This window comes from Arvicola amphibius, chromosome 12 (assembly GCF_903992535.2).
Source record: "Arvicola amphibius chromosome 12, mArvAmp1.2, whole genome shotgun sequence".
Lineage (NCBI taxonomy): Eukaryota > Metazoa > Chordata > Mammalia > Rodentia > Cricetidae > Arvicola > Arvicola amphibius.
Window position 1 is genome coordinate 152,959,746 of NC_052058.2, and position 128,678 is coordinate 153,088,423.

The 128,678-nt window shown below is 43.8% G+C and overlaps 2 protein-coding genes and 1 non-coding gene across 4 annotated transcripts; 1 reads left to right on the forward strand and 2 right to left on the reverse strand.

Moving 5' to 3' along the window:
• The first annotated feature begins 17,183 nt into the window (after positions 1–17,183).
• Tm6sf1 (transmembrane 6 superfamily member 1) lies at positions 17,184–41,081 on the forward strand. The gene is made up of 10 exons (XM_038314081.1): positions 17,184–17,275; positions 20,890–20,993; positions 23,684–23,781; positions 26,398–26,501; positions 29,141–29,223; positions 29,850–29,971; positions 32,385–32,489; positions 34,130–34,222; positions 34,396–34,515; positions 39,792–41,081. Exons 1-10 carry the CDS (start codon positions 17,184–17,186, stop codon positions 39,981–39,983), a joined length of 1,113 nt encoding a protein of 370 aa, XP_038170009.1. The 3' UTR covers positions 39,984–41,081.
• Hdgfl3 (HDGF like 3) lies at positions 38,286–91,305 on the reverse strand. 2 transcript variants are annotated; one of them, XM_038314083.1, is made up of 6 exons: positions 91,216–91,305; positions 59,726–59,802; positions 54,276–54,414; positions 53,655–53,810; positions 49,065–49,211; positions 38,286–42,441 (listed from the first exon to the last, which is right to left on the reverse strand). In XM_038314083.1, exons 1-6 carry the CDS (start codon positions 91,297–91,299, stop codon positions 42,436–42,438), a joined length of 609 nt encoding a protein of 202 aa, XP_038170011.1. In that variant the 5' UTR covers positions 91,300–91,305; the 3' UTR covers positions 38,286–42,435. The 2 variants fall into 2 exon arrangements, with proteins under 2 accessions (XP_038170011.1, XP_038170010.1); XM_038314082.1 differs by having other exon boundaries at positions 53,584–53,810.
• On the reverse strand, positions 87,636–87,779 carry LOC119803134. Its single transcript, XR_005283549.1, has one exon. It is a non-coding gene; the product is annotated as a small nucleolar RNA SNORA7 (small nucleolar RNA).
• Positions 91,306–128,678: the final 37,373 nt, after the last annotated feature.

Here is a 128,678-nt window from a genome sequence, read left to right on the forward strand (position 1 = left end):
TACACGCGTACACACACACACACACACACGAAAATGTGTACTTCCTTCACCAATCTTATTCCCAAGTATTCTTTTTGTTGCTGTTACAAGTGAAATTTTTTAAAAGTTTATTTGAATAGTCCATTGCTCATATACAAATACAACATATTTCTGGGCATTGATCTTACATCTGCCACACTGCCAAACTCAGCAATGGCTTTTGTGCAAGTATTCTTTGATAGTTTCTTTCTATACATAGGACCAGATAATCTGTGAATAAGAACTGTTTTATTTCCTCCTTTCCATTTTAGATGCTTTTTCATTTGTTTTCTTTTTCCTTTGCCCCAGTTGCTGGGATTTCTAGAGCAGCATCCCCTAGGGGAGATGAGAATCAGCAGATCGTGTCCCTGATCCTGAGAGCTGCTTTGGAGGTTCTGGAAGGAGAGTGCATGCAGTACTGCACATCCTTGCCCACAGCAAAGCTCTTCCCTTTAGGGAAGGCCATGCTTCAGGAGGAACAGGCATGGGATAGTGAGGGAGAAAGAACACTGCCCATCCAGCCAGATCAGCAGAATCATGACTGGTGATCAATGAATGGTACTACAGATGTCGTAGGCACACCACCCTCCCATCTCCATCTAATGCTTGCACCTTCAGGGCAGCATCTTAAGTATTTTCACATCGAGTACCATGCTAACTATGGTGTTGGGGATACTATTTTAAGGTGTGTTGCTTTTGTTTACACTGCATTTGTTTAACTCTGTGAAGCTGTGTTCCTGTTCCTGTCCAAAACACCTAATGGTCTAGCGAGGCAGGAGAGAGAAATAGGTGGGGTTGGCAGGCAGAGAGGATAAATATGAAGAGAAATCTGGTAGGAAAGATCTGGGAACAGGAAGGAGGAGAACTTCAGGGGCCAGTCACCCAGCCACCCAGCTACACAGCCAGACATGGAGTAAGAGGGGAAGAAAAGGTATGCAGGAATAGAGAAAGATAAAAGTCCCGAGGCCAAAGATAGACAGGATAATTTAAGAAAAGCTGGCAAGAAACAAGCCCAGCTAAGGCCGGACATTTAACTAAGAATACGCCTCCATGTGTGATTATTTGGGAGCTGGATGGTGGGTCCCTCAAAAAGCCAGAAGCCAAAAAAGCCCAAAGAGTAAAACATCACACAACACTGCAGGTTGTTCACAACTGCTCTTTACCATGTTGAGGGGTCACCTTTTTATTTCTACTTTGTTGAGGATTTTTCATCATGAAAACCGTTATATTTTCTAAAATCTCGAGACCAAATTTCAGAGCTGCTGGTGTAGAGTAGGGACTAATAGGAAGCAGGTTTGGAAATGAATCACCTGGGTTTGAGTTGCAGCTGGGCCACAGTTTGCTGTGTGGTACACGACCAACTTCATCTTTCCATTCCCCATTTTCCTTATCACAAAACGCTAGCAATTGCTCAAAAGGGAGTCAGTTTAAATACTAATTGCTGATTTCTTTTCCTTTTAGCTTTGTTTGTTTGTTTGTTTTAAACATTCTTGCTATGTATCCTAGGATAGTTTTGAACCCTTGACCCTTCTGCGGCAACTTCCTTAGCATCACAGGCTTAGGTTCTCACCGGTAATGTCTGTGCTACAATTTTCCCACGGTCTATTCTGCATGGACTTAATAATTTGACTTTACCTTTGTTTAATTCACGGTGCCTCATTTTTCTCCCCCAAATTCCCATTTCTGCATTTGCTGCTGTTCAAAATCTTTCGTTGTCTTTGCTCCCTTTCTGCCTTTAATCTACTTTTATTGTTCGGTTGCACGATTCTTGTTAGATGTACCGGACTATTTTTGATGGGATCAAACATAAGGCAGATAGCTAAACATTAGTCCAGCTTTCATCATGTCAAGATATTAATGATAATAAAAATAACCTGAGGGCTGCAGGGCGTTGGACACTTCTCTGGCCCACGTGTTCTGAGCACAGTTGCTGTGATCGTGCTATGGGTATTTAAATATGACCTTCCACGAAAAACATGTCCTGGCCAGAAACGAAATACAAAGCAGCAGGCTGGGTTTCAGAGTCCGCTTCTCGAGCATCTGCTGCCTCTTGGGTTACAGGGAAGTAAATATAGACGCTGATTTATGTGAACACAGTTCATTTAGCTCTGCCCGTCTCTACTTATTCCCCAGCCCTCGGAAAGCAGATAATCCCAGTGTCAGCAGTGGCTTGACTCTTTCTGCCAGCTGCAGAAATCCCCCTTCTTTTCAAGACGAGTTTTCCTATCTTTGCACTTGGATTCATCCTGTTCTCCCCAACTACTGTGTGTTCTCCCTTTGGCGACGTTACTGTTCCCATGCCGTGGCTCCTTCTCCAGACATTTGTAAATGTACGGCTAGTCCCCATTGTGGAGTTTCTTCCACCCCGCCTCAGACTCTGTTGCCTCTTCTTGCCAAAGCGCCCTCTTCTCCTCACGCCCCACAAGCAGTGTTGTCTGGTTCTGTCCCCACTTCCACAAGTCGCTCTAATGCTGCTGGCTGGTGATTAACTGTCAGGCCCACTGGGTCTTCATCTTCTGTGGGACTTGAACTTCTGGGGCACGATGTTGACACGCACGCTTCGGAACCTCCTTTGCCTGGGTTTTGTAGCCCAAGTCCCATCATTTTTCACAGCATCTTTTTTTTTAAATTGATATTTATTGAGCTCTACATTTTTCTCTGCTCCCCTCCCTGACTCTCCTCTCCTCCTTCTTGCACAGCATCTTTAAGCTTTGGACCATCTCACTTCCCAACCAGTTTCTTCATATCTCATTCATACCTACAGTTCAGCTAATGCAGGTGACTTCACAGCTCTCTTTCCAGCCCCGGCCGTTCTTTGCATAGGTCTTGTTTTGGATGTCCACACTTCTACTAGAAATGTCCTATCGATGTCCCACACATCAAACCAAGCTTACCACATCTCTTTGCCTCAAACTTTCTTATAAAGTTTGCTGCTACCTTAAAAAAAAAAAACAAAAAACTTCAGAGCCTAGGTCCTTGTTTTCCTTGGGGTTTCTATTGCTGTGATAAACCCCATGACCAAACTAACTTGGGAGAGGAAAGAGTTTATTTCATCTTACAACTCTCAGGTCACACTCGGTCACTGCAGCAAGCCAGGGCAGGAACCTGGAGGTAGGAACTGAAGCAGAAGCCATGCAGGCTTTGGTTGCATGCTTTTATTGCATGCTGTTTTATTGGTGTGCTCACTCATGGCTTTCCCTGCCTACTTTCTTATACCACCCAGGACCAACTAACCAGGAGTGACATCATCCACAGTGTCCTCCCACACTAATTCTTTTTTTTTATATATATATATATATATATTTTTTAATTTATTATGTATAGAGTATTCTATCTGTGTGTATGTCTGCAGGCCATAAGAGGGCACCAGACCCCATTACAGATGGTTGTGAGCCACCATGTGGTTGCTGGGAATTGAACTCAGGACCTTTGGAAGAGCAGGCAGTGCTCTTAACCACTGAGCCATCTCTCCAGCCCCACACTAATTCTTAACAAGCAAAAAAATGCCATAGACTTGCCTCCAGGCATCTGATGGAGGCAGTTTCTCAACTGAGACGCCTCCTCCCAGATATGTCTAAGGTTTGTGTCGGGTTAACAAAACCCAGCTGGCACAAACCATCAAGATGACTCAGTAGGTAAAGGTAATTTGTCCCCAAGCCTGATGACCTGAATTTGATCCCCAGAACCCATATATTGGAAAGAGAGAGCACAAACTCTGAAGGTGTCCTCTGACCTTTGCCTCCATGCTGGAGCCCAGGTACCTGCAGAGACCCACCAGACAGTAAATAAATGTCAACAAATGTAGGAAGTTCTGCCCCGATTCTAGTTGGGAAGCGGAGACAAAGTCACACCATCTGGCTTTTGCCCGTGTCTCAACAGTTACTTACACAGCAGAATACAACAAACCTCTATAATGTGTGTCAGCCATGGTGTTTACCGACGTGGTCACTTGACTCCATTCCTGGCTCAGGAAATGGCACCACAGTGGAGTCAGCCACCGCCAGAGCAGAAAGCCTCCAAGCCCTGGTGCCATGTTGCTCTGCTCCGTCTAGATGACCCCGGGGAAGGGGTTCAATCTTCCAGGCTTCGACTTCTTCACCTGTCTAATGGACATGATAACATTGTTGTTTACATGGGATAACAAAGGGATCAATTGTTCAGACTCACAAGTCCCAGAGATCTTGCCCAACACTGGCCTTTACTGCTAATTAAAAAGATACAGATGACATTGAGTCTTGCGCAGGCGTAGTGCCATCTGGACCCAGCAGCAGAGGCTGGCCTCTCCTACGGTAGGATATACAGTGGCCCATAAGGAACATACCAGATTATCAAGAGGTGCATGCAGGACACAGCTTACACCAGGCTGAGTTAAGAAACACCCTTATTTAATAGTTGAGTAATAAAGGAACTGTCTCTAACGCTTTCTACTATGCTAGGTCCCCAGGAGCCATAAGACATGTAAACCAGACATAGCCTGCTAAGTGTGTTGCATGGAAAAGGCTTTAAAAAAAATCTTTCTGATTGTTAAATGCCACCAAGAATTATTTAAGAGACCACTTTGGCTTTCTCTTTTTCTCTTTTCCTTCCTTCCTTCCTTCCTTCCTTCCTTCCTTCCTTCCTTCCTTCCTTCCTCCCTCCCTCCCTTCTTCCTTTCCTTCCTTCCTTCCTTTCTTTTTTGTTATTTGTTGGGCTGATTTTGTTTGTTTGTTTGTTTGTTTCTCTGTATAGCCCTGGCTGTTCTGGAACACACTCTGTAGACCAGGCTGGCCTTGCTGGCCTCAAACTTAAGAGATCCGCCTGCCTCTGCCTCCCAAGTGCCGAGATTAAAGGTGTGTGCCATCACTGCCTGATGGCTTTCTCTTTTTCTAGTTTTTTCTTTGTTTCTTTCAACACGTCCCCATCTCCTGTGATGTTCCATAGCACAGACAACTGCTAAATGTCAAATTATTTCTTCTTTTCTAGATTCTGGAACCTGGTTTCATTCAGTGGCGACACAGGCCTGAGAGCACCTGACTCTGGCCTCAGGGAGTAACCAAGACTGACCCTGTCTTCCCACGGGTGACTCCTTCTGAACTGATCAAAGCATGAGTTCCAGCCAATGAGAAGGTTTTTGTGGTCTAGTTAACATTAAAAATCCCCAGAGGAAACGGGCTTGTATTAACAAGCTTAAAGGTGAAAATCCAGCAGGCCGAAGATGGGCTTAAGAAGGACTAAAGAGGCCGAGTCCTAAATGGCACCCTTGATCTACTCGCATTGTAAAAGGAGTCTTATTTCTCAGGGACTTTCATATGGGATTTTCAAGGATCATCTTCCTTAAGCTAGGTGAGGTGTGCCTGCTGATCTTAGAACCCCCTGTGTTCCCAAGGGCAGCAGAGCCTCGGGGAGCTGTTTGAGGATGGGGCGCTGGGTCTAGCATGACGGCAAATTCACAGACTCCTGTGGTACGGATACTGAGGCAGGAGAATAATGACTTCTAGGTTAGCCTGGGCTACAGAGTGAGAACCTTGGTGGAGAGCGTTAGCATTAAGGCATACCTGGGTCTGCCCCCTGGGGACCTAGCAGAGTGCATCACCCTGTGTCCCTCCTGTGGGAGTGGCAGTCAGTAAGTACCCTGGCTCTGTACATAAGCAGGGGCAAAAGGTCTAAGAGACAAGCTCTGCCCACTCCCTCCCTGTCTTTCCATTGTTCCTTTGTTCCCCTCCCACTCCCCCCTCCCTCTATCTCTCTCTCTTCTTCCGCTCCTGTCCCCCAGAGGCCGGTCTCCCCTTCCCGCTCCCCGCTTTCCCGTTTCTCTTCTCTCAATAAAACTTCTCACTTAAGCTCCTGTGTGTCTGTCTTGCACCTGCCAAGCTCTGGTGCGTCTGTCTCGCACCTGCCTGGGGACTCACTGGACCCACTAAGGTCCAATCTCGTGCTGTATCTTAACAGACAGGGTGAGCAGATAAAGCATTCAGTAGCTCTTTATCCTACAACTACTTCCTGATTGATTTTCCTTTCTTTTCCGGTTTATAAAACTGGGGTAAAGAAGGAGGCTTTAGAGAAAAAAACAAAACATAGAAGGACTCGGTACGTTTCAGAGAATCTTGGTTTCCTTGGCTTCCTTCCTCCTTCCCTCTCCTAACCACCTGCCGCCCCTAAATCCTTCCATTACTCTCAGGCAATTAATCGCCAGACTCCAGTTCCTAATTAACTCATCCTTTCCGCTCTTGCTCTAACTGCCCAGAACAGGGCCTGTGTTTCCTGCTGAGATGAATCTCCTGTTCCTCTTTGCTGCCCACCTGTTCTCTGCACACCTACCAGCCCCAGCTACTGAATTAGCCCAGCAAAGGTGTCTCTCTCATAAACCTTCTGCTAGTCCCCTTACCCTGATTTTCTCCACTAGGCCAGTCCACGTGCTTTGTGAAAGGCCTCCTCCACTCTGCTCCTCCTGGGGTCACATTTGCTGACTTGCCCGCACCCTGAGGTTCAGGATGTGTTATTTCTCCTAGTGGTTTCAAGAATGGTCCCCATAGGCTCCTATGTTCTAAAGCTTAGTCACCAGGGAGTGGCACTACTGGAGAGGGATTAGGAGGTGTGGCCTTGTTGGAGAAAGTGTTGCTGGGGATGGGCTTTGAGGTTTTCAAAAACCCAAGTCAGGCCCAGTGCCTCTTTCTCTTCCTGTTGCCTGTGGATCCAGATGTAGAAGTCTCAGCTATTTCTCCAGCACCGTGTCTGCCTGTGTGCTGCCATGTTTTCTGCCATGAGGACAATGGACTAAATCTCTGAAACTGTAAACAAGCCCCAATTAAATGCCACCTTTTTGTTTGTTTGTTTTGTTTTGTTTTATTCGAGGCAGGGTTTTCTGTGTAGCCCTGACTGTCCTGGAACTTGCTCTGTAGACCTGGCTAGCCTCCAGCTAGGTGATCCTCTGTCTCCCAAGTGCTGGGATTAAAGGCTAAAGGCTGTCTTTTAATGAGTTGCCTTGGTAATGGTGTCTCCTCACTGACTATGACACCTCTGCATCTTGACATCTGAAAATAACAGAAGCAGGAAAAAAAATTATCATTTCCCCCCTCATTCTGTTCCCCTGAAGCAGGTCTGAAAAGTTTCATTCTAGGGGTGCCTTTTCTAGACCGTGAAGAAAGGGGTCTTCTCATCCCTGAAGACACAGAGATGCCAAGAATAACCTGAGCAGACAGGTCTGGTGATGTGATCACTGCCTTTGTTGAATTTTATCTTCCCACGACCATACACTTTTCGTCAAACAGCATAAAACCGCCCAGGTGTCTGTGTTTCTTCATGCCTTCATTTATTTCTAAGTCTCTGCTGTCGCAGAGAAGTTATACATCCACTTAGATGACTTCCTCTCGATTATTTATCTTCTGTTTTAGGTGCCTCAGCCATGAACCTAGCAATGGGTAAGGAAAGTATGGTCCCTCACAATCCCACGTGCTGTGGGCTTACTCTCCTCGTGTTTTCCCAACACAACTGTGATCGTGATGAGTGACACGCCTAACTCCCTTGCACACTGTGAATGAGTTGGTAACTTACCCACAATGCCTAGTACAGGAAGTATCCGGTCAATGCTGCAATGTCCTTTGGATGCACTGTATTAAGCCTGGTAGCCAAGGTAGAGGTTCGCTTTGTTCTCTACCGCCAAGGGGTGTAATTAGTTAATCTCTGTGCTGTGCTTTCTTTGCCACTTCTCTTTCTACTTCCTTGCCGAAATCTCAGTGGAGAGCTCCAATTGCCGATATCTTGGTGGGAACCTCCAATTGCCGCGCACCGTGCCCCCCCATGTCTGCGTTCGGTGCGCTGGCACCCAGTTCGCAAGATTCGGGCACGGGACAGGAGGTTAAAATACACAAACACAGACAGACAGAAAGACAGCAACACGGGTCATCCTTGAATTCCCCAAGAATTCCCCCTTTATTGTGTTCAGGGGCAGATTGTATAGAGATAGCCACACCCCAGCCAAACCCACCAGAAACCACTCTCCTGCCATCAGGAACTCCTGAAGGTCTCGTGCTTAGAGCAGCTGTAGGCACTCAGATCAGGGGAAAACAAGAAATTCAGGATCTGGGGTCTCACTGCTCCCAACACTTCCTGACTGTGGGACAGCCTTGCCAATGGGACAGCTAATAAATATCACTACACCCAGCATTCACACGGCCTGGTTATCTGTTATTCAGGATCCCAGAGGGGAGGGTGTGAAGTAGCCTTCACCGCTGATGCCCAAGAAGGTAATGGACTTAAGGGAGGGAAGGTTTACTTCGTCAGAAAGGTTCATGGATTTCTGTCCTTGAGGCCGAATGCCAGGAGCCTGTGGAGGAAAATCATTCACCCTGAGGCAACCGGGGGGGGGGGGGCACTGGAAGAGGCCAGACAAAACATACCTTTAAGATGCACTTTGGTGACTACTTTCTCCAGCCAGGCCCCACCCTCAACTGCCCATTCAGTAAGAACTCCTCAGTGGATTGACTCACTGGTTAAGTCACCTCCCAACAGCGCCTCCAGATAGGGACAGGGCTTTGAACACGTGAGCCTCCGGAGTGAGGTAGGCTGTGACAGGACTCACAGTCAAACCATTGCATAAAGCTGGTGAAGAGAAGCAAAAGTCATTAGCTCTCCAGGATATTAGCTAACGGGCTGGTCAGTGATAGTGCCCGCTGGGTTAGTCCACAGCCCACCTCTGTCATTGATCATTTAGGATCATTAGGGGTCATTGATCATTTAGGCCATCTGTTTGGAAGCATTTACCACATCTATGTCTTTCTTTGCTCTTTGTTAATTAATTTTAAATTGTTATACGCCATTCTCCACCATCACTTTGATGAACTTTTTTTTTTTTTGAGACAGAGTTTCTCTGTGGCTTCAGAGCCTGTAGCTCTTGTAGACCAGGCTGGCCTTGAACTCACAGAGACCCCCTGCCTCTGCCTCCCGAGTGCTGGGATTAAAGGCATGCCCCTCCACTGCCTGGCTCCACTTTGATGAAGTTTATGAAATTCTACAGGTCAGCAATCCAGGAGAGGCTGAGTGTGAGGGGAAAGGCCACTGATGCCTTGGGGAGGAGGAACGGGTTCTGGCGTTAGCAGAAGCAGAGCCAGAGGAGCCAGAGGTTTTATAAACGTGAAGGGTTGCATTGCTTACATTGTGTTTGTCTGAGAAGATTCTTGAGGGTCCTCTCAATTCCTGGCTACCTTCCTCAATCCTTTGAGTTTTCAGTTTCTTGTTTCCTATGTTATCTTCTCCCTTGGAAGTCATTTTTGGTTTTACTGAACAGTATTTTTGATTAATTTTCTCATCTAGGGAGTACAGGTACTAAATATTCTGAGTTATAGCATGTCTGGACATTTATCTGCTCTTTCGTATTCTACTAGTAATTGGAGTTTTGGCAGAATTTATTATTCTAGCTCCAATATCTTCCTTGCTAACTGTGTGTTTTCTAGGACCTAAGGCTGTTCGTGTTGGGAGACAGTTCTGCTTTTTGTTCCCTTGAAGGAAATACCAACGATTTTGTGCTTTCCTTCTTGTAAGGAGTTGTAAGATATTGCTCCAGATTTTAATTTAATTCACTAAAGCTTTATGGGTGCCTTTTGGGTGCCAGGTACTGCTCAGTTCCAGACGCTGTTCCTTAGTGACCGAATCAGACAGCAGTTCCCAGTTTCCTGGAGCTGGCAGGATAGGAGGGGAGACAGATCCTAGCTAACATGTATAGCGCATAAGGAAAATAGACAGCCTGCTAGTGATGGGCAGCGTTGTGGGGGAACGAAGCATGCAGACCAGCAGAGGGGCATGCTGGGACGGGAGTTTTCTGTTGTGGTCCTAATTCTGTTCAGTGGAATTTTTAAAGACCCATGAATTTAAGTAAATATTTAGTTGGGCATGGTGGTGCGCATCTACAATCTCAGACTGGGAAGAGGATGCAGGAGGGTCTCTGAGAGTTCAAGGACAGTTTAGGCTACAAAGTGAGATCCTATCTCAAAGCACCAACTGACCAACCCCCAAGCCAACCACCAGGCAAAAAGCAGAAACAAACATGGTGTTCCATTACTTGAGGCGTTTTTCTCCGTCTTTCCTGATGGCGCAGTTTCTGGATCTCTCATTCCCTCTCCCGATACTTCCAGTCCTTCGTTTCTCTCACTTTACCACGGCAGTTCTCAACTTGTGGGTGGTGATTTCTTAGAGGGTCAAAGGACCCTTTTCCAGGGGTCACCCATCAGATATCCTGCAGAGAAGATGTTTACATTACGATCTATAACAGTAGCAAAGTTACAGTCATGAAGTAGCAATGGAGATAATTTTATAGTTGGGGTCAGCACAGCATGAGGAAACAACCGTGTTGAAGGGTCGCAGCATTAGGAAGGTTGAGAGCCTCTGCTCTACATTCTGAGTTCTTGGAGCAACTACTTAGTCTGTGTGCTTGGCTCCTTTTACACACCTCTCTGCAGCAGGCTTTCACTTGGACCACCAACCAGCTCCCGAATCATGACAGGAGACTCATTAGTTTGAATGCTCGGCCTTATCTTAGCACATATCTGGCTAGGTCTTTTGACTTAAATTAACCTGTTTCACTTTATCTACCTTTTTCCTTGGGTCTTTTACTTTTTTTTCCTTCTGTGCGTGCGCGCGCGCGCGCGCGCACACGCGTATAATTTGTTTTTGTTTTATTTTTGCTTTTAAAAATTTTTTTTAATGATTTATTTAACTTTATTTTATATGCATTGGTGTGAAGGTGTCAGATCTCGTGGAACTGCATTTTCAGACAGTTGTGAGCTGCCATGTGGGTGCTGGAAATTGAACCTGGGTCCTCTGGAAGAGCAGTTAGTGCTCTTACTGCTGAGTCATCTCTGTAGCCCTCCTTCTGTATATATTACTTTCACTGCTTCTCCTGTGTTTCTGTCTGGTGGCTGCCTGGCTTCTTGCCCCAGGTGTGACCCCCTCTCTCTCTTCTCTTTTCTCCTTCTCTTGTATTTCTTCTATTTGTTTCTTCTGCTCTGCAGCCCTGCCTAGCACTCTCCTGCCTAACTATCGGCTGGCCAGCTCTTTATTAGACCAATCAGGTGCCTTGGGCAGGCAAGGTGAAACAAATGCAACACATCTTTACATAATCAAACACACATCTTTACATTGTTAAACAAATGCGGCATAAACAAGAGTCACACAGCATCACACAGTTAAAGTAATACCCTGCAGCACAAACAAATGTAACACATCTTTGCCCAGTTAAACTAGCCTGCAACACCTCTCCTTCCTCCTAGGTTGACACCCCAGACTCTTCCAGACAGTAACTAGTTGTTACTAGTGCACAAGTCTTCCCTAAGCAGCCGGTCTCCTCCAAGACTAGCTTTCCTTTTGGACTGTCTTTCTTCTGTGCTGCTGATTTTCCTGATTCAGCTAGAAATCTCTGGGTTTTGCTTATATTTATGAATAAAGGACTACATGGTGGCCACTATTTACGTTTGTGTCTTTGCAGATTTGTAGCTGCTCATCAGGCTTTCCTTAGCGGACAGGTTGTCGGAGGGTTCTGTGTAAGCGGCAGGATCTAAGGAAACATAGAAACTGCTTACAAGGGTTTGCCTGAGAAGGAAGCAGCCGGCTTAGGGATGCCCACAGAATATCAAATGGACTTTGTTCTAGGGGTAGGACACTTTAGCACTTCAAGCTGAGGTCTGCTTCATTTAGGGGCTCTACACCCTCCAAAAGTCCCTTGGCAGATCACCTATTCCCTTCAGGGAGCACAGATCGTGGTGAGCAAACAGAAAAGTCATTACTTCAGCCATCACTTGGTCTTGCAGGGAAAGGGACAGGTATGCCCAGCTCCCGAAGGGCCATCCAGAGCCACCTCGCACTCTGCCTTTGTTGACTCTGACCTCGGACTTATCTCCCAGGGGAAGCATTTGGTTTCTCAGGCTTAGGTGCCTCCTGATCTCTCATGATTGCTTCCTGAGTCACTTATCCATGGTGGCACAACAAATCACTCCAAAACTCAATGGCTTAGGACACCAAAACTTGGCAATTTTTAATGATTCTCATGACTAAGAAATTTTGCTTCAGGTGGTGTGAGCATTGTGCTGGCTGGGAGGTTTGAAAGTGTTGCCTCCTTGCTGGGACTGTCTATGGCTGTCATCCATGGGCCTGGTCCTCTGTAGTGACTTCTTCACGTGGCTGCTAGAATTTTTCCTCACCATGTGGTAGCTGCGCTTCAAGAGAGTGAACCCCAGAGGCAAACCACTACTAATGTCCCTTAGCTTACCTGTGCTCGGGTGCCATTGAGAGACCAGCTTACGCTGCCAAGCCTGATGTCATGTGGCTGGGGTGACAGGGTGTCACGTGGCAGGTGGCTCGCTGCTCCCTGCCCCCACCAACAGTTGCCATAACTGTCTGCGTAGCCTTCAGACTCTGTGACCTATCAATCTTATCTCTTTTCTTTTTAGGTAGAATAATGTTTCTTTTTAAAATTTATTTATTTATTTATTTATTTATTTATTTATTTATTTATTTATTTATACCAATCCCAGCTCCTCCCCATCCCACCCCTCAACCACTCCTCAGAGAAGCATGTTGTTTCTAAGTCCTGCCCCACTCAGTTCTAACCCTAAACTTATCTGAGTCTTTCTGTCATGCCTTGGGAGCAGTCTAAAGATGACAGACACGTAGGGTTCTGATAAAGGACTCTATCCCAACTCACCCTTTTCATCCAGAATGTCAAACGATCTATTTTCCATACTCACTGAAAAAGTATACGACATTTTTTCCTTGTGTGCCGGCTGCTATAACCTCAATCTCCCTGTCACCTCGTCTGTATTAAAATTTCCTCCTTTCGGGGCTGGAGAGATGGCTCAGAGGTTAAGAGCACTGGCTGCTCCTCCAGAGGTCCTGAGTTCAATTCCCAGCAACCACATGGGGGCTCACAACCATTTGTAATGAGATCTGGCGCCCTCCTCTGGCATGTGGGCATACACAGAGGCAGAATGTTGTATACATAATAAATAAATAAACCTTAAAAAAAAATCCTCCCTTCCTCTCTTCCCCCTCCTTCTCCCCACCCCTTTCAGTTTTTGGAGACAGGGTCTCATATCCTGGGTTGGTCTCTAATTCAGTACCTAACTGGGACTGACTATGAGTTCTGATCCTCCTCTCTTTATTTTCTAAATCCTGGGATTACAGGGATAGGTCACTGAGCTTGGCTTTAAAATTTTGAAGTGGGTGGTGGTGGCGCACGCCTTTAATCCCAGCACTCAGGAATCAGAGGCAGGCGGATCTCTATGAGTTCGAGGCCAGCCTGGTCTACAAGAGCTAGTTCCGGGACAGGCACCAAAGCTACAGAGAAACCCTGTCTCGAAAAAACAAAACAAAACAAAACAAAACAAAACAAAACAAAACCCAACGATTGAAGGACGAGTTTTTCTGAGCAACTGCTCTGTTTTTTATCTTCTGGACACGGTGAATGTTATAACTGAATATGCTTCACTTCTTTCTGCTCAGGTTGCTAGGAAACCCCAGGCAAAACTGCAGACCTCCACTGGCAACTGCGCAGAACCTTTGCAAACCTTTACACTCCCTCGTCTCATTTTATTTGCCCACTGCTCCTCTCTGCATCACTTCTATTTCTGGCATCCCCACTTCCTTTCTCTGCTGCAGCAGTATTGAGCACGTTCTATGTTTGGCACCGTTGCGGGCTGGACACACAGCAACTTCATCCCCCCCTTCAAGATCCTTATCAATAATTTCATCCCACTTCCAGCAACTATAGGGTTAAGTAGTCATCTGCACTGAGAGCTTCTTCCAGTCCTGAGGTTTAGGGAGGGAAGTGGTGGGTTATTCTCTCCTGGCTTCTGTCGTCAGGCGGTGCCCTCCTTTTCTGCCCCATGAGTCATACAGTCCTTGCTTTGATCACTTTCGTGCCATTTGCTTACCACAGTGTGTCCCACAGCGCATTCTGAATGCTGTACCACTCTCGTCTAGAGCATGTAAGCTTTTGTAAGAACACATACTCAGTTTTTTTTTTCCTTTTGCAATACTGGAACTCAGACCCAAGGCCTGGTATACACTAGACACACGCTCTATCATTGAGCTACAAACCCGGTCATATAAACTTCATGTATGATTGTGCAACGTGTGTGTACCTGGTGCCTATGGAGGCCAGAAGAGGGTGTTAGGTTCCCCGGAACTGGAGTTACGGACGGTTTGTGAGCTGTAGCATGGGTGCTTGATATTGAACTGGGTCCTCTGGAAGAGCAGCCAGTTTTCCTAACTCCTGAGCCATCTCTCCAGGCCCTCCGAAAGCCTTTTCTAAAATCTGGATGTGCCCCTCCCTCAAACTTCAATTACTAAGATGAGCTGAGCGAAGCTCTGACTTCCAGAGCTATGAGCCACCTAGGCAAACCTGGGGTTCATGCACCCACATTTTCCCAAGGCACCATTCCCAGTGCTCTGCTGCTGGGTGGCAGCATCCTGAGAAACAGCAACTGAAAGTCTCCATCCTCAAATAGCTTTGCACTCTTTAGAGACCTGCTGGGAAGATAACAAGGGACGATGGTGGGGTCTGCTTTTTAATTCATGGGTGTACCAGTTGCAGATGGGATTATATCTCCCAAGCCCAGGGGGTGCTCCCGTGAAACCTTCCCACTTACTATTTTTGCTTTCAGCTTCAAGATTTTTTTTTTTTTAAAAAAAATCTCCACTGGAAACACAAGTCCAATATGCCTGTCATCTTTGCCAGCTCTCTGCCCAGGGATGTTGGTTGATCATGCTGTCAGGGTGGATGCCAATAAACTGCTCTGCTGGAGGCCATGCCCACTGACCCCTCTCAGGGAGCTCCTGTTTGCTGTCTGACTCTTACGTTGAACACACGGGTTTGGTTTTAAAGTCTGCTCCTGTACGGATGGGACCCAAACTTTCATCTGCAGCCTTTGCCCTTTTTTTTTTTTTTTTGCTGGCAGACTGTACCTCCCAATTGTCCCTGTTCATACTGAAAACCCAGAACAAGCTCTTACATGGTCTCCTCCCACTTTGTCCAATTCTTTCTGGTATCTTCCTTCCACATTTGTTTCCTCTTCCCTCTCCTTGCCATTGGTTTGGTTCTGGTCCTATCATCTCTTGCCAGGGTAAACGGTAGGAGCTTCCTGATTGGTCCTTTTCCTCTGGTAAGCTGCTGTGTGCACCATAGGCTTTTAAGATGCTCACCTCATCAGGGCAGCCCTTCCTCACCCTTTCGCTTGGCTTCCTGCACACGAGGTTCTCCGAGCGGAGCCCTCATCACCCCCCATCTTCAGCCTCTCCTCTCTGTCCCACAGTGTTTCACCATTTCCACCCAGAGCAACTGATGGGGAGTCCATGCACGGCAAGCTCTGTGGTATGTTCCTAAACCGTTTCTGTTGCCGTTGAGACAGGCTCTCAGGGCCCCAGGCTGGCCTTGAACTTGTTAGGCAGCTGAGGATGACCTTGAGCTCCCGAACACCCCTGCCTCCATCTCCTAGTGCTGGGATTTGAGGTGTGTCCCATAAAACCCCATTTATGAAGCACTGGAGAATAGATAGAGGCATGGAGTTTCTGAACGTCAGGTAAGCACTCCACCAATTACATTCCTGGCCTCGACTGAACAATTTTCATAAATATAACTTTGAATTTAAAGCAAACCAAATACGGATGAGAAAGAAGAGTAAGTAATAACTGAGGTTCAACAAGTGTCCAGGTAGACAGGAAGGGCAGGGCAGCCAGAGGCACTCAGAGCAAGCATATAGAGATGCTAACATATCCAGGTACCAGAGGGGGAGGTGATGGCAGATTGGGCAGGCTTGGGGAGCTGGCCTAGGGGACTGGCCAAGGGAGAGAAAGTTCTTTGGGGTAAAGATAAGGAGCAATCATGGAAGAGGGTGCTGTTCAGCCTTCCCCTCAGACTTCTGAGAGAAACCTCAAAGACACCACAGTTTGGGTAGAGGCTTTACTTTACCCCTATGTGCCCACTGTTGACTGAGTTTTCAAGAAAAGCTAGGACAGGGATTAGGAGAGCTAGCTTTGAAACAACTGAGTGGCCTGGAGCAGGTTATTGTGGATCAGTGGCTCATTTTCCTCACTTTTAAAATGAACCAAATGAGACTCGGTTGTGGAGACATACACTCTGCTGCTCCTGTCGTTGCTCAGGAGCCCACTTTTCTTCGCTTCCCCAAGGCCATAGCAACCAGGTTCTGCCCCAGGGGCCTTCTGGAGCTCCCCCACCAGTAAGGCTGCTCCAGGAGAACAGCGGTCACCACCCTGCTCTAATGTTCTACAACCAGCCATCTGTCTGGCGATATTCAGAAGAGACCTCTTGTCTTCTAGTCTTTGTACCCTGCAGACCTGCCAGGCTAGTGGGTGCTAACCTGGCCTCCAAGAACACTTCCAGGCAAGGAATGAATACTGTCTCAGCGTCCTACACCAAGGCGTTCCTCTGAGGGGTCCGTTCTGCTACAAAAAAGAAAGGGAGCGGGAAACAGACCCCCGTGCGCTGAGCGGTGCAGGGCAAGCCCTTCAAACTTGTTAACTCCATTATTTCCACAATCAGACGATGCAGCAGGCTATCTCCATTTCACACACACAGAGAAAAGATACAGAACGCTTAGTAACTTGATCAAGGTCAAGGGCTGGTGAGCGAGTAGCCAGGGTGGAAACCGAGTATTTCCACTTGGCCCAAGAACCTTGGTTGCGGCCCTTGATGACTGCCTGGGGGGCGGGGAGGTTCCAAGGTTCCTGGAGCATCTGTCCCTGTGGGTCTCTGAGCCGATCTCGCGGGCCTGCACGCGCTGAAACCCTCGGGTCTGGCTCCACCCTCCCCTGGCCCTTGGCTCAGCCCAGCGCCGCTCCAGCTCGAGGATGCCCAGCTCCCGACTGTGACCCGCGTGCTTCGCCCGGCCACTCCTTTTCCCTGAGAGCAAGCGTCCTGGGGCGCTCGTCTCGTCGCGGTGGCCTCTGAACCACGGCGTTCGTTAGAAGGAGCCGGGCGGGGACGCCTCTCGGGATCGTACCGCGGCTCTAGCGCACCCGGGTGGCGGCACTGCGCTCGCGGGGCAGCTGCGGGGACGCGCGGAGCGGACGCCGCAGAGGGGCGCCTGGAAGGGTAGCGGCGAGGGGCGCGGCGTTGCCGGAAGCTGGGGTGGGGGCACCCGGGCGCGATGCAGTGAAGGGCGAGCGACGCAGCGGCGGCGATGAGTGCCTCTGCGGCCACCGGGGTGTTCGTGCTGTCCCTCTCAGCCATCCCGGTCACCTACATCTTCAACCACCTGGCGGCCCAGCACGAGTGAGTGAGCGCACAGGGGGTCGGCAAGCGCCTGCAACTTTTCCGCGGAACTGGGGTCGCGTCCAGGAACTCCAAGCCCGCCGCACGAGGGAGACAGCCAGGTCACCAGGACCTAGGTCCTCCTTTGGGCTAGGGCAGTTCAAGGTCTGAGGGCTGGACGCCTGCTCTTTGCTGGTGCTGAGTGGGTAACTGGGATTACTCAGGTCAATAGAGCAATGCTCCTGCCTCCGAGGCTCTCAGACACCAAAGGGTTCAGAGCAACACGGAAAGGCACAAGCCTGCCCTATTTGATAGGATCGTTTTCCATGTATGGACTTTCACTTACTTAACCATTTTTTAATTTTAGAAATTGTTGTGAGAGACTAGCAGAAATAGCCCTGCTTCTCTGGGCCTGGCTTGGCTACTAACGGGATGGCCTGGCTTTAGTGTTCTGGTCTGTCAAATGGGTAGTATTTGCACCCTAAGGTTCTTGTGAGAACTTTGTGGAGGGGCGCTGTGACAGGAATGCCGGCCTGGAGCAAAGGCACGGTAGTTCAGTGCTAAGGCTGGGTGGAGCCAAAGGAGTCTATACGGACTCTGGCTCCCAGTCTGGCCTCCCACTTCTCTAAAGGGATCACTGACTGACCAGCCCTTGGGTGGTCACTGGAGAGGTGCCAACTGCGGCCCTGCTGAAGCTGGTTGCTGCCTGCTGGAGGAGGAAGTAACCTACTATGTTTTCCACAGCGGTTGGTGCTAAGGAAATTGCATCAGTTTTTACTCTGTAACGCCCCCACCCCCCAGTTCTCCAGACTGCTAGCAGGGTGTGCACACATTGTCTTGCCCTGCTATGGTCACCTCATGCAGACAACCCGAGCACCAAGAAGCTCTGTTAGCTTAGGCACAGGCTGCATCTGCCCTTGGACCGACCCCGCCTTTGGAGCATCTCCTGAAGCAGTGGCTCTGGGCAGTCAGATGTTTTGTGCCTGTCGCTAGAGTGCACAGGGACCTTGGCTCCTAAAGTACCACCATGAGCAGCTCAGCAGACATTTATTGAACACCTCTGTGCTCCGATCCCTCGCAGAAGTTGGGGACTAGCTGAGAACAGGCCAGGAATGACTGAGGAGCCATGAATTAAAATAGAGACCAATAGATACATATGCTACGAAGACAACAAAACGGGGTGACTAGGAGGGGGCTAGTGGCCTGGGAAGGTTTTTTTGGAGATAGGGACGCTTAGGCTAGCGGGGTGAACACAGGAGGGGAAGGAAGTGATTATGATAGGCAGGTGTTTGCTGGCTGAGCTATCTAGGAAGGGCTGGACTGAATTAGTTCCAGCCCTTCACCCCATCCTCCTATACATAAGATAAACCCGCATTCCAGGACAGCTCTCTCATTGTTGTTCTCTAAATTCTTCCTCCTGTCCCCCTTTCTGGTAAATCACAGGGTTACTCTGGAGTCTGCACCCTCCTCTAAGTTCTCTGGCACAGACCGTGGCAAAGGCTCCCTCCTGTCTGAGTCCCCTGCACAATATCTGAGTCTCAGCTCCCATCCTCCCACCCCCAGAGCGTCAACTCTCTCTGTCCCTCTTTTTTTTTTTTTTTTTTTTAAACACCTGGTCCACCTTGTCTCTGTGGCTGTTCCTTCTTCCTTTCTCCCCACCGCCGGTTGCTGAAGATACACTTAACTTGATGGCCCTGCGGAAATGAAACTGCTGCTTCTCCATTTGTGGGTCCTCCCTCCAAAGCAGGGATTCCTGCCTTGAATCCCCTCAGGCTCACGTCTCACTTTCCCCCACAGAGTTCCGTCCTGTGGCCAGAGCCCACCTTGCGTGGCCACTCCTCTGGCTGCTGCTCTGCCCAGCCCCGTGTGCAGCCGGGTTTCAGTTACCCTTCCATTCCTAACTGGAACTTCTGCTAGCTCAGGTCTTTTATGAAACTTTGAGAAACAGGGTGGTCAGAGAGGTCGAAGGGTCAGAAAGAAGTTGGGGGAGGGGAGCTCTTGCATGAGCCCGCATATGTTCAGTTATGGGAGATCTGGGGACAGAGCCTTGCAGGTGTTCTGGGGTATGTGAGAGCTAGGCAAGGTAGGGGGAGGGCTAGCCTGGTGTTTGTCGGGAGAGCAGCCTAGAGGGGGCTGTATGGCAGCCCAGAGGATTCATCAAAGAGCACCAGGAACTCCTGACCACTCCAGGCTAACAACCCCTGGCTTATCCAAATCGCCCTTTGCGTGCCCTTTGCGCGGTTAGGCCTGTTTCTGCTTGCCCCGGGCATGGATTGTTTTCCCCAGAGGGTCTCCAGGAGCAGAGCTGGGGGGGGGGGGGGGAGGGCAGACGTGACCTACTGCCCCAGTTTCCCTTCACGTGTCCTCCTACCTAGAGGTGGAGAGCATGAGAGGGCGCTCTGAACTAATTCATGCTGCCTGTCGTACTGTCAAAGAGCCTAGCCCTTTGAGCGCACAGGCTGTGAACTCAGCCGTGAGAGTCCAGGGATAGCCTTGTCTGCTGACCGACACCAGCCTCTAGGCTCATTGTTTGCACCCTGCCACATGGCTCACCGAGCTGCCCCTCTCCTCCCTGGGTATCTTAGATAGAGAAGCACCATACTTGTGAGCCATAGCAGCTCCCCGAGGAGCCTGGAGAACCCACCGATAATGAGGGAGGCTTCAGAAACCTCCCATTATTTCCCAGCACACAGAGCCGGTCTCCTCCTCATCATACAGTAGAATCCATCCATGCACCTCCCGGTCCTTCATCCACCGTCCCCATCCATCATCCATCCCTTACCCAGTCATCATCCATCCCTTACCCAGTCACCGTTCATCTGTCCATCATCTATTCTTCCATCCATTCGCCCCCTCCCCTCCCCCCACCGTCTTCCTCTTTCCCCAAGGGTATGTGGTGGAGATTATCTGAAGATCCCAGTGTTTGGGTCATGGTGTGGAGGTGTTCCAGCTGGGGATCCGTGCTTGTAGCATCTCAGAGTGGCAGTGGGGAGCTGATTGTATAGAGCTGGCACAGAGGGCCACGGAGGTATTTGTCCAGAATAGGAAGCCCCAACAGTGTTGGCCATCTGGGTATCTCTGTAGGGCTGGGGTGACCTTCCGGCCAGCAGAGCTCAGAACTCCTGGAGATAAGTACCTCCATGTAGACAGTGGCCTCTCTTGTTCATCCAGAGTCTCGTAGGCCAGCAACAGTGCCTACCACATGGGGAAGTACACTACGAATTTCAAGTTTCTCCCTGGAGGGCCTGTCAGTCATAATGAAGCTCAGTCAGAGGGTTAATGACTGGTCCAGGGGAGGTGTCAGACTTAGTGGTTAGACCCATTAGCTTCCAGGGTAAAGGGTTGGAGAAAAAGGAGGGCAGGAGCAGCTGAGCTGCAGCCATATTAGGGACACCGGTGGGAAGGAGAAAGAAAGGGGGACCTGGGTTTCTGGTCCGTGAGTGTTGTGGGGTTGTGACCCCTGAGAGGCCAGCATGCTAGAGACAAACTGCAGCAACTTTTCCATGCCCAAGTTGAGGCTGGCTTCCAGGAGCCTTGTGCAGCACGGGGAGCCAGTGCCTTCAATAGCCAGGAAATTCCAGGCACTGTTGTGTTTATTGTGATTAGTGACCACCTCCCTGCTTTGCTCCTGACAGTTCCTGGACCATTGTTGGGGTTGCTGCCCTCATCCTGCTCCTGGTGGCCCTTTTGGCTCGGGTCCTCGTCAAAAGAAAACCACCACGGGACCCTCTGTTTTACGGTAGGTGGGCTGGTAGGTAGATTCCTCAGAGGGAAAGGGTTTGTATCCACGCTGGCAGGGAGCCGGGCATTGGGTACACATTCCTTCTGGGCTGTGGCTGCTCTGAGCTCACTGCTGACAGGAACTGGAACTGCAGGGCTGTTCAGGGCAAGGCCCTTGCCACTCAGTTCCCCTGAGGCTGTGGTGCCCACTTTCTAAATGGAGTTCTTCTAGAGAGTGACTGGCAGGGCCAGGCGGGCCTCCTCTAGGCACCCTGTTGAGCCCCTGGCATGCTCTTACCTCAGCCTCCAGGCTGGGCTTTTTGCCTTCAGCTGGCTGCTGGTATGTGAGATTGAATGTGCCGTGTGTCCGTCTACACCAGTGGTTCTCAGCCCTCCTAATGCTGCCACCCTTTAGCGCAGTTCCTCCTGCTGTGGTGACCTCCCCAACCATATAAAATCATTTTTGTTGCTACTTCATAACTGTAATTTTGTTACTTATGAATCATAATGTAATTAGCTGATATGCAATGGGGACTGTGACCCGCAGGTTGGGGACGCAGGTCTACACATTTGTCTAAAGGGGAAGATAACACCACGGGGAGCTGGTCAGACATTAGTATTTGCTAGGGACTTCTCTCAGCACCTGACAAATAAGTATGTATATTAAATAAACAAACAAAAATGTCATTGGTTGGGTACATCATGTGCCTGAGAAGGCCCCGAGCCCTTCAGAAGTATTATTTTAATACTCATAACTAATATCCCTTCACTCGGCTAGCTGGAGACGCCAGAAATGCAGACAGGATCATGAGGGACACCCCCAGACCCTTTTCACACACACGCTGCCTCAGGCAAAGCTGTGACTGGTCTCACAACACTTCCTGTGGCCAGGAATTCTGTTGGGCATTTTATTCATTATGTTTCTGCTGATGTCAAACACTCCTCACGTGTGTCTCTAGCAACGGGCATCCATTTTTGTTGCTCACTGGCCTGTGGGTTGGCTGAGACGCTCTGCTCCAGGCTGTGGGTAGATTTAGGGCTGTACTCTTGTTTCCTCTTTGTTCCCCAAAGCCTACACAGAGGGCTCAAGGAAGGAAAGGAATGTCCCCAGTGCCTCGGTCACTTCCAGCTCCATCCTAAGGTCAGAGCAAGTGATGTGCGCTCATCAAAGGCTTGGGAAGCAGTCCCTGCCCTCTGTGAGCCTTGGCAAAGATGGAGAGGGAATTGTAAGTGACTAGTCTCCCTGTTGATACAAGCACTGAAGCTTGGGGAAGTCGTGAGTCTCTGTGTCTGGCTGGCCTCTCTGACTTCAGAGCTGATCTGGTCCCAGAGAGTCTCACACCGCTGTCTATCCTTCCACTTCCTCCCCACCCGGGGAGCCCACACTTAGCCTACTGATTGATACATTTTCCCATCCTTGAGGCAAGGCAACCACTCTTGTATCCTTGGTTCTGTTCCAGCTCTGAGGACTCTTCAGCCTTGTGGTCGAGCCCTGGGCCAGGTTCCTTACCTACCAGGAGGCAGAGACTATGTCTTTGTCACCTCTAAGACAGCATCTGTCACCTCCATGGGTGTCACCAGCTGCTAGTGGATTACACGTCCAGTGCCTCATTTTCTAGGAGCCATGATGGCTGCTTACCTGGGAGTCAAAGTGGTCGCACCAGCAGGAAGCAGCCATGGGGCCTCAGTGACGCCTGGTGACGCCCGCTCAGGGACCCCTCACTCCTACTGGCTTCCCCTAAGGCAGCTTCCACTCTCTCCTTTTGCTTTCTTCACAACTTTTGTATTCACAAGCAGGGTTTTCTACCACCCCTTCCCGTTCTACAGTCTCAGATGCCAATATATTATAACTTTAAAAAATGCACTTTTCTTGGTAGACTCACAGGCCCTGGGTGGGATTGGCAGCTGTTATAAAGCTCTGGTCCTTAACTGTTGGCCACACGTAGTATTTGAAGCCTAGCTGGGGGTTTTGAACAACTGGCCAGATTCCATAGATGTGGCAGCTTTCCTCTCTGCATCTTCAGCTGTCCCATCTCACGTGCATTTTATTTATTTTTTTTTTTTTTGGTTTTTTTTTGAGACAGGGTTTCTCTGTCACGTGCATTTTAAAAGTCACAGCCTTTTGCTGGGCAGTGGTGGCGTACACCTTTAATCCCGGTACTCGGGAGGCGAGGCCAGCCTGGTCTACAGAGCAAGTTCCAGGCCAGGCTCCAAAGCAGAAAGTTTCTGCCTTTTCCCTTAATGCTATTGATTGTCAGTTGCACATCAGCCACCTGCCTACCCTCAGGACCTCCAGGGAGGACGAGGTTAGCATGCTGGACACGTGGACACACTCTGAGTTGGCTTGCATGCCACACTAAGAGGACTCACCTTTTTTAGACTGCCTGATGACCATTTGGTTACAGTAGCGTAGCTCCTGCTGCTCAGGGGGTGGGGGTTTCAGTTGAAGGGAGTGAGGATGGTGGAGGTGGCCTGGAAGAATCTTCTGGCACACTGTGATTCTCTGTTTCTGTGACGAGTTCCCCGAGTAAGAGCCTTGGTCCAGGAAGACCAGCCGGCGTGTGGCAGATGCAGCCTGCTTGTCTGTGCAGATAACGCCTGCAGCATTTCCTGGAAGAACATGAGCAACACTCCACGATAACTGGTGGATGCCCCGTCCTTGTTGTCTCCCACGGCATGCGTTTTCAGCTGCTGTCTCCTCTGTTCTAGTGTATGCGGTGTTCGGATTTACCAGCGTGGTGAACCTCATCATAGGCTTGGAGCAAGATGGCATCATTGATGGGTTTATGACTCACTACCTGAGAGAGGTACGGGGCTGCTCGAGGGTTGCACTGTGACCAGGTGGCTCACAAGCAGGCTGCTGGTGGAGCACTGTCCCAGCCTGAGCAGGCACGACAGGCCAGCGATGGAACGCAGAAGGCCGGGAGACCTTCTTCTCCACGCCTCCTTCGCTCCAGAACTGTTTTCCCTGCGAGCGAAGAACTTCAAATGATTTTAGTATTTGGGTTTCTGTTAGTGGATTATAATCGCAGAGATCCCAAACCCGTCTTTAACATCTCTGGTACTAAAAGTCTAGTATACCTGAAATTTTACTCAGTATAGTTGGGAGGCTAAGGCAGAAGACCTGCTGAAAGTTTGAAGGCAGTCTGACAATATGGTGAGCTCCAGGCTAGCCTGGGCTACAGTATGGGACCCTGTATATACACACACACACACACACACACACAGACAGGGTCCCATATATATATGTAGTGGGATTTCGGGTCCAGTTGGGGGTGTTAGAGAGGAAGGCCCGAGGTGATATTCTGGTTCCTGTTTTGGGATTTTGTTAGAATACTGCTGTTAGGTCAGAGCTTGAGGAGTGACGTTCTAGAGTCCTGAATCTAATTCCACTTCTTGCCCTCAGGAGTTCACTGTCTAGTGTGAAGGGAGAATGGCACTGGCCTGGGTATAATGACAGAGGCACACTCTCAGTACAGATGAATGGGCTCTGGAAATGACCAGGAAGGCCTCTTTGAGTTGCTGGCATTTCCATAGCGTTTCAGAGTGGCCATGGGAAAGGGCCACACACACTTCTGTATGGCACAAGGAGGGGAAAGGGCTTCCAGGGCAAGGGGGCAGCTTGGGCAGAGGTCTGGAAAGAGGCCTAGTAGTGTTTAGCTCTCCAGGAGATTTTGTGGGGGAATGCTGAGTTCATCTGTGGACATGTGGTGTTTTGGGTGCTTGAGAGACATCTACTAATGCCCCAACTGGCAGGGCTAAGCAGGACTTCTGAGGAACGATTTTGTCAGAGAGAGTCAGGAGCCACCCAAATACAGTTGCTTCCGTGGGGAATGAAAGATCATGGTGGGCAGAGAGGGGCAGAGGGCCAATGAACTCAGAGGAGGGGCTTTCAGGAGGGAGGATGCTGCTCAAAGGGCAGGATATCTACCGGGTGAGGTTGGCAAGGATTTGGGTAGTAGACACAAGAAAGGAAGCTGAGGTGTGTAACAGCGGTAAGGTCTGGGGACCTAGTGGAAGAAACAGGGCTTTGGCCTACAGGCTTTCAGGAGGACAGCTGCTGCATGCATCTCGCATTTGCGGCTGGAGTGTGGTAGATGGGAAGCAGGGAGAGATGGGGTGCCCATTTGGGAATGCTGCCGTGGTTCTATGTGGGACTCCGAAGGCCTGAGCCTACGCAGTGATGAAATGGGAAGGTCACCTAAAGTGACAGCGTAGATATAACATCAGTGATATTTGTCCAAAGACTGCATAGACGAGCTTGGAGCTGGCTGAGCTGGCTGAGCAGGAAGGGAGAAAACAGGTGAGTTGAAAGAGTTCAGATGGGTTTGAAGAGCCCGCGGGTGTCTGTCAACCTCCACCAAAGAGACCAGTACTGGCTTTCAGAACTGACTGTGTAGGCAGCAATGACTGGAGCCATGAAGTCAGCTGGAATTATGCAGACAGAGCACCGTGGGTGGGAGAAAAAGGCAGTAACCAGGCATAGGGCTAAAGTTTGGATGTGACTTTTTTTTGGGGGGTGCTGATGTTCTTGCCTGAGGGGAGCCAAAAAGTTTCAGGGAATGCCTCCTCGGCTGGTTGATACCGTTCAGCTGCTCAGACCTCTCCCAGTTAGGGAAAGGACAGCAAGCATATTAGGGAGACATGGGAAGCAATCTGGGAGGGCATGGTCCCAGGACAAGGAAGAAAGGAAGAGAACACCATTGAAGCATTCACGGCTGAAGGGAACCTGAAACATGACTACCTGGAAAAGGGGAACATGCATCATTCATCATACGATCAAGGGTTCATGAAACCAAAAATATCCCGCAAGTGTGGCTTTGGTTGGTGATACCTGTCCTGCTCCTTAGTAGCTACGTGACCTCAGGCAAGTCTTAAAGCCTTGAAACATGTTCTTTCCTCTGCAGGCAGACTGTCCTGACCAGCCCACAAGCCTGTTGGGAAGGTCGAATAAGGGGCAGGGAGAAGCTGGGTGTGAAATTGGACGTGGGCCCCTGCCCAGCCCACCACAAGATCAGCATGTCTGGTTAAGGTCAGCTGGGGGCACCAGCGAACAGGGTCTTCCTGGACCACCCTTCTAGCCAGGACCAAGCTCTTGCAGACACAAGTTTGGCCTTGCTCCAGTAACTGGGATTGCTCACACAGTCACCTGATGCCTTTGTGTTATTATACAAACCTTTGTTGAGTAATCAAACGCCATTTTGTTAGGAGTTCTCCTATTTGATGTTGTGGCAAACCTTGGTTCTGGCTGCCCTGGGGTGAAGTCACATCTTTGCAGTCCTACCAACTGTTTGGGAGCGATTTCAGCTCAAATGAACAAACAGCACTTAGTTCTGTTGTTTTACTTGTAACACGTCTGTTGTCCTGCGTTTAAAGATTCGAGTCTTCCTTAAACTGAACGATCTTTTTAATGCTTTCCTTAGGGTGAACCGTATCTGAACACGGCCTATGGGCACATGATCTGCTATTGGGATGGCTCTGTTCATTACCTGATGTACCTGGTGATGGTGGCCGCCATCGCATGGGAGTAAGTTAGCTTTCCTGGTGTGTGTGCTATCTTTGCAACTGATAAGGGGTATGTAAGGAAAGCATACGTAGAGAGGCGAATACGCACACGTATGCCAGGGCAGGAAAGTTCTATGAGTTGGACAGAGGTCTGTTTTGTCTCACTGTCATCCCTTGAGTTGTCCCTCTACCTTGGTGGCAGCTCAGGCAGAGTGATCCCTTAGGTTTCTGCTTATGTTTTCAAAACAGAACAACTCTCTTGGCGTGTTGGTGTACACCTTTAGTTCCAGCACTCAGGAGGCGGGGAATGAGGAGCTCTGAGTTGTAGGTCACACAGGATGGTCTACAGAGTGAGTTGCAGCTAGGGCTACACAGTGAGAACCTGTCTCAACTAATAAACAAACATGTGGTATCAACAATAAACTGTGTGTGTGTGTGTGTGTGTGTGTGTGTGTGCATCTTACCTGTGTGGGAATGTGTGCTCATTCATGCAGGCTAGTATGGAGGTCAGAGGGTGATGTTGGGAGTATTCCTCAATTTCTTCTCTACCTTATTTTTTTTAATTACATTTTGTTTTGTGGGCATGTGTGTGTGTTCATGTGCACATGTATCTATGTCTGCTCTGTGGAGGTATGTGGAGGTCAAAGGACAATTTCTGGGATGGCGGGTGTCTCTTCTTCTACCATGTGGGACCTGGAGCCCTAACTTGGGTTGGCAGGCTTGGCAGCTCATGCCTTTACCCACTGAGCCATCTCACTGGTTCGCCCCCTTATTTTCTGAGATAAGGACTCTCTCTCACTGAACCCAGAGCTCACTATTTGGCCAGACTAGCTGGCCAGCAAGCGCCTGGGTCACCTTTGTCTCTGTCCTAACCGATGCCGAAGTTACGACCGCCACACTCGGCTTTCCACTCAGGTGCTGGAGATCTGAACCCGGCTCTCACACTTGTGCAGGAAGCTCTCTCCCAACGCCTCGGTGCCTCGATTTTAGGACTCAAAGCCCAGCATGTTGTAACTCAAAGCTTCCACCCCATTTTGGTTGTTTCTCCTCGAGTTCAGGTGTGGCTCTAGGGTTGGGATATTGCACAGATTTGGGGTTTAAACATATCCCTAAATTCTCTGTGGCCGGATCCTCTGGGAGCGCATCTCTGCTACTAAAGAAAAGGGAAGATTCCGTGACGGTTGCTGTGTTTGGTACCAGTACTCTCTGCTATGACAGGCTAGCTCTCTCTCGCAGCACATATGGGCGCTGTGGGGACTCCTGTGGTAGAAACCTGTATGCCACGCCACCTGCAGAAGTAACCAGCAACTCTGAATTCTCACTGCCTGAGCACTGTGGCTTCCCACGGGTCTAAAGACAATCTTGGTTATGGACTCTTTCTGGACAGCTCCAGCTTCCCCAGCCTCTCCGTGGCCCTAAGGGAGAAATGGTCTTTCAGGTCTGCTCCCTGGGAGGCTACGATGCAGCCCCCTGAGCTGTCCCCGCCCCATCATGCTCTTTGGGACACTTCAACTTATGATCTGTCTTCCAGTGGCATTCTGAGACTTAAGCATTGCCCTGGTGGGGTTGCTCCGATTGGGCTGGGGCCCACAGCAGAACAGAAAACATACAGTGCTGTGCACACTGGCCCCTCCTTCTGGATTCCTCTCAGCCGCTAGTGTGGAGCTGTTTCCTGGGTTATCAGTTGAAGGTCATTGGCCACCATTGAGACTAGAGCAGCCCCTTGAGAACAGGGACGTGTCACCTCTAGGGCTTTAGCCCTAACTCCATGTTGCAACAGAAAGTCCATTTTACATCCTAAACTTCCATCTTTGGACCTTTTCTTCTTTTTTTTGTTGTTGTTTGTTTTTGTTTTGTTTTTCGATACAGGGTTTCACTGTAGTTTTTCTAGAGCCTGTCCTGGAACTAGCTCTTGTAGACCAGGCTGGCCTCGAACTCACAGAGATCCACCTGTCTCTGCCTCCCAAGTGCTGGGATTAAAGGCATGCGCCACCACTGCCCGGCCTGTGCTGTGAGTTTTACACACAATATGGAAACACAGTCCTAATCAGTAAAGACGATGTCACAGGCCACATGCGTGTTGTGTGCGGAGCATAATTTCCTACTTAAAAGGACACCAAGGGGCTAGGGGGATAGCTCAGTCAGTAAAGTGCCTGCTGCATTAGCACGAGGACCCGAGTTCAATCCCATAATAAGATGGGGTAAGGGCTTGCGCCTGGAACCCCAGAAGTGGGAGTGCAGTGAGGAGAAAAGAGGACCCTTGGGAGTTGCCGTCCAGCTTGGGTAGCTGAGTTAGCCAGAGCTTTAGGCTCTGTGAGGAAGCCCTGTCTCAAAAAAAATAAGGTGGAGGGTGCTTGAGAAAGGGACCTGACACAGCCTCCTGGTCTCTCCAAGCATGCACATAGACAGGCCTACACATATATGTGCGTAGACACATGCCACACATTTGCACGTATGAGCGCACAAGCCCACAAAGGCCACAAAGGGTTCTGTGCTGTGTCACATATGGAAGTGATCCTTGATTGTCGGGGTACCCTGTGCTGATCACTTGGTTCAGTGAGTTTCTATTTCTGTACGTCGGTAATAGGAATGAAAGATCATTCTGGGGATCGCCTTTTGTATCCCAAGATGAGCACACCGAATCACAATGCTTTGTTGCAGGGAGAGCTACAGAACCATCGGCCTGTATTGGGTCGGATCCATCATCATGAGCATCGTGGTCTTTGTGCCCGGAAACATTGTAGGTAAGAAGCCCTATCTTAACAGCCGTGCTTTCCTTGTTGTTTATCTTTTGCAATGATGGGGTTTTTAGATAAAGAAGTTGTTTTCAGTTTTATAATATTTGCAAAATAAGAGCTATTTTGCAAAGTTTTTTCCAACCCCTCGGTGCTCCCATCCTTTAAGAAGTGCTTTGGAGCCATGCTGAGAAGCATGCACTGAAGTTAGCTAAGCAATCGGCATTTGCGGCATGGCTGCTGCTCGTAGCTCTTTGTATTTCACGTCGCTTTTCATGCGCCATGAGAACCCATGGTCAATGCACCGGAAATAAAGATTCTTCCAGGCTGAAGTAAAAGAAGTCATTTAGACAGGCAGAAAATTAGGATACATGTGTTAATATGGTTTTTCATATTGTAAACAGGACATCACTGTTAAGAAACATCTAATGGTTTTGACTTTTTTTTTTGCCTTATCTGATAAAAATAGTACCTGGTTCATAGCAAAATTTTACGTGTTTTGAGGCAGGAAATAGCTTACAGATCATTGTGTGTATATACACACCAGCAGACTTCTATTTTTCCTCTCTCTTTTAGACTTTTTAAAAATTTTATCTTATTGAGCTATACATTTTTTCCCTCTCTCTTTTAAATAGGAAAATATGGAACACGGATTTGCCCTGCATTTTTCTTAAGCATACCATATACGTGTCTTCCAGTCTGGGCTGGCTTCAGGATCTACAGTCAGCCATCAGAAAACTATAATTATCCCTCAAAGGTAATTTTATCACACTGAAGTGTAACCAGTTGGCTACTGGTGTGTAAACTTGGGCTAGCTCTCTGGCAGCTGGTAACTCTTCCATGTCCTCGGGGTCACAGGGCTCACACCTCCTGCGAGGAGAGAGCCTTTGGGGCGTTCAATCCCCAGGGCTGTGTGGCTAGCTTGGCATTTGCTGGCATCTTCATCAGTGAGGCAGATGGTCGCTTCTGTCCGAATCCACCTGCCTCTTTCCATTGTCCCCTAATCCACTGTCCAGGCTACACTTTGGGGGATGTCCCTCGCAGGGATCACCTTGGCTCCCGTCACCCTCCTGTGTTAGTGTGACAGGTGAAGTCCAGGCATGTGGTTTGCCTGGCTTGTCAGTGGCCTGTGTGTGAGCACCTGACACTTCCTTTGGTAATCCCACTTACTTACTGCTGAGCTGGTCAAGGCAGTGCATGAGGGCCTTGGGGTCTGACCTCTGGGGATGCAGGACCAGGACTCTGGCTGCAGGAGCACTCAAGACTCCTCCCCTTCCAGTCATGGCCAAGGTGGTCTGTATGAAGCAAGGCTAGCCCCGCAGGTCTGCTTAAGTCTTCCTTTCTGAGAGAGCAATTTCTTTCTCTTCGGTTTATATACGAGATCCTTGGGTAGGGTCCTTTAACTCTATCTGATGTGTGAGAACAAAATACTAGTTAGAACATGGTTACTCACCTGACAGAACTATTTTTACTTTAAAATAATTATTTTTTAAAATTATTTTTGAGGCAGGGTCTTACTATGTAGCCCTCCCTATCTGGCCTCGAACTCTCCATGTGGTTCGGGTTGATCTCAAAATCACAGGGATCCACCTCTCTCTGTCTCTTGAGTGCTGGAATTAAAAGCATGTGCCACCATGTCTGGCCCAAATTATTTTTACAACTAGAATTCATTAAAATACCTTTTTAGGGGAGTGTTGGGGTTGAATTCATGGCCACCCATGTTCCAAACAACCACCTCACCACTAAGGTTTACTTCTCGCTCTACGTACAGTACAATTAACACGCAGTTAACTTGTAAATATGTAGATACTGCCATGTAAACTCAGGCCAACAGCAGCCACAAGCGTACATCTCTCTGAGGAGTGAGTGGGTGTTAGAAGAAAGGGTGAACTGTAACCCTAGTCGGCCCTGGCTCCACTGCTTTGAAAGGGCCCCGTGTCAGTGTGTGAGCAGTGTTTGCATAATAAGACACACAGATCCACGTGTTGTCGCTTGAATGGTAAAGCACAACCATGGGCATTATGACATGGTGCTGTTAGGAACCAAACTCGGCCAACAAAACCCAAGAGCGACAGATTCACTCTGCAGGGCAGTTTAGCCATGCATCCAAACCCATTTCCACAAAAGGGCCTGTCCTGAGACCGTCATCTCTGACACCCTGCGGGGATTTCTGTGCAGGGTCACTCTCTTCAATGTTCAGTGTTGGAGTGAAAAAATGCCCCCGTGTCTTGCACTGGGAGGACAGCAAGTACAGTCTCCTTACAGTATTTTCAACTTTAATCACGTGAGCACGTACTCACAGGGAGTTGTTCAGGGAAGAATACAAAACTGTTTATAGTCTAAATTCTATTTTTGCAAACAAGGTTATACATGAGTATGTATGTATTTACACATAAATGTATGTGTGTGTGTATGTGTGCGTGTGTGTGTATATGAATGAGTCAGGCAGGATGGTGGCACACATGAAATCTAATCTTAGCACTTGGGGGGAGGAGGCAGGATAATCATGAATTTGAGGCTAACTTGAGTTACACAGGGAGTTCCAGGTCTGTCTCTGCCACGTAGTTGAGATCCTGTCTCAGAAAGCCAACCAACCAACCAACCAGCTGACCAACCAACCAACCAGCCAACCAACCAACCAACCAACCAACCAACCGACCAACCAACCAACCAGCTGACCAACCAACCAACCAGCTGACCAACCAACCAACCAGCTGACCAACCAACCAACCAACCAGCCAACCAACCAACCAACCTGCTGACCAACCAACCAACCAGCCAACCAACCAACCAACCTGCTGACCAACCAACCTAACCATAAATGACCGGGAGTGTGTGTCAATCACTGACAGCAGTGGGGCAATTTATGGTTACATTCTAAAGTTTCATTTTTCAAATGCATGTAGCTTACTTTTATAACCATAAAAATGTAGTTTCAAGAAAAAATATGGACTAGTGTGGGATGAGCCTCAAATCACCTTAGTGCTTTTGTTTCATGGAAGAGGGAGTGCACGGAGGGGAGGAGGGGAGGTACTCTGGAAGTTCCGTGGCCAGTGGTCCATGATGTGGTCTGAGCATCTCCCAGACTCACTGTTCAACATCTTGGCCCTTAGTGCTGCAGGCTTGGCCCTGGCCTCGGGATTATTCTCCAGCAACAAACTCTCTTTTAGGTTCTTCAAGAAGCCCAAGCGAAGGCCCTCCTGAGAAGACCATTTGACCTCATATTGGTTGTGTGTCTTTTCTTGGCGACTGGATTTTGCCTGTTCAGAGGCCTGGTAAGCATAGTATCAAAATAGCAATATACTATTCCAAATGGGAAAAAAGTCTCTCTCTCTCTCTCTCTCTCTCTCTCTCTCTCTCTCTCTGTGTGTGTGTGTGTGTGTATGTATAGTGTGTGCATGTGTTTAAAACCATACTAACAAACTCCTCTTCCTGCCACAGCCTGGAGCGCTGGACTAGCTTCCTGCAGCTCTCTGCATACAAGAGAAGGCTCGTCCTGGGCTATCTCATACTTCCTCCTTTGGGTCCTCAGATCAAGTTCTATCTAGAAATATCTTATTTTAGGATACCTGAAAAACTGGCGATTAGAATCTCATTCTTTTGTTTTCCTTGATCTCCCCTGCCCCGACTTAAAGGCAACCATCTTTGGTCAGGGTGAAACCCTAAGACCTCAATTCAGCTGTGGCCCAAAGTATCCAGGTGCTCTCAGGAGTAGGAATGGTAGGACCAAGGAAGAGGTCCCCGGGCAACAGTTCTCCCCCATGCAGGGTCATGTGAGCATCTCATTGCTAAGGGTAATGCTGAATTAGGCTCAGGTTTGGAGTTTTTCTCTGCGTATCTGTTTTTGCAGACAGGTTTTCTCTGTGGAGCTGCGGGGAACACTACCTATTTGCTAGCTGTGCCTTAGAAAAATGTCAATCTCTCTGACCTACCATTTTCTTCTCCGTAAACTACGAGTGCCTACCTTACATCGTTTTGAAGATTAGTGACTACCCTCTTGGTACAGGGCCTGGCACAAAGAAAGTGTTCAATAAACAGCTATTGTTACTGTCTTCCTTAATACATCAGTGATTCTTCACAATGGCCCAGCTTTATAATTTATTCTTAGAAGAAATATTTTAATATCTAAGAATTATTTGCTAATCATATTCAGCTGAAACAATCACTAACTATTCTAACCTTGCTGGTATTGCACACGTTGAGAACAAGTCATGGAACCTGTCTAATTCCCAAGCTCAACCACCACCACATACTGAGATCCAACTGTATCCTTCCACGTACTTCTCTCTTGCCCCTGAGAAAGATGTGTGCGTGTGTGCCGGGCGGGACTGTCCCAGATGAGCATTTGGGCAAAGGTCCAGCTCCACTGCTAGCCTGTAATCTACATTGTCATCTAGGAGGAACATTTCATTGGCCGAGGACAATGAGGAACAGTGCCTCAGGGGGAAGTGTCTCAGTGGCGTGCCAAAATCTAGTCTGTGGCCTAGAGTCTACTCTGGGAGGCACAGGAGAGAGGGAGAGGGAGAGGGAGAAGGAAAGGGAGAGAGAGAGAGGCAGATGCTATTTTTGAATCTTGCAAAGTATAGTATGATTAGTTTGGCACCGAAGTGTTATTTTTCTTCTGGTAGAGACTAGTTGGCTAGCTATTCCCAAGTGGAACTCATCATCTATACCAAGAGCTGTGCCTTGGCTCACTAAACCTAGAAGCTGAAGGCCTGACTATCATTGTCCCAAGAACAATGCTCCACGGTTAACCTAGGCTTAGTCCTTTAGAGAAGTCAGAATATTTCTGTTCTTCCTGTTACTGATGAGCCTGGAAAGACACAGTAGCTTATGACTGAAGCAGGCACACAGCCTCATCAGCACACCCCAGAACCAGACAAGACTATTTATAATGAACTCATTTTGTCCTTAGATTGCTTTGGACTGCCCAGCTGAGCTCTGCCGACTCTACGCACAGTTTCAAGAGCCCTACCTAAAGGACCCTGCTGCCTATCCTAAAATTCAGGTCAAGTAGTTACGAAGTCTAAGGTTTTTCTAAAGTTAATTCTCTCTTATTTTAAATGAGAAAATGAGGTGTCTACACAAGAAAAAGAGTTAGCATTTATCTTTGAAAATGTTTCATGTTTTTGCTTTTTGTTAAGGTCAAGCTGTTAACTTGCTCACTTCTTCGTCACACAGATGCTGGCGTACATGTTCTATTCTGTCCCTTACTTTGCGATTGCACTGTATGGCTTGGTGGTCCCCGGATGCTCATGGATGCCCGACATAACACTGGTCCACGCTGGAGGTCTAGCTCAGGTACTCAGATAGAAATATTCCCCTCTCCCACAATTTATTTTTTTTGGTTTTTCAAGACAGTTTCTCTGTGTAACAACCCTAGCTGTCCTGGATCTGCAGATCAGGCTGACCTCGAACTCATAGAGATCCACCTGCCTCTGCTTCCTAAGTGCAGGGATTGATGGAGTGGCCACCACCGCCAGGCTAGAATATTCCCTTTTGAGAAAGTTCTTTAGTGACCAGCTGTCACTGGAATTATGAAACCTGTCTCCACTCAGTGTTTGAATAGGAAATCGTTTTCTAGTTCACTGGAAGACATTCCTGCTACATACACGCACTTTCTCTCACTCTAATGATGCTACCTGGTAGATGTAGTCCTCTAGTAAAACCAGGGTGCCCCGGGGTCACAGAAGTAGCAAGGGGCACTGCTGTTTCAGGATTGTTTCCCGATCTATGAACATGACTACTGATGAGAGCTGAAAGGTGTAACGCTTAGGCTGTCTATTCTGTCTAAACAAAGAGTTCAAAGCTCTGCTACACGATCCTCAACAGAACCAGGGAGGCTGGTTTAGTGTAAGTTCTGTTTCAAGAAAGCTGAGCCTGCCCTTCATCCCTCACTCTGGCACGTCGCCAAGTCCCTGCTGGATGAAAGTAACACTGACCAGGAAATGAGAGTGGGGTCCACCGGGAAGCAAAGCACAGTGATTATACAATCATGGGGACAGTAACCAGGATGGCAGAAAGACCCCAGAATTCATATTGTTGAAAAAATACAGTACTTATAGGGTCACTGGGTTAAATCTTTCCTTGCATACTGAGAATAACCATAGGAAAACAGATAAAACCTGCTGAGGAAATACTCCTGGAGAGATGCTTAGCTGCTCTGCTCTTTGTCCACCTCTGAATCCCGGATTCTCAGTGCCTCAGCGTGGGCTTTTGTTTCTCCATCTTTTGATATCAACTGGAAGCTGGCGACCAGTCTGCTGTGACTGACGGCTGTCTCCTAATTTAATTCCAAACTTATCGCTTCACCTGGATGGCTCACTAGCACATCAGATTTCTGGAGGCATTTTGAGAAACTTCTGAAACGGAAGCAGCACCTTTGTAATGGAAACAAGCACACTTGAGTTTTTAAACACATTTGCAAAGCAAGCATCAGTCTACAAAAGAAAACCTATTTTCCTGTTTGATAGTCTTGCTTTGTAGCCCAGAACAGCCTTAATCTCAAAAATCCTCCTGTTTCAACCTCCTACCATGTCCAGGTAGCATGTCAGACTAAAAACAGGACACTTGGTTCTCCCCATTCCTCCTATTGCCCATTTACTTAGTCAGTGGCAATAGCCTCAGCTTCTATTGGTCAGCTCAAGCCAAAAGACCTAGAATCTTTTTAACTTACTTAATGTATATGGGTGTTTTGCCTGTCTGTGGATCTATACACCATTTGTGTACCTGGTGCCGTGGATTTTCTTAGGTCATTGGAAGACACACTGGGCAATTATTGGCGTCCTTGATTTCAGACTGTTAGGAACCCCCCAAATCTGTTACCTTCAGAAAGTATGAGCTCAGCTAAACATTTAAAAATAAAAACCAGGCTATATTTTAGGTCAATTTCCACCGGGGGACTTAAAGTACAATCTCTCTCCATGTGCAGTGCCTGCTATAGGACGGGAGCTGCAGGATAACTTGGGAAGGATGGCAGACCCTGCCAGTGTTTCCTGTCAGCTGGAGTAGTCAGTTCTTCGATATGTGCAGGTTCAACCAGCTTAGGAGACCCGTGTCGAGGCTACGACGGTTATCAGTACTGAACAAAGAGACACAGCACAATGGCTTACACTGCTTTCACACTGTGTGGTACTGCAAGTCATCTAAAGGAAGACACGCAGAAAGATGTACATAGGATACAAACACATTTTACAAAAGGGACTTGAGGATCCAAGGATTTTTGACATATACGGGATGTCCCAAGGTCCTGGAACCAATCCTCCTTGGATGCCAACAGCTGACTGCACATTGTTAGAATCATTGAAAATGAAAAAAAAAAAAAAAAAAGGAAAAACCCGAGTTAATGCAGTTGATGTGATTAACAGCAAGGGCTGATTCGAGCCCTCGTCACTAGTTAATCCAAGGACCGCCTGTGTTTTACTTCTCTTGATCACTAATTGTCTGTGACGTTGCTGAGGATTAAACAGGTGCTAAAGAGCTAGTCATAGTGCCTGACATGTAAAAGCTACTGACGCCCGTTTATAATTATTATTGGTATAGTCTCAGAAAGGATTTAGAGAAAAATGCCTTCTTACTGTGATTCTTGACAATTTAACCATGGCGTGTCTCACATATAATGACACTCCCAAAATAAAAACAATCTGGGCAAAGGCTTAGGGACAGATACCTAGTAGGCATTACATAACCCCACATCCACTGGAGGGGGGCACCGAGTCAGGTGACATCTCTCCAGCTCACCGCCTCCTCCACTCCTGGCGGGACAGGGACGGGAGGTACATCTGTGGACAGTCTAGTTGAAAAGCACTGGCTTTCCTGGAACCAAGTTTCATGACATTTTTCCTTCAGATACAAACCTTTCTGCCATCCGCATCTGGTACTTTATTCCTAAGCACCTTTGACCTTGGGGTTCACTTTCTTACATGTTTCTGCTTTGATAGAGAAGGAATTAAAAGGTCAATTGTCAACAGTGTGCCAGATCATGAGCAAGTATTTAGTTGAGTTTTGTTTCCACCACACTGCACCTGAGGTGGGCCCTGTAACTTAGCTTGTGTTGAATAAAGAGTCCAATCTGGCCATGTGTTTCTGGAGTATTATCAGCACCTATGTGGTTACTCAGAAAACCCTAAACTTCTGGATCATCTACTTATATTATCGGGTCTGCTGCCTAGAGGCTTTGCCTGCTAATATCCATGTGGACATGGAAGAGTCATGGAGCCAGGGTTGTGATCAGGGAGGAGAGGGATTAGGATAGGGTCACCCTTTCCCAATTTTCTCTATCAGGAATAGGAGATATCACAATGGAGCCTTTGCTGACTTTCATTACCTCATTTTTTTTTTTTTTTTGAGACAGGGTTTCTCTGTAGCTTTGGAGCCTGTCCTGGAACTAGCTCTTGTAGACCAGGCTGGCCTCAAATTCAGAGATCCGCCTGCCTCTGCTTCCCGAGTGCTGGGATTAAAGGTGTGCACTACCACTGCCTGGCTCATTTTACATTCTAAACATTCAATCTGACAAAAACAAACAAAAAACAAAAACCCAGTATCTCTTATTTATGGAAGGTAGAAAACTTGGAATTAAGTCAAAGGGAATTGACTAGGAATGTTGGCCAGATCACTGGATACTGCTGCTATAATCGAGATGCTGAATTTGGCAGCACCGCACTCACTCAGTGGGCTCTGGTGCCATCCCCAGGCTGAGCTCCACAGATCATGTGTGCTGGGCACTCCTTACCAGTATGTCTGGGAAAGGAACCCTCTTCAGTGAAACAGCTTTTCTGGTATCAGAATCCTGAGCACTTAATACTAGAGGAGGCTACTGTTGCGGGCCCACCCAGCTGGCTGCCACAAACACACCCTGTTCAGGACCAGGAGCTGCACACAACTGGCCTTCAGGCTCTTTTCCAACATGTACACACCTTTTGGTAAGGAGTCTTACAGTTTTCACCCTTGGTAATAATGCTGAGAATGCCTGCCACTGTAGGTATAGAGAAATGCTTTCAAGGTTCTTTTTGTAGCTGACAATCACAAGCCATTATTGTTGAACGTTTATTGAACTCTAACAATGTGATAGGTGCCACACAAAACATTAGACACAGTATCTGCCCAATGGGCGTACAATCTAATCTAAGGACAGAAGTCATTTTTCTAATGTTGCCATGAGCTCACTGTTCATGAAAATGAGGTATTATCTGCACTGTGTAGTGCAGGAAGGGCCCACAGACTCACTGACCTTTCGGGCAGGCTTGCCCACACAAGTGCACACAACGCATGTTTCTCATTCTTGGAAACTGTGGGTGCCATCTTTCTGGTCGTTCTATGATGTACACAATAATCTATAGGGATAGAATCACTAAACCCACAAATCTGACAAAACCAGAGTTCAAAACTGGCCTCTAGTCCAGAAGAAAATGGTTATATATTCAGATCAACAGCTATTTAAAGTAGGGCCCAGAGAAAAAAATGTCAGGAGCCAAGGTTTTGTTTAGAATTCCCAGACTGTTCGCAACCGCAGTTCCTCAAGGCAGCCTCCAAAGTGCCCTTTACTCAAGGTCTCTTGTCTGTGTAGCCCTGAGATGCAAACACTTACTGGGCCTTTGGCCATCTGCCCTAGGGAAGTGTGTCTGAGGCAGAGCCCTCAGCGCCTGTGGATCACAGGCAGGCGATGCGCTTGTTGGTCCTTGTCAACACGCCACGGGAATTTCAGCCAAACATAAAAATGCAGACTTGGGTTTGTATTTTATTATAACACAAGTTTTCTGAGAAAATATTTTCTTGATTTTTTAATCCTGCTATGGCCTGTATTACTTTTCTAATAGTTTTTCTCTGTGCTTATGAAAAGTACTAAAAACAAATGAGTCAAGCAAAACTCAGCAGGCACATTCTGGATAGAGTCTGTGTATATAAACAGAGGGAGGTCTTGCCTTTCTGTTCTGAAACTTGGATTATGCTGGCCACTCACAATTCTGAGTAGATTTCTGGCTGGTTTAAAAAGGTTGCCTGTGTATATATTTTGTCATTTTATAATCATACTGCTATCGACAGCCAAGCTATTAACAAGTGTATCTTACAAACAACCACAGTGCTATTAAGTTGTGCAAAACTAAATACATGACTAAACAAAACGACATGTTGACGGGGCTCTGGAACCTGCTTCAGTTGTCAGTCTGATCACTGAAACGGAGATCCTCAGTGCTCCTCTGTACGTACCTTGTTATACTAACTACAGTTTAGCTCTGAAGCTCAACTTCATTTATAATTGGAACCCAATTTATGAGTTAGCTGAGTATCTATGTAGTATTCCTAGAATTCAAATTAGAAATGTTTGGTATTGAGCACTAGATAGGTTAAAAAACAAAGCCCTGGAACGATAAAACCACACTTGAAATAGGAGGCATTATTTAATAGTTATATCAAGAATGAACTTTAAGTAAAAGGCTATGTATTGAGACTGTGGTTATCTACAGGTATTTTGCTTTTAAGGCAGGTTTTGAGGGGACATGGTCTGAGTGAGTCACCTAGAATTCATCATCAATCCAAGAGTCAGTTCTCATGCTAATCTTTTGTTTTGATGCAAACAGGCGCAGTTTTCCCACATTGGTGCTTCTCTCCATGCTAGAACTGCTTATGTCTACAGAGTCCCCGAAGAAGCAAAAGTCCTGTTTTTAGCCTTAAACATAGCATACGGCGTTCTTCCTCAGCTCTTGGCCTACCGCTGCACCTACAGTCCCGAGTTCTTCATGAGAACAAAGGCAGATGAGAAGGTGGAATAACTACACCTCACGTTATCTCTGGTCCTGTTAGATGGAACGGATGCTCTACTCATTCCCATCCATGATAACACGAGAATCAGACTCGTGCTCTGCGGCGTGGGTGTGAGTGGGAATAAGGGCATGTGTATGGTATATTCTCTCTGTTGAAGGGAAACTGAAGGTGAGCAACGGCCTGTTAAAGAAATATGTCAAAATCTGTTTGTGAATGTGACCATGGATCTTAACATTGCACATACTGTGTGAAAATTACAACTCCGGTGCCTACAAATAGCACAGAATCAAACTATTCAGAAGTGACTAACCATATTCACTATGCACACGAAAGAACTCAAAACAGCAAATACAGGTTGGAGAAATAACTTCTTCACATGAAATGTACAACTCATTGACAACCTTATATAAATGCCAGATTAGCATAATATTCTTAAGTTGTCTGAAGTGTCTTCATAAGGAAAGTACATTACTGTTGTTTTAAAAAGTTGCTATCCAAACTTCCATTGTGAATTTAAATAGCTGACACAAATCAACCTTATTAGTATCCTTAATGGATACTTGTTTTACTGGTGGCTGGTAATATTTCTCTTCTGTGTATACTTTCAACAAAATTATTTTTGTTGTTTTATGAAGACAAACTTTATTAAATTTGAAGCATTTGATGTATACATTTCATGACAAATTTTGAACTTTTTATTTAAGAAATCTGTTATATGTTCCAATTTAAAATGTTATCCACATTCTCCATATGTTTTAGTGTGATCAATGAAGAGGTCTTCTGGCGAATTTCACTAATTTTAGAATAAAATATTTAAAATTAAAAAGTACCTTTTAAAGTTAAAACCTGATGTGGCACCCTGTCTCTTAATGAACTTTCGGTATTTGGAACTGTGTGCGAACAACAGAGAAACCACTAATTGCTGAATGACAGAAACAAGCCGAAAGCACAGTAGCCTCCTCGGTATGCCCTGAAGGAGTAACTCCCCCAGCCCAGCATCACCTTCATCATCACGACACTGGGCTTTTAGATCTTCATATATTTTGTCTTCATGTTCATTTGTTCTTCAATAAAATAAGAAACCAAAAGAAAGTGATGCACATAAGGCTGTGGACCCAGGGTCCACGGAGCTGCTGTGCTCTCAGACATGCGGGCAGGTCACACTCATTCCCTCCTGTCCCTCCCAGTGTTTTCAATTAACCTAATAGCCAGAATAGTTAAAAAGAAAAAGATAGAAAAAATAAAATCCTCACCTACACTTAATACTTATGTCAATTTGCTGTCAATCTTTGCTTTAATATAGGAATTACATCAATACTTCACATTACACGTATGAAACCAAATAACACTAACTCAGTTGTTTACAACCTCAAACCTTACTCCCAGTATACATTCCAATAAATTTATTCTGTAAAAACAATACATTTTTTTGTTGTTTTTGATTTTTTTTACAGTAAACTTTTCAGCTACAAACCTCAAACATACACGGAAGATGTTCCAAGGACAAGCATAACAGAGCTGATGAAACCCAAACTGACTAATGTGTTCTCACAGTATAAGCTGGCATAAAAATAAATAAGACTCTATTATCACAATAGCGACAATAATGTACACATAATAATCATCTGTGGATGAAAGTTAACTACTCTAATTCTAGTTCCAAAAAGAAAAGTTTATGTTAAAAGTCTATATCAAGAGTCAATGTTTTGTCTGTTTCCCACAGTGCTTCTGCTGATTTCAGCTGTCAAGTGTAAAGTCACTACCTTGATTGATTAGCTCAAATCATATTGGCATTGGGAAAAAATAAATCCTTGCTTTATTTGGGTATAACACAAAAGACTCACTAGGTTCACATACACACTCAGGTTGTGCACACAGCAACATGAGTTGAGAAGCGTGAGTTTCAACTGTCTACTTCTAATACAGAACAGGAACTGTACAGTATGGTTAAAGTTTACACATGGCCTTCAGACTGAGAGATGACTTTAACTCCACTCCAAATACCAACAGTATGTAGCTAGAAGTTGGCTCTTGGGTTCTGTTAGAAAGAAAATCCCATCCTTAAGTATTATGTTGAGTAGTCATCTAAAAATATGAATTACTATTTAACTGAGTATTTGATGATGGTGGGGTAGAGGCAGGAAGCTGATGACCAAAACTGCCTTGGAAAAGGAGCTTAGACATGGAAAAGTCTGTGCAAAAATCTTGATAATTCTTAGTGGTTAAGGGAAACTTCATGCAACCGAATAACATAAAATTAAGTCAATAACCTTAAAAAAGGTCAAAGTGTCTTTTTTTTTCCTTCAGACCAGAGAGGAATGTGACTATGCACACACACTGGGTGGGTTCTGTCAGTGACAACAAAGACTATGTGTTGGTTCATAGCAAATCCAAGAATTAGACAATCAAACATTTAACCTTCTTGTGGTTTCTCTCAATATGCAGCATTCATTACGGTAGTTAGGTCTGTAAAAAAGCAAATAAGACAAGCCTTAGATGAGCTAGGATACTAATGGGGGGAGCTATCCACACCTCTGGGGCACAGTGTTATTTCTGAGGTTTGAATCAGCATCAGCATTATGGTAGCAGCAATACTTAGCAACACAGCTTCAGAGGCTTTGCTTTTTATCTAGCAAAGAGTTAAAGGCAATTGTTTTGGCATTCTGTTGTAACAAACAGAAACCCTGAAGAGTAAACTTTGTCAGTGGGGCGTGGTGGCGTTGCCTTTGATCCCGGCACTCAGGAGCAGAGACAGGTAGGTGGATCTCTGTGTTTCAGGACAGCCTGGTCTACAAACTGAGTTCCAGGACAGCCAGGGCTACACAGAGAAACAACCCTGTCTCAAAAACAAAAGCGAAACCAAACCAAACCAAAGTAATCTGTCTCCTCTCTGTAGTAGTGTCCATGTTGTGCCCCTCAAGGACATGTCTACTGCTGGTCCACACGGGTGCACACAGGTCACCTAAAATACTTTACTGGGGTACACATGGCATAATAAGTTACAAAAGCTAACAGCATCAGTGCGTCTAGTCTCTGACTTTGTGCTTTTGAAGAAAAGATTAAAAGATGAAACGAAGTCTAGATTTCTTTTAACATTGTATGGCATAAATGTGGCAAAAATAAAATATTCCTGTTTCATAAAAAATTAATTTTTAATTTAGTTTTGTATCTCTCTCTCTCTCTCTCTCTCTGTCTCGCTCTCTCTCTCTCTCTCTTTCTCTCTCACTCTCTCTGTGTGTGTGTGCACACTACAGTGCACACATGAAGGTCAGATGACAACTGACAGGAGTAGGTTCTCTCCTGTCCTGTGGATCTGGGTTCAAAACTCAGGTCTTCAGACCTGGTGGCAAGTAACTTTATCCACTAAGTCGTCTTTTAGACCCAAGAATTGCATTTAAACTGAGATTCTACTTTAAATTGTGTCAGGTTATATTTCCCCAAACGAGATGCTATTTTTGTTTTCCATCCTATTAACCTAAAAATATTAACTTTTAGTTCTCATGGGATGGATAAAAAAGGGAAATCAGACCCCACATATTTCCCCCTAAAACAGCTTGAGTTACTTCATAGATAACTCAAGCAACACACGTGCATGTGGGATGTTCCCGCTTACCCAAAGCCAATCAAGTCAGTACAGGACCTTCACAAGGAGAGAAGGTCATCCGCAGAGGGCAGAGAGAGACTTCTTAACTTTCTCTGTCCCTGCCCCAAACAAGGAAGCTAGTGGATCTTTATTTTTTAAATCATATTTACAACCTGTGAGTCTGAAAAATACAATGCCTGGTAATTGATTTATTAATAAATAAAAATATTAGACATATGATTATACTCACATATACTTTGGAGGACTCTCTCTTCTTTCGGAGGAAGATACCCAAATAATAAAAAATTATTATCCAACCAAAGAAACCTTTAACAGTATATTTTATTAATATAATGTGAAAGGCAGTAATTCTATGCTTATGCGGCAGGAAGTTCGTCTAGCAGGCAGTTCACGTTAGAGACTACTGTGAAGCAGACGCGGCAGTGTCCGTGCACTCGGGAGCACACCTCTGTTTAGATAAGGCACTGTCCAACGGGGCTTGTGGAGCAGCTGCGGAGGCTACAGCTTTAAACACCACGACAGCTACCGTCCTCTTCTAGGCTCCCCAACTCAGCACGGAGTCCATACTGGACACAGCACTCTGGCTATCTGCCAGGCCTGACACTTCCTCTACCCAGAGTCAATGTGGTGCTCATGCTTTGTGATCCCCTTCAGTGCCTTTCATGGCTATGTTGACTGACATCTAGAGGATCCAATCAGATTCCCCCTTGAGGTACTTTAATGGGAGGCGCACTCAAAGGCTTTACAGAGCAGCAAAGCTAATGGATACCCAAAATATGGCAGGCAGAAGCCAAAAAGATTTTCTCATGGAGTACAATTTTTATGTAAAAAAAATTGATGTTAAGATTTGGATATTTGGCAAACTGAGCAGTAAGATGCAAGTCAAAATGCCAGTGAGCTTCCAACTCACCGTAGGAGGGATGGCCATTTATCACCAAGAAAGTAAACAAGAAATGCTGTGAGGACACAATGCCGGGGAGACAGACTGCAGAGCTGCCATGGAGTCTGTATGAGGGTTTTCAGGAGACAAGGGCTGGGGAGGTGGGTCCGCGAGGGAAGTGCCTGCTGCTCAAGCGTGAGGACTGAGCGGATCCCCAGCACTGAGTCAGCTGGGGACAGCAGTGTACGGTGGCAATGCCAGTGCTCGTGGTGGGGGCACTAGCCAGCCAGCCTAGCAAAGTCCGTGAGCTTAAGGCTCAGTGAGAAATTGTCTTTTTTTTTTTCTTTTAAAAGGTTGAGAGTGATGGAGAATTTCAATGCTACCCTCTGGTGTACACATGCGCAGGCATGCATACAAATTAAACAACAGCAACAACAAGACAGAATTACTGCTGATCAAATATACCACTTCTGAATTCACACACAAAGACTCAAAGCATACAGTAGAGGAACTGTACGCATGTTTGCTGTGGAACTTACTCACAATAGCCCAGTCATGGAACCATGCTAGGGTCTATGAAAGGATAAAGAAAACCTGACACACACAGACACGCATACAAGTTTTAGTCAGTCAAAAAAATGAAACTATGCTGTCTGAAGGAAAATGACTAGAACAAAACGAAATAAATAACACTTAGACAAATAGGGCTTTAAAAAAAATCACATGCAGATTCTAGACTTAAAACAGGAAAGGGAGAAAGTGGAGGTGGCAGGGGACCAGGCCTGGATAAACATACTAATAGTGTATATGGATAAAAACTTCCTAATGAATCTGTGTGGTTATTATACACTAATAAAAAGCTTTAGTATTGACCACGTTGTGAAAAATATAGTGACTCTAATTCATAAGAAAAATAATATTTGTTGCCAGTCATAAAAATTGATTATTTAAGTGAAAAGTTAATTTTTAGTCCTCCATTGATAGTTTCTTGACGTTTAAAGACTTCTAAAAGTCAGTATTTGGAGAATAATTGAAACATACCACAAAGGTCAGCATGTGAGGAAGTGGTAGCCAGGATTTCCAAACAAGTAAAAGTTGTGTGAGACCCAAATGGTCTGAGGGGTTGTGCTAAACAAAAACGTGACTGAGAGAGACTACCTGGACCAGACTGTCTGTCTTGACTGATGATTGGTGTGGCAGGGCCCTGCCCACTGTGGCCAAAGCCGTCCCCAGGCAGGTGGACCTGGGCTGTGAAAGGAAGCTAGCTGAGCACACACCAGCGAGAAGGCCAGTGCACAGGACAACAAACAACATTCCTTCACGGTTCCTGCTTCAAGCTCCTGCCTTGCCTGAGTTCCTGCCCTGACCTCTCTCAATGATGGATTATGGCCTGAAATGTAAGCGGAACAAATCCTTTCCTCTTCAAGTTGCTTTTGGTCAGTGTTCTATATCAGCAACAGAAGGAAACTAGACCGATTCCTAATGTGAGCACCTTTTAGGACACTACTATTCATAAGAAAGGAAATAAAAGGGCTAGAAACAGGGAAGAAGAAATTATCCCTATATACAGCTGACCATCCTATACTTAAAAATCTCCAAGAATTCACCAGAAAATTCTTAGACCAGATAAGCATTAAGTAGTGGGATGCAAAAACAACATAGAGAAATCAGAAAACTTGCCACATACTGCCATGAGTTTGCTGAAAATCAGAGAACACCATCTACCATCTGTAAGAGCTCCAAGAAAAGTAAAAAGTCCAGCAATAAATCTAACCAAGGAGGTGGGAGTCCTTCACAAGGAAACTTCACGACACTGAACAAAGAACTGCAAACCAGGAGATGGCAGGGAATCTAAGCTCATGAACGGGCAGAACTGTACTGTGAAAATGGTTACATTACTGAAAGTGATACACATATCTAATTACAATTCCCATCAAAACTCTAAGACATTGTTCAGCGAATTAGAAAAGACAATCCTAAAATACATATGGAAACGTAAAGACCCCAACTAGCCTTAGTGATCTTAAACAGGAAAAGTAACGCTGAAGGTACAAACCCACGATCTCAAACTATACTACAGAGCCACACCCACTGCAGTCTCAGTGCAAACACAGATATGAAGTCCCTCGTGAAGGACACTGCTCCAGCAACTGTTCCTTTGATAATCCATCTACTGAATCATTCTCAACAATCTGAGCATCAAGGTCATTTGACATTCTATACCAGCTCATGGCTATTCCATATTTAAAAGTAAGCTTAACATTAGCTATCAGCTTTATGAAATACCATGACTCGTTAGAAAGCTGCTATAGCGTAGAGTGGGTAACTGACCAAAGGAACATAAGAGAACCTAGTCAGAACCTTACGCTAGGTGGCAGATAATTTCAGTAGATGGTTACGATGGTTATTCTTAAAGACAGACAATTCTAACCACATGAAGAAAAGTGAGAAGCTGATTAAAACTAAGAAAGTAATTTTTTTAAATCAAAAGAAAGTTAATAGATAAGACACAAATATTAAACAGTATTGTACAGCATAAGCAAAGCCCTATAAAAAAGTAAAAAAAAAGTCTAATGGGAAAACAGGCAGAACCCTGGAAATGTGTGTCATGGAGCAGAAACATGGCCAGCTGGTAAGCATAAAAAGACCTATCACCGATCAATCACACTGCATTACACGTTCATACTGTAATGACTATTTTACACCAATATATTGTCAAAAACCAAAATCTGATGACACCAAAATAATATAATGTTGGCACTGTTGGTCTGAGCATAAACTGGCCAATCCTCCAGAAAGGGACTTGGTGAAGCTGAAAGCCATAAACCTGTACTTCAGCACCTCCAGCCCTAGTGCAAACTAGGAGAATAGGAGCACGTGCGCTAGGAGACAGAATGCTCATATATATATATATATATATATATATATATATATATATATATATATATAGTTTTGAACTGCCAAAAGCTGGAAATAGCACAAATACCCATTAACAGTAGACTGAATATATAAATTTGGTATATTCCCAGCGTCATATATGTTATATAAACTGAACATTACACAGCACTGAAAAATGAATAAGGGCTGGCAAGATGGCTTGGTGAGTAAAGGTACTTTTGTTAAGCCCAAGATCTGAGCTTGATCCCAGGATTCATGTGAGAATACGGATCCTTGAAAGCTGTCCTGGGACCTCCATACATGAACTATGTATGGCAAGCTGTAACAGCACCCCCATGAGTAATAACTTTAATTGAAAAAAATCAAACTTGCTGCTACATGTAACCAAATAAATGAACTTAAAAGCACAGCAGTGAGTAAATGCCACTATTAAATGCTTATAAACAAGCCACACGGAACAATGTTAATAAAAATTGATATAGGAACTTTGCTTGTTTTTCGAGACAGGGTTTCTCTGTGTAGCCCTGGCTGTCCTTGAACTGGGAAATCCACCTGCCTCTGGCCCCCAAGCGCTGGAATTAGAGGCATGCCCCCGCCCCCGTGAATGTGTGAACTTTTAAGGAAGCATACCATGGCAGACTGCAGAAGGAGAGCTCTAGGAGAGGGAGGGGAGCAGAAGAGAACAGTGACTGGTGAGAGTTGGGAGGAGAGAAGAGCTGCATGGTACTAAATGCTGCGAGAAGGGGACTTGAAGAAGGCCAAGCTTGGTGACACACCCTGTGGACCCAGCACTCACGAGGTTCAAGCATGAGTACCATGAATTTGAGGCCAGCTTGAGCTGCACAGTGAACACTAGGCCAGACAGGGCATACAGCAAGACCCTGTTTCAAAAGCTGAGAGGAGGGAAAAGAGGTGGAGGTTGCAGAAACCTAACCTGAGTGGCGTGAGTAAAGAGAACCACCAAGTGTACTTGGAGAGTAACGGCAGGTGAGTGGGATGACGAGGGAAAGCTGACTGCCAAGCGGGACCGGTGTGGACAGGTGAGACGGATAGAGAACCAGTTGAACAGAGGAGCAGTGCACTTCCCAGGCGCCACCGCTCACCCACGATTTCATCAAGGGCAGTTGCTGGGAGTCAGACTTGTTGGGCCAGGGCTGTGCACTCAAGTGCTCAGGCTTCCCCAGTTATTCTGTGAAGATAACTGGTCTACAGAGAAAAATGCTATGGGAAAGGCCCGGTGCACAAATTCCCTTGCTACCACTTTCACAAATGTGGACCTGCCTGCAATGCCAAAGTCAACGGAAGTTAACTAGAGTCAAAGTAAGTCCTGTAGGTCTTTCAAATATCAGTACTCAAATCCAGCTCGAATACTTAGATTCTATTTTGGATATGCTACTGGCTTTGTGATTAAAGAAACAGAACTGTTAAATCTCAATTTCAGTAACTTGCAAACTACTTTAAAATACTTATAAATTGCTAAAGTAGTTTGAAAAATAATAAATATTCAGAGCTCCAATTTTCCAGGAAGGTACAGTTTCCACGTGGCTCTCTTTTGTCCTCAGACTCTAAACATCTGACCGCTCATTCAGGTTTGTGAATGGATACAACAAACCGCATGTCTACTAAGGCTAAACCATGGACACTGACTCCACAGGGAAATGTCTTCTAGGTTAGCAGGAGAGAAGGAAATCATCAGCACATCCTCACCCCTTCACCGGCTTTCTGCAAGTCTGAAGTCGTGTTTCTTGTGTCATTGCCGGCATCTCCGCCCTCAGAGCTGCTTTTGTTTTCCTCTTCTTTGCAGTCTTTATCATCTTCATCTCCTGGAGATTTCCGGGACTGTTTAGAAGACTTCTAAAGATTAAAAGTTAAAAATTAGAGTCAAAAGCAGAGCTCCAAATGCACAAACCTAAGGAAAGAGGTGCATCAGGAGCTGGTCTGCACACAGTCTGACTCGATGGAGCACATACAGAACACATTCAGCATGCCAAGCTGGACTAGGTGCTGCTGGACAAGTCATTTTACTTCTCTGGGACTATAGTAACTAGAGTAACTAGCTGGAAAGGAAGCAGATACGGGCTAGACAACCACCTAAGTATTGCAAGAAATGTGATGTTAAAAACTGGACTCTACAGACACCCACAGCATGACTAAACACAACTGGGTAAGGAACTAACACCTTAGTAGACATCAGAACTGGAAGTCACCTTATAGTAACAGAAACCAAGGTCCCGAGAGTCGGGGTGAACTTCCCGAGACAGCACATGGCATTCAAGTGCTGTTTGACTAGGGGCAGACTTAGACTCTGACAAAGACTTCCCACCACAGCACGGCACTGCAATCTAATCTTTAAACTGCGGATAATTACTTAAGAACCAAGGGTACATTGGCCAGCCAGTGTGTTTTCTTTGTCATCTTCCATTTGAAATCAAATTATAGTTTGCAGCAGAAGTCGCCTGGCAGAACAGTACTAAAGTTAGAAAAACATGGCTTCAATTGTATGTCTTATTTATGGTGGTAAGATGTAACATTTTTAACATTTCCCTTTAAAAGACTTTTTTAATTTTTAGAATTGTATGTATTTATTGTGTATGAGTATGCATTTGTTTGGGTGTATGCACCTGCCACGGCATGTGTGGAAGTCAGAGAACATCCTGGGGAACTAGTCCTCCCCTTCCGTCGTGTGGTTCCTGAGCTGGCCATCAGGCTTGGTGGCCACTGCCCTTACCAACTGAGTCACCATGATGACTCCTCTTAAGATTTTTTTTAAAGTAAAAAGCAAGTTTAATTACAAGCATATAAACAATAAACAATGACTAATGGGCTCGTGTGAATGACTACTAGGTAGAAAACACAAAAGATAAGCTGTCTGTCCAAATGCAGTCCCTTTAACATGTTTTGAACTTGACCAGCTTGCCCTTTTATCTATTAAATCTGTATTTCTCTTAAGAAGTTTTAATGGCTGGGCTTGTAGCTCAGTTAGTAGTGCTTGACTAGATGCAGGAAACCCTGGGTTTGATCCCCAGCACTATATATACTGGGCATGAGGATGGATATCTGCCATCCCAGCCCTCAGAAGATAGAGGAAGGAGGCTCAAAAGTTCAACAACATGATTGGGTTACATATGAGTTTGACACCAACCTGGGCTACATGAGGCCATTTCTCTAGAGGAAAAAAGGAAGGTGAGGAGAAATATTTTTAGATCAATCTTCAAATACTTTAAAAACAAATACTAAGGTAAATTGACTAACCCAATCATATTTTGGCTTTCCAGAAATGAATTAGCAAATTGGAACCTTCTCATACAATCAGTTTTTTAAAATTATTTTGTACGTGTGTGTGTGTGTGTGTGTGTGTGTGTGTGTGTGTGGTGCAGGGGCAGTTGTAAGCACTTGTGAGCAACCTGATGTGAGCGATGAGAATTGAACTCTGGTCCTCTACAAGAACAAGCGCTTTCAACTTCTGAGCCATCTCTCCAGTCCCTTACATATATAATGTTTTTTTTTTTTTTTTTTTAATGCAAAGATTAGCTGGAGAGATGGCTCAGTGGTTAAAAGAGCTTACTTGCAGAGGACCTGGGTTCAGTTCCCAGCACTGATATAGGGGCTAACAACCACTCATAATTCCAGTTTCAGGGGATCCAATTTCACATTCTGGTCTGTATGCAATACACACACGTGTTGTACATGCAAACATGCAGGCAACACACACATGAAATAAACCTAATATACAAAGAGAAAGATCATCTAGTTACAGAACACATAAATAGATTGCTACTATTTTACTTGATTAAAACTACCAACCACAGCCAAACTGTTAGTTTAAAATGCTATCGTTTTTACCTTTTTAGATTAAAAACAGGTATCCTCAAGTAACTGTGCTGACCTCCCACTCTTAGCCTAACAAAGAACATCATAATATACATAAACGCCTGTGCAGGTTGTTTGTAAGTAACCCTGAGTTTATGCTTCTCAGCACTTGGCATGATACAAACACCGAGTCTCACGCCGATGAGAACTAGGGCGTTTTTAGACATCTCCTAATGAGTGACAATAGTATCTTGGCAGGAAATCTGGCTGCAAAACTAACTCTGTAAAGCTCTTCAGATCCTAAGTCCTGTAAGTTTCTTTTAAATTGGTGTTTATCATCTGTTTTATCAGTGTGGACTTGAATTGGTTTTATGTTTAACTGTTGTTCTGCTAACTAATTTTTTATAAGGATCTGATAAGCCTTAACCATAAATCATTTGCATAAAAATACTTTTAATTTACAATTTTCTAGTATCTGCTAGTGCTTCTTTAACATGAACCAGCTATAAACTTGTTAAAAGATAATTTTCCTCAGACCTGCTGTACTTTGGTTTTTTATTTTGATTACTGAGCTTTTTCCCCCCTCACAGGTAAATGCAATTCTGTAGATAAAGGAGATATGAGACAATCCTTTTATCTAACTGGATGTTACAGAAGGTTTATAGACTACTAGTTTTCAAGAACAAAAGTAGACTATTCAATTTTAAGAGAAACCATGTATTCAACAAAAAGAAAACACTGGGAATCAGTGAAAAATTAAACATAGTTCTTAAGTGATCATGAAAATTTCAATTAAATAAAATTAGTTAATTCTAGTTAATTAAAATTAAATAATCCTTTAAATGATAAATTTTAGGCTTCACCTTTACTGCTGTAAAGTGCTAACTCTACCCTGTGAGTCTTGGTACTGTTGATCATGGAAACATGCAATGATTTATTGACATTTAAAGGCAACATGTCCATTGTTAAGTCTTTGAAGCCTTATGTAGCTTTTACATAATTTAGGGTTGCAAACACATTCCATACAAAGCTCAGCAGGTAATCAATTAAGTAGAAATTCAAATGGATATTTAAGGAAAACACAAATGCTAAAAGAAATTCAACTTAAAATTAACCAACTTTATCCTCATCAAAAGCAATCATTTGTTTGCTTATATGTGTGTGTGTGCGTACACGTGTCCAACTCCTCCTACCCCCTCCCCACTATTTTCCCCTCCTAACTACATGTGCTTGTGCTTTTTTTTTTTAAATTTAATACCCACTGCATACATTTAGTGCTGCCTATATGTATTTGGAACACGACGGTTTCAAAGGGCCTGAATCTACCTTATATTTTTAGGTAGGGTCTCTTACTGGGGCTCCCTCATTGGGCTAGACTGGGTGACCAGCAAGCCCCTTCCAGGGATCATCCTGTCTCACCTACCCTGCCATCTCAGGGGTTACAGCCACACGGGCCCCAATTTCAGATGGGTGCTAGGTTATCTAGACTTGGTCCTCATGCTTGTGCAGTAAGCACTTTACCTACTGAATCATCTCTCCAGCCCTAGTAGTAATCACTAAGATACATAGTGAATCACACAACTAGACACATGGGAAATAATGAATGGATATAAATTTTAGCTATATGTTAGTAGGTAGATTTTAACAACTGCCAAAGTCAAATCCTAATTGTATGAGAAGTTCTTGGTACTTGTTTTCTCAGGGGTTCCTAATTATATAGAGCCAATAAATACAAGAATCGAAATAGAAATAATTTCAAGAGTTCAATCATGTGACAGACTCTACTGAACCTTGAACCAATCTTATTAGCTCTTCAAGGATCCATTTCTCTTACTTTCAGCTTACTTTCAAAAGTTTTCACAATTCTCAGGGTATTTTTGACTTCATATCTACAGTATCGTATAGCAAACCTACTCTTTCCCTTTGTAAATCCGCCATCACGCCACTGCTGCTGCATTTACAACAGAATCCGGACCCATTCACCGACACAGCTTGCAAATTTGCAGTGTTCAGCATTCACCTGTGTCTCTGTGCTCAAGATCTAAGGGCACCTGTGCTTTCTGTTTTCTTCATCACATTCACTTTCTTCCTCTTTTCATAATTTACATTTGTTATTTACTTGCTCATTGCTCCCCGTCTCCCTTTCAACGGAGTCGGAATCCTCAGTCCTGCATACCCAGTTTAACTCAATGTCTGGTACGGATGCACCCTACAGTATTCTATGTTTAACCTTTCTCCTTCAACTAAGCACACAGTACATTCAGGGCAATCAGCCTCGAAGAGTCAGCTGTGACTCCCTGAATACCTCAGGGCTTCTGCCTTTCTGCCTCTAGAGTTTGTAGTGTATATGTGGGGGTGGGGAGGGGATGTGGCTGAGTCACATGTTCTAGGTTAGCACTTTGCCAAGGAACTATACCTCCTACCCAGATGAAAACCTTTAGTGAACATGCATGAGAAATGAACAGTGGGAGGGAGGTTGTCAGTGACCTTTGAAGTGTAGGACTTTTTCCGTTTTGAGCCTCCTTTCTCATTCTTCCTTTTGCCTTTTCCATCTTCCACTCTATCGCCTTCCTCCTCGCTGCTTGCATCTGCGGTATTTCCACCTTCTCCCTCAGTTTCTGAAGAGCTCTGCTGCTGAATTGTCTAAGGAAAAAAAAGATCAGCCAATTACATTTTGGAAAAAAAAAGCACACAAACTGTGAAAACAATCACTCTGCTTAAATTTCAAAGACTTTGGCCTACTTCTAACATTTTAAAATAAAGAACTATGACAGCCAGGCATAGCGGCACACATCTCTAATTCCAGCTGAGGCTGAGGTAGGAGGGTTGCTTGTAGTCAAGAATTGGAAGCTAATCTCAGTAGCATGGGTAATCCTAATTCAATTAATGACCCAAATGACTGTCAGAATCAATTTTTCAATGGCCACTTAACTCAGACTCTTCTGGGCAAGAGTTGGTACTTAATCAAAAAATGCTGCTATAGCCAAAGAAGAACTCTGACTTCAAACGAATGGAAGGTAAGTACTAACAAGAAGGACATTTTACAAAGATGCATAAGAGTTAAAAGCAAGGAATAAAAGTACAAGAGACTGTGATGCAAACTATTACCTGGTACCCAGTAAATTTCACTCCTGGGTTATTTTCAATTTCCCATAATCCTTCATTAAATCCTTTCCGTTTGTTTGACTTTCCAAACTTGTCTTTGTATTCCTTATATGGGAAAAGGTCTTTAGGACCTAGAAATGCACTGCAGAGATAGATCAGAAATAGAACTGACACGCTGACCTTCAAATACAAGGTACTGTAAATATCAAGATCAAATATGATGTCAGAGCACATTACAATAAAGTTATTTAAAGTATATATAAACCCTCTGGGTTAAACACATATCACAAGATGCTTTAGAAACATATTTCAAGGCAATAAAATGGATATCTGAGTATGTAAAGTCAGCAACTGTGGACTGTCCAATTTTGACTTTATATTAATATTACCAATATACTTTGTTTAACATTGATTTCTAGTTACACAGACAGAATTAGAGCTGTTTACTCTGATCGTGTCAATCATCATTTTAAACTGGTATTTATGTTAATCTTCCTGTAGGTAAGGGTTTGTGAGATTTATATTAGGAATTTAAATACTGGAATAAAAATTATTTAATTCTGTATACTACTTTAGAATAGTTAGCCAATATTATTTCTGTAAATTGGTTGGGGGAGAACACCCAGAAGTAGCAAAGTAAACAAAATTATATCTAATTTAAAGCTTTCCTAACTAAATTAATTATAATCAAGAAAAAATAGTTAAATTCTGTAGCTAACAGACGAGGGCACACTGAAGAGAACCTTTCACACCGTGACTTGTGATCTTTACCTAGTGAGCGAAACTACTAAGGCTCACACTGGACGACATCCCTGAGACACTTCAAATTAAAGTTTGCGTAGCTATTAATATGACAAATACCAGTTAAACTCCTGTAAGTGTCAGGCATTGTTGCAATGGTATGGGAATAAGGCACAGCAATTGCTGCCTTCGGGAAGCACAGGTGCTGATAGTAGACCAATTAAAATGGCAAACTAAACACATTATTTCTTGTATACAAAGAAGGATAGTGTCTTAGTTTATTTTCCTGTTGCTGTGATAAAACACCCTGACAGAGCAACTTAAGGAAGGAAGGGTTGATCTGGCATATAGTTGAGGTTAACATCCACCACTGTCAGGAAGTCAAGGGTTCTGATGCAGCTAGACATATCACATCCACAGTCAAGAGCAGAGAGCAATGAGTTAACGCATGCACGCTGAAGCTCAACTCATTCCACTCATACAGTTAGAACCCATCCTAGGGAATAGCGCTCTCACAGTGGGTGGGTCTTTCTAGTTCAAATAACCAATTAAGAAAACCCCCCCACAGACAAATTATTCGTCTAGCTAATTTCTCACTAAAACTCCCTGGTGAGTCTAGGTTGGGTCGTTGACCATTAAAACTAGCCCATCCCAGATGGATACATTAGGGATGACTTCTACAATTTCAGCTATAAAGATTGGAGAAGGCATGACCAGAAAGGGAACTTCTAAGTAAAGGAGGTGAAGACACCCTCTGTGCTGTTACCTGGGAATAAATTATGTGTCTGAGAAACACAGAAGAGGCCAGGGCAGCTAGAGCGAAATGAGTAACAGTAACCAGTAGGGACATGGTTAGAGCGGTGACAGGCTAGAGACCTGTTTGGGGCCTTGGAGCTCTTTGCAAAGGCATTAAGTAATATGGGAAGCCATGCAAGGTTCTGAGGTGAGTAGCATCACTTGGCTGTCATGTTGGAAGCAAGTGAAGGTCAGGTACTAGGGTGTAAGCAAGAACTATCAGAAGCCCTGAAATAAAAATGACAGCGACTAGGGCCGGGGGTAGTTGGTGAAGAAATGATCAAACTCAGATCTCATTCTCAGGAGGAAACCTTGGTGGAGAAACTGGATTTGAGGTTATCTTTAAGGGCTCAGGATGATAAATAAGAAAGCTAGAGTTGTTAGTTTCTGAAACGTTACGATTTTTCTCTTGCAGAAAAAAAATTGGGATGAAGCATATTGTTAGTTGTAAAACCTGAAGTCCCAGTTAAAACATTCAAAAGAAGATATCAAATAGGGAGCTAGAAAATATTTTCTGGGGATTAAAGAAAACTATGAGCTAGAGATAGGAATTTAGAAATCAGAAAAAGATGATACTGAAACCTTTCAGTCAACATGCTAGCAGTAATTCATAAATTCCATTTTCTGACTGGGTATAGCAATGATCTCTCCAGATGGTTAAAAAATGAACTAACAAATCTATGTATACTAAGTGTGTTGGCACATTCAACAATGCACATGGGAGGTGGAGGCAGGAGTCTGAGCCCATTCTGGGCTCTGTGAGACCCTGTCTATCAGGGAGAAGAGTGTAGACCTGGTAGTTAGCCATACTCCAGGAAGGCCACATGTGGTGGTTTTAAAGGTAATGCCCCCCAAAGGAAATGGCTCTATTCGGATATGTGGCTTTGTTGGAGGAAGTGTGTCACTATAGAGGCGGGCTTTGAGGTCTCATATATGTTCAAGCCACACCCAATGTTTCAACTACTTCCTATTGCCTTGAAGGCAAAATGCAGGACACCTGGCTACTTCTCCAGCACTATGTCTGCCTGCATGCCACCATGTCACACCATAATGATAATGGACTAAACATCTGTGCTGTGGGATAATGCTCTTGTACACTGTAAAGATTTGTCACTCATATTGGCTTAATAAAACACTAACTGGCCAGTAGACAGGCAGGAAGCATAGGCAGGGCAACCAGATGAGGAGAATTCTGGAAAGAGATGCAGTCATAATCCAGAAACAGAGGAAGCAAGATGAAAATGCCTTACTAAGAAAAGGTACCAACCCACATGGCTAAACATAGACAAGAATTATGGGTGAATTTAAGTTGTAAAAGCTAGTTAGTAATAAGCCTAAGCAATAGGCCAAACAGTTTATAATGAATGTAAGCTTCTGTGTGTTTATTTGGGACTGAATGGCTGCGGGACTGTGTGGGAATCTTCCGTAGGCAACTCTGAAAATGTAAGCCACCACAATTAAATGTTCTTCTTTATAAGAGTTGCCGTGGTCATGGTGTCTCTTCACATTAATAGGAACCTAAACTAAGATACCACACATCCAAGAATATTTGGGCAGCACAAATTGGTCTTGGTGGTTACAAAGAAAACACACAAAGCTGAATGAGCAGGGAAGGAGCAGGGAAGGAGCAGGGAAGGAGTGTGGGTCCAGGAAGAGCTGGAGGAGGGAGTGGAGTGCTCAAATACACAACCAAGAATAAAACTCTTGAGGGATGGGTAGGTTAAAGTTTTATTTGATGAACAACATGAACATGATAAAAAGTGGGCATTATATGGCTACTTCACTTTCAAGGAAACTTAACAGGAATTATTACTCTGGCCTTTGACTTTTGTGATCATTGATCTATGCATAGGAAACAACTGTGGGTTAAGCTGCCTAAAGTTTGTGTACCAGTTGGCAGGTCTTTAAGGGCAGATTTCCACTTCCACTGATATACAGAATACCTTAAAAAACAAATACTTACTAAGGGAATAAAAGTAAACACATAATTTTAGTAAATGGTGCATACAGTAGAAGTGAGTTTTTTTTTAAGTTAACTTTTGCCTTGTCCCAAAAAATGCAGCCAGATAATTTGAAACAGGTTATTCTAAGGAAAACTCAGAACAATGGTATGCATATAAAATAAGGTCAGGAGTGAGGTAAATAAAATATGTATCACAAAGCATATTGTATTTATAGGTAAAACATTTTCTTCTAAGCTTTCTAGCAACCTAAGAAAAGGTATATGCAGTGTTTATTAGATGAAAATAAGACTTGGGTTTAGCTTCTTGCCTCCTTGAGGACTTGTAGCTAGTCTAGTAACACACGCATACACACACACAAACAGAACAACAACAACAACAAAATTAAGCCAAAGTAAACTAAACTCAAAACAATACCAAAAAGCCCTTAAAAATTATTTCCTGAAAGATACACATTATCTCTCACACAAGAAAATAAGTTTCTGTCTTCGGGACTTTACCCTGGTGCTTTCAAGACCGGAATGAGGTGAAGTTAGAATGGGAGAAATAGCAAGCTAAGATTCATTTCAAACTCTGCTAACATTTAAATGAAAGTAAATGATAGAGTGTGGCAGGACTGCAAATTGTCCCCAAACCATGCTCTTCTTCTTTTGTCTTTCATTAACAGATTATTACTTCTCCCATATTTTAGAACTGCTAAACTGGAAACCATTTCCCAGCTTCCCTATGGCTGTGTGCGCTTCCATGACCAAATTCTTGACACTGGAGTGAGTGCAAGCAGAAGTGATCAGGGACCTTTCTCGCCATTTCCTTACAAGTCATCCTTGTTTTTCACGCTTCTCTCTCTCCCTCTCCCTAGAAGATGCACATGCACAACGGAGACATTAGTATTTAAATAAAGTCAATGCGCTAGGTGTGAAGACAAATGACTTTAACCTCTGCACTTAGGAGGAGAAGCAGAGGGATCTCAGTGAGCTCAAGGCCAATGTGGTCTACATAGCGAGGCTCTCACGAACAGGCACACAGGGTAATACCAAGAAATGGTAGGATCTGAGAGAGGGTCCACTCTTAGAACTCACTTAGAGCAACTCTGTCTATCCACCCTCACCTGTGCCCACTTCTGGATTACTGTGAAAAAAGGAAATAAACGTATATATTACTAGAATCCATATATTAACAAATGTAATTAGAAAATCTTTAAAAGGCGGTACGTTTGTTTTAGGTCTAAAGCTGAAAGAGCTAAGAGAATATAACTGTCCTCTAAGAAATGAGTGGAAGACGCTTCTCAAAATGGGACATGTACAGAGTCCCAGCAGTAAGTCAATTGCTCTAGGACTTCACAAGTGTCCTGAAAGGAGACTTGGGTTGATAACCAACACTTAAAATAGAAACAGAAATGGCATTCAAAGCAAAGATGTGCTTTCAGTAATCAAGACTTCTATGAACAAAAACTTATTTTATGGTTTGAATTTGAAATGCCCCCTCTCCCCTGCTCTTATGTTCACACATTTAGTAGCAGACAGTGATGTTAATTTGTTATGGAGTCTTATGGGGTGAGGCATGAATGATAGGTTATTAGAAACGTACCTTTTAAGTTATGGCCATGCCTGCCCCGGCTTGCCTTTTCTGCATGTCCTAGTCCTAGTCCACATGTAAAAACCTATCACCACATATTCTCCCTGCACAGACTCCACCATGCCTTCCCTGGTGTGAGGAACTGAAATCCCCTCAAGCCACGAGGCAAAATAAACATTTTCTTCCCAAACTTGCTTCTGTTGTGTTTTGTTACAACATGCAAAAATAACTTATGCACCTTACAGTAATAAAATGTACTAAGTCTGTTATTTTATAAGAGGACATAATAACTAACACAAAACAGTAAAGATCACATATTAATATGTAATCTAGTGGAGTCAGATCAGAGCTATTGAAACTTAGGCTATTTTGTTAACTTACGTTTCATGGGTACCAAAAAAGAAGATGGGATACTTGTTGGCTGGAGGCTTCACAGCTCCCTCTGGGAGTTCATCAATCTATTAAAGATAAATTCAGTTATGAAAGAATGTTGTAAACACAATAGAAACAATGTTTTAATAATTTATTGCCAATTTCAAAATAGTATTAGTGTAATAAAAATTCTAAGTTTTTTCTCAAACCTAGCAAAATTCTTCTAAACATCCTATTTGGTTCTATTTAAAACTGTAAATTAGTTATATCCATTGCAATAATTTATTGAGGCTGAACTATTCACGCCTTTTGACTCAACAGAATTAATCCTACTCCTGGAAATCTGTTCTCGTGAAATGAAACAAAAGCTGGACTTTTGGCAGGTGTCTGTGTTGCTCTGGAGCCTGTCCTGGAACTCACTCTGTAGACTAGGCTGGCCTCGAACTCACAGAGATCCGCCTGCCTCTACTTCCCAAGTGCAAGGATTAAAGGTGTGCGCCACCACTGTCTGATGTCAAAAGCTGTACTTTTAAAAGTAATGACAAACACATATCTCTATAATACATTTTAACATGGGGGTATAAGAACTAATAATGTACTATTATGCAGCCATTGGTCTGGACCATGCTGAGTTTCTCTCTCCAACCACATAAGACTTAAAGATATACATTTATTATTTCACTTCCATGTTCCAGACTCTATAGCTTTTTGTTGCATATCTATCATTCCTAGTTACGTATCTGAGCAATTTCTGTTTTTCTTGTTTTTGTAGACAGGGTTTCTCTATAGCTTTGGAGTTCGTCCTGGAACTAGCTCTTGTAGATCAGGCTGGCCTCAAACTCACAGAGATCAATTTGCTTCTGCCTCCCAAGTGTCGGGATAAAGGCGTAGGCCACCACTGCTCAGCCATTTCTGGTTTTTTTTTTTTTTTTTTTTTTTTTTTTTAAATAAAGGTTAGTCAGCACTTCTCAAGATCTACCAGTTCTTTTATTTATTTGTTTGTTTATTTATTTAACTTTTCATGACAGGGTTTCTCTACATAACAGTCCTGGAACTCGCTTTGTAGACCAAGCTGACCTCGAACTCAGTGAGATCCTCCTGCCTCCCAAGTGCTGGGATTAAAGACATGCACCACTACTGCCTGGCAAGATCTACCAGTTCTAAGTGCCACTGAGGTTGAAAACTTCAGATAGAATAAGGTCAAAATTCCCTAGAATATTCCAAGAAATGGTCATTCTTCTCCTCATATCATGATACAACAACATGAAACTAGATGCGATTATTTATAAGCATGCTATTTTTAATTTTGTTGTTGTGTTGAGACAGGGTCTCATACTGTAACTCAGGCTGGCCTGGAACCCACTACGTAGCCAAGGCTGTCCTCCAGCCTCTGCCCCCTGAATGCTGGACTTACAGACAAGCAACAGCAAGCTATTCTCTTTCTGTCTTCTCTGAACTCATTTTTCAGAGACACATATTGTTCAATTACAAAAATGAATATCTGTTTACAATATTTTGTTAGCAAAATAAACTCCAAGAGATCATCAGCAATTTCCCAAAATGCTTATCTAGAAATGGTTTCTAGTTACAATACAGCTTTCTAATTCTACCTTGAACATTTCAAACCCTGCACTGACAAATGAGGGGCTCTGAAATTTAGGATTAACACTGTAAATCTACCTGTTGACCATGCTTTCCTCTGGAAGCTAGCTAGATATGGGTACAAGTCATGACTGTCACTTACTGGCTATGTGAGCCTGGACAAAGTACTCAACTGCAGCTTCTTCATCTCTTCACATGACACATATCACTACTGTGACTATCAATGAAAGGTACTTTAGCACCCCTAGCACCAGGTGCTCAATAAATAGGCGCTAGGTAATTATTAATACCATTAGCCTAGGCATGTGCATGCATGCAGAGGCATGAGGTGGACACCAGGGGCCTTTCATCAATTGCTTTCCACCTTTATTTTTTGAAACATGGTATCTCCCTGAACCTGAAGCTCACCTAGTGGATTCACTAGGCTGGACAGCCAATGAGCTTCATAGATCTACTCCACTAGGATCTGAACTCAGGGTCTCTTGTTTCCCCACAAATAGTCATTTCCCTAGCCCCTGTAGTAGCTATATCATCTTTAAAATGTTCTCCCTAATACTACTGCTTAAATACGGTCTGAGTGTATCCCCCAATTCTCCATGTGTTAGAAGCTGGGTTCCCAGTGTAGGGATGTGGAGAGGTGGTAGTACCTCTACTAGAAGAAGCTCCTGGACGCTGTCCTGGGAAAGAGATCATGGTGTTCTCACAGGATCCCTGAGTTAGCTTTATAAAAGCCAGAGCCCACCCCCTAAGTTCTCTGCCACTTCCTGTCTTCTAGGAAGATTTCCTTCACACTCTACATTCACTGTGACTAGGGAAGCAGCCCCACCAGACTGCAGACATGCTGGGAGGACTCAGTGTCACCCACAAACAGACTTGTTCACTTATCTAGGTACGACAAATAGTGCTTATCAATCTTTGTTGTCATATGATAAAAAATCTACCATATCATAACGGGAAAATATCTCATGACTTTGTTAAGCAAAAAAGAAAGCAAATACTTTATGTTCATCATTGATTATAATTATATGTATGCACTTTTATAGATGGACACAAGGAAGGAATAGGAAAATATAAACATCTAAGTGTAGGTCAGTGGTATTAAAGGAGAAAAATTCTCCCTTTTCTATTTCCTTTTTGTTGTCATAATTTACAAAAGAAAACCTTTATATCAGAGGACTAAAATGACTATTATATAAATAGAAAATTTCTTGTATTTCTTTACTGCTGCTGTTTTAATCAAACCCATAAAGATCGAAGCCAGGTGGTGGTGGCGCACGCCTCTAAACACAGCACTCAGGAAGCAGAGGTAGACAGATCTCTGTGAGTTTGAGCTCGCATGGTTTACAAGGCTGGTTCCAGGACGTCCAGCGCTACACAAAGAAGCCCTATCTTGAAAAGCAAAAACAAACAAACAAAAAGATAAAATCAAGTCATTTCAGTGTGAATAATTTTGCCTCATTTGTTTCTGAAATTAAAAAAAATGAACATATTTTCTAACTGTAACATGTTCCAAAATTAGTCTGCTGACTGTAAACAATCTTAGAGCTAGTCAATGCATGCATGAACTATGTTTTTAGATACTAGACATCAGAGGGCACAGGACTATAGTCCCCAGGAATCAGTGTTTTAAGAAGCCTCTAGGCGATTTTGACACACCCTTATCAGTCTCTTGTGGTTCTTGTAGATGAGCCATGGTGTTTGTATTAACATAAAGTCCCCTAAATCATCAGGCTTTTTATATTCAGACTGCATGCTTATTTTCCTAATTCTTTAAGAAAGTCCTGTTAAATATGTAGTCATTTAGAAAAAAATTCTTATAGAAACTGAAAACTTGCAAGCATTTTAAAAATAGGAATCAGATGGGTTTGTTTTCATGTGAACTTTTAAAATTTCTTACACTACTATGAAGCTGGTATTACTTCTGCATGTTTAAAATAAATGAACATGTAAGCAAATTATAATTCTGAGGTGTTTTTTTTTCCCTTTGTAGGTCTCACTAGGTAACCCGCCTGACTTCAAACTCAATATCCGTTTGACTAAGCCTCTGAGTGCGGAGATTACAGGCTGTGTGTAACTATGCACACCTGTGCAGAGGGCACGGCGGCCATGGGGTGTCTTCTTCTATTGTTCTATTTTACTCCATCAGGACAGGGTCTTTTACTGAACATGGAGCTCGCTTGTTTTTATTTTTGTTTGTTTGTTATCATTTGTTTTTATTATTTATTTATTTACTTACTTACTTATTTATTTATTTTTGGAGACAGGGTCTCTAAGTAGCCTTGGCTGTCCTGGAACTCACTCTAGACCAGGCTGGCCTTGAACTGTGAGATCTGCCTGCCTCTGCCTTCTGAGTACTGGGACTAGAGGCTTGTGCCACCACCGGCTGCAACTTTATTACTTTTATGAGTTGTAATGTAAATGCATCTGAAGTGTGACCCTGTGAAAGAGAACTGTGACCCACAGGCTGTCTTAAATGAGATTTGAAAGCTCAACAACATCTATATAATTAAGACAGCCTCTACTGCACTAGCTGACAGCTCTCCCAGCCTGTACCCATGGATACGGCCCTCATGAGAGGGAGGGAGGGGAGGTATGGGTGGAGGGAAGGGGAGGGAAGGGGGAGAAGGAGGGGCGGGAAGGGGGAGGAGGAGCGGAGGGAGGGGGAGGAGGAGGGAAGGAGATGGAAATTTTTAAATATAAAAAAAAATAAACCATGAGAAAGAAAAAAAAAACTGAAAAAAAAAAAAGAACAAAGAATCTTTTCCAATCAAAGGTAACGGGCAGAGCTCCTACTATCCCCGAGGATCAGCATTCAGTTCCCTGTCAACCCTTGAAATTACTCTAATAACCAAACATATTCTCCTGTGGTAAATGCATGGCACCTGATCCTACTGAAACTATCAGCCCTGTTTAACACTGTCCACTGCTTCTGAGTAGAGCTACCATTGGGCCTGTGGAATGTATAATGTCTTTTTTTCACTCCAGGCTTTGAGTAATGCAATTAATAGTCTGCTGCCTGTCACATCTGCCCAGTATTGGGTATTTGGGCATCCCCACAGCTACACAGTAGGAATTTCTCCCTCACTAGGGGACGAATTAGTGATTAAAATACAACAACACGAGGGTAATGTAATCATGACATGGAGATCAAGGGATTGGATTCCACACGGTGGCTCAAATGTGAGTAATTTGTGTGCCCATTCATCCTGAGAGTCTAGCTGGAGGTTGAGGGGGTCAGAAGTCCTAAGGGGCAGGGCCCAGGGACAGACACGAAGGCTCCTTCCTGGGCAAGATCTCTCCTCTTAGAAGGGAGCACGCTCAGCTCTTTCACCTCACTCATATTTCTGTTCAACTCTATCAGAAAGACGCTTCACGACCTACTTCAAAACCACTTCCTTCCCTATCACTTTTCCCTTCTGCTTTATTATTTTAGCACTCTCTGACACAGGAATGCATGCTTGTGCACATCTGTCTCTTGGCACTGCGACAATCTCTCTTGTTCTAGTCACGCTGTACTTCAGCTGATACAGCAAAGCTTGAGCGGAAGACATTTTAAGCTGAATCCTAACTCTACGTGCTGTGTGTCTGAAAAAGGGGTAGAGATAGAGATGGGGACAAAGTGCTGAATGAGGGCTGGGAGATAGCTCAGAGGGTGAAAGTGTCTGCTGCTCAAGCCTGGCTACGTGAATTTGAGTTCCTCTCCAGGAACTCACGATAGAAGGAACTGACTCCAGTTTTCTCTGATCTCTATCTATGTAAACTGTGGCAAATGCACCTCCATACTCACATATGCAGAACTCCTTCTTTGATATAGGTTCTTCCTGTGTCTCATAGGGTTGCCTCAAGCTCCCAGTCTTCTATGTCAGCCTCCTGATGAGTTAGGACTGGCTGCACATGTCACTGCATAAGCAGACATCACCATTTGTTTATTAAAACTATTAATCATTTTCCTTTGTGGCTTATGAGTCTGGATCTTGCTTAAGAACATTTCCTAGTTCAAGATTATGAAGAACATTTCTTATGTTTTCTCTATCATTGCTTTCCTTATTTATTTAGAGATAGGGTTTCACTCTGCTCTTAAGTTTAACCATTTCTTGCCTCAGCATCCCCAGTGTTTGGATTATAGGTACAAGCTACAATGCTAGGCTACTTCTGTGGTTTTAATGAATTGTTTTCTAAACCTAGAAATGTGCCTGAAACTGGGTATAGGGAAATGGACAAAATAAGTACTAGCAATGCTACTGCAAATATTTAAGAAATTGATTCCTTTTATTGTAAAATTTAAAAATCACACCATAGTTTAACAATTCTACTGCTAGCAAACAGTCTATCGTGTAGAAGAGCCTGGAAACATAAAGAAACCAAAATGTTCACTGGACCACTCCAGCCCAAAGAAACATAAGATCATTAGTATAGGTAGAAATGGTTAAATAAATGTTAAGTAGTATATACTACTATAAACCTCAGTCACGATCTATTATGTACGGACTTGAAAAGCTAGTAATTTATCAAGGTCAAGGGGATACACAATGAAAAAAAAGACAATCCCATAAAACTCCGTGTGTGTTCGTTTAAACATAAAACATCAGAAAGGGTATGTTCTGAACTGTGACAACCAGTTACCTCTGTAGTAGTAATTAGTGCTACAGATTTACATTTTCTTTAGAAATAAATAACAAACACAAGTATATAAAATGGTCATGCATTTCATATTTTGCACCAGTTCTTATAAAGCCTATCTAAAAAAAATTGCCCAGGGCATGGAATTCTCATTTAAAAAAATGGCTAGAGGACCTATCACGTACCAAGGACTATTCTTGGTCTCCATGTGCCAAGGACTATTTCCATAGCCAACTTTTCTCAGTACAAAGCCAATGAAACCCGTCTGACTGGAGAGAACACCTTTTCCCACTACAGACTGCTTTTAGAGCCTCCAATTCAACACAAGGTTGGAATTTTAAAGAATCTTTATTCCACTGTAGACAGGGGTATGTCGGGGGCACAGAAGGTGGCTTGTGGCAGAGCTGGGGATAAGACTGGGGTATTAATTAGTTTTGAAGGAGCTGAGAGAGAGGTGGAAATCTGCAGTTAGCCTACTTGTCAGAGTGGCCTGTGGGCTCCTGCTGGAGTTGGGGGCTGGGATAAAGCAATGGGGGTGGCTTGGGAGGGAAAGATCTGTGTGGGGTGAGGGGAAGAGGAAAAGGAGGCCTCATGAGGAGGAGGAGGTCTGCTAGAGCCAGGAATGAGATTCAAAGCAATTCCAGTAAAATCAGGAAGAAGACAAGGCTGTCCACTCTCTTCATACCTACTCACTATAGCACTTGAAATCTTAGCTAGAGCAATATGACACCTGAAGGAGATCAAGGGGATACAAACTGGAAGGGAAGAAGTCAAAGTATCTTATTCGCAGGTGAGATGATAGTATACACAAGTGACCCTAAATATTCTACCAGGGAACTTCTACAGCTGATAAACACCTTCAGCAAAGTGTCTGGATACAAGATTAACTCATGAGAATCAGTAGCCCTATATCCAAATGACAAATGGACTGAGAAAGAAATTAGGGACAGAACACCTTTCACAGTGGCCTCAAAGAATATAAATTATCTTGGGTTAACTCTAACCAAGCAAGTGAAAGATTCGTATGATAAAAACTTTAAGACATTGAAGAAAGAAACTGAAGAAGATATCACAAGATGTAAAGATCTTCTATACTCATGAATTGGTAGGATTAACATAGTAAAAATGGCTATCCTACTGAAAGCAATCTACAAATTCAATGCAATCCCCATTAAAACCCCATCACAATTCTTCACAGATCGAACGGACAACATTCTCCTTCATATGGAAACGCAAAAAACCCAAGATAGCTAAAACAATCTTGAATAATAATGCTGGAACTATCACAATCCCTGATTTCAAGTTGTGTTACAGAGTTAAAGTAATAAAAACAGCATGGTGCTGGCACAAAAACAGACACACTGATCAATGGAACTGAATTCATGAGCCGGACATAAATCTACACACCTATGGACATCTGACTTTTGATAAAGCATCCAGAAATACACTCTGAAAAAAAGAAAGCGTCTTCAACAAATGGTGCTGATCAAACCAGATAGCTGCATGTAGAAGAATCCAAGTAGATCTATACTCCTAGGCCTGCACAAAACTCAACTCCAAATGGATCAAAGACCTCAACATAAAATCAGATACACTGAACCTGACAGAAGATAAAGTAGGAAATAGCCTTGAACGTTGGCAAGAGAAAAGACTTTCTGAGCAGACCACTATTAGCACAGGCACTAAGATCAACAATTAATAAATAAATGGGACCTCATAAACCAGTAAGTTTCTACATGGCAAAGGGCATCAACATTTGTCAGTGTCAAATAATTTTGTCAAAGTGTCAGCCTACAGAATGAAAAACGATTTTTTTTTACTAACTTCACATCTGATAGAAAATTAATATCCAAAGTATATAAAGAACTCAAAAACTAGGTATAAAGAAACAAATTACCTAATTAAAAATTGTATACATATTTAAACAGAAGTCTCAAAACTGGAAATTCAAATGGCTGAAAAACAAAGAAATCTTAAACACCATTAGCTTTCTTAGGGCTACTATTGAAAGAAAACACCATGACCAGAGCAAACTGGGAGGAAAGGGTTTATTTTGCTGACACTTGCACATCACTGTTCATCAAAGGAATCAGGACAGGAACTCAAAAGCAGGAAACTGCAGGCAGGAGCTGATGCAGAAGTCTTGGAGGAGTGTTCAGCCTGCTTTTCTTATAGAAGCCAAGACTACCAGCCCAGGATGACACCACCCACAATTGGCTGGGCCCTCCCTCATCTATCATTAAATAAGAAAATGACCTACAGCCTGATCTTATTTCGGAAGCATTTTCTGAATTGAGGTTCCGTCCTTTCAGGTATTTCTAGCTTGTGTCAAGCTGACATAAAACTAGCCAGCACATAAAACTAGCCAGCACATTAGTCATCAGGGAATGCAAATCAAAAGTACTTTGAAATTTCATCTTAAAACACTCAGAAAGGCTAAGAACAATAAAAACAAGTGATAGCACATGCTGGTGAGGATGTGGAGTAAGGGGAACACTCATTCATTGCTGGTGGGAATGCAAACTTGTATAGATAGACAGTATGGAAATTATTATGGCAACTCATCAGGAAAATGGGACTCAATCTAGCTCAAGATCCAGTTATACCACTCTTGGGCATATACCCAAAGGACACTTCATTCTATCACAGAGATACTTGCTCAAACTTGTTCACTGCTGCTCTACTCGTAATAGCCAGAAATTAGAAATAACTTTGATGTCCCTCAACAGACAAATGGATGAAGAGAATATGGCACATTTACATCCTGGAGCATTACTCAGCTGTTTAAAAAGTGGATTCATAAAATTTGGAGGTACACAGATAGAACCAAAAAAAAAAAAATCCCGAGTGAGGTATCTCAGACACAGAAAGACAAATATGGTATGCATACACTTCTTTGTGAATATCAGTTAAGTCAATGATAACCAAGCTACAATCCAAAGAACCAGAGGTTAGTTACAAAGTAAGGAAGTGAGGAGACAAATAGATCTCATTAGGAAAAGGAAATAGAATAGTTATGGACAGGAGGGGGCTAGAACAGTGAGGAACAAGTGGGGAGAGAGAGAAGAGGATGAGAGAGGGAATAGGGGGAGAGCCAGCTAAAATTAAGGGCCATCTGAGGGGTAGTGTGGAAACCTAATATAGTAGAAGCCTCCTAAAATATTTACATATATGAAGGTGATCTAAATAAAATCACAAAATAATAGGGAGACAGAGCCCCAACTGGCCATCTCTTGTTACTAAATAAAGCTTCCAGTACCGGGATTACATCTAATTGAGTTGTTGGCCAAGGGGTTACATTGGAATCCCAACAGAACCCAGACTGTTGCCAAGACAACAGACTGCTCTCCATAAACTAATGACAAGGCCCCATTGTTGAAGACAACACCTACACAACTCACCGAACATGGAGAAGTCCAACTGGTGCTTAGATAGAGCTATCACCCCTAAGATCTAGCCTCTTTAGTACAGGTAGGTACACTGCATGCTACTATAAGAGAAACATAAACACCAACCCAGCCACAAAACCTCTGATCTACAATGGTGTCCTGACTGCAAGATATGCTAAGGCAATGGTGTCACAAAGTTTGTGGGAGCAAGCAAATGATATCTGACTTACGGCCCACTCCATGAGGTGGAACCCCTATTCACTGCTTGGGTGGACCTGAGACTAGATAGCCAGGGACCTAGGTAAAACCAAATAATACTGTTCTTTTTTTTAAGTAGCAATAAAATTACAACTAGTGGCATTCTGCTATACTCAGATCAGTGCTCAGCCATCATCAGAGAAGTTTCCTCTGCAGCTGATGGGAACAAATAGACATTATGTGGAGAGTAAGACCCTGGAACATACTGCTCTAAATGGGATATCTCCATCAAATTCCTCTCTCAGGGCTCAGGGAGAGAGCCAGAGGGCATGGAGGACACCAGAAGAACAAGGCCCTCTAAATCAACATGATCAATGTACACATGAACTCACAGAGACTGAGAAGCATACACAGGGCCTGCACAGGTCTGCATCAGGTCCTTTGTGTACATATTATGGCTTCCAGTTTAGTATTTTTATGGGATTCCTGGGTGTGTCAATGTGTGGGTCTCTGTTTCTTGTGCCTTCTCTCAGGCTGTTTCCTTTTGTTTTCCTTTTGGTTTGTTCTGTTCAATTCCTATGTGTTAGCTTTTGTTTTATTATATTTTACTATATTTTTTTTTAAAAAAAGAATCTTTATTTTTAGGAACTTTAATAGCTCCCCAGGCAGGATTCTTAGCTGGTCCTCCTCCAGTGAAATTTTCCTAATCATAGGCATGACTCTCTAGAGTATATTTTAATAAGGCAAAGAACCTAATGCTTTATTCTGATCTGTCAATGACTCTCGCTAAAAATTTTAAATAAAAATGACCATGTGAAGTTAATTGTTTTACTTGAGACACTTGTGAATCCTGGTTACAAGATATGTGACAATGTGTACTTTTAATGTCATGTAAATATTGTCATCTTTTTGTTCATTTAAATCTCTTCTCCAATTTGGGACATTTTTTTTTGCTTTCTATTCTCTTTTGTGAAGTCAGTCTCTTATAAAAGTTATATTGTTGGATTTTGTCAGTCCAAATAAAAATAATTTATGCTAGTAATACGAACCTTTAAACACAATCTCTTTCTTTATATGCATTTCCCTGTAAACTGTAATGTAAATACCTCATTTAAAATTCTATCAGCAGTTATTTTAAAAATATGATCAAAATAATGTTTATACAATTAAGATATTTATTATAGTTCAAAATGAGATATTTAGTGCTTTCTCATCCTGCCCTCCCCACCCCAGTTTGTATTAACCTGCCCCCTTCTCTTCATCAGGTTGTAGGGTTTGGTTTAATAAATTAGTAACTGCTTTTCTCGTAGTTACGTTGAGGGTAAACAGTCCCAGGTAAACAAGCAGGAAGAAGCCAAACACCAAGAGACAGGATGTGAACACAAAGCTACCCAAGTGTCAGTTTTTGCTGGAGATGCAAAATAAAAGATAGTATGTTCCAAAAAGAGGTCAAGAACGAACTTCCCATTTGGGAAGAATATAGTCAAAATCCACATAAATTTTACTCTTGCATAACAAACAAGGTGGAGGCGGCAGGAAATGGAGAAGATTCTGGTATGCTGTGGCTCTCCTTTGCCCTTTTCTCCAGGACTTCAACTAAGAAAAATAAGGTCACTTGAGAGCCCAAGGTATGTCTTCTAAATCTTTAGATGATTCGAATCCATGGAATCCTTGAGAGAGGCTGAAGACAGAATCATTTGGTTAGGTACTCTGATGGCAGTATGAAACTGAGGATGACTGCCAGGGATTCCTGTAAAGAACGCCAAACTCCATGGCTCACCCACAAGACTGTCTGGGATTTAATTAAATCCTGTCCAAGAGGGCCATCTGGAGGTAAGGCGGTGACTGCAGGGGAAAAACAAGCTGAAAACACTAAAAGATGACCAGGAAAAAGACCACTGATAGGCTGTCCATTTACTCAGGGGCTGAAGATAAGGTCATCCCAGAAAGGCTACTGCTTTGAGAGTTGTAGGCTGCTTTTAAAATGGTACCTAGTGACTCCATTTCTGAGTCACTGCTGTGTGTGGAATCTCCCTTCTAGGCTCCTAGGAACTCCATTCCTGAGTCACTGTTGTGTGTGAAATCTCCCTCCTAGAGTGCAGGCTAAATCTAGCTACATACTAGTAATGAACGGAACATGACAAACGTGATTGGATACCACTTCTAGGTTAATCAGGACAATGACTTCTGCTGTGCTGTAACCTGTTTTATCCAGCCCACAAGGTATGGGATACACAGAACATTCTCTATAACCTGTTCTATCCAGCCCACAAGGTATGGATATACAGAACATTCTCTGACTGACAGCTGTGAAGAAATGAACTCCTTAGGTCAACAAACCATTCCTTCCAACTACTTATACGTATTGAAAGTGGATCTATCTTCAGATCAAGCCTTAAGATAACTGTGCTCTTGTGAAGAGTCAGAGTCAAAGAATCCACACAGACAGAAACTATGAAATAATGTGTGCTGTTTTAAGCTAAATTTTACAGTAATCTGTTATGAAGGTATTTAATTTGGAATAGTAACATATAAAACAGACCAGTAAGTAATATCATAAAGACAATTAGGAGGTCATTAAGAAGTTGCAAAGAACCCACAAGCAAAGAATTGGCTTTTAACAGTTGCCTCGACCAGGCAACAGAAACACCAGCTCCCCAGTTGTTAGTCAAGTACAAGTAAGAACTTTGAGCACCCTGTACCCAAACAAAACAAAAAACTTTCATGCTGTGTCTACCCCACTTCCATCCTGAGGTGACTGATGGCTGAAGCCCCGGCTAGTAAGAATGGGTGGACAGTGGGTGTAAAGGTAGACAAGGTCAGAAATATTACTTGAACCTTTCCTACTGTAATAGGCCAGCATTCAGGAGGTCTAAAGAAATTACTTTAGACAGGAAAAACTGGCTGAAAGTAAAACACAAAGTTTTATTCATTACACAGAATTCACTATATTTATTAATGATTTGTGTGTGTTTAACTAGAACTAATTTCAGGATTTTTCATTAGCAGATCTCACCCAAAGAGGCAGGAGAAAGGCCAACATCATGTAAGTAGAGATAAAACATAGTTTCAACAGAGAAAAATGAGAAAACAATGAAGTCATATCAGTTAAATTATGGCTTAACACAAAATTATGCTTGAAGACAAACGACAAGAGAAAACTAAATAGATTACATATCACGTGTTATGAACAGTAGTTAGCAAAAACACAGACACCCAACAAGCTGACAGGTATTATGCTATTTCCTTTTAAAATTAAAAATCAGTAATAATTTAAATATTTCTTCTCTAAACCTTCTCTAAAACCGAACAGTATATAAACCTTCTGTCTACTGAGTAAATATGTTTAACAATAGAGGATATCAGATAATTGTATTCACAATTTACACTCAGTTGAGCACTGCTGTTTGTAGCTTTAACTATTAAACTGTCCCAATGTTCAATATTAGTCTCATATTATTGAGTTTATACCAAAATAAAGGTGATGGTTAAAACTGGAAAGTGAGAGTAACAAAATGAACATGGAAATAAACAGTAGTAAAAAGCATAAAATAATAACAGTTCTGTTTATTTCTCTCAAGCAAAATAATATGACTTAAACCTCAATGAATGTAAAGATTTTTCCACCTGAACCAACACTGGGAGGTTAATAAAAAGGTAGCGAGGGCTTACCAACTAGTCCTTTATTTTTAAAATTAATTATCCCTTTAGAGCGTTACTGTGATGACTATCTGTTGGTATCATCTACATGTGTGCATCCGTATTACACAAACGGACATGTCACAGGTGCTGTTTGATCATGGAGACAAGCTTACTTTTGAGACAAGCTTGTTTTTAGAGACAGGCTTACTTTTCCATGTTCCCCCAGATGTGCACACTCTCAGGTAAATATGTTTAGCAGTGGTGGGTGTTTTTTGAGGGGAAGGATAGTGTCTATGATGCTTCTCACACACAGAGAAAGAAGGAATTTTATTTTTCTCTTCACTATGAAAATTCTTGAAATTGGCATAGACCAAGTGGCACAGATCCAATTTATAAACAGAGACCGCTTGTTCGTTTCCCGGCCGTCCAGACCTGAATAATCACGCAGACTGTTTTCAAAAGGGTTGCAGCAATTCCTATTTCTACCAAGGTATAAAAAGGAACTCCTTTCCCATCTTTGATAGCATTTGGCTATCACTTCTCTTTTAAATTGACATTTTCTGATTGATGGGTTAGGTTAAACATCTTTTCATAGCTGTATTGGCCATTATAATTTGCCCTTCATCAAACTGCCTATATCATTTCTTCATTTCTATACAGAATTTTTTAAAAATATTTTCTGCTGTATTTTACCCTCACATTTGTTATTTCCATAGCACACAGACCTCCCAATACAGTCTATGTCTTTGGAGATACTTCTTTCGAGTTCCAGGACCAATCTCTTTTCTCCTCCTCCTCCTCTTCTTCTTCCTCCTCCTCCTCCTCCTCCTCCTCCCCCCACACCCCTACCTCACGATCTACCTCTTCTCATGAGTCGCCTGTATTTTCACTTATTCTATTAGTGATCTCCATGACTTTAAATGTCATCTATAAACTGTAAGTCTCATCTTATAATCTATAAATTGATGAGTCTCATTTTGTAAATACCCAAATGTCAGAGCTTTCTGAGCCTAAGATCACATACGGAGATTGTCCTAAAAAATTTGATCTTATTTCCTAACCTGCTGATTACTGCCCAAGTAACCGGCATCACCATCTACGCAGCTGTTTCCTATCAGACACTGGGAAGACACTGTTGATTTAATTTTCTTCAAAGGCATTTTACCTTGGTGACCACTAACTTCTTCCAATTATACTGCTAAGAAGCATCACCAAACAAGGCACTTCTTTCCAAGTCCACTGTTCTCCCCAGTCCTTGTTAATCATCTAAGTCCCAAACTTTTACAAGTCTCCAGAAAGATCCTTCCATTCAACATCCCCAATCTTTACCCTGCCCAACTGTGCACCCAGCTTCAATCCTACAGTTCCTGAAGATAAATCAGACTGTCATTTGTCTGCTTGAAAATCCCCAATGACTTTTCACCCCCGAAAACACTCTAACTAGGTTAGAGATCTAAGATCCGCCTGGAAGAACTCGTCACCTGCAGGGCAGTCGCGTGAGCTTCATTCACCTACTTGCTCGTGACTATTCCAACCTCTCTGCTGCTTCTCCTTCAGGAGCCGTATGGATTTCTCCCACAGAATAATAAAATCTGCTGAAACATTGCCATTTTCAGATTGGTCTTCCCTCGATCATGCAGACACATACACCCCCTCATGCCTGACACCTCAGCATTACATCATAAGCACCCTCTTAAGCTCGCTTCATCTCCTGTTCTCTTATGGTTACATTACATGTGATTTTGCTGGCTTATCCACAAGTTCCTTCTACACTAAAAATGTCACAAGAACAGAAACATTTTCCATACTGTTCAATGTTTAATTCCTAGCACCCGGAACAAGGTTTAGTGTGGTGGTTAATCTCGGTTGTCGACCTGAGAACATCTGATCTGGTATCAACCAAGCAGCTGGGCACACCTGTGGATTTGCTGGATTGGATTATCTGAAAGGACATGGAAGAAGGCGGCTTTCCTTTTTGCCTGGTTGTCCTCATTCTCACTGGCTAGTTCATCTGCCCTGCTGGTGGGGCTCCTTCACTAGGATTAGAACCGATTTCTTTGGAATTCCAAGATAGAATGCAGAACAGCAGCTCACTAGGATTCCTTGGGGACTCTAGCACCTGACTGGAACTGCTGCGACATCTTGTCTCATGGACTAACAACTTCTGGATCCTTGGCCTACTGGGGAATAACCATTATTGAATACTTGAACCACAATCTGTAAGCCACTCTAATAAATCCCATATATATAAGCTACATTTCTTGTCGTCTAGAGGTAGAGATATATGTACTATGGAAATTACAGATGCTGAATCAGAAAAACACAAAACATTCAATTTACAATATAAATTGTATTCCTAAGTGCTGGACCCTTATATAATCCATCAGTCCTGTTAAAGAATCACTTTTGTATCATACCATCAGCAATATATGATACTTATAAATTTCTTAATTTCTGGCATTCCCATAAAATTAATTTGCATTTCTGTGAGCATTTTCTTATAGGTATTATACTTATAAGCATTATATATTTCTTCAATGAAATGGCTGTTTGTGTAGTTTTGTTCATTTTTCTATTGAGCTGCCTGTCTTTGTTTACTTGATTCATTATATACATTAGAGCTTTATAGGTTCCATGTGTTGTGAGCATCCTTTCCCATCTGTGGCTTACCCTTGAAACTTCATTATGGAATTTTTAAAAAGTTGATTTTAATGATCTCAAATTTTACCAATCTTTCCTTTTATAGCTCATCTCTTCTGGGTCCTCAGACATCCTGAAAATCCCTTCACGTTTTCACCTGACATTTGTATATGGTATAAAAACAGATGCTTGGTTTTACATAGATGCCATGACAGTTAACTCATTTGGATATCTAATATGATACTGACCTTGACTGTCATCTTGGTTAGGATTAACTACATCTAGGAAGTGAGTAGAGCACCTCTCTGGATGCTTGTGAGGGCACTTTCAGATATGATTAGATTACAAGGCCCTGACTCAATCAACCGACTGACTGTTGGGAGGTAATGCAATTGTTCAGGTGTGGGCTAGTGAGGACGTGGGTAACTGGAGGCGTGCCTCTGAAGGTCTAACTTAGCCCCTGCCCCATGGTGCTACTCCCCACTGCTTCCTGGCTACAATGAAGTGGAGTTCTGTTCTATCATGCCCTTTCTACTATGGTGTTCTGCTTCCTTCAGACAAAAAGAAATGGAACCAGAGGACTATGGACTTAAACCTCTACAGCTATGAGCAAAAACAATTGCTCTTTAAACCAGTTTGGTTATCTGTCAAAAACAAAACCAAAAAACCCTAACACATGCATGACTGACTAAGCATGCCAGTTTTACATGAGAACACTCCCTATCTGTAACCTAACACATGCATGACTGACTAAGCATGCCAGTTTTACATGAGAACACTCCCCATCTGTAACCTCACACTTGTCGTCTCCTGTGGACGTCACCATCTGGGGACCAGTTTCTGGACTCACTTTTATGTTTTGCTGTCTTATAAAGTTTCACCATCTTATTCTTGTTCAGAAGTGTTTTGTCTTGGCCATCTGTTATTTTACATACATTTCAAAGAATAGAAACAAAAATAAAACATAATAATATCAGCAATTAGACTAAAATATATGTGTAGAAATTTATATATCTTTAAAGGCCTAAATAAATAGAGAAGTAAACTACATTTATGGAAAAGAAAACCACACTGTTATATTAATTCTTCCTATATTAACCCATAGAGGGAACTTAAATCCAATTAAAATCCAAAATCCCAACACAGTTCATTGATTGGAAACATTCAGAATTATAAGTCTAAGACTTTAACGGCATGTTTTGTAAAGCATGTTAAATGTCACCTCATTCTAAACTCATGTCTTTCCTTTAAAGTAAGTCTGAGCTTTTCCTGATAATCTTGATTTATCTGCTCTATCTTTTGGAATTGATGTTTCAGAAAGTTGACTTTCTCACAGTATATGTCATTAATTATCATTTCCCTCTAATAATTTATTTTTGTTCTTTTTTTTTCTTCTCAGAGTCTGACTTCTACTTGGCTGTTTTCTGTAGCATTGACTCTACAAGTTATCTGGGGTGTTTATAGATTCCACTCTGGCTTTTTTTATTTTATGTCATCAGTGTTAACATTCTATTTTTCTTTACTGAGAAAAACATTTTAAGGAGCACAGATGTGGGTAAGATGCTGGGAAGAACGGCTTTTGATGGAGATAAAGCACAACACAAAGGAACACAGAGCCTCCGGGCAAGGAAGAAACAATGCAAAGACCATTGAGAGAGATACCCTAGATAATTTCAGGTGGATTGTAGCAGTTACCTCACACACCTCTGGAAACAAGGACATGTGCACTAAATGATAACAGACAAATGGCAAGAGTCACTGAAGCAATGTACAAGTCTTATAATTTATCCAATGTCTCAAAAGTTTAACTTACAGTAGTAATATAATACCACTCTAAGGATTTAACGCATCCCTCTGTAAAGTATCTCTTTTTAAAGGCAAAATATAAAGGTGGTTTTGGTGTCTTTTGAAAAGTTTCAACACAAAAATAAGCAAATTAAAAACAAAATAAAAACCCTTTTTATGGGTGTGTGCTCCTGACAGGGAAAGAAAACAGAAGGAAGAAATTATCAGTGTGTGTGCAGTTTTAGGATCACACAACTCTAGGTATTTTAATTAGGAAGCTAACGTTATTTTTGATGTAGTAATATAACTGCTAATAAAATAAGTGTGTGTGAGGGTCACTGAGCTACTTTTGGTCAGGGTGTTTTATCACAGCAGTGGCAGCCCTGATTAAGACATGTTTCATCAGAACCTCTTCCGTTTGGTTTTCGGAGAGTAAGTGGCCATACCTATTCTACTGGACCTCACTAGAATCAGGCCTTGTCCAAGGACTCCAGTTCTTCAGTCACACAAAGGAACATTATTTGGTTTTTGAAAGAAAAGGAAATTCTGACACAACATGATGGACGAATCTTGATGAGATTATGCTAAGTAAAATAAGCCAGTCACAAAAACATACATAATATATAATTCTACTTATAGGAGATGCTTAGACAATCACATGCATAGACAGAATGCAGAACAGAATTTGCCAGGGGTTAGCAGGCAGGAAATAGTTACTGTTTAAGGAACATAGAGCTTCAGTTTTACAGGAAAAAGTAAGTGCTAGAGATAGATGGAGGTGATATTACATTACTAAACTGTACACTTGTGCATAGTTATTAAGTTATCTGATGTCAGATCTCCTAGAGCTGGTGTTATAGGCAGTTATGACCCACCCAGTGTGGGTACTGGGAACCAAATTTGAGCTGTCTAGAAGAGCAAGCATTCTTACCCATTCAGCCATCTCTCCAGTCCAAGTCATGATTTCTAAAGCAGAGTGTCAAACCCAGAGTGACTCCTTATTCACTTTCACTTCCTCCTCCATGCCGGACAAGTGGACAAAGGCCGCCAATGTTAGTAAAACACTTCCTACTAACTGACCGCAACTCTAGGCAACTCAGTTGGTTGCCTAGATTAATAGACTTAAATTTTCTCATCTCCAAAATAACAACACTGGAAGTCATCTTAAATCATACATTTCAGAAAGTACTACCATTTTACCTTTAAGTACTACGTGCAGGAAGGGAAGAAGCAACAGAACAAATGTAAAAGTGGGCTCATCAGGATTTAGTGATCTCTCTCTACAGAGCTTTATTTAAATGCCATTTTATTGAAGGGATTTTCTCTGAATATTCTATGTAACACAGAACATCTTCCCTGCACTCCTCAGCCCTGCTAGCACATAGCATCTCCTCTTGGCTATTTACAACGCTAGGAGACAGGGTCTTCTGCCCATGTGTAAATCCTGCCTCTAGACCAGGGCCTGGAGCATGGGCACTCAATAAACAACTGCTCAATGAAAAGATGAATAAACATGTAGTGATAATATTATTTGTATTTTAATAAATAAAGCTTGCCTGAAGATCAGAGTGCAAAGCTAAGTCACAGGAGTGGTGGTATATACCTTTAATCTCAGGACTCAGGAAACAGAGGCAGACAGATCTCTGTGAGTTCAAGGTCACCTTGGGCTACACAAGAGCTCAGAAACAGATCCAGGTGGTGGTGCTCACACCTTTAATCCAGCACTGGGGAAGTGGAGACAGGAGCAATACGGCTGGGCAGAGAGAGGAATATAAAAGGGAAGAGACAGAAACTCACTGGAGTGAGGAGTCAGGTTTGGTGGGGACACAGTCACAGTGTAGTTTAGGCAGTCTGAGGGTCGTCCCTTCAGTCTGGGCATTGGTAGAGGTAAAAGGTCTCTCTAGTGACTTACTGCTGTCTCTCTGACCTTCAGCTTTAACCCCTGTATCTAACTCTAGGTTTTGGTTAATTAAGACCAACTAGAATTCTTGCTGCACTTGCATTGCCAGAGGCAAAGCACACACTCTACCGGCTAGTTTAAAGTAAGAATGGGAAGTAGGTTTTGAGCTTATCAATTACTATAATTCGGCAACTTGGAGGAGATACCTAGGATCTCTCTAGACTTTAGTTTTCCCATCTGTAAAAGGAGGGATAGTAATACTTATTATATAGGGTGTCAGTGCAGATTAATGGCACATAAATATATAAAAGCTTCAAGAGTCCTCCTTTAAACATGTTTCTCCTCTTACATGCACTTATTTCATGTGTGAGTGCTCTAGTGCTTACAGAGGTAAAACAGTCATTTCTGGGAGTGGATTCTCTCCTTCCACAGTCTGTATTCCACAAACTTGCCTTGGAGACCTGTCAGTTTTGTGAACCTAACAGTCCTTATCCTTAGTCACAGAAGGTTTAGCACTGTAAACTCAAGCCAACTCCAGAGCCTCAATATCAGCCAGGGAACATTATATAGTAAGACTGTAAATAAATATGCAATTACCAAATATATGGTGCTTATTAGTCAGTAAGTTACATACATGAAATTATAATAGCTTCAAGGTAGATACAGATATAGTCAAAAATTAGAAGGTGAACGTTGAAAAGTTTCAGTTTGTATTTTTTTTTTTTTTGATTTTTCGAGACAGGGTTTCTCTGTGGTTTTGGAGCCTGTCCTGGAACTAGCTCTTGTAGACCAGGCTGGTCTCGAACTCACAGAGATCCGCCTGCCTCTGCCTCCCGAGTGCTAGGATTAAAGGCGTGCGCCACCACCGCCCGGCTTTCAGTTTGTATTTTAAAACCATTTGAAAACAAGTAATCTGTAGGCCTGGATGATTAACATATCTAACAGAATACCAGCTTCATTCCTTATATTTACACAACTTTCATATAAGATTGTAGCTGTATCAAAATACAAAGTTCAAGAATGTAAGTAAATCATCATTTTCTAAAACCCAACAATTATTCCATATAAACACAGAGAATACACAACAGATTAACTTCCTTTGGCCTAGCAGACCAAAACCACGCTTTTAAATCAGTAAAAACTGATTTATTGGTAGTCAACCTAATTTTACATCAAATTAAATATAAAACTATCATGCTGCATCACATGTAGAATTATGGTTTTGTTAAAAGAAATTCTGGTGTGTTTCTGGAAATTAGTATTTATTTTTACTGTCGAATATAGCAAAAGCAAGGAAAACAAACAACTGCGGAGTGAACCAAAAATTACTCATTTTCCAGAGTCTCAATCTTCAGAACTAGTGAGTCAACCTTGTTTTATGTCAGCCAGTGAAGTAGACAGTTTTACTTTGAAAACAGCTGGTCTCATACTGAAAATCAAAGACAGGTAGAGAGAAAATTCATTTGCAATGCACTGCAACATGTGAATTCAAAAAACTAAGAGAATTTATAATACTGCTCCCTCTAAAATTAAAGATGTCATTAGTATAAAGTTTCTACTTCAGAATCAAAAGGAGAGTTCTAAAGCTGAGTCATTTTCTGACATTCCTGCCTACATAATTTTTTAATCTTCTGTGAAACTTATTTTTATATGTGCTAACAACTATTAAACCAATTTTTCTTAACAACTTTAATCTAAAGCATTATTTTGCATTAGAAACTTACTACTATGTTATCGAGAATTTTCTACTGCCCATACAACGTTGTTGCTACCACTGACTGTACCATTCTGTGGAGACTGGACATCTCCAATTCTGGGTAGCTTAAACTAGTAGCAGAATTTTCATGAAGCTGGAGCCCCAGTGACCAAACAGGAAGGTTGATTTATTCATTGGCCCATCTGCGCGTCAACATGGTCATATATCTTGCCCCCACACCCCCAGTGCTGAAGCTATGGGGAATCTCTAGAAATGGTTCATTACACTTGGGAATCTTACAATGGGAAGTCCCCACAATTCCCATAAGCTAGTGCCAAAATGATTATTATAAAATTACAAGGAAACTGTTGAAAAAACATACCCACCAAGCCATACAAGATTTTACTGAAGTTTTTACTAGGGTTCTTGCATTATGTAAGTAGAGTTTGGTACAGTCACTTAGTATTTCTTTCATGCATAGTTTAGCAGTGAATCCCTAGGGAAAAGATTTGCAACGTTATCACCCTTCTTTCTGTCGCCCAACCTAACAGACTTGAACAGCAGAAGAGTGAGGGACTTGTATATCAAGGCTTCTCTGTATATCACAGGCTTCCTCATCGTCAGCAAGATGCCATCCCACAGGTCTGAACTTGCCTTTCTTTTCCTTTCCTTTTCCCCTCCTCCCCTTTTTCTTTCTTTCTTTCTTTCTTTCTTTCTTTCTTTCTTTCTTTCTTTCTTTCTTCCCTCCCTCCCTCCCTCCCTCCCTCCCTCCCTCTTTCCCTCCTTCTCTCCTATGTGGCTCTCTGTTATTACAGTTATTTACCAGACTAACTGCAATCAATTCTTATTTGGGTAGGGTAGAGATAGAAAAACATCATTTACTAACTCTTTTAATTAAGTTGAAAGATTACCATACAGATTGCAGGGAAATTCAGGAAAATGTTCTCAGGATCAGAAATGCAGTAAAGTGGTAGAATCTACACTGGCCAGTGGTCAGTCTTACAACCTAATTTGTAGGTTCCAGAAAATTAGAAACTCATAATTAACCCACCTGATGTTTGGAGAGTACCTGTTCTCTTTCATACATACAGATTTTCAATCCTTCACATAAGTCAATAATACTGTGCAATTAACTCAGAAATGATTTTAATAGTTCTGATTTCTCTAAATGTACAACTGCCTCATTTATTTTATATTTCCTTGAATCAAAACCCTTTAAAGAGATAGACTAGAGAAATATAATACAAACCAATATAATAAACGTTCTGATTTAAGATTGCCAGCATCATAGATGTAGGATCTATCTATCTATCTATCTATCTATCTATCTATCTATCTATCTATCTATCTATCTATCTGACTTTCTTACATACTGCCAAATGTTTCTTCAGTCCTTTCATCTAACGGCACAATTGATAAATTTTTGAGGCATTCTTAATGGTCAGGGATTAAGACAGACGGGAGAGTGTTTGCTTAGGAATCCTGAGGCCCTGGGTTTGGTTTCCAGCACTCTATAACTGGTCATGGTAATGAATATCCATAATCCTAGCACTCAGAGGGCATATACTACTGAGAGACCAGAAGTTTAAGGATATTCATTATTTTAAAGTAGATTTGAGGTCAGTCGGGGAAATATGAGACTCTGTTTTAAAACAAGAACAAAAATATTTATTGTTAATCTTGAGTGTATTTAAGCTACAGTATTATATTTACCTTACCCTATTATCAAGATATATACGTAATATGTACACTTTCAGAGATAATCAACCTAACCATAATTAGAAACTTAATTCAAGTAAATGTGTGCATTTGAGCTTACAGATTTGTTTATTTATTGGTGCTGAAGATAGAATCTAGAGCCTTATGCATGCTAGACTTTAAAAACCAAGCCATTTACTCTGAATGATTAGGAAGGAAACGGGTGTTCTTTTTCTCAGCTAGTGAACATGTGGGAGCCGAAACTTCTCTGTTAAAGCGATGCTAGTAACATAGATCCAAAGTTCTAAAGTGCATACATGCCACATGACTCAAAAATACAATTTCTAGAGACTCATCAAAAGAAAATAACTAATGATCTAGCAAAAAGAATGTTTCTGAATCTTGTTCTATAGTTATAAATTTGAATAACCTATGTCATACAACAGGAACTATAATCATTTATAACCTTACTAAATGCATACTCACGTTGGTCATAACTGGGTACAGGGATATTAATCTTCCTATAATGAATATTATTCACACAATATAACTTTTTACTCAGGAGAAATTAGTATCTACAACATGAAATTCAATGTATTTTCTTTTTAAAAAGCTAATAATAGTTCAAATCATTTATAGTACTAAGCTAACTGTATCAGATAAAAATCCACCTTGCAGGCAGGCGGTGGTGGCTCACGCCTTTAATCCCAGCACTCGGGAGGCAGAGGCAGGCGGATCTCTGAGTTCAAGGCCAGCCTGGTCTACAAGAGCTAGTTCCAGGACAGACACTAGAAACTACAGGGAAACCCTGTCTCGAAAAACCAAAAAAAAAAAAAAAAAAGATATCACCAAAAATCCACCTTGCAATAGTCCTGCTTTTACCTCTCATGCTGGACTGTTGGCATTAAAAAAAAAATCTGTCGGTGTTTATAAAATATAGGCCTCGGGGTGGTGGTGCACACCTTTAATGCCACTACTTGGGAGGCAGAGGCAGGTAGATCTCTGTGAGTTTGAGGCCAGCCTAGCCTACAAAGAAAGTTCTAGAAGAGCCAGGGCTGTTACACAGAGGAAACCCTGCCTCAAAAATAAATAAATAAAGTGATGACTAACTAGAAAGTAAAAAATAAAAAGCACACAAAATTAGCCTTGGTCTAAAATAATTAGATTCACAAACTAAACTAGCCTAATTATTTTCACATTCTTTTTTTGTTTGTTTTGTTTTCAAGACAGGGTTTCCCTGTGTAGCTCTGCTGTTCTGAACTCACTCTACAGACCAGGCTGGTCTCAAACCTCATGATTCTACTGCCTCTGCCTCCTGAGTCCTGGAATTAAAAGTGTGCATCACCAAATGTCATTTTCACATTCTTATTCGGAATTTCTTTACCTGTTTCACAAGTGAAAGTCGGCAAGCCCTAGCAGGGCTTGAAGTGATCAGAAAAACATTCTGCCAAGGCCTATACCTATAACCACATCAAACAGACTAGGTTCTGATTTGACTTTTGAATATTCTTAACAATCGAAAACTTTCTCCTGTTTACTAGCCTAACTGCTTTAATGCTAAAGGACACTTCCAATAAAGTTGTCTGTAATTCTAAACTATCAGTTATCTTACAGAAGAATCATAAATAGTAGATTTATAATCTCTTTTACAGTAGAGATTTCATGACAGAGAATTAACACACATATTGGTACTGAGGGCAAGTTGCCTACTTGCTCTCAGTTTATGTAAAAGAAATGAGACACTCTGCCTGTTTCTTGGCAAGGTCAATGCAGTCCCTGGGGAGGAGGCTTTTTCTACCTGAAGACAACTTCTCTGGACGCATGCCAAAGCAGTGAACACTATGGACATCTTACTTCATGCTGAGATTTAAAAGAACTTAAGTTCTTGAAAATATGAGGCCTGCTTTCCAGAAATAAAGTCTATGTCTAATACCTTATTGCCAAAGGCAAACAAACAAATATATGAACATCACCACCTGGACAGTGCTGCTGTGGAAACCCAACTGTTCCAAAAACGTTTACATTAATAATTATAAAAATACCTTTTATTTATGCTTTTAACTAAGTGCCACAAATTTTATCTGAATTTTGAACTGTACCTAGCTAGCACTGTGCCTCACACAGAACAAAATTTCAGTAAGAGTTCGACACCTCAAGCAATACAGGAGGGTGAGGTAGCACGCTCTGCTGTAAAGTTCCATCACGAGAGAGGCTGAGACAGATCCAGAACATGATCAAAGTGATTTAGTGAGAACAGAACGGAAAGACAGATGCAGGCAAACAAACGAAGCTGAAGTCAGAACTGAAAGGAGACCAAAGAGAAACTTGTAAAGTAGCAAATGTAATCTCTTTTTTGTCTTTCTGTCTTCCAATACCTGGGGATGGAACCCAGGGCTTCCCACTGCTAAATGAGCACTAGCACCGAGCTCAATCTCTAGCAGCAAAAGGAAAGCAAAACCCTGAAAACTAAAGATGGCGAGATCAAATCCATGTAGCTCACAGGATCAGTCGTGTGAGAGGGCGCTTTACCACATCTGTCCCAAAATGTGGTTCTAAAAATGAAGGTAGAACCCCACCACAGTGCTCAACTCCTACACGTGCAGCCTGTAAGCGCTCCTGGGAGCTCTAGCTTGTCCAGCACCACCAGGCGAAGTTCGCACAGAATTACTGCAGGGCTTCTCCCTACTGCAGGAGATCTCCACTGCCAGCTCTGCTTGGTTCTCAATACTATATAAACAGATTTATACTCAATATACTGTCACGTCTGGCTCCTTTCTCTCAACTTTACATTTTTATTTTTGTAGGTTTCAGTAACACATGACAGAGTTGTCTAATCATTCTCCTGTGAGGGGACACTGGGCTGTTTCTACTAGTCTATTATGGATAAGTCGCTTCCTACAGACACTTTTAAACAGACCTTTCGGTGGACATAAACACATTATTATTAATTATTATTATTATTATTTGGTTCTATAACAACAGACTGCTATGCCACAAAGTAGGTTTGTGTTCAATTCCAGTAGATGAGGCCCCAGAGTTTGGAAATGAGAACAGTGTTTTAGAGTTCACATAAAGATGTACTGAAACCTTAGGGGGGTGTCTCGGTGTGTTACCCAGACTGGCCTTGACCTCCCGCACTCAAGTCATACTCCTGGGTAACCTCCTGAGTAGTGGAACTAAAGACTTGTGAAGACTTGGGCTAACATGCCTGGAAATAACTTGGGGGTGTGGGGGAATATTATTTTAAGGTGTGTTACTTATCTTTTTATGTTGCATTTATTTAACTCTGAGAATCTGTGATTCTTTGTCTAAAACATCTGAGAGTCCTAATAAAGAGCTGAACAGCCAATAGGCAGGAGCAAGGGCAGACAGGGCTGGCAGGCTGTAGTTTAAATAGAAGAACTCTGAAGAGAAGGAAAAGAACTCTGAAGAGAAGGAGCAGCAATGAGAGAACAAGGAGGAGGACGTCAGGGGCCAGCCATGGAGTCAGAATGAAAGTGGACCTGGGGAGAGTTGGGAGGACCTTGGTCTTAACATAGTGTAGGGAACCCTGATGGCTCTTTGGCCTGGATAGAGAGGGAGTGGGGGTATGAGTGGAGGGGAAGGGAGGGAATAGGGAGGAGGGGAGGAGATGGAAATTTTTAATAAAAAAAAATGAGAAGAAAAAAAAAGAAAAGGAAAAAGGCCAGGGGCAAAAAGAAATCGGGATAATTTAAATTAAGAAAAGCTGGCAGGAAACAAGCCAAGCTAAGGCCAGACATTCCTAACTAAGAATAAGCCTCTGTGAGTGATTTATTTGGGAGCTGGGGGGTGGTCCGCCCCAAAAGTCAAGAGTAAAACACACAACAATGAGGGGGGTGGACACTAGAGATAAAATTAGGGGCCTCATGCATACAAAGCATATGGTTTACTACTGAAGTCCATCATTTCAAGTCTTCAACTGAAAAAGTTCCTGAACTGCAGCACGACTTGGAGGCCATTCTCTGTACCGGGTAACACAGGGTGCTCGTAACTCACACCCAAGGTGCACAGGGGAGTGTGGGAAGAAAAGACTGTTCTAAAAAGTCAATTCCACTATAATTTAATATAAAAATTGACATTAATGCCCTGACGTTAGCCTTACTGTGTTTTACTGCCATTTGTGAGAGTTTGGCTGAACAGAATCACTGAGAATTTAATTCAACTAGTTTTCACCAAACAGACAAATGACTAAAAACTTCTACAGAGATAATATTAATGAATACAAGCACACAGCTTTAAAAAATGGCTCAACTGGGACGTGTAACCTAAAAAACAAAACAAAACCTCTTTAGAAGATTAAAAGCTGTGACCACTTGATCAATTGAGTCCCACAAGGAGCAGGCCAAAAACATTCTAAAAACTAAAGCTTAAAAATATGGATTTAATACATTACTGTTAATATCTTAACCATAAAATATTTGAACTATAAAATACCCTCATCTCACGTCATTCCCCTTGGATCATTTTCATGTTTATATTATAAAGTACATAGTAGTAGTATAAAATAAGAGGTACACACAATTTTAAGGTAAATTTACATATATTAGGGATGCATACTGAAATTTTACCAACAGGATACTCAGTCAAGAGTTCAGATCCTTGTTTAGCGCACTTTAACTTTTTAGTTTTAAGTTAGCAAATCTTTATACACAGATGAATTTCTAGTTTCTAAAGCCATATACAATAGTCCACAGAAATGTCTAGCTGTCTTTATTATTATTTTTTTTGTGATGTTGCAGAGTGTCTTCCAATCACCAGCTACTGAGCCAACTGGGAATGGAATGGGTACCTCTGCTAGGCTTGTTCTCCCTCCTGCTTCCGAAGCTGGCAGAATACTAGTCACTCTCCAGACGTCTAGCTGCCTTTAATGTTAAAATAACACAGGCAAATAGTAGGAGAGAAGGGAAGAAGACATGACTGGCCAGGGAGAGACACGAGGGACATTTCCTAGTTACTGGTACTAGTCTCTATCCCATAGGTATTTTTTTTTATTGTTTCTGTGTATAAGTCAAACTCAGTGAATGTACATTTATGTTTCCCCTACACTACATAAATTTTACCACATTTGGAAAAAATCCATTAAATATGCTGACCTCTAGTTAATGACAAGCATACATAAGAGTAAATTATAATAATGTCTATAACTTACTTTGAAGTATATAAAATTAAAATAGACTGCTGTATGGATAGAGGGATTGATATATGAACAGATATGTGATAAAACAGTATAATTAAAAAATCTAGGTGAAAGATACATGGATGTTCACTGAATAATTGAACATCTCTGCAGTTCTTCATTGTAAAATAATTTTCTCAACACATCTACTAAAGAGCTGAAAACTGACAGACATTAACTTAAGATGGTACAATTGTAAAATGTAAATTATAAATCTATAATGGAAAAGGTACAAATATTTAAGCATGTTGCTTTGGGATACAGCCGTTCCTTATCCTTAGGGTGTGTTTCAAGATTCACAGTGGAAGCCTGGAATGGGGACAGTACCATAGCCTATAAACTGTTTTTTTCTTGAAATATACATAACTATGAAAAAGTAAAACTTATAAATTAGGTAAAGAGATTAACAATAAAGAAAAATTAAAACAATATATTGTAATAAAAGTTACCTGAATGCAGTCTTTCCCTGCCTCCCAAAATACTGTATAGTGCTGCACTGTACTTTTGAACTGTGGGTAATAAAAGCACAGATAAAGGAGACTAATAAACTCTTTATGTAGTGAGAATTATCCTTATTTTACAGACTACTAAATTGAAATTCAGAAAGATGATAGAAGTAGACCAGACCATTAAAAGTCAAGGCCAGGCAGGAATGGAAGACAACTTTTCCAAGTCCCGGGTCCTCTGGACCCACATCTCTCACAAGGTGCCACCCTGAACCAAACATCTTCCTCCCAAGCACGGAAACTGTTCTTCCCGTCCTGTGTGGACCAGCTGTGACTTCTCAGAAGCTCCCTCTACAAAACCCAGCTTCTCCTGCCTAGGTGTGATTCTTTGGGGCCGCACATTTCAACCCCCACATTACTACATTTTTTTTTTTTTTTTTTTTTTTTGGTTTTTCGAGACAGGGTTTCTCTGTAGCTTTGGAGCCTGTCCTGGAACTAGCTCTTGTAGACCAGGCTGGTCTCGAACTCACAGAGATCCGCCTGCCTCTGCCTCCCGAGTGCTGGGATTAAACGTGTGCGCCACCGCCGCCCGGCTCACATTACTACATCTTATGTGCGGTGAGAGGACTGGAAATGTGAAGGTGCTGTGGGCTCCAGTTAGTACTTTAGGTATCAGTGGGCAGCTCTCAGCAGGTATGAAATGAGGGAAAACGCTGCATGAAACTGAGATGGGACCATGTGGGATCAGGAGTAGAACCTCGAAAGAGCTTTTTCTCCCAACCTTCACCCTTCCCTGGAATGCAAAATGTTGCTCATCATAAAATAATTTTCATAGTCAGACCCTTTCCTTAAAGTTAAATTGAACACATGCCGACTTTTCTTCCATGCACTGTTTTAAATTTGAAAACCTAATGGACTTTTGCTTTCTCATCTCCCTTTCTATCTCGGTTTGGATTTATATCTTCAGGGATTTTTTTTTTTTTTTGTACAACTAGATAAACACAACTAGAAACACTTCCGTAGCACTTGGTTTCAAAATTACCACAGGTGGCCAACCTGTGGGAGCAATATGCTAATGAGAATGTCAGTATTTTCTTTGGGGCCACATGAAGAAATTTTTCAAAGGCAAGACTGTAAGGGATGACTGTGGCCTTCCACTTTTGACCACGCACGTATCTCCTCAAAGCTCTGTCACATTACCTCTTACTTGACAAGTGCGCACAGGGCTCCCGAAAAGACCTCGCCCTTGTGAGTATTGTGTACTATTCCGTAACATCAAAAACAACAAAACCAAACAACAAGCAGTAATCCTGCTCTGAAAAGCTCGCCTTGTTTTAGGACCTGGAGAACTTCTTGCACCTCATGGAGTCTGAGTGCAGCTTTTCTCCTGATGCCTGAGGTTGTTAGGAAACTGGAGACGACTATGTTGTAGCATGTTGGCATAGACGTGTGTTGGCATAGACGTGCAGGCAGTTAAAATGATGGGTTCCTAACAGTGCCTGACCCACACACCAGGTCCCAGAAATTCCCAGCCCAGTGTCCTTTCCATTTTAAAACCATGCCAAAAACAAACGTTTACAAAAATGACTAAGTCCATCCATTACCTCAACTTCACTAAATTTCAGCCTGCCCCTCTTGATGTCACTTCCTTTCCTGAATGAGTGTGTTTTCCCCTTGGTCTTGTTAGCTTCACTTCATTACCACACAACACTTGAATTCGCGCTCCCAATTTTGGCCAGCTTTTCCCTTGGCTATTTTTGTTCATCAGGGACATCAACATTGTTTCCAAGACGCCTTGACTATCCTTTAGATTTCAGGCAGTCAACTGCCGACTATTACAAAACTGAAGGTAAAAGTGGTTTATTTTTAAAACATGAAGAGCGCACACACCCGGCAGTGTGATTCTTTCTCAGTCAGGGAGCGTAACAAAAATACCGAATGCCAGGTATTAAATGCAGATGCTTTCGAGAGAAAACCCTGGCTATTTAGGAAGAGAGCTATCGTGGGCTGTATGGTTCGAGGCCAAGAACAAGGGTCGGAAACTGACCTAAAACAAACATGGAGGTGAAAAGGCACAAGGAGCTTCTGGAGCTCATCAGCCTGTGACAGGCTATTTGGCGTCAGTTTCTAAGGACGAGGGGCACCAGGGAGGCACCTGGACAATGAGGGCACAGGCGGGGCACAGGGGACCGCGCTCAGGGAAAACTCAACAAGTCTGGAAGGTGAAGGATGGCACCGGGGTAGAAGATGCTGCCTCGAGGCTCCCGCTGGCCTCTGCTCGACCAGGACTGAGCTCCACGGGCGACACTGTCGCCGGCTCGGGGGACAGCTTTTGGCTCTCCTACCTGCCTCGACGTTCGCCCGGGACCAGGGTGTCTACCCAGGACCGTGCCGCGAGCCGGCGCCTCCACCCCGGGCCCGCTTCCCGGGTACGATGGCGACGTCGGGCCTGTCCGGCCGGACCCGCCTTCCAAAGTGGGCGTCACGATGGCCGCCGAGCGGGCCGGATCTCTCGCCTCGGCCCTGAGCCCGGTGCCAAGCGCGGCCGGAGGCTCAGCCCTGGCGGCGACCAGGCGGGCGGCGGGGCTCGCGCTGAGGTGCTGATGGGGAAAGGGGGCGGGCGCGCCATCATGAAGGGAAAATGGTGGGCGGGCGGGCCCGCGCGCGCGGCCGCCGCCGTACTCACCCGGGCGGGCCAGTGCGGGTAGCCCTTCATCTTCGCGAAAACCAGGTCTCCCGCTTTGTATTCGCGGGGCCGCGGGCGCGCCATCCCGGGTCGTCTCCCCTGCCCGCTCGTCCTTGGTCACCGCCGCGAAGATGCCGGGAGGCCGCCCCCTCCCGCAGCGCCCCGTGCGGGCCGACGGACCGCGCCGCGCCGCGCCGCGCGCTCCCCGCCAGGCCTCGAGCCGCCGCTCCGACGAGAGGAAGCGGCGAGGCGGCGGCCGAGGCGAGCGGCGTCTGGCTGGGTGTGCGGTGACGGGGGGGACCGCAGGCCCGGTAGATCCCCGCCCGGCTGCGGGGGAGGGGAGCACGCGTCCGGCCGCGCCGAATCCCGCCGCCGCCGCCGCGTGCCGCTCACAGCAGCCGCGTCGCCAACCTCTCGCCGCCGCCGCCGCCGCCTCCCCGCCGGGCTGGCTGGGTTCCGTGCTAGCTCCGGGCCTCGCGCCTCCTCCGAATTCCTCCTCGGGCAGCGACCGCAAACACGATCTTATTATTGTTCTCGCGCGCGCTCAGCATCCCCCCCCGCCCTCTCGCTCGCCCGCCCCGCTTCCCTCCCCTTGCGCGCCGGCCGGTTAATTCCTAGGTGCACGGCCGGCTTTCGCGGAGAAACCGCGCGCGCCGCCCGGCTCGCAGGCTCGCTCGGCCGGCTTGGTGGTGGGCGCGTCCTCCCGCAGCAGCGAAGCCGGTGCCCGGCGGAGGGGAGCGCCTACTCCGAGGACGCCCGCCGCCTGCTCTCTTTTGTTCTTGGCCGGGAGCTGCCTGGCGTAGCCCAGCCAATCACTACCCGGCCGCCCCTCTTCCCTCCTGCCCGCGCCCACCCCCTACGGGCTGCACCCCCCTTTCCCGACCGCCCCCCACCCACGGGCCACTTTCGTGGGTGTTCTCTGGTGAGTGGAGGGTAGGGGGACGGCAAAAGGCTCCCGAGGCCTGGGGATGGCCGCGCGGGGGGACTCTGCCTGGTCACTAGGCTGCTGGAAAGAGCTAACGACCTCCTTAGGGTTTTGCCCCAGGTCTGCACTTAACAATGAATGCAGTGTGACCCACCTAGGGCGACCTGCTTCACTGGAGTCAAGGCCAGTCTTCATCGACAGGGTGACACAGTCGGGTTTTGAACATGGACACATGGTCCAGTGCCCATAGCCTTTATGCTTCTCTATGTGGGGGCTTCATGGGTCAACAGCTTTGGGGGGAAAGATTTAGCCTGATCAAGTCACTTGTTTTCCTTTCTGGCAACACGCTGGACAGCAGCTTCTGGTGATTTCTTGTTACAGGTCAGTATGTCTAGAACGTGGGTTTGCCGTTGTTTTATTTGGAAATCAGCTGACTGCTTTCAAAGACATTTTGGGAGTGAGACTCTTGATAACATCTTGGTGAGAGGTAAATAAAAGAATTCACTCTTTTCCGAATTGGCCTGATGGATGAATGAATGCTGCCCCTTCCATCACTAGAACAGACCTTCCTTAGAAAGTCCGCTGCTGCGGCTGTGGCCTGCACGTCGCACAGAGAACAGTTCTGGCTTGGGGACTACCCTCTTTGCCGTTTCTCCCCTCTGAAGAAGGTGGGTTTTCCAGGCATCTGTTTCCCTGGTTTGCGCTGTGGAACCTGTTTTAATGCAGGCTTCCAGTGACCAGGGCCTCAGTCTGTAGACTTTCTGTGGAGTGTTTACTTTGTTCACTGTACTTAGCCATTTCTTTTCTGCATCTCTTAATCTCCCCCTCCCACACCATACACACACACCCCTCACCTTTTCTTTTTGCATCTCTTAATTCTCCCACCCCCTACCCCCACCCCTCTCACCTTTTCTATGGGCTCACCTTCTCTTCTGCTGCAAAATAAATCTAGGTCTTTCGCCTTTGCTGTGATGGCCTGATAATGTACCATCATCAGGTGCATGACATGCTTCTAGAAATCACGTCTCGCCCATCATAGGTACCTGTAGAGTGTTTCCTAGGCCCTCATGCCAAAGCCACATCTCTTGACAGGCTACCAAAGGCCCAAAGTTTCAAAGGCGGAATGGTCCAGTCTCCCGTTGGACTCAGGGTGGTTATGAGTAGAGGAGAGAATCAGTAGAAGTTACCATTGTGAAAGGAAGGAAGGAAGTTGAGCTGGGAAGTAACACGATCGTAGTTGGTCTAGAAAGAGTACTCTGGTTGCCAGTGTAGGATTGGGGAGTGAGGCTGGACCAGGACCCTCACTGAGGGACTTGCATGAGGAAAAAAGACATGGTCTCAGACATCTTGCTGACTCTCGAGTGGCAAGTAGGAAGATGGTGATTGAAATCTGATTCCTTGGTTTCTAGACAAAGTAACAGGATTGTGGGCATTGGGGAAGGTTAGGAAGTCTGTGAAGAATAGGCACATTTGCAGATAAGACCACAAATGGTTTTGGATGTGTTGAGATTTCTGTGGGTCCTGTTTGGTGGGCTTTTGGTTAAGGCCAAATGTAGAAATTTGAATGACATCTGTCAACAGGTGGTTACTATGGCATAGTCCAGGAGTATGTCGAAGGAGAGAAGCAATTGCCAAGTTTGGAGACAGGTCACCAAACGCTTGGGGTCAAGTAGAAGTTCAGTGTCGTAGGATCCAGAGTTAGAAGGCATTTCTAGAAGAAAGGGGATGTCTGGGTAGGTAAACGGCACAGAGGCTAAGCGAGCTGCTGGAGGAGACGGGCCCATCTATTATGTTGACTGGGAGGTCACTGGTGCCCTTTTGAGGATGGTTTGAATAGAGGTGGAAAGAAACCAGAGCGGTGGTTTGAGGTGTGTCAGAGGCAAAAACGTGGACGCAGAAAGTGCAGACCGCTCATTCTCACGAAGTAAACACATCAGGTTCTAATAAAAACTAAATCAACACCAGTGGAGAAAAGACAGTAAGAAAGCAGGAGGGGGCCGTTCTGTATGGTGCTTGGCTTGTTTTTAAAGATAGGAAAAACGAGGAAACAGCTAACCAGGTGGTTAGAAGCAGTGTAAAGGGGATAATGGACGGGACTTTGATTATTTTGAGAAGGCAGACATTTCCCCCAGTCTTTTGGTTTCTTGTTTTCCTTTGAGCCTGGCCTTACTGTTCAGCACATATCATTGGCCTGACTCTCAGGCCGTAAGCAAGCCAGACTTAGTAACACACGAGCAGGGACTCCCCTTATGGGCTGTCTTTGGATGGTGATCAGGACTGCCAGATGTGTCTGGCTAAGGGCCTGTCTGTCTCTGCAGCCAGACTGGATGCTGACCTCCTGGGGAGGAAACACTGCAGGTTTCACTGAAGGCCTGACTGGTCTCTCCACTTTATACAAAGGACTGATGCTGTGGAAATGCTCGATCCAATATTTGACAGATAGTAAGAAGCCCTTTAGAGATATCAAAAGATCCTGATGTATTTATTTAGTGAGTGTGGTTCCAGAAGTTGGTCTGCTTGGTGTATTAGCACTTGTGAGGCAGAGGCAGGAGAATCAAACATTTAAAGCTAGCCTTGGGTACAAAATGAGTCCAACCTGGGCTATATGAGACCATATCTAAGAACAACAACAAAAGCATATTAATTTTATTTCTGAAACTTGGAGGGAAATCCACTTAAAAATTTTAATAGTGCCGGGCGATGGTGGCGCATGCCTTTAATCCCAGCACTCAGGAGGCAGAGGCAGGCGGATCTCTGTGAGTTTGAGACCAGCCTGGTCTACAGAGCTAGTTCCAGGACAGGCTCCAAAGCCACAGAGAAACCCTGTCTTGAAACCCCCCCCCCCAAATTTTTTAATAGTATCCATGTTCATCGATTACTTTAAATTTCAGTATTCTCAAATCCCCCTGGGCTAATACTGCTCCCTGCCTCTGGCTCCGTGTTTATTTTTGCAATCCTGTGTCACTCTCATCCATCCATGTATTTTGTTGAGTTGGTCCTGCTTTCGCCTTCTCCTTCATATGCTAAGTTAGCATCCAATAAGGGTTCAGTCATTCCTTCAGACCCTGCCCTTCAATTCACCCATTCCAATTGCCTGTTCTTTTGCCTGAAATTATGTGTGAAGTGGAATACACACACACACACACACACACACACACACACACAATTTAGACAATGCCGAGCACACAGTAGCTGCTCATTAACTGTTAACATGGCAAGGGTCGAGAGTAACTGAAAAGGATTCTGGGAAAGGTGCGCCTAATCTACCATGCACAGTCATTGCGTAAGGCCAAGAGCACTCGTGACCTTGCATAAGTCCATTTCAATGGACTCTGCTACTTGAAGCATCTCTTAAATGCCTGCAACTCAGTCCCAAGTCTTATCCTCCTTGAGAGAATGGGCTTGCAGACACTGGCATCTTCTTGGAAGTCATAGCAAACTGCTGTGAGAGTACTTCCCCATCAATGCCCACCTTTCCCAGAATCCTTTTCAGTTACTCTCAACCCTTGTGATGTCAACAATTAATGAGCAGTTACTGTGTTCTCAGCACTCTCTAAATTATACACACATACACGCACACACACTCCACTTCACACTTGATTGTGCATTGGTGGCAGTGTCAAATGGGCAGAGGGCACTATAAAGCTTACATGGGCTAGAACTGGAGAGATCAGGGGCCAGGCAGCATTAGCAGAGTGGGGATGGATAACAGAAGCAACCACACGGAGGTCAGAAGGTAGAGAAGCAGAGGATGCTCTCACAACAATCTAGAGTGCAGCAAAAGCCACAGACGCTGCTGCTTGGACTGCCTGAGGTTACTGGAGGTCTTGGGAATTCTGAATCTGAGCGTAAAACCTATTTCACTGAGGTCATTTCCACTCTTCCTCTTTCATCGTCCCTGCTCCAGGCCAGGGGAGAAAATGGATAGGTTTAATGAGTTAGTTGCTACTTGGAGAGAAGAGATTCAAGGTGTAGAGCACATCAGATGCTCAAAGAATCTGTAAAATTGCCTGTCATTTTTGTTAGTGTGTATGTAGATGAAGAAAGAATTAGGTCAATATTAATACCCATTCCTTCATTTATTCAGCGAATATCTGTTGAATACTGGTGTGCACTGGTCACTTTCTAGAGACCCAGGACCACATAGAGCAAAGAGTGATGGTACCAGATGCAAAGCCATGAATGCAGTGGTGCAGGATTCTGGGGAGACTGGGCTATCCTACTTTGGGTGTCTCAAGGGGCTGTGGAATGAAGGATGTAAGGGAAAAGATGGGGAGACTGGGCTATCTGACTTTGGGTCTCTCAAGGGGCTGTGGAATGAAGGATGTAAAGGAAATGATGTTTTGATAGTTCTAAGCTCGGGCATTCAGAGGCCTAGTGCTTCCATTCTGCGTCCTCTTGGAGTCCCAAAGCCATGTCAGGAATTGTGAGTTCTTTGCTGCTGTGGAAATGGGGTGGGGCATATGGAGAGAGATGGTGTCCTAGATAGCTTAAACTGTCAACATGGCACAGCCTAGTCCGTCACCTGAGAGAGGAGTCTAGTTGGTGGACTGTAAGATCAGATTGGCCTGTGGGTGAATCTGGGGGGATGTCTTGATTTACTTGATGTGTATGTGTGGAGCCCACCGTGGGGGGACAATGTCTGAAAGATTCTGTCTCAGAAAACCAAGTGGAGGACTCCTGAGAAAGAGCACCCACGGTTGACCTCTAACCTCCACACACGGCACACACATAAACACCAGCATGCCAGTACACACGCAAAAATAATTTAAGATTTATTGTGTGTTTATATGATTGCTCTGTCTGCATGTACAGATCCAATGTATAGTGGGCATTGGATCCCATTATAGATGGTTATGAGTCACCCTGTGGGTGCTGGCAATTAAACTCAAGAACTCTGGAAGAGTAGCCAGTGCTCTTAACCACTGAGCCATCTCTCTAACCCTAAAAAAAAAATAATTTTTAATGTGGGAGCAGATTGTAATTTAAGAAAAGCCAGGCGGTGGTGGTGCACGCCTTTAATCCCAGCACTCGGGAGGCAGAGGCAGGCGGATCTATGTGAGTTCGAGGCCAGCCTAATCTATAAGAGGTAGTTCCATGACAGGCTCCAAAGCTACAGAAAAACTCTGTCTCGAAAAACCAAAAAAAAAAAAAAAAAAAAAAAAAAAAGAAGAAGAAGAAAGAAAAAAGTCAGAGTTTAATAGCAGTTTAGTAGAGTCAAAGAGAGTTAGTGACATAAATGGCCAGAAGGAAAAACTGTACTCAGAGTTAAAAAGAAGACTTAAGGAATTTAATATAGTCATTTTGGCATTCTGCTGCTAGTGCTTGTAAGTACCTGTGGGCTATGAATTGTTTTAGTCTGATATGGAGTCCCGAGTGATGGGACAAAGGGAGAATGAGGTGGAAGTATATTGCTACCAGGAGTTTTCTAAAGCAGAAGATATCACTATGGATCGAATATTTGTGACGACCTCCCCCCCCCCCCCCCCCCCCCCGATTTGTATGTCAAAACACTACTTCTCAATACAAAGGTAGCATTAGGTGGGGGGAGGGCTGCTGTATAGCTCTTTTCTCTGATTGGAGAATTCCCTCCCAGAAAGAGTCCTGAAGACTCGGGAAGCAAACGAAACTTAACAGATCTCAGGAAGCCCCTAAAACTGAGGAAATTCACAAAGGAACACCCTGTGACTAAAAAAACAGTGAGTTGTTTATGTAAGCAGGGTAGGGTTTTCAGTGATGCAGCTGCTTTCGAGAGTCCTCTGCACCCCTATCTCTGAGCCCTCACCCACATGCCTGTAAGAAACCCTAATAAGCTCATTGGATCACTTCAGTTAGACTTGAGTGCATTCGTTGGTCTGTCATTGGTGCCCTATTTGGCGTGAATAGACATTTGTGCGAGTTTCCTCCAAGGAAAGACCCACAACAAGGCCTTTGGGAAGTGACGAGGGACGAGGTGAATCTCTTGGGGCGGGATTAATAATACCTTTAGAAGAAGAGGTAGAAGAGAGTTTCTTCCCCTCCCTCCATCTACCGTGACAAGATGGCGTCTGCAAACCGGAAGGAGCACTCCCACCAGATGCGGGAAATGGCAGCGCCTTGGATTTCTCCAGAATGTGAAGATCAATGTCTGTAGTATTTTATTATAGCAGTCTTGAGAGGCCCAGCCCCAGCAGATCTGTAGCCATAGCACAGTCCCTGAGCACCCTGGCTCTGAACCCAGAGCCATGAAAGAAACAGACCCTGGATCGGGGACCTGAGCCCAGGAGAGAACCCAGAGCTAGAGAAAAACACCCTGACCTTGAAACCCAAAGCCAAAGGAACACACTTTGCCCCTGGACCCAGAGCTTGTTAAAGAAATCACCCTGAGCCTAAAATTAGAGCCTAAAAGATAAAAAGGACCAGAGAAAGAAACATAATTTGGCCCTGACAACTGAGCTATCCCTGCCCCTGACATGATACCAGCCAATCCCTGAGCAGGAAAGTGGTTACCTCCAGTCAGAGGCCTGACCTTTCTGGACCTGAGCCCAGGGAGGTAGGAAAGCAGTAACCTCTAGCCTGGAAACGTGCCATAACCTTTTCTGGACCTCAGCGTGGGGAAGTACTACCTCTAGTCTAGAGGTGATCTCTCTCTGACCCCCTTACATCATGGGCTCCGCCCCTTCATGGAAGGAACAATTATGGAGCAGGCAGTCCCCTCATCCCATAGGGGGCAACCAAGCACAAGCCTTCTCCACTATAAACCCCCCACCCACCCCCACTCCTGCTGGGCTCCTGCTGCTCCAGAGGCAACCACCGGGAGGCCCAAGTTAACTCGAAATATAGACTCTGCTTTTGCGCCGGATTCGGTCTCATGGTGATGTTTGGGGGAATCTGGACTTTGTCAATAACAGTTTAAATTGACTTAGATATGAAGCCATTGATTAAAAGGTATTTTGAATGCCAATTATGATGAATACAAAGACATTTCACTTCAGAATCTTATCAAAAGATCACTGGAACACATTGGCAATATATATATATAAAGAAGTGGGCAAAGCTACATTATCTGCAGAGATACAACAAGACAAAGTGTTGATTTATCAACAGAAAGAAGGAACAGACTAAAACGCTAAATCGAGTTGGCTTTCAAATAAGAGAGAAATAGAGACTGGAACTCTGGAAGTCAACATAAAATTTATACTCAATAAAACACCAATGAGAGATAGTCAGGCAAAACCAAAATGATCCTAAATTGAAGCAAGACGATGCAGGAGAAATGAACAACTGAGAGAACAAATATCACAGTAAACCAAAATAAAAGTGTAGTGTCTTAATTAGGCAATACTTACTTACTTGAGCTATGTATGGCAAAGTATGAATTTATCAGGAGGGGGCTGTAGAGATGACTCGGTGGTTAAGAGCACTAGCTGGATTCCTGGCACCCATGTGGCAGCTTACATCCACCTGCTACTCCAGCGTCCGGATCTGACACCCTCTTCTGGCCTCTGGGTATGAGGAAAGCATGTGGACACAGACATGCATGCAGACAAAACATCTATACACACGATGAAAATTAACTTTAAAAATATTTTTATTGAGTTCCTGAGGCGGACTGGGGAGACAGCTCAATGAATAAAGTGTTTGCTGCACAGGCATGTGGGCCAGAGTTTCATCCCTGGACCGATGTAGATGCTGGGTGAATTTGGTGGCTTGTCTGTTGTTCCAGTGCTTTGAGGTATGCTTGCAAGACGATCCTCTGATCAAGCGGGCTAGCCATATCATCAAGGTGAGCTCTAAGTTCAGTTGAGAGACCCTGCCTTAATGAACATTGCAGAATAATCGAGGAATACTCTCAGTATCACCATTGGGCCTCCCCATGCAAGCACATACACCTCCATCTTCACCCCCACACAGGAGAATACATACAAAGAGAATGTGTAAGAAATATAAAATGTTAAATGGACACACTGAATTAAAATATCACATGGAGTAGGGAGGTCTAGAGAGATGAATCAGCAATGAAGAGTACTTGTTGTTCTTGCAGAGGACCGGGTTCAGTTCCCAGCACCCACAAGGCAGCTCACATACTATACTCCAGTCCCAGGGGATCCAACACCCTCCTCCAGCCCATGCAGTCACTAGACACACATGATGTACAGACATACATGCAGGCAAAACACTGATACACATGAGAGAAAAGCAAAGGATAAAAATGTAGAAATATATCACAACCAGTAATCATATGTAATTTTATGCAGCAGTTATAAAATTTAAACTTGAGGCTAGAGGAATTGTGAGTAGTGCTCTTGTAGAAAATCTGATGTCTCTGGCCTTCATGGGTACCTACCTGCACTCAGATGAATGCACTCACACACATACACACACACACACACACACACACACAATTAAAAAAATCTTAGAAAACCATGAGATTGTGACAAATGAAATAAAGAGGTCTATATTCTTAGGATATGAAGAATTAACAAATGTACTAAGATACTACATTTTAATGAAGACACACATGAATTTTTGGATAATTACTAAGGTAATAATAATTAAATGCTCAAACTAATAAAAATAATTCATACTCCCAAGTGGGAAGAACTGGGAAAAATATCATAGAATATGACATAATTACACAGAACTCATAAACTCATATATACCAATGATCACACCAAAGATAAAGTGACAGATTTTCTAATTAAAAGACTGACAAACCGAATTAAAAGGACTTCATAGTCTAACAACTTTCTCCTCTCTTTTTTGCACAAGTCTTACTTTGTAACCCAGGTTGACCTTGAACTCATCGCAATCACCCTGTCTCAGCCTCCCAAGTGTTGGGGCTATAGCTATAAGTTACCACTCCCAGCAAGAGAGATAACGTGAATAAAGACACCAAACAGTGAAATGATAGGCAGAGAAGACAGTTACAGATTCAAACAGAAAACGGCTTTATTTGTATCAAACAAAATAGACTGCAATGCATAAAATATTCCTATAAACTGGTAGTGCATGACCAGGAGTGGATTACCCTCAGGTGACCACCGCACAATGGACATTGGACAATGCCTGTGGATAATTTTGATCTGCACAGTTTGGGTTGAGGCTGCTGCTACCATGTAGTTTACTGAGGAAAGAAGCGTCACAAGGAGCGTCCCTAGACACTTTACAGTACATGGTACAGAACCTTCTCTCCAGGAAAGAATTATCCTGCCCCCAATATCAATGCGCTTATTTCAGAAATGCCACCTCAAAGAGATATTATTCAAAAACAAAGGGACCAAGAAATGAAATTCTTAATTTGTATAGATCAATAATGTATCTCAAAGTATATAAAGGAAACTAGACAGATTTACAATCATACTTGGAGATTTCTAATTCTCTTAGAAACTGGTAGCACACACAGATTTTACAAAATCTGTGAGAGAGCTGGGCTATGGCTCAATAGTAGAGCACTTTGTAGCATGCAGAAGCCTGGGTTCAGTTCCTAGCACTGCAAAAACCTTAGGAAGACCATTGTTGGTAGCACAAGGAGAGCTGGGAAGGTGGCTCATTGGGTAAAGCACTTGTACAAGAACAAATGAGATCAGATCTTCAGAACTCAAACCCAGATACAGCAGCTTGCATCTGCAATCCCAGAGTTCCATGGTTAGATGGGAGGTGGAGATGGAAGAATCCTTGGAACCGTGAAGGTCAGATACTTAGTGTGGCATGCACATAGATGAACCCTGAGAGGCCTTGCCTCAAAGTAGGAAGTAAAGACCTATACCTGAGGTTGTCCTCTGACCACACCAGGGGCATGTATGTACCTAAACTAACACACCATACATGAACATGCACACAAAGATTAAAAACACAAGTAATAAATGTATCTGGACAAAAATAATATGTAATAAAACTTAATAATAAGTAATAAATATATTATTAATATATTTAGGACACAATTCCAAATACCTACCAAGTATACAATTTCATAATTTTTAATATCTTATAATTTTAGCTTTCTAAAATAAGACATGTTATAGCATCTGATCACAGAGCTATGAATCAATAGCAAAAAATATTAGTAAATTTCTAGGAATTTGGAAATTAGAGACAATATTTTTATTTCTAAGTTTAAATAATCCATGATTCAAGGAACAAGAAGCAATGGAAATTAAATTTTGAATGAATAATAGTGAAAATTTATTGTAATCTCAAGTTAAAGCTGTGTAGAGAATTTTAAATTCATATCATAGAAAGAAAGCTGAAAAGCAGTGACTTATTCAGAAAGCCAGAAAAAGGCAAAATATGATTAAAAAAGAATTAACTATATGATAAATTATATCATAAAGAGAGTCAACAAAGCCAGAGATAATAAAACCACTATAGAATCTGATCAAGATAAAGTGCAAATAGCAAATGTAAGAGATGAAAAATGGTATATAGTTTCAAATCCTATGAATGTTTAACATAAAGGACATTGTGAACAACTTGTTGCCCATACATTTTTTTGAAAAATATTTATTTATTTATTTATTTATTATGTATACAATATTCTGTCTGTGTGTATGTCTGCAGGCCAGAAGAGGGCACCAGACCCCTTTACAGATGGTTGTGAGCCACCATGTGGTTGCTGGGAATTGAACTCAGGACCTTTGGAAGGGCAGGCAATGCTCTTAACCATTGAGCCATCTCTCCAGCCCCTTGCCCATACATTTGAAATATTAGTTGATATGGACAATGTCTTGGGAAATACATCTTACAGAGTTGACACAAGGAGAAAGAGAAGTGAGAATAGTCCCCCATCCCCCAGAGAAGTAAATTTCATCTGTAATCTAAAATCTGTCAAAGAAAATTCCAGGCTTATGTATCTTCACTAGAAAATCATATTTTCAGACTTAAACAATGCCAATACCATACAAAGCCAGAGCCTGCAAAGACAGTGAATTTACCAAATTGTTTAATGAAGCTGTACAATATTAATATTAACACCTGACAAGTATAACACAAGAAAGGAAAATGTCACACTAGCCTCTCATAGATTAAAAAAAATCAACTAAATATCAAATCACATTTTGGTATATATACAAAGGATAATCCATCACAGAAAATTGGAATATAATCTAGAATGCAAGCCAGCACTGAGAAATAACTGGTGTCTTCACCTTAATAGATTATAGGAGAAAAAAAATCATGACTCTTCAAAGGGAGTCAGGGAGAGTGCTTAAGTTCAACACTTAAGTTCTAGTTCAAACTCGAAATAGGAACTCTTTTACTCAGATACAATACATCTATAAAATACCTGCAGAAAATATCATACTCCGTGGTAAAATATTGAAAACGTTCTCCAGAATTATGAACAAAAAAAGGCATCTGAGCCGGGCGGTGGTGGCGCACACCTTTAATCCCAGCACTTGGGAGGCAGAGGCAGGCGGGTCTCTGTGAGTTCGAGGCCAGACTGGTCTACAAGAGCTAGGCCCAGGACAGGCTCTAAAAAAGCTGCAGAGAAACCCTGTCTCGAAAAACCAAAAAAAAAAAAAAAAAAAAAAAAAAAAGGCATCTGATACTGTTTCCTGTATTTAAGAGTTCTTGTCTAGAGACATATGATCAGCAAAAAGTAGAGTTGGAAAATAATAAATCCACTTTTTTCACTGATAATGCAATTATGCAATGCAGTAATTTTTAAAAAACCGGAAGCTGTCAGAATTAAGAAGCAAAAAACCTGGGATTTAATGCCCTCTTCTGGCCTCTGTGGGCACTGCACTCACATGGTGCAAGTAAACACTCATATACACATAAATATCGTTTTTTTAATTTTTAAAGAAAAATAAATATATTTATAATAGCAACAATTATAAAGCTAAAGCTAAATTTTAACTATGTTACCATTTGTAATAACACCAAAAATCAATTGCTTATGAGCAAATTAATGAAAGATTATAAGAACCTTAAACAGGAAGCTATATAGTATTATAGAGAGAAATTAAAGATAATATCAACATATCAGGGGAATTTCATGTACCTAGCCTGGAAACTTAATACTATAAATGCATTATTCCACTTTAAACTGATGTATAGGTTCTAATTAAGCCACATTAAAATCTCAATGACTTTTTGGGGCATGTGGATCTTTGCTTCTAAAACTTATATAAAATGTAGAGTACCAAAAAGAAGCTTGATAATATTAAAGAAAAATTTGGAGGATTGGTGTTCCTAGATATTAATGTTTTTTAATATTAGTTCAATATATAGTAATCAAAAGAATAAGTTTTAGCATGAAAGTAGATTAACAGACAAGGAGATAAATTTGCAGGATCAGCCACTGACCCACACCTGTCTGAATTTTTGAGCCTGTGTGATAGTGTAGACCTATAACCCAGGTATATAGCAATCAGGAGGTGAAGCTAGGAGGATTACCACTAGTTTGAGGCCAGCCTGAGCTATATAGTAAAATCTAGATGTCCTAGTGAGCTTTACCTGTCTACTTAACACAGCCTAGACTTGTCTGAGAAGGGAGTCTCGGTTGAGGGACTGCCCAGATAACACTGACCTGCTAGCGTGTGTGTGGTGGATTATTTTCTTACCTGATATCAGGGAGCCCAGCCCACTGTGGGCAGCACCATTCCCTGGGTAGCTGGCCCTGGACTGTATAAGCAAGCTAGGAAGATGGGCCTGTGAGTAGGTCAGCAGGTAGAGTTCCTGATTGATTTCTGCTTCACGTTCCTGCTTGAGTTTCTTCCCTGACTTCCCCTGATGATGAACTGCAACCTGTAAGCTTGAACTTTTCCTCTCTTGAGCTGCCTTTGGTTGGAAAGTCTTATCAACATAATAATAAAAAAGGGAAACCAGATCAAAGTTAAATAAACAAACCACTATGATATCTATGAATGGCTTCTGAGAAAGATGGCACTCTGGAAAGAGTACTGTGTTTTAGATAAATAATTCAGGATCAGTTGAGACGCTGCTACTTCAGTTGAGATGCTGATACTTCCTCTCTCAAATCCTGAAGTTTTTTATATGTATTTTTAATTTTTTTAAAGATTATAATGTAATCACATCATTTTGCTTTTTCGCTTCCCTCCTTCCAATCCCTCCCACACACCTCCCCTCTGCTTTCTCAGATTCATAGCCTTTCAAATTGTTATTGCATTCCTAAATACAGAAAAACAACCTGCCCAATCTGTATAATGCTTCTTGTATGTATTTGTTTTCGAGGCTGGCCGTTTGGTACTGGGAGTGAATTAATGTTCTCTTCCCTGGGGAAGACTATCTCTCCCGCTTTCAGCATTCCTTTAGTTGCCTGTATGTAGCTCTTTGATGAGGCTTCTAAACTCTCCCCTTCTCTGTTAGCATGTCTGTTGGTGGTGTCCTTGTTCAGGTCTTTTTTTAGGCAACCATGTTGATGAGACATCATGCGTGTAACCTCTCTGATATCAAATCTCGAATTTTATCTCATATATTAAAAATCTTATTGTTTAAATGTGAAAAAACTGGAAAAACAAGTTGATGATCTCAAGGAAGATAAAATTCCTAAAACAGAATATATCCCACTGTGAAGGAAAGGACTATACAGTATAATAGGACTCTTTAGTTTAGATGGGAAGTGAAAAGAAAAACCACAGAGTGTAGAAAAGTATCTTTAAGAAGTAATAAGAGGATTATATCCAGACTGTCTGAATATATATATATATATATGTAAGAAAAGTACCAAAACAAAGATGGGTGGAGAATTTGAATAAGTTCTTTGCAAAAGATGTTAAACATGTGGGAAAATACCAAGTGCTGTAACATGAATAATAAAATTCCAGAGACAGATATTGGGGTTCAAGCCAAGGATCAGAAAAGCAAAGCAGCCAAGGCACTGGAGAGCTCTCACCTCTACCAATGCTCAGATCAAAGTTGCGAATCACCGAACCTCAGACTGCGTTTTCCACTAAACCTCAGACTGAAACTGAGCCTGAGACCTGTCTCCTCCCATTTTATGTTCCTCTCTAGTGCTGGGATTAAAGGCGCGCACCACCACTGCCTGGCCTGTATGACTGGTGTGACTGCTTTTTTAAAACACAAATACTATACCACTATAGGTGCTGGCAAGGAGATGGGACAACTGAATCCCTTCTCCCCTCCAGTCACCCTTTTATCCTTGGGAGTTACAGTTAAAGGCGATGTCTCACATTTGGGATATCCTATGTCCTAAGTCTGTTTTATATTCCACCATATACTATGACAAAGTTTAATGTCTTAATTAGGCACAGTGAGAGAGATTAACAACAACCAAATAAGAGCAGAATGATTGTAACTCTATGCCGTGATAAAAGTTTCAACTCATGAATCAGTTATTTCTGAAAAATTCCCATTTATGTCCCCAGCCACAGGTGAGCAGAGATCACTAAAAAGTGTCACCAAAACCTGAGATTAAGAATGGACTCCCATTTCAACTTTCAAGAAATTGGAAATGATATGGTCAATTTCCACTAAAGTTGGCGCTCTCCACCACACTTGGAGGGGCTTGCTCTTTATGTTTATAAATGTGAACATGTGTGCAACTGAAGTCAGGCACCACAGGTTTATTAGAGACATTGTTTGTGGTAGTCAAGACCTGGGAATAAGCCAACTGTCTATCAGCACTAAAGGGATGAACACGCTGTAAGATAACCATATGATAGCATTCGGAAATGAGAAACAGAGGGCCACCTATATGCAGTAGCATGGATTATATTAGAATATTGACCAAAAGAAGTCAGGCATGTGAAAGAGGAAATCCCATGCCATTTCTCTGACACCAAGTTCAGAATTTGTCTATGGCATTCAGAGTCAGGCCAATGGCTGCTTTTAGAAGAGAGATGGAATCTGAAAGGCCATAGAGGACTTTGAGGGTGCTAAGTGAAACTTATTTCTCATGGGAGATTGGCTGCACAGGTATAATCATTTTATACTGATTAATCAAGCTCCTCACAAGATTTTCTATACTATAACTATTTTTCTTAAATAAAGTTTGCTTCAAAATAAAAACATGTATTAAGTTTTGGAACTGTGGCTTAAAAAATATGTAGTTGCCGGGCGGTGGTGGCTCACGCCTTTAATCCCAGCACTCGGGAGGCAGAGGCAGGCGGATCTCTGAGTTCAAGGCCAGCCTGGTCTACAAGAGCTAGTTCCAGGACAGGCTCTAGAAACTACAGGGAAACCCTGTCTCGAAAAACCAAAAAAAAAAAAAAAAAAAAAAAATGTAGTGAAGGCTACATAAGGGTGTGTGTGTCTAATGTTTCCTTCTTTGAACAAGTCCCTGAGGGATGAAGGGGATTTGTAGCTTCAAAATGACTTCAGGAATAGGAGAGAGGATTCTTGGATGACTCTTAGAATCTTGTTCAGGCCAATAAAGGTCACTTATCAATAACATTTAAATTTCCCAAAAGGAGAGAATCCATCATAAAACTGACCCAACTTTGGGCTAGGGTAGGCAAATAGATTTCATCTACTGTGCCAATTCCAAACCATTAGCAGTAGCTACCTGAGCCATTATAGAAGAATGTATCTTGAGCCTACACATAGGATCAGTGGGAAATATTCCACCTTCTCAGCAATGTATGTAGATGCTAAAGACAAAACGATGGGGCCTGAGACCATCTTAGTCATCTGGGCCTAAAATTCCCCAATCACAGGATGGTGGTGGATGATGCTGAGCACTGAATTAAAAGCATTGTTGGTCCAGGAGCTCACAGTAGGAACAAAAGGATGTTGAGCTAATACTGGATATTATGACAGCAAAGTCAGTGAACCAATGCATACAATTACTGTGAAGAAAATAAAGTTTGATGGAAAGACAAAAGATAGTGAAGGGTGTTGGCAGTACGTCAACGTGGAATGAAAATAGACCAGGAAACAATGCTGTCCATCAACTTCTCCCAGACAGATGTTCCAGGGAAGACTGAGCTTTAGGTTGTTCATAAGCAAAAGTAGGCCTGCTCGGAATATTAATTCTTGGCTCTGATCCATCATGGCAGAGCGCAGTGGTGGCAGTGTGCATGAGCAAGCAAGAGACTTGATCCAAAAGGAGAAAGAAGAGGGAAGGAGGGAGGAACTGGCACCTGGCAGCCTTTCTGGGGCTCCAGATGACATCAGGACCTCCCACAAGGCCCCACTCTGCAAAGGTTCCATCACCGCCTGGCAGTGGTACCCTGGGAACCAGCTCTTTAATTACAGGGAACTGTCAAGGAACACAAGGCATAAGAGATGTTTTTTTTAAAAGCTATTTCAGAGTGTAACACAGTGGTACATACCAGAATTCTTAGCTGTTTGGAAGGCTGAGGCAGGAGAATCACTTAGGCCTTGGAGTTCAGGACCAGACTGTACAACAAAGCAAGTACCTGTTTTTTAAAAATAAACAAACACCAAAAAATAAAAATGGAGGAGCTGGAGAGATGGCTCAGTGGTTAAGAGCATTTTATACTCCCGCAGAGGACCTAAATATGGTTCCTAGCACCCATATGATGGCACACAACCATCGGAAACTCCAGTTCCAGGGAATCCAGTGCCCTCTTCTGGCCAGGGCAGGCACTAGACATGTATGCAGTACACAAATGCACATGCAGGCAAAACACTCATAGACCTAAAATTTAAGAAAAAAAAGTTTTAAAAAAACCCACTGCTTTCTCTGAGCTGTAAAAGCTTTAATTGCAAATAATATTTTCAAATAAGATTTAAAACAGAGCAGCACGTTTACATTTCATTACAAATCATTATAATGGGTTAACTTATGTAAAAGAGCATTATCACAGAATATGTTACAAAGTACTTTAATTTCCTTACGTATTATTTTCTACATAGTGACTTTTACTATCTCCTAAAAGGATACCTGGAACCATACAACATCTCTAAATCCTTTTGTTTTTAACAATTTATTTTTATTATATGTGTGTTTGGGGGTATGTGAATATAAATTTATTACAAAGAGAAGTTTCTTTGATGAAGGATGTAGACTATACTTATCTGTGGTTATCAAGACAAATGTTTATGGATTGTTATAGGGGGATTCTGCTGGTTTAACAAATTAGTGGTTGTGGAGTCTCTGCCAACAACCATGATTTCACTAGCACTATTAGGTAGCTAGGTTTCCAGCGCCACACATGGGATCCCTCTTGTTCTGAGGGTCTTAAATCCAACTAGAGAGTCATTGGTTACTGCCAAGGTATGTGTGCCATTATTACACCTATCGGATTAAACATAATTTTTATGAAAAGGAAAGTACTTGCCTCCTCAGCACAAAATGTTCAGCTAGTTACCAGTGTAAAGTATTGATGTCACGTGTTACATAATTTTAATTGTTGAGTATGCAAAATGGTTTTCAACCACTCTGGGCCCAGCTGTGGGTGAATAACTGGCCTACTCAGAATACAAAGAAGGAATAGAAAAAGGAAGTCTCTCCCTATCAGGAAAAGGTACTTAGTTATATAAAGATGGAATGTTTCTAGCTATCTGAGAAGGGATTTGGTACAATCATTTTTCTTTTCTCTTACCTAAGTGCCTTGCCAACTTGGCTCTCCTCCAGACTCTTAGCCAGCTGGGATCATCCACACTCCCAGGAGAGTCACCCATACACTTGAATTATGTCTTCGCATAGTCACCTTTGAGTTTGAGGATGCAAATACTGGAAAATTAATAGATGACTGCCTTTTTCGAGGTCCTGGGAATATTTGTTACAGGTGGGATCCAGGGCAAAGATTCCTGTTGCTCGGCCTTGTGACCAGGACGGTAAATACACAGCAAATGAAGTTCATAGACAAATTAGCTTTAGACATGTTAAACTAAAGCACAGATGAGACATCTTTGGGAATTCTCAGAGCCTTTAATTTGCTTACAGACCCTCACCAAAAGGGAAAAATCCAAAGGGCGACTTCAACTGAAACAGAGTATGGTGCTCATTTAAAATGAATTCACTCAAAGCATCCTTTACTGTTGAAACAGCTCAAGGACTCGTATTACAGAGAGCAGAGTCGGAACAAACATGTACAGCTTGGGGCACAAGATTTCCCACCCACAGCCGTCTGGGAAGAAGGAAGACACAGTCTGGGCCACATAGTCTTTGTTTTTCCACTATTTCCCTATCAAAGACAAATCAGGGAGCCTGAGAAAAGAATCACCTCCAGCATTTGGGAGAGACGATATGAAGAGGCTGCTGGCATTTCCGTCTCTGATGTGCTTGCTCAGTCCCTTGACTTGCTGAGTCTCCCCTGTGCTGTAAGAGAAACTTGCCTGAGCCAGGACAGAAGGGGCCAGGACAATTTGCCCTACTTCATAGCAGCTAAAACATGGGAGAGCCTACGTATACTCAAGGGCTCAGAGACTGCCATGAAGGACAGATGACATAAGGTAGGGTAGTCTTGCCCTGACCACCGCAGTGGGCATTGTCAAGACTTAAAATCTCAGGCATGAGACATGATGTCACTAGCTGGGAATCAGTGTGACGATGTGGCTGAGTCTCCCAACGGCACAGTGCCAGCTCTCCACCAGCAGGGCTGGTTGGAGTTATTGTCCATTGCATGTCCCATGTAGGGTTTGAAACAACTAAGGCTTAGTAGACAGTCGATAAACTATATGGATTTAAGGCATACAGTTTATGGCATTTGACAAATTCTATAATCATGGAAGATTCAACATAACCAAGAGAACTATGGACATATCCAAAGTCTCCAGATTTTCCTCACGTTCCTGTATATTAATAATCTCCTTGACAACCATGGATCTGCTTCCTGTCATAATACATCAGGGTGCATTTTCTAATGGTGCCTTTCATACAAACAGAACCATACAAAATGTACTTCTTTAGTCTGGCTTCTCTACCTCATTCTATTGCCCTTCCTTCCTTCCTTCCTCCCTCCCTCCCTCCCTCCCTCCCTCCCTCCCTCCCTCCCTCCCTCCTTCCCTCCCTCCCTCCCTTTGTCCCTTCTTCTCTTCCTCCTCCCCTTCCTTCATGGAGTTCTGTGAGGCCCACAGAGTTGTGAGCCTATTTCACCTTGACTGGAGGTCAGAGACTTTGAGCTTATTTTGCTCTCCCAAGTTGTTGACAATGAGTGTGGCTACAAATGAGAGATTCTTTCTTAGGGTGTGGTTAATTAATATTTTGGGTGTAGAGGTGGATCCCCTCCACCTGGACCAAAGGTTGGAGAATTCAAGTCTATTCCTTATATCATGTCGATGAAGTCTGTTGCCTCCCCCTTCCTCTTTTGGAATGATGTATTTAATGAGCAAGGCGAATTCAGTATTCACTGAATGTCCCTCCTAATGGTCTTCTGTGTTTCTGTCTCTTACTTCTCTTATATCTCTGTTCCTTTTGCTTAATAATTCTCATCCTCATGCTTCTGCCCTGGAACGTTTAAGTTTTGTCGAAGCTGATCTTCGACATCTAGCGCAGCAACGCGTGGCATAGGACTCAGAACCGATAACGCCGCAGACATTTGGTCAGCGATACAGGGATAACGTGGAGGACTCTGCAAAGCGAGTATTATACCATAGGTGTAGAGGGGAGAATTGAGTGCTCAATAATAGTCAATAATGGACAATAAAAGATAAGAAAGAAAGGTGAGAAATTATACGGGGAGTAAAACTGTATATAATTGTAAATACGGGAATAGGAAATACTATCCGCTGTCTGCACATTTACTTGGGTGTATTTCCATAGCTAGAGGAGCTGGGGTGGAGCAGAGACGAATGCAGAGATTTTTAGTGTTTGTTAATATGTTCCCTTCTCCATGCTGGCGGCATAGCCAACTACAAACAGCTCCAGGACGCAGAGAGGTCAAGATGCCGCCTCGCCTACACGGCAACTACAGTACCTGCTGGGAACGCGGGGCAATGAAGGAAGAACGGGGCGGCTCAGGCAGCAGGGGACCAGAGGCACCTGGTCCCAAGTCCCTAGTGGACAGCCAGGCCACGGAGAGCGCAGTTACATCCGTCCTGCTCCCAGCTTCAGCTGTGAGCGGTTTCTAGCCTCACAGCTAGAAGGAGCCTCAAGCAGACAAGTGTTCGTTGAAATGCAAATGCACCTCGAGCCAGGTGTCTGTGGAAGCCTGTCAGCTAGAGAGGCTCGCAGCTTGGATTTACAAGGGATCCTGAGCCCCTCGGTGAGATTAAAACACAGTTTTGAAAAGAAAACAAACAAGCCGGGGAGGTGCCCACAGTCTACGTTAAAACTAATCTGATTCTGTCTTAATATGGGGTCGAGGGCATATCTGTGCTTTTTTTTCACGGGAAGAAAATAAACCGTGGTGAAAAGACTGCGTGTAAAATAGAAGAGTGTCAGTCCTGATGACGTCGCAGCCGCTGAAGTCCCCACAGAAGAGGCAGAATGAGGTTCCTGAAGCTGTGTTCTTAAAGTGGCCATCTGCAATCTAAGAAGGGGGAGGAAGATCGTGGTGAGGACTGGTGCTTCCTAGCTTCTTGCTGAGCCTACTGCACAGACTTCAGACCTTGGTGAGTCCTGTTCACTTTGGAGCTGGTCCACAAACACTGACTGAATGTTTGACAGTTTATCCATACTATATCTTGAGACACAGAACTCATTTCGCCGGTGTGGTGTTCAATTTGCTGTTGATAAAGGACCTGAGAACCGAGACCTCAGAAAATGTCCCCTCTGGGGGAAAGAGATTTGTGGAGGCAATGAAACACTATTGTGTGGGCTGGGGGCGACTGAAGCCCCTCTCCAGAGATGAGGAGCAGGAGGGCATGAAGGTTTCTGCTGCTGTTCAGAGCCTGGAACAGTTCAGAAACTTAGAAGCAGCAATGCAACTGGACTAAAGGAGAGAAAAGACTCAGAGCTCACCCATCACAGAAACCTTTCCTTGCCCTTTGATTAGAATGGATTTAAGAGAATTGTGATTTGACAAACTGCGTTTACGCTAGAATTATGGTATTGACCTGTCAATGTCTCAAGTTCATTATGAAGATGTTACTGTTTAGAAAAAGATTAGAGCTTGTCTGAGAAGAATTTGACATGATAAGTCCTTAGAAGGCAATCCCACCTCAGGTCATTATTAGGAGCTATTAGCCATAGGAGTATATGTATCACAAACACTATCCGCTTGAATATGATTAACTCTCCTGACAGAAAGCTGGCTCAGAGATGCACAGTGCCTAGAGATGGATTCTTCCTTAACCCTTTATTCATTGAGGCTGGAAGTCAGAGATGGGTAAGATCTCCCCGCTCCAGGCAATCTAAGACAGGATACACATGATGGGAAGTATGTACCAATGAAGGATGCACATGATGGGAAGTATGTACCAATGAAGGATGCACATGATGGGAAGTATGTACCAATGACAGGTGAGCCTGGGAAGTGGAAAACAACCCCCAAGACAGGCTTAGTCTTATCATAACGAGCCAGTAGGTGAATTCTGCTGCTAGAATCAGACAATTTAGCATCTTTATCCTTTCTGGTCCTCTCAGAATGCTTGCAGACAGCAACCACTTTCTTAATCAAATCGTAGAGATCCTCAGGGAGCTCGGGGCAGGGCCTTTGGATTCAAGGATTCTCAAAATTTTATTACCAGTCACAAAACGGACTGTGCCGCACCGTGGGAGCCCTCAGGATCACGGCTATTTGGTAGGGAGTCCCTTTCTTGGCCAGTGTGTAAATCTTCACGTCACCAAATGTCAGCTTCAGTCACGTAGGGACATTGATGAGGGAGCACCGACTGGGACAGGTCCTTCCTGGGAGCGTGCTGGCCCACGACGGCGGACAAGAGGACCCAGTGAGATAACTTAAGCCTTCCAGAACAACTATTACCATAAGGTGAGCGGTGACAGATATCGGTGAGAATGTGGGGCGGCGGGGGGGGGGGGGGCATTTGTACATTGTCAGTGGGACTATAAAGTAATTCAGACATGGCAAACCATGGTGGTTCATAAACACTCAAAACAGAATTGCCACATGACCCAGAAATCCTCCTTCAGAGGATTCTTTGTAACCGGAAAAGGGTTAAAGTCGGTGTCCAAAGGACATCAACACCTCATGCTGACTGCAAAGTACCTCACAATAGCCAAGTTTTGGGATCAACCTGTATTCAACACAGACAAGACACCAAGGAATGTGTCCTACACACACAGCAGTCCTTCACAGGAAAGAAATCCTGCAACCCACGGCCGCAGAGATGGAGTTAGGAACTACTCCGCTTAGTCGATTAAGTCAGCCTACGAAGACGTCGATGCGTGCGTGACCTCCTTTGCCTGTTGGCTCTAACAGTAAAGCCCTAGAAACTGAAGAATCTTACAGGGCCTAGGGAGTGGGAATGGGGAGACGCTGGGCAAAGGCTACCAGGCTCAGACAGGATCTGAGGCAAGCTCGCAAACCTGCTCAGTTTGGTGGCTCCAGCTGAGAGGGCACTGTGTATTTCAACAGTGCTCTGGGAAAGGTCAATTCTGCTACTACAAACACGTAATCATTGTCTGAGGCTATGAATGTACTAATTAGCTTGATCTCGCTATCGCCCCACCCCAGGACTCTCCTAGGTCTCACTGAGTAGCCCAGGTTGGCCTTGAACATGTGATCCTTCTGCCTCATTCTCCTGAGTGCTGAAGTTGCTCTCTACTGTATGTGTGTAAAAAAGATACAAATATATTCATAGTTCACTAATAACAATGTGAACGGAACTGAAGACTGGAGAGATAGCTCAGTGTTAAGAGCATTTGCTGCTTTTGGAAAGGACTGGGGTTTGGTTCCCAGCATTCTAGCTAAGTAGCTAACAGGTACCTGTAACTCAAGTTCCGGGGGACCCAGAGCCTCCTCAGGCCTCTGCAGGTCTCTTCATTGCCCCCGCACACGCATAGCACACACCCACACAGACTCACAAGAATCATTTTTTAAAAGAAATTATTAATTTTTAAAAAGATTTACTTTATTTTTCATGTGTATGAGTGTTTTGCCTACATGCATGTGTGTGTACTTTGTGTGTGTCTGGTGTCTGTCGAGGCCAGCAGAGGGTGCTGGATCCCCCAAAACTGGAGTTACAGATAGTTATCAGCTGCCATGTGGGTGCTGGAAATCAAATTTGGGTACTCAGGAAGACATACAACACTTCTTAACCACTGAGCCATCTCAACAGGCCCTAAAAATAAATTGTTATATATATTTTTAAAATAGTTAAGAATGGCTGTTTCTGGAGAATAGGAGTAGAGCCGGGAGGAAATGGGAATCAGAAATTTCTAGGGGTCATAAAAACAACTCTGATGTGAGATGTCCTTCTGTATATGTGTTACCTTTACTGGTTGATGAATAAAGCCGTTTCAGCCAATGGACAGGCAAAATATAGCTAGATAGGAAGTTCAAACAATTGTAACTGATAATAAATGTCAGAGTGGTCATTTCATAAGTGGGTGCAGGGACCCGGTGGGCGGAGAGAAACCGGCCAGGTAGGACCAGGCAAGATGGAGAAGAGCTTCCATCCACACAACCCTGGCATTAAAAACCAGCAAATAAATATCTTGTAAAATTAAAACAAACAAACAAAGAACCCTGGGATGGATAATAGCATAGAGAGAGAAACAAAAAATCCCGGCTTCCCCTTCAGTGGCTCCAAAACCAGGGTGGGAGAGTCTCCTTTCTTAAGGAGTCAAGGCAAGAGAGTCAGTGCAGATGGCGCTGATATTAGCTGTGGACAGTTTTGCAGCCTTGAAGGCCTACAGTCTGAATAGACAGATGCACTCTGAAATCTGCATGGCAGCCTGTTTCTGAAAAGCTCAAGCACCAGGGAGGCCTGAGGTCGCTTGTGGCGAGCAGCAGGAAGGAATAACATCATTTTTTACTGTCTGAGAATCTATGTGGGTCCCTACAGTGAACGCCTCCGCACCCCATCTGATTGACAAGACTGAGCAATGATATTTCACAAGGACGTCATCAGTCCCGCCCCTCTGTATGAAGCATCAGCGTGGAACCAGAAGGCAAGAGCTCCAGGCACCTTCCCATTACTGGCTAAATCAATCCTGGTGACCCAGTCAAGAAACAAAGCCAACGCCAATCATGCCTCAGGAATCTTCCATCGCTCCTATTGAGGAGTAGTCGGATGTGGTGACCTCCCCTTACCCCCAGGTCTTCCTGCTCCACCCCTGCCTGAAGAGCTAGGGGACAAGACCTACTGTAGGGGTAACCCTCCTCCAAGGATAACAGCTATCGGGGCATCATCTGGGCAGCCATGACCACCCACAGTGACCCTCAAGACTGGCCTGTTGCTGTCCCTGCTTAGAAGAAGGTGGAAGAGGGTCATTAAATCGTCACCTGGGATCCTAGCCACCCTGTCTTCACACCCCAGCCAGCTCTACTGCTCCAGCTGCGTGTGGTTTCAGAAGGACCTAGAATATAGAATGTGGAAAGTTGACTGAGTGGGGTGGCGAGATACCATTTCTGCAGCTTTGGGGAAGGAAGTTATCCATCCCGGGTAAAACTTCTTAGTGAAATAGCTGTTTGGGGATCACCTGTAAATGAGCCTAACAAACTCATGGGTTCATCCCAGTAGACTTGGGTCTGTAGTTGGTGCCCTGTCCTGGCTGAGTAGACGCTGGGCCACATTTCCCCAGGGAAAGTTCACACGACACTGATGGACAATGGGGTTTTCCAACTTGGGCGTAGCGTGCTCTGTGTCCAAACTCACTGGGCACAGCAAAAGAAGCTGCATGGAGAGCTCGCTGAGGTGCACAGCTGGGAATAATCTTGGCCTTGTATAGCAAATTGATAATCCAAGATAAAGTTCTAGGAGGAAGTCGATTTAAAAAGTTAAGCTTATTCTTGGTCAAGGTCATACATGTATTTGGGGTACTCTGTTTACTCTTTCTTAACACCTTCTCTGGTTCTCTCCCCATGCCTGTCATTCCATTCTCTCCGCCCCACGGGTCCCCTTCTCACACTCACGCCTTTTAGTTTTTGACACATTGAGTTTTGTTTGTTTGGTTGGTTTGGTTTTGTTGTTGTTGTTTTTTGAGACAGGGTTTCTCTGTGTAGCTTTGGAGCCTGTCCTGGAACTCACTGGCCTTGAATTCACAGAGATCTGCCTGCCTCTGCCTCCTGAGTGCTGGGATTAAAGGTTTGCACCACCACCATCTGGTAACACATTGTTTTTTAACCAGACCCCTCTGTTTGGCCATGGGAAAAGGAAACTTCTCCTTGGAAATACCCTTTGGAGCTGAACAGGTCACTGTTCAGTACACAGTTAACCAGAGGCAAAGACTAGTGCCCCATACAGTCCAGAATCATTCAGTTGCCAATAGTTTGTCAGGGAAGGCTTGGACCCTGGTCTTGTGCTGACCCAGTGGAGGCAATCACAGCCGCCACGAGACTGTGTTAGCAACAGCTGCGTCATGCCCTGAAAATAGCATCTTGCAGCTCTCCTCCTTATCTCCGGGCTCTGCTCCCTCCCCTGCCACGTTCCCTGCACATGAGAGGGAGTTGTATAAGCGTCCTGCTTCGGGCTGACCGCTCAACCATCACATACTTAGACATCCTGAGCAGCTGCGAGCCTCTGCATTCGCTGCAAGGACAAGCTTCTCTGATTACGAAAGTGAGTCGTGTTTGTGTAGGAGTGTAAACACGGATATTTAGGCTGCAGGTTTTCACTGTGTCAGTTTAGCCAAACAACAATGCTGAGTTCCCGACTAGGGCCTATGACCTCCCCAGCCATGGGCTTTAGCCTGGGTTTTCAGTCCTGGCTCTGTTGTTTTTTGAGATACTTGCCCCGGGTGGCGGGGACGAATTCATGAGAAGAGCCCTGCAAATTATTTGGTGCTTTCCAAAAACCAAAAGAATAATTTGGTAGTTTATAATTAATCATGGAACAGCGGTGTTAGCTCTGAGCCTGGGCCTCTCAAGTATATGCAAAGTGGATTTTCCCCAGCAGCTACTGTTGATCCAGAGAATTCCACTAGGCCTAGTGAGAATTTAAAATCTTATCTGTTTTACAAACCCAGCGGACTTCAATCCTCGGATTTTAACATCAAGGAAGAAAATAGGTAATATCGCCAGTGAAAGGTTTAGCAACATGCTGAACACATGTATGTGCATGTGGCGTGCAAATCCACAGAAGAAGGCACACGTTACCATTTATACAGAGTGTGAACCAAACGTCACAGTGACCATTGGATCATCCCTCTTACTTCTTCTGGTGCTGAAATTCAGCTCAGTACTTCACGTATGCTAGGCAAGTATTCCACCATTGAGTAGCATCCAGTCAAGGGTTTAAACATGTGTGTGTGTGTGTGTGTGTGTGTATGTGTGTGTATGCTCATATTCTACACATGGAGGCCATCTTGTAGGAACTGAGAATTTAACTCACATCTGTCCAGGTCCCCTGCTCCCCATCCCTCACCCCCACCCCCACCCCCTTATTTACTCAGGTAGTCTTACATTGAAATTGGAGCTCCCTGATGGAGCTAGTCTCTCTATCTAGTTTGTCCCAAGAGGCCTCCTGTTACAGGTGTGTCCTCACACTTGCCCAGCATTCACGTGGGTGCTGGGATTTGAACTCATTTTTTTTCACGCTTGTATGACAAACATTTTATCTTCTGAGTCATTGCCCTATTCCTGGGGTTTTATATTTTAAATATGAACATCCAGTGAGCCTCCTCTCCCTTCCTGGGGGTTTACATTCTCCACTTGACACTTTAGAGTTGTGCCAGCCTCCCCAAACGGTACCATCACGAGTCTTACTGAGCAGCTTCAGTGAGGTTGCATCTAATTGAACCACACAGTTTCTTCACAGAAGATGCAGAGCGACCCTGGGGTCTAGGACAAGTTAGCGAGCTTGACAGGGAACGGGTTTCGGCACAACCCGGTATCATCACACACACTGAACAGCCAGATGCAGCTCACGGGAAAACTCGGTCACCCTTGCCCTTCCTGTTCTCCACAGCACAGCTTGCAAGGCGGGGAAGAGGGAAGCCGAGGGCAGGGACCAGAGAAGGAGGGTCTTTAGATATTATCTTCTGAATGGTTTTGAAGAGAAAAGTCTCTTTTTTTAGTATCAATACACAAAATAGTCAATGGTCTGTTGCTTTTATGACGATGCAAAAGTGTCAATTCAATGGGACAGTCAACACTTTATAATGGAAAGGCGCGTCAGGTGATAGTCCCGCTAGGTTCGCACAGGTGCTCTGAGTACAGTCAAGGCCGAACAGGGCACCTGTGCCGTCCAGTAAGTGAGCAGGTTTAGAAGAAGGTCTCATCCTACGTTGAAAAGCACTTATGGATAAAACCAGGTGTGTGGGGGGGGGATGGGGTGGGGGGAGATGGAAAGGTAGGAGGTACAGTTAGGTAAGGGCTAGAGTAACTACCATCTAGAATCATCTGATACCGTACAAAAACAACTAGATGTTCAAAGGTCACTAGCACAAGAATAATTGACCTCTGAAGAGGGAAAAGCCTTGGTTGGGTTATTGCACGCCACATACTTGCACTGAATTAGTACACACGAGACCATACATGTGTGCTTATGTATTCTAGGAGGTGATCCTTTGGGCAAAACAGCTGCTGTATTCCCCAAGCCAGTTGTGCCTGCGTGCAAGAGGTCCTGAAGATCTAGCCCGATGGCTGTGATGGAGACTGGGGAGGGTCACTGATGCCTCCTTGAGATCCCAGCCACTTTTCCTAGCCATTTGCATTCAGATTGGCCCTCACTGCATGCAACTTCAGAGTCTCTAGGTCTTAGGAGTCGCTGGGAAACTTAAAGAAGGTTTTTTTCTATAGGGCTATGGGATGCCATCATCCATGCTGCCTGAAGACTATGCAGTGTTAGGGTTTGAGGTCACCCAGGCTCCTTACTCCACTGTTGGTAATCCCAGTAAACTCACTGATTCCCCAGGGTAAACTGCTGGCGATTCATGCTTTGGTTTGTTATTGGGACCCTATGAGGAGTGGGTAGACACTGATCACATATCCATAGAGAAGGAATTCTCACAACAGACGTGGAAAACAAACGACATCAACAGCACCTAAAGGAACCAATGTTGGAGAAGATAATGCACAAACCTCCAAGTCCAGCCCTTGGAGGTGGAGGCAAGGGATCAAGAGTTGAAGGACAACCTGAGCCAGAAGAAAACCTGTCTCAACAACAGCAACAAAGGAAAACCAAACCCAACAACAACAAAAACCTCAATCACCTCCACCCACCCAAGGAGAAAATACCCCCCCCCCCCATAAAGTCCCACTAAGATGGAAACTGAGTGACCTCTTTCTGAAGGAAGTGGAGTAAACTCTTGGGTGGCAGCTACCTTCTACATCCTCTTGTCCTTCAATAATGCCGCTTCTGGGGTTCCCCCCGAACACCCCAACATGTAATCTGAAGCCACCGTGTCACAGATGGGGAGATGGGAACTCCAGAGTTGATGTTGTGTGCTGACGTGGAAGCTGACACCAGGGTCAGGGTCAGGAAACGAGAGGTTCCTGCGAAGCGTCTTTCTCCTCATTGTGGGGTCTACTTGCGTTCCCAAAAGGCAAATACCAAACACTGGTGGCTGGAGCCCTGGGTTAAAGTTTTATTTAAGGCGTTTAACTCCGGGAAGAGGGAGCAAGATCATGCAGGGGAATATCCTCCTCTGAGCTGCCCTTAGAGTTGGAGGGCATGGATGGCATCGCCAGGGGAACTTTCCAGTCTCGTTCAGGAATCTGGAGGTCTCCAGTGTATTGAGTGCATAGTGCCCATTGCAATAGCCTATAAATTCCAGCAGAGGGCACTCCTCCCTCATAATCTGAACTGCTAGCAGCACTGATTGGAAAGCCACACTATTTCTTTGCAAAACATTTTTTCTTGACTTTTGTTATTCCCGACCCTCTGTAGAAACAAAGTACCATCATTATGACTAATGAAAACTCATGACTTAGACTCAGGAATGTAGATTTTGAATGTTTTTCTCTCATTTGTGGATCCTAGATTTTATATAGATACCTAAATTGTATAGATACATTCCCCCCCATACACACTTCACATAAATAAACATGAAAGTAGATATTAGATATATCACATGATGTTATACATACATATAAGAAAACAGAAGTGAGATTGGGGGAAGGAAAGGCCCTAGTGAGGAGGGAGAGAGGGTTCAGGGGCGAGCAACTACTGTCCAAGAATATGATATACATATAAAAATATCTTTATGAAATATACCACCATGTACAACGACTATATACCAATACAGAATCAAAACAAAACTTGTCAAGGACACAGATTTTTTTTTGGTAAAAGTATCAGGTGACCAGTAGGAGTCCTTCCTCTGAAGTTCCCCTGAAGCTACTTTTAAAGATCATTGATAAAACTGGCTTAATTGATGCTCTCAGAAGTCATGGGTGGGAGGTGGAAGGTGGTAGGGATCCAGGAGACCACTCAGGATGACACAGCTGGTGTCCAGAAACTCTCTTTTCTCCCGCCGTCACCAATGCCAGGCAGCTGGACCCAGGGCTCATCTCCCTTCATGGAGAGAGCCACGTCCACAGGGTTGCTCCCACAGGTCTCCAACCCCTCTGTAGATGTCTCATGGTTTGTATGGTGAGAGGACAGGCAAAGGGAGGCAGCCTGAGTCAGGCACCCGTCACGCGGTCCTTCTGAAGGAGATGAATGACTTAAGCCCTCCTTTTCATGCCTACCTTGCCTGATGCCCCTCCGCCCCCATCAGGGAATATCTGTCAACATATGGAGCCATTTTAGCAGTCACAGTGTTAAAGGGAGCTGCTGGCATCTAGCGGGTTGAGGTCAGGGAAGCAGCTGGACACTGCCGTGCACAGAACGGGCCATCCAAAGACATGATCTGAAATGTTGGTAGTGCCGAGTTTGAGAAATGTGATCTAGACTTTGGACTAGATTCTTTTTTTTTTAATTTAAAAGTTTTTTTTTCATTTTATTCAATTTATATGCCAACCACAGTTCTCCCTCCCTTTCCTCCTCCTGCTCCCCCAAATTCTCCCCCTATCTAAGCCCCCATCCACTCCTCAGAAAGGGTAAGGCCTCCCATGGGGAGTCAACAAAGTCTGGAATATCAAGTTGAGACAGGACCAAGGCCCTCCTCCCGGTATCAAGGCTGAGCAAGGTATCCTTCTATAGGGAATGGCTCCAAAAAGCCAGTTCATGCACTGTGGGATAAATCCTGGTTTCATTGCCAGTGGTCCTACAGACTGCCTATAGATAGAAGTTTCTGCTCCACCTGGTCCCTCAGCTTCTCAGCCCCAATGAAACACACAGAGTTTTTTTTTATATTAATTATAAACTCTTTGGAAAATTAGCTCAGGCTTACTATTAACTACCTCTTTCAACTTAAATTAACCCATAATTCTTGTCTATGTTTAGCCACATGGCTTAGCACCTTTTATCAGTGAGGCATTCTCATCTTGCTTCCTCTGTTTCTGGCTGTGACTGACTCTGTCTTTCCTCTTCCTAGAATTCTCCTAGTCTGGTTGCCCTGCCTATATTTCCTGCCAGGCTACTGGCCAATCCATGTTTTATTAAACTAATAAGAGTGACAAATCTTTACAGTGTACAAGAGTATTATCATCCCACAGCAACTGTCCAAGCCACAGGACTGTCACCCACATTCAGTGGGCCTAGTTTGGTCCTATGCAGGTCCCCCAGTTGTCAGTTCAGAATCAGTGGGCTCCCACTAGCTCAGATCAGCTGACTCTGTGGGTATCCCCATCATGATCTTGGCCCCTTTGCTCAAATCATCCCTCCTCCCTCTCTTCAACTGAACTACAGCGGCTCAGCCTAGAGCTTAGCTGTGAATTTCTGCATCTGCTTCTATCGGTTGCTGGGTGAAGGTTCTATGATGACAATTAGGGTGGTGATCAGTCTGATTACAGGGGAAGGGCTGGGACTAGTGAATCATCAAGTGTGGTCCCAAGACTTAGCACATCAGCATCACCTGAGGACTTCTTACACTTGTGGAGTCTGGGGCCCCACCTCAGGCTACACCAGAAGCTGAGAACAATACCTGTGTCTCCAGATGATCTACAAGACACTCAAGCTGGGAGCCCTGTCTAGGGAACACATTGCTGGAGGCTGGTAGTGTACTAACATACATGTAAGCCGGTTTGCTCATTGTCTCTGCAGAATTATTAAGATAGAGGGTCTGAATTAGTTTAGTTAGAATTTACATTTTTTACAAGTTCCGGGTAGCGCTGACAGGGCTTGTCCTGGACCACAGTTTGAGAACAACCCAAGACATTGCTTCAATTCCCTGTGTGAAACACAGCCCACCTGCCTAAGGACACTTTAGATCCCCTCCAAAAAGGAGGATGTCTCCAAAGGAAGGACCTAGGGATACGTTTGCTTTAAATTTTTAATTATTTAAAAAATCATAAATGTGTTAGAGAATTGTAGTGATAAGACGCCACCCAGCTAGCTTTACCCGAAATAATTATTCGGAAACTGTACAAACACTGCCTGGCCCGTTATCTGTAGCCTCTTATTGGCTAACTCTCACATCTTGACTAACCCATTTCTAATAATCTGTGTAGCACCACAAGGTGCTGACTTACCAGGAAGATTCTTAACCTGCATCCATCTTGGAGAAGAGAGTTATGGAATCCGCCTGAGGCACAAAATGTAAACAAACAGGGTTGAAAATACTGGCCTGGAGTGAGGGGTAGGTTCAGGGGTTATTGATTAATGACGTCATCTCTGAATCCCTCAGGCCTACAACAGTTGTTGAGCAGGGATGGAGAAAATCAGCTGGCGAGTTTCAGAGCACTGTGCCCAGGCCACAGAACAGGTGAACTCCATCAGAACTTCTGCAGGACCTAGCAACTGGTGCTTCAAAGGCAGTCCTGGGGGAGGGGGACAGCTGGAGAGATGGCTTAGCAGTTAAGAGCACTGACTGCTCTTCCAGAGGACTCGGGATCGATTCCCAGCATCCACATGGCAGCTCACAACTCTCTGTAACTCCAGGATCCAACACCCTCACACAGACATACATAGAGGCAAAATAATGATGCACATTAGAAAAAAAACAAAAGCAGCCCAGGTGATTCCAATATGCAGCCACAATTAAGAGTCAGGGACTTCGGAACAGTCTGGCAGTTTCTCAGTTCCCAATGACCAGAAAATCCACTCCTTAATATCCACCCAAGAGAACTGAAAACACACACCTACACAAAAACTTGCGCACAGATGTTCACAGGCACAGCATCCAGACAGATCAACACACTAAAATAGATGGGTTCTACACATGGTGGAATGTTGTCTAGCGACAAGAAGAAATGACACGCTACCACACGGATGAGCGTTGAACGCAGGAAGGCAACGAGTTTCAAAAATTTCACAAATTGTATGAACCCATTTCCATGAGGCAGTCAGAATGAGTGAGTCCACAGAAACAGAGAGTAGAGTAGTGGTTGCTAGGGGCTGGTGTGAGCTGGGAATGTCCAAGGAGTAGTTAGTGGGCAGCCAGGTTTATTTGGGGACGAGGAAGACGTTTTGGAACCAGATAGACGTGGTGCAACACTACAAATGCCACTGGAGTAAATGAATGCCTTAAAATGGCAAAAATAATACATTTTATGTCAGAGATTTTATTCAAGGGGAAAAAGACAACCAACAAAGCTCCCCCCAGTGTTCTGTGAGCTTTCCTAATGAAGGTGTTTTAAGAAACCAGGGCCAACCTACAGCTATTAATCTATTAGCTTAGTCAGCGGAGAACAATCTGACATAGACAACGTGACCCGTGGGGTTTGAACACTTGGCCGAGATAGAGAGTAAAATGCTCTTGGAGTGTCTATGATCAGATACGTGAAGAGCCAAGATGCAAGTTTTGTCTTGGAGCTAAAATTTCATTGATTTGAGAGTCTGTCTTCAGAATGAGGTTTGTGCTTTTCTGGTATTCAGAAGTTAACGGAGCGAGTCGTGGCTGAGACAACTTTCCCTCAAGTGTCGGGTGGAGTCTTGGTTATTTAATGTGAATAGAAGCAGAAGGATGTCCTCAGAAGACTGGAGGCTCAGGGCACTGTAGGGGGAACTGGCACTTAAGTTACATGTATGTAGGGAACAATTTATGTACCGACTCTTAAGAACAGGTATGTGTTTCTGTGTTTGGGTATATGCATGTGAGCACACGTGCCCTTGGGAGTCACAAGAGGGCATCAGATCCACCAGGGCTGCAATTACACAGCTTGTGAGCTGCCAGACATGTGTGCTGGAAACCAAACTCGGGTCCTCTGCACAAGCAGTGTCTCAATTACTTTCTTATTGCTGTGACAAAATACTACGACCACAGTAACAGTAAAAAAAAAATTTAATTAAGTCACAAATGGACCATAAAAGTGTTTGTCTAACTATTAAATGCATGAATAAACTAATTTTAAAAATCAAAAAAGGCATTTAATTTGGCTTATGGTTTTAGAGGGTTAGAGTCCATGATGGTGTGCAAAGGCATGCCCACAGGAACAGTTGAGAGCACATGTCTTGATCCATAAGTAGGAAGGAGAAAGAGCCAACTTGAAATAGTCTTTTGCAACCTCAAAGTCAGTGACATTCCTTTTCCAACCAGGCCACGCCTCCTAATCCTTCCCAAACTTCCCACCATCTGGGGACCAAGTATTCAAATATGTGAGCCTATGGAGGCCATTCTCATTCAAACCAACACAAGGAGTAAGAGCCCTTAATCTCTTTTTAAAGAAAAGCTGTGGGAGGAGTCATAACCCCCACCCTTAGTTATCTGCAGACGGATATCCTGAGAGAGATTATAGCAAATAAAATACAAAATATAATTGTCTTCTAACAATTCAGCTTATATTACCTTTTTAATATTTGGCTTAGAATCTGCCTTTCTTGATGACTTTAAACTTCTAAGGATAGGGACCATGCCTAGCATACTTACCACTATATATTTACTCAGCAATTCTTGGGTTCTCCATCTTTCGCTGTTGATGGACGCCAACCTGAAGGCCACAGTTAAACTTGGCCACAATCAAGGTGAGTGACTACTGACCAAAGGACGGCCACCCAGGTGGTGGACACAGGGTAAGGGAAATCTGTGTGCCAACTCTGAGACCATGGTGCTGCAGGTGTAGAAAATAGGAACGGCAGGAATCAAGAGGCTTCCTACAAATGATTGCTGGGCTGCATCTCAAGGAAGACTGTGGATGGGTGGGTTAGAGCTGGAAAGGCAATTCCTGCAGAGGTGTTTCATGATGCATGCAAGGCCACAAGAGGCTGAGCACAGACAGAGCCACCTGCAGAGGTCACGCCGCTGAGCATGGCTATGGCCTGAGATGACAGGCTTGGCCTCGCTGGAGTCTGCCCGAGGATGGGGTGTGGGGGTACAGCTAAAGCTGGGGACGCAGTCAGAGGCACGTGATTGTGGAACCCCCTGCAAGTGCTCTGTAGAGGCCGGATTTGAGCAAAGAGGAGGAGAACTGTACTGGGATGGTCTTAGAGAGACAGGAGGAAAGGGCGGTCGTGATGAACAAGATTCATTATGGGTATGAAGAAGAGGAGATCTGAGCGTGGGGAAGGTAGCTGTATTGGGATTTGGCGGTTGCGGACTACTGGGAGCGAGGTGAAAACAAAGTGCCAGTGTGTGTCACCACAGGTCACATTTATCGGATGCTTATGTACCTGGCACTGGCTTATGCTACATACCCACTGCCATTAGAGACTTATCATGACTCCTGAAGTGGAGACCATTTTTTATGCTCGTGGTATTGATGAGGAAACTTTGACTCGCCAAAGTAGTTCCTTCATCAAAGTCTCCTGATCAGAATGTAGAGTAGCCGAGAGGCTTGACCTTGGACAGCTCGACTTGAAGAGCCACATCCCTGACTGGAGGTGCTGTTCCTCCCCGGTGGTCAGTTTTCATGGATAATGATACATCTTCTCCAAGGTGAGGAACTATAGAGAAGATAACGGCTGAGCCAAGGAGGAGGGAAGTGCTCTTGAGCTGAGTTCAGGGTAAGCTGAGCTGGAAAGGCTGCGGATTATTCGGTGACTTCCCATGGGCATGTTTTTACTGTCTGGGAGGGCATTTCTGGAGGGGAAGACTTAGAAGGTACCAGCTACGGACAGGAGTCAGTTGTGGAGATGCTACAACCTAGGGGAAGAGGAGACAAAGTTCAAGTGAGAAACCAAGAGACACCAAAGAACTAATCATGTCCTTTGAATACAGCCACCAGGAAGTCCCTGGGAACTCTGGTCTGAGTTGGGTCTTGAATGGGTTAAAGGGAGACACGATTAACAAGAAGAAGTGCAACAATCCGAGTTCCATGGATGCAGGAGAGAGACTACCAAGAGGAAGGATGAGCATGCAGAGGGCTCGGTTTCCTTTCCTGCGCAGATGGCAGAGATCTGCAAGCGTTAGAAGGGTACAGATTCAAGCGAGCTGGGCACGGCGGTGAGCATCTGCAAGGCTGGGGCAGGAGGATCTCTAGCTCAAGGCAGCAGGGATGTGTGGGGAGAACTTGTCTTTTCAAACAGAGGAATTAGCGGAAAGGGTAAATTTGACACTGAATGGGACAGAGTGAGAAGCAAACAGGATTCCATCCTTGAAGGGGGAGGGATGGGGTAGAAGTCTAGAGGGTGAGTTGAGAGTCACATCCTTCAGAGAGGAGGAACACTTCTGTGGAGTCTGGAAAAAAAGTATAGGTTTTAACTCACTTTGAACAGGACACAGGGCCATCAGAAAGGAGACAATTGGATGAGGGCTCCAACCACTGTGTTCTGAAGCTCACAGCTGCATTTACACCCTAGCACCCATGACTGTCGAGACTGTAACAGGTACTTTCATGGGATCTTCCCTCCTCTCCCTTCAGAACATACACCATGGCAGAACTGCACCATGTATGTTGTCTGTCCTGCTTTCCCTCACCCCTTTTCTGTTTCAAAGTTGTTCCTCATGATAAAGTCTCCCTGTCCCTTAAATCTGTTTCATGGTGGATTCAGATCTACAGACCTGTAAGTGGGAAAAACAACGAAACCCAGATGGGTGGAATTAGGAAAATCTGGATCCTTCAATCTTTGGTGATTCTAGAGTGACTGAGACGGAAATGACAGAAAAACGGGTCGTGAAGGATCCTGGTGACCTTCTCATAGGGATTCAAGGTCAGCCTGGTGGCACACCAAATGCAAGCTACATCTTCTGCAGGTCTAGGCAGATGTGACCCTTCAAGATGGATGTGAATATGGGCATGGAGACAAGGGTGGACAAATGGAGTCCTGTCCAGTTATTTGAAGAAAGAAGTGAGGTCAGCTGGAATTCGGTCCTGTGGATGAAGTTTCAGAAGAGCTACTGCAGGAGACGAAAGAGGAAGAGGGAGAGGGAGAGGGAGAGGTAGAGGGGGAGGGAGAGGGAGAAGGGGAGAGGGAGAGAGGGGTGGTGGGAGGAGGAGGGGTGGAGGGAGGGAGGGAGAGAGAGAGAGACAGAGAGAGACAGAGAGAGAGAATGCAAAGGTGGCAGGGTAATGGGCAAGGGATAGAGACACTGACAGAGGTAGAAAAACCCTGCAGGTCTTTAGTCTTTATGAGCCTTAGGTGCTTTTGGGTTTTCTATTATCTGTTAGGGGAAACCACTGGAGGCGGGGTTGAGTTTGGGCATTACATGATCTAATTTACAACTGGTTAAGATCAT

What these genes read in the sequence shown, in the direction of transcription:
- Tm6sf1 (XM_038314081.1), top strand. Translation starts at nt 17,184, where the DNA reads ATGAGTGCCTCTGCGGCCACCGGGGTGTTCGTGCTGTCCCTCTCAGCC. An exon ending in TGTGCCCGGAAACATTGTAG is followed by an intron (nt 29,224 to 29,849) that starts GTAAGAAGCCCT and finishes TCTTTTAAATAG; the next exon opens with GAAAATATGGAACACGGATT. An exon ending in TTTGCCTGTTCAGAGGCCTG is followed by an intron (nt 32,490 to 34,129) that starts GTAAGCATAGTA and finishes TTTTGTCCTTAG; the next exon opens with ATTGCTTTGGACTGCCCAGC.
- Hdgfl3 (XM_038314082.1), bottom strand. Translation starts at nt 91,299, where the DNA reads ATGGCGCGCCCGCGGCCCCGCGAATACAAAGCGGGAGACCTGGTTTTC. An exon ending in GGTTTTCATCTGGGTAGGAG is followed by an intron (nt 49,212 to 53,583) that starts GTATAGTTCCTT and finishes TTTAATCTTTAG; the next exon opens with AAGTCTTCTAAACAGTCCCG. An exon ending in TGCAGAAAGCCGGTGAAGGG is followed by an intron (nt 42,442 to 49,064) that starts GTGAGGATGTGC and finishes GCTTTTTTACAG; the next exon opens with ACCTAACTACCGTAATGAAT.